A 144,179-nucleotide genomic window follows, 5' to 3' on the forward strand; every position below is an offset into this window, starting at 1 on the left:
TTGAGGCGAATAGTATAGATCCATTTAAGGGGAAACTAGATACCTGCACGAGGGAGAAAGGAATAGAAGGAAATGCTGACAGGGTTAGATGAAGTACATAGGAAGAGGCTCTTGTAGAAACATAGAAACATAGAAAATAGGTGCAGGAGTAGGCCATTCATCCCTTCTAGCCTGCACCGCCATTCAATGAGTTCATGGCTGAACATGCAACTTCAGTACCCCATTCCTGCTTTCTCGCCATACCCCTTGATCCCCTAGTAGTAAGGACTTCATCTAACTCCCTTGTGGATCGTAAACAGCGGCCTGGATCACTTGGGCCGAAGAGGCTGCTTCTTTGCTATGGATTCCAAGTAATTGTTGTAAAAATAGAAGCAGGATGTTGTCTGATGGGAGCCTCGGTAGTTGTGGACGAGAGCTCGGTGATAGCAGGACTGTTTTATGTTTCAGATGTCTCGGGTCTTATTCATGTTTCGGTGCCGTCTCTGACTGCGATCACAGAGATCTGACAGCGGGCACTGGGCTCTCCAGGGCGACTTCTTTCTGGAGCGAGTCTCCAGCTGCCTGCTTGTCCTGCGGCTCCTCATCATTTTCCTCTTCCTGCTCTTCATAGACACAGATACAGGGAAGTTCCAAGTAATCCCACAGCGCTGGTGGTGATGGAGAAAAAGGTCAAAAACAGAGACTCTTCACAAAGAATATTTCCCCAAGTACACAATATTAAAGTGGATCCAATAGGTATCCCTCCTGACACCGCAACAGAGCAACAATTAGCATCTCTTTGTTGGTTTGTGAGTCGGACTTCCGACAGCAGAGGGGTAATTCTAACAATATTTAATCCCACTTTCATCCAGAAGGCAGCGCATGTGCTGGAATTTTTTCATCTTCGCAAAATCAGTGCCAAGCTTTCACAGGACACGTTTTGCACTGCCACCTCATGTGTAAGTGAATGATGGTGGACAATTAAGCAACTAACGATAGGGGCGGTTCGATGAACATGGTCATCCTAAATGATGGCAGAGCCCAGCACGCGAGTGCAAAAGACAAGACCAAAGCATTTGCAACCATCTTCAGTCAGAAGTGCCGAGTGGGTGATCCATGTAGGCCGCCTCCTGAGGTCCCCACACTCTCAGATTCCAGTCCACAGCCAATTCGATTCACTCCACATGATATTAGAAACGGCTGAGCGAATTGGATACAGCAAAGGCTACGGGCCCCGAAAACATCCGAGCTGTCGTGCTCAGGACTTGTGCTCCAAAACAAACTGCACCTGTAGCCAAGCTGTTCTAGTAATAAAACTGGCATCTACCCGACAACGTGGAAAACTGCCCGGGGCATATCCTGTCCATAAAGAGCAGGATAAATCTATCAGCCAATTACCATCCATTCAATCTACTCTAAGTAATCAGAAAAGTGATGAAAGTTGCTTTTGACAGTATTATCAAGCGACATTTACTCGCCCATGACCTGCTCACTGATGCTCAGTTTGGGTTCTGCCTTGTTAACCACAACCTTGCTCCAAACATAGACAAAAGAACTGCATTCCAGCGGTGAGGTGAGAGTGCCTTCCCATGAAATCAAGGCAACATTCGATCGGGAGTGGCATCAAGGAGCCCTAGTAAAATGGGGATCCGATGTAAACCTCTCCACTGGCTGGACTCGTACCTAGCACAAAGGAAGATGTTTGGGTTGTTCGAGACCAATCATCACTGCCCCAGGACATCGCTATAGGAGTTCCTCAGGGCTGTGCATTCGGCAGAACCATCTTTCGCTGATGACTGCACAGTGTTCAATTCCATTCGCAACTCCTCAGATAATGAAGCAGACCATGCCTGCATGCAGCTTGACGATATCCAGGCTTGGGCTGAAAAGTGGCAAGCAACCTTTGTGCCACACAAATGCCAAGCAATGTTTATCTCCAACGAGAGAGTCTAACCTCCACCCCTTGATATTCAACGACATTAGCATCACCAAATCCCCACGAACAAAAACCTTGGGTTACCATTGACCAACAACCACATAAATGCTGTGGCAGCAATTGCATGTCAGAGGCTAGCTATTCTTCCACGAATGTCTCACATCTTGACTTCACAGATCCTTTCTACTATCTACCAGACACAAGTCAGGGGTATGATGGAATACTCTCCACTTGTCTGGGTGAGTGCAGCTCCAACAACACTCAAGAAGCTCGACGCCATTCAGAAAAATGCACTGTCTGATTAATCCAATTCACCACCTTAAACATTCACTACCTCCGTGGCTGCAGTGTGTACCAACTACAAGCTATACTGCAGCAACTTGTCAAGACCTTTTCAAAGGCACCTCCCAAACTCACGAACTCTACCACCTAGAAGGACAAGGGAAACAGGCGCATGGGAAAACCATAACTTGCACGTTCCCTTCAAGTCATACAGCATCCTGATTAGGAAATATAGGTCCATTCCTTCAGTGTCGCTGTGTCAAAATCCTGGAATTCCCTCTCTAACTGCAATTTTGGAGTACTTTCACCATACGGACTCCAGCGCTCAAAAAGGCGGCTTACCACCACCTTCACAAGGGCAATTAGGGATGGACAATAAATGCTGGCCTTACCAGTGATGCCCACATCCCATAATGAAATAAAGTGTAATTTACCAGTACTAGAGGAGCGAGGTCATATCTAGCGTGCTGTTAGTGATACCATTCTTACTGGAGTAGCACGGTCAACTGTAGTATAATTGTAGGGCTCCCACTAGTGCTGATGTATCACGGTCACCTCTAGTGTAGGCATAGAGATCCCACTAGAACCGGAGGAGCGGGGTCACCTGTAGTTTAATTGTAGAGTACCAAAGGTACTGAAAGAATATGGTCACCTCTAGTGTAAGTGTAGGCGTAGCACTTGGACAGGAGGAACCCATGCAGTTTCACTGGAGGGATAACAATAGCACTGTTAGTACAAGGTTTAGTGTAGTCCCATCACTCTTTCAATGGACCACATTCAAGTATAGGCATGCTTCTATTAACTAGTACTTTAGTGTCAGTGTAGGGATGTCACTAGCCCCGAACCAGCACAGTCACCTCAAGTATAAGTGTAGGGTATCTTTAACACTGGAAGAGCAGGGTCACGTCTAATGTAAGTGCAGAGCATCAGTATACCAGATGAGTACCTCTAATGCTGCCAGACTGAACTCATCAGCAATTTTGCAGAATTTGTTTCACTGCCTGTTCTGGAGGAGTTGGAGCACTAGGAGTGAATCAAGGGCAGGGTCAGGACAATTAGTGCCTGGGAAGCTGCCTTCACCAGGCCTGAAAGAATAGGGTCAGCACTAGTACTGGGAGAATACCCTTTCCACGTGAACAATGCTTTAATTGTGTATTTGTTAAACTGTCCAATAACAAATTCACACATTTATCATGATCTTACCCATAAGACATGAAAAACAACTTAATTGCGCCTATTTGTTCAATGACTTTAACTAATGTTAATTATAATTTAACCTGATTGACTCCCTCGAGGATTGATGTGTGGATAAATATAGGTTCCCTAACATTTTCTCAGCCGTGCGCCAGGCAAAATCTTTCAGCTCCAACATAATTCATCCATTCCCACAGAAAATGGGGCAACCAGCTATTCTACTGATGAAAGAGATCTACTACCCAATTCTCACATCAATCGGTATTCCCGGTGAGTCATTGTAACCTATATGTTGTTAATCGGAGTTAACTGTCATGAAGTTCATGAAGCCTGTCTGATAATGTAATATTTCCCTGATGTCAGCGCAGTCGGTAGTTACTGGAACCAATTTGTGAACCATGTGCCTACCCTTCCCCTGTTACATAAATCTGATAACCTTATTAATGTTACAATATTTTAGCAGATTTTGAGGCCATCTTGTCACTAGTGGAAATTGATGGGATTGAAGGCCAATAAATCCCCAGGGCCTGATAGCCTGCATCCCAGTGTACTTAAAGAAGTGGCCCTAGAAATAGTGGATGCATTGGCGGTCATTTTCCAACATTCTATCGACTCTGGATCCGTTCCTATGGTTTGGAGCGTAACAAATGTAACCCCACTTTTTAAAAAAGGAGGGAGGGAGAGAGAAAACAGGGAATTATAGACTGGTTAGCCTGACATCGGTAGTGGTGAAAATGTTGGAATCAATTATTAAAGACGTAACAGCAGCACATTTGGAAAGCAGTGACAGGATTGGCCCAAAAATGCATGGATTTATGAAAGGGAAATCATGCTTGACAAAACTTCCAGATTTTTTTGAGGATGTAACTAGTGGAGTGGACAAGGGAGAACCAGTGGATGTGGTGCATTTGGACTTTCACGAGGTCCCACACAAGAGATTAGTGTACAAAATTAAAGCACATGGTATTGGGGGTAATGTATTGACGTGGATAGAGAACTGGTTGGCAGACAGGAAGCAAATAGTAGGAATAAACAGGTCCTTTTCAGACTGGCATTCAGTGACTAGTGGGTTACCGCAAGGTGCAGTGCTGGGACCCCAGCTATTTACAATATACATTAATGATTTAGACGAAGAAATTGAATGTAATATCTCCAAGTTTGCAGATGACACTAAGCTGGGTGGCAGTGTGAGCTGTGAGGAGGATGTTAATAGGCTTCAGGGTGACTTGGCCTGGTTAGGTGAGTGGGCAAATGCATGGCAGATGCAGTATAATGTAGATAAATGTTAGATTATCCAATTTGGTGGCAAAAACAGGAAGGCAGAATATTATTTGAATGGTGACAGATTAGGAAAAGGAGAGGTGCAACGAGACCTGGGTGTCATGGTTCATTTGTCATTGAACGTTGGCATGCAGGTACAGCAGGCGGTGAAGAAGGCAAATGGCATGTTGGCCTTCATAGCGAGAGGATTTGAGTACAGGAGCAGGGATGTCTTACTGAAGTTGTACAGGGCCTTGGTGAGGCCACACCTTGAATATTGTGTACAGTTTTGGCCTCCTAATCTGAGGAAGGACATTCTTGCTATTGAGAGAGTGCAGCGAAGGTTCACCAGACTGATTCCGGAGATGGCAGGGCTGATAGATATAAGCCTGGATCGACTAGGCTTATTTTCACTGGAATTTAGATGAATGAGAGGAGATCTTATAGAAACATACAAAATTGTGTCGGGATTGGACAGGTTAGATCCATGAAGAATGTTCCCGATGTTGGGAAGTCCAGAACCAGGGGTCACAGTATAAGGATAAGGGGCAAGCCATTTAGGACGAAGATGAGGAGAAACATCTTCACTCAGAGAATTATGAACCCGTGGAATTCTCTACCACAGAAAGTTGTTGAAGCCAGTTCGTTAGATATATTCAAAAGGGAGTTAGATGTGGCCCTTACGGGTAACGGGATCAAGGGGTATGGAGAGAAAGCAGGATTGCGGTACTGAAGTTGCATGATCAGCCATGATCATATTGAATGGCGGTGCAGGCTCGAAGGGCCGAATGGCATACTCCTCACCTATTTTCTATGTTTCTATGTTTCTAATGCAGAATGAACGCTGTAGCAGCTCATTAAAATGTGTGGGTCGCTTTACTAGGTAATGGTCCCATTACTAATCCTGTTCTCCCGATCCTCCATGTTGATAATCTCACTAAATGGAGTAAAATGCTATCAACAGGTATCTCCACCTATATTTGAGTCAGACACTGGAACATTATTTCTCTCCTCCCTCTTTCTTACAGCGAACTTGCTGACAATTCTGATTCTTTCCCGAGGAACCTGCGGTCTTTCCAAGTGTATCTCTGTCTATATGGTGGCCATGGCAACAGCAGATCTACTAGTCATGATCGTCAATGCAACGGTATATTATATTTTCTGTTATCACTTTCCACTTTCGTTCCTGTCGCACACTCCCGTGTGTAAGTTCATTCTATACATGACTGCTGTCACTCTCGATTTGTCTGTTTGGTTCACCGTCTCCTTCACATTTGACCGATTTGTAGTTATCTGTTGCCAGATGTTTAAAACAAAGTATTGCACCGAGAGAACTGCGATTGTGGTTCTAACAGCTTTCACAGTCCTGATCGTTTTTAAGGACATTCCCGTTTTGTTTGCATTTGAAACTCAGCAAATAATTAACAAGATGCAGTGGGGCTGCCGCTCAAGTGTGGCTTTTTTTTCCTCAGCCCCAGGTGTAGCTTACCTCTGGTTTCACAGTGCCTGGGTTGTTTGGTTTCCTTTTACATTAATTATCTTGTTTAATTATTTGACAGTCAGACGTATTTTAGTGGCCAGTAGATCCCGCAGGGGACTCCGGGGTCACAGGAGTGAGACTCAATGTGATCCAGAATTGGAGAACCGAAGGAAATCCATCATTTTACTCTTCACTATTTCGGGCACATTTATATTTTTGTGGCTGATATATGCCGTAAGTTTGGTAACTACCAGACTCACAAACACCATTTATTATGGAGGAGACCTCACAGACCCTGGATATATCGCCACTGAAACCGGAGCAATGCTGAAGTATTTGAGTTCCTGTCCAAACACGTGTATTTATGCAGCGACCCAGAGCAAATTCAGAGAAAAGCTGAAGATTGTGGTGAAATCTCCCTGGACACTGATCATGAGATTAGTCAGAAAATTAGAATAAAAATACTTAAGTGAAACCAAAGCTTTTTCATAATGAACGCTCAATTTGAACTCATTTTCCACCGTCGACCGTCGTTATTTCTGCGAATGTTAAAAATTGAAGAGCTCTTGTATGAGCATTTCTTCCATTTTGTAGCATGCATTTATTGTTTGCTTTATGTTCGTGTTTCCTGCTTCTGTCGCTCAATAAACATGACCTATTCCTGCAACGTTAGCATATTTCAATTTCAGGGATCAAAGATAACGACGATGAGGTTCAACAGTGAGATCGGACATGTGGGCAACAGAGGAATCCACATTGCACTGCAGATATTGGGATTGGGAGCTCCAATTAAAAATCGTAAATAAAGTTTTATTCGGTGCCAAAAATTCAAATGTCTTGCCGTCGCCGATATTTGTAAATTTCCTGGAAGTTTGGTGTGACTATTGCAGGCGGGTGCTATCGGACACCATTCCTCATTGACAAACAGAGCAGTGTCTTGTCCCGTGATCAGTGTTCGAATGTAGGAAACAATCGGAACTCGGCTCACCTCATTTGTCCCAGATACTGACTGAAAATCTCGATAGTGCACTGACTGGTGTCTCTCACTCAGCACAAAGGTGGAGTCTGCTCTTGTTTTGTGCTGCCGATAAAAGTATCATGGGTAATATTATCACTATTCTTTCTCAATCAGCCTCCCAAACAAAATACTAAAGAAAGATGAAAATAAATACTTATTCGTAAATTCTTAACCATTACAATTGTTGCAATTTAGCTGTAAAATGCTGCCAGAAATTCAGATAAAATCAAACTGATATTTTATTTTTCTCTTGTTTGGCTGAATCTACAGATGGTCGGAAACAACCTTTGGTAATTATTGTGTTATTATGCAGTTGTACATTGATCCAAATAATAATAGAAAAACACCAGCAACTTTGAATGAGCTTCAAATTGTCCATCGCTGATCTCGCCTGATTGTATGAGAAACGCCGAGAATGGGAGCGGACTCTCAATGGGAAGGGGCTGAAGGGTGTGGATGGAGAGCAAGCGATAGGGATAAACATACGTAATTCATAGAAAGTATGTTTGCAGGTGGATAAGTCCATTATAAAACCAACAATAAATTGTGTTTTATAGATATGGGCACAGATCATAAGTATAAACAAGTGGTGATAAACCTTTGCAAAATTCTAGTGAGGCCACCTTTGGAACACCAGGTCACCAGGTACAACTTCGGTCCCTCATATTGGAAAAGCCCTTAAATCCACCGAGAGCGGGCAGTGTAGATACACCAGGATGTTGCCATTAATCAGAACTATACTGGCGATGAGGGGCAGGATATTGGGATTATTTGCAGTGGATAAGCGTTTTAATTTTAATACAGGTTTTACATTTTTGAACAGTTTTGGCAGAGGGAGAGATTATTTCATCTAGTCGGTGAGTCAGCAATAAACGGTGATCGACTTAAATGGTCACAAAAGGAATGAACAGAGAGGTTAGCGGAAACCTCTTTATGCAAAAGGGTTGCTGGAGCATGGAATGTTTTGTGTCAGAGAATAGTTGAAGAAATATTAGATAAGTATTTGAAACAGATGAGTTTAAATGTCTGTGGCGAGAGAAGAGGATAGATTTTGATTGCTATATCAAAGAGCCCAGTACAGATAGAATGGGTCAAATGATCTCCTCCTGCCCAGAACATTTATATGGTTTTATAGTGTTACCTATGTTGGTATCATTTCCATTGCTTTTTGTTTCTAAGATATCCTCATCCGGGTTAAAATTCTATTGAGGAAAACATTAAAAGTGAACTGGTACCAAGGAAGATCCAATGTGTTTAATCGTCACCCGTCCCTTTCAGGTTCCCATTTTCGGTAACCTACTTTAATTCTGTAATTAGCTGTCTGTGCAGTGCCAGATCTCCCACCCCATCCCATAGTTCCTCACTGTTTGTAGATGTGGAACCTTATCCGCTGCATCCTTACAATCCGACAGGGTCATTCCAATTGCATTTCCCCCAGCCGACAGGCCAGTGATGTGTTTCAGAATCTCCAGCAAATTAGTTAATGATGGCACATCGTCCCTCAACTCATTTTACATTGCTCCTCTCCCAGGTGCTCACCCACTAGATCTCCCCTGGCCTTAATTTAAACTCTGGGATTGCTTCAGCCACTGTAGGACACTCAGGAATCTTCTTCAATTGAGAAAACTAGCAACAGTGATAACAAACCCTCACTCCTGTCAGTCCCCTTTCCAGGACAGTGCGGATAGTTGTTGATTGCTGTATCAGAAAACCCAATACAGATTGAATGGGTCAAATGATCTACTCCCACCCTGTAAATTTCGATGGTTTTATAGTGTTAGCTATGTGGGTATCATTTCCATTGTTCTTATCTCGTGGTGTCTGTGTTCCTGGATTCTAGATCCCCATGTTATGTGGTTGAACATTGTAACTACATTTAAAACCCCACTTGATCACTGCCGCTCAAACAAGCACCCTTTCAATCATTCATTTGTGCTCTACTCCTTATATTTACCAAACAATCTTTGCCAGGCTTTAATATCTACCTGATAGATTTCTTGGATAATTTAAATACGTCTTCTTAATCCTGAATATTGCTTCCTACATAATGACTTGGAGCTACGATGCCCCAATATTTTTCAAATGGATAAATACATTTTAATTCCACACTCACTAACATTTTCTTAACTCCTTTCCACGTCTGTACTTCAGCGCTGTGATCTGCCTGTCCTGCACCACGGCCGGAGTCTCACACGCACAGCGGGAAGATTATCAGAAAATTATGGAAGCGCTCCCTCAGATTTCTTTCTGTTGACAGTAATGGGCGGGCAACACCAGCAGCATAGAATCAGAAAGCACGTAAGGAGGCTATACCGCCTATCGTGCCTCTCTTGAATATTTTCACTAGGTATCCAATTAGTCGCTATCCCCTGCACTCTCCCCTCAGACTAGTAAACCTTGCCTTTTGAATTATAGATCCAATTCCTTGTCGATCATTACTATGTGTATAAAAGTGTCAGCAGTGTCTCTGTGGTAAAACTCTCTCCTCTGAATCAGATAGTAGTGGGTTAACATCCCGCTCCAGAGACTTAAACATTAAATCTGTGCTGTCACATCAATGCAGTACTGAGGGAGTGCTGCACTGTCGCAAGTTAAGTCTTTGGGATGGGACATTAAAACAAGGCCCCATCGACCCTTTCAGGGGGATAAAAAAGACCCCATAGCATTATTTCAAAGAAGACCAGGGGGGTTCTCCACAGAGTCCTGGTCAATAGTCATCTCTCAACCAACATCACTAAAACAGATTATCTGGTCATTATCTCATTGCTATGTGTGAGACCTTGCTGTGTACAGATCGAGTTCCTGCTGCCTACATCAGAACAGCGCCTATACTTCAAAGTACTTCATTCTAAAGTACTTTGTGACATCGCGAGGTCGGGAAAGGAGCTGCATACATGCAAGTATATATTTTTTTATTAATGTATCTGCTTCCATAGAAACATAGAAACATAGAAAATAGGTGCAGGAGTAGGCCATTTGGCCCTTCGAGCCTGCACCGCCATTCAGCAAGATCATGTCTGATCACCCACCCCAGCACGTCCCCCCCACGCCCCCTCCACACCCCCCCGACGCCCCCCCCCCCCCCCCCCAGCCGCAAGGACCACATCCAACTCCCTCCCGAACACATCCAATGAACTGGCATCAACAACTCTCCGCGGCAGCAAACCCCACAGGCCAACAACTTCCCGAGTGATGTAGTCTCTCTCAATCTCAGCCCCAAACAGCCCACCTCCCAATCCCAAGAGCGTGCCGCCCCCCCCCCCCCCCGCTCCGGACCCACCCAACACCGGGAACACTCCCCCCGCACCCAACCCGCCCCATCCCGTCACAATCCTTCCCAAATGCCGAACACCCCCGGATGTCGAGCCCCCAGCCCCGGCCACCCCGGAGCCACGCCCCCGCGACGCCAACCACACCACATCCACCAACCGCCATCTGCGCAGTCAACCCATCCACCCCACTCTGAACACTCCCCGCACCGAGGCAGAGAGCCACCAGGCCCGCCCCTCTAACAAACTTCAACCCCCCAAGACCTCCGCTGCAATGTAGCCCCTCCTGTCCCCCGCCCTGGGTTTCTCCACCCTCCACCTCCACCACTCTCCCCTCCATCCTCCACTCCATGTTCCTTGCAGGCAAAGCATTCCAGATCGTAACAATTCGCTATTTAATGAAAAAATATATATCATCAGCTCCTTTCTGGTTTATTTGTCAGTACTGACTATTGATTTTCAATACACCACAAATCGTATTTTCATAACAATTGGTGGGGAAATCATGGGCAATAATAGTTAAAGCTCTGTCTACACTGTCCCAACAAACACTCACAGCTCAGCTATGGTATGAGATACATGCAGAATAAAACTAGCTTTATGCCGTCCCATCCAGCACTCCCAAATCAGGTAGAGCATGGGTTACATACAGTGTAAAGTATATTTAAACTGGTCATCAAACATTCCCACGTCAGGTCCAGCACAGGCTAGATACAGAGAAACACTTCCTCAAAATAGTCCCCTAAAACACTCCCGATCAAGAACAGCAAAGGTCAGATCCAGAATTAAGCTCCCTTGACACTGTTCCATCAAACACTGACAGAGCAGGTGTAGCTCTGGTTAGAAACAGAATAAAGCTCCTGGGGACTGGGAGAAATTTATAACTCAGCAGAGGAGGACAAAGGGTTTGATTAGGGCAGGGAAAATGGAGTACAAGAAGAAGCTTGCAGGGAACATTAAGGCGGATTGCAAAAGTTTCTATAGGTATGTAAAGAGAAAAAGGTTAGTAAAGACAAACGTAGGTCCCCTGCAGTCAGAATCAGGGGAAGTCATAACGGTGAACAAAGAAATGGCAGACCAATTGAACAAGTACTTTGGTTCAGTATTCACTAAGGAGGACACAAACAACCTTCCGGATATAAAAGGGGTCAGAGGGTCCAGTAGGGAGGAGGAACTGAGGGAAATCTTTATTAGTCGGGAAATTGTTTTGGGGAAATTGATGGGATTGAAGGCCGATAAATCCCCAGGGCCTGATGGACTGCATCCCAGAGTACTTAAGGAGGTGGCCTTGGAAATAGCGGATGCATTGACAGTCATTTTCCAACATTCCATTGACTCTGGATCAGTTCCTATCGAGTGGAGGGTAGCCAATGTAACCCCACTTTTTAAAAAAGGAAGGAGAGAGAAAACAGGGAATTATAGACCGGTCAGCCTGACCTCAGTAGTGGGTAAAATGATGGAATCAATTATTAAGGATGTCATAGCAGCGCATTTGGAAAATGGTGGCATGATAGGTCCAAGTCAGCATGGATTTGTGAAGGGGAAATCATGTTTGACAAATCTTCTGGAATTTTTTGAGGATGTTTCCAGTAAAGTGGACAAAGGAGAACCAGTTGATGTGGTATATTTGGACTTTCAGAAGGCTTTCGACAAGATCCCACACAAGAGATTAATGTGCAAAGTTAAAGCACATGGGATTGGGGGTAGTGTGCTGACGTGGATTGAGAACTGGTTGTCAGACAGGAAGCAAAGAGTAGGAATAAATGGGTACTTTTCAGAATGGCAGGCAGTGACTAGTGGGGTACCGCAAGGTTCTGTGCTGGGGCCCCAGCAGTTTACATTGTACATTAATGATTTAGACGAGGGGATTAAATGTAGTATCTCCAATTTTGCGGATGACACTAAGTTGGGTGGCAGTGTGAGCTGCGAGGAGGATGCTATGAGGTTGCAGAGTGACTTGGATAGGTTAGGTGAGTGGGCAAATGCATGGCAGATGAAGTATAATGTGGATAAATGTGATGTTATCCACTTTGGTGGTAAAAACAGAGAGACAGACTATTATCTGAATGGTGACAGATTCGGAAAATGGAAGGTGCAACGAGACCTGGGTGTCATGGTACATCAGTCATTGAAGGTTGGCATGCAGGTACAGCAGGTGGTTAAGAAAGCAAATGGTATGTTGGTCTTCATAGCGAGGGGATTTGAGTACGGAGGCAGGGAGGTGTTGCTACAGTTGTACAGGGCCTTGGTGAGGCCACACCTGGAGTATTGTGCACAATTTTGTTCTCCTAACCTGAGGAAGGACATTCTTGCTATTGAGGGAGTGCAGCGAAGATTCACCAGACTGATTCCCGGGATGGTGGGACTGACCTATCAAGAAAGACTGGATCAACTGGGCTTGTATTCACTGGAGTTCAGAAGAATGAGAGGGAACCTCATAGAAACGTTTAAAATCCTGACGGGTTTAGACATGTCAGATGCAGGAAGAATGTTCCCAATGTTGGGGAAGTCCAGAACCAGTGGTCACAGTCTAAGGATAAGGGGTAAGCCATTTAGGACCGAGATGAGGAGAGACTTCTTCACCCAGAGAGTGGTGAACCTGTGGAATTCTCTGCCACAGAAAGTGGTTGGGGCCAATTCACTAAATATATTCAAAAGGGAGTTAGATGAAGTCCTTACTACTCGAGGGATCAAGGGGTATGGCGAGAAAGCAGGAAGGGAGTACTGAAGATTCATGTTCAGCCATGAACTCATTGAATGGCGGTGCAGGCTAGAAGGGCTGAATGGCCTGCTCCTGCACCTATTTTCTATGTTTTCTATGTTTCTATGTAACACTGTCCCAGCAAAAGCTCCCAGGACAGGTAGACAGGGGTTAGATACAGTGTAAATCTCATTCTATTGTCGTTCATCATGCACAATGAACTCAGAGACAGCATGTGGGCATGACAGCGTACAGACCTCTGACACTATCCAATGAAGTGTTCCATCTCACATACAGCATGTTATGAATACAGAACAGAAATCCCTGTACATGTAAGCATCACGCTCTCCCAGGTGAGGTGTGGACTAGTTTTACATATCTATGTATCTCCAGTCAAATTACCGCATCAAATGCCGAGTCTTTCGGCATTAATTCAACATCCACCCATATCTTGATAACCTTCCACCGTGAAAAAATCCTGAACTGATTTGATTCTGAGTGGAACTCCTCACCTTTCCAATCATTGATGTAGCTCACCATTTTATCCTGTCTTCTTCAATGGAGTCATGGTCCAACCAGATTAGTTCAGTGAAACCAGAGACCTTTATCTCGTCCCAGTTAATGTGGTGCTTATTTGATTTTGCTCTCGCCACCTGCCTGAGTTCATGCTCCGTCCAAGAATATGTTAATATAAAAAATGACTCATGTTAATTTTCGAAAACAAGGTGCCTAATTTTACAACTTTGCATAAATTAATTTGAATATATTTACAATTAATGAAATTTCTTTGAATTGTTTACTTTAATATTAAATTGTTCTTGTCTTTCCTTGTCCCTATTTCTCGGAGCTATACTCACTCACACTATCTCTTGCCAACTTATTGTATGTTTTAACTAATTACTGATCGAGTTTGAGTTCTAAGTATATGAAATTAAATATTTACGTGTAACACAATAACTCCATGAAACACAAAAACATAGCTTGCAGGTATAGCAATTAGTCAGGACGGCAAATAGAATGTTGGCCTTTATTACAAGAGAGATAGAGTATAAAAGCAGAGAAGTCCTGCTACAACTGTAAAGGGTATTGGTAACATCACACCTGGAGTACTGTGTACAGTTTTGGTCTCCTTATTTAAGGAAAGATAGACTTGCATTGGAGGGAGTTCAGAGAAGGTTTACAAGCTTGATTCCTGAGATGAAGGGGTTGTCTTATGACGAAAGGTTGAGCAGGTTAGGCCTCTACTCATTGGTGTTTAGAAGAATGAGCGATGATCTTATTGAAACATAAGATTCTGAGGGTGCTTAACTGGGTAGCTGCAGAGTGCAGGAAATCTAGAACTAGTTTCAGAATAAGGGATCGTTCATTTAAAACATAAATGAGCTGGAATTTCTTGTCTCAGAGGGTCGTGAATCTGTAGAATTTTCGACTCGAGAGAGCTGGGCAGACTGGGTGTTTGAATATTTTTAAGGTGGAGATAGACAGATTTTTGAATGCTAAGGGAGTCAAGGGTTGTGAGGAGCGGCCGGGGAAGCGGAGGTGAGGCTTCGATCAGATCAGTCATGATCTTATTGAATGGTGGAGCAGGCTCAAGGGGGTGTACGGCCTATCCTGCTCCTATTTCTTATCTTCTTGTGTTTTGTTCCACGTATTGGAGGGAGAAAGCAGCACCTCCTTCTCCCTCTGCTCCAAAATCCCACACTCTCCAAATTCCCATGGTTCATACTCTGATTAGAAGCACTGCGTATAATACCACTGTGCAGAACACTCTCAAGGCTCACTTGAAACATCTTTTAACATAAAAATGATTCATGTTAATTATAGAACCTGTTAATTTTGCGACTATCAATAGATTATAATTTGAATATATTTACAATTAATACCATTTAGTTGAATTACCTACTTTCATATTAAATTGTTCCATTCTTTCCTTGCCCAATTTATAGGGACTACACTCACTCACAATATCTACCAAAGCAACTATTTGTGCTGCACTTTTCTTTGACAGACAGCCGTCCATCAAACCCCGCACCCCACTCTCTGACAGGTGATAAACCCCGTCCCCTATGAAGCTCCGCCTCCTCTCTCCCGGCCGAATCATTCCATGCACGTTGTGCTGAGAAGCAGGATGTGAGGCTCCGATTCTCTGCCCCCCGGCCGGTGTTGGGAGGCCGAGTGCAGCCTGCGGGGAGCCGACAGCGAGAGAGAGGCTGGGGGGGGGGGGGGTAGAGAGAGAGGCTAGGTTGCAGAGAAATAGAAATAAAGGCTAGGGGTAGAAAGAGAGACTGGGGAGAGAGAGAGGCTGGGGGGAGAGAAGTTGAGGCTGGGGGGGACGCGAGAAAGAGGCTGGTGTGGAGAGAGAGAGAGAGGCTGGGGGTGGGGGGAGGAGAGAGTGGCTGAAGTGGGGGGCGGGGGAGAGAGTTGGGGGGATAAGAGAGAGACTGCGGGGAAGAGAGAGGCTGGGGAGAGAGAGTGTGGTATGGATGGTGGGGGGGGAGTGAATGGGAGGGGAGAGGGGGAACTCAGGGAAGACGATCACATTCTTCCAACCTCCTACAAGGGACATCATTGGAGTGGATGATATCCAGAAATCGCGACACTGTCAGTATTCACTTCATACCCAATAAACCTATTAGCAATCCATACACAATTCCTGCCCCATCAATGGTGTGTGTATGGAGGGGGGTGCACTTGCGCTGGGGTAAGGCACTTTAACTGGGGGAGGCATCCACTTGGACTGGAGTAAGGCACTTCAGCTGGGGGAGCCATACACATGGACTTGGGTAAGGCACGACGGATGGGGGAGGGATGTACTTGGACTGGTCTAATGCATTTTGGCTGTGGAAGGCAGAAAAGTGGACTGGGATAAGGCATTTTGGTTGAGGGAGGCATGCACTTGGACTGGGGTGCGGGATTTTGCCTGTGGGTGGCATATATTTGCACTGGGGTAAGCCACTTTTGCTGGGGGGGCATATACTTGGACTGGGGTAAGGCACTTCGGCTGTTGGAAGGAAGCACTTGGACTGGGGTAAGGCATTTCGGCTGGGGGAGGGAAGTACTTGGATTGGGGTAAGGCACTTTTGCTGGGGGGGCATATACTTGGACTGCGGTAAGACACTTTGGCTGGGGGAGGGATGTACTTGGATTGGGGTAAGGCATTTTGGCTGGGGGAGGGATGTACTTGGATTGGGGTAAGGTACTTTGTCTGGGGGAGAGATGTACTTGGATTAGGGTAAGGCACTTTGGCTGTCCCTTGCTGTCTTCTGGGGAGCTCTGTACTCTGTCGCTTCAGGATGTCAAAGTTGATCGAATTACAACTTGCAAAGTCAGTGAGACCTTGGGGTTGGCGGTTCCAATGACACATTCCTGTGAAACTTCAGGGTTTGACTTGTCCTCCAATGGGACCAATCAGAAACAAAGGGTGGAGCATGTTTGCCATTTTGGCAGTTCAAATAAACTCGTGCAATATCTGCTGCAAACTCCAACTCAGCCCAAAGTGACTACCAATGATGGTGCGTAACCAGGGGTGGAAAACTGTCTCCAGGTGACATCAGAAATGAGACAGAAGCCAATCATACAGCAGCCAGTAACAATGTCATAAAGCAGCCAGAGCTCCGCCCCGCCGAGGTGTCACAGCGTCACATGACCAGCCTCTGCTCCTGGTGTGCAGTCTCACTGGAATGAAGATATGTTGGACATTCAGTCCTGTCTGCGACCCAGTTCCCATCTACTGAGACTCCTGGCTGGAAGCACAAACACGCAAAATTGCCTCTTACGAATTCTTCGTCCAAATCTCCAAATATAAGGTCTCGCTACTCAATGGCCCAAATGTCCAACGTTTGATTTATACATCCCAACAATTCCCTCACATAATATCAAGCAGTGCGTCTCCCTCCTGCATTGGCAGGAAACGCAGTTTGAGGTAATGATGCTTGGAGGAAGATATAACAAAAGGAAGGGGCGTCAAATGCACATTGCAGGATTCATCACGTGAGGAACCATATGAGCGATAATTAGAGTGGAAATCTTGGTCAATAATAGTTGGATCTCCGTCGGCACTATCCCATTAAACACCCGCAGGTCAGGTACAGCATGGGTTATATACAATATAAAACATATATAAACTGTCCGTCAAACATTAGCACGTCAGCTTCAGCACGGGGCAGATACTGAGTAAAGCTCCATCTACACTGTCCCATAAAACATGCCCAGCACGGGTCAGATACAGAGTAAAGCTCCCTCTACACTGTCCCATTAAACACTCACAGGGCAGGTACAGCACGATTTAATAAAAGGGAAAGCTTCCAGGGCGGTAGACACGTTCGATATAGTGTAAATCTCACTGTATAGTCGGTAATCAAGAACAATTAACTCAGATACAGCATGTGGCCAATGCAACGTGCAGCTCTACTGACACGAACCAATGAAGCACAATCTCTCACGTACAGCATGGTATGAATACAGGACATGTAAGCATCACACAAACCCAGGGAGGTACGGGCAAGCCATGTTTACCAGTCAAATGGCAAGCATTTTGCGAGAAATTAAAGGACATCCAATAGTTTAGTATATGCTCAACCAAAACATCTTCTGTTGATGGAATTCTTAGTGGAGCTCCCAGTCTTTCCAATCATTGATGAAGTTTCCTGTTTTATCCAGTCTTGTTGAATGTGAGTGTCCCATCACCACTTTTGCTAATATAACGCCACGTTTTAAATAAGGAGGGAGAGAGAAAACGGGTAATTATAGACCGGTTAGTCTGGCATAAGTAGTGGGGAAAATGTTGGAATCAATCATTAAGGATGAAATAGCAGTGCATTTGGAAAGCAGTGACAGGATCGGTCCAAGTCAGCATGGATTTATGAAAGGGAAATCATGCTTGACGAATCTTCTGGAATTTTTTGAGGATGTATCTAGCAGAGTGGACAAGGGAGAACCAGTGGATGTGGTGTATTTGGACTTTCAAAAGTCGTTTGACATGGTCTCGCACAAGAGATTGGTGTGCAAAATCAAAGCGCATGGTATTGGGGGTAATGTACTGACGTGGATAGAGACTGTTTGGCAGACAGGAAGCAGAGAGTCGGGATAAACGGGTCCTTTTCAGAATGGCAGGCAGTGACTAGTGGAGCGCCGCAGGGCTCAATGCTGGGACCCCGGCTATTTCCAATATACATTAATGATTTAGATGAAGGAATTGAGTGTAATATCTCCAAGTTTGCGGATGAAACTAAACTGAGTGGCGGTGTGTGCTGTGAGGAGGACGCTAAGAGGTTGCCGAATTACTTGGATAGGTTAGGTGAATGGGCAAATGCATGGCAGATGCAGTATAATGTGGATAAATGTGAGGTTATCCATTTTGGGGGCAAAAACACGAAGGCAGAATATTATCTGAATGGCGGCAGATTAGGAAAAGGGGAGGTGAAACGAGACCTGGGTGTCATGGTTCATCAGTCACTGAAAGTGAGCATGCAGGTACAGCAGGCAGTAAAGAAGGCAAATGGCACGTTGGCCTTCATAGGTAGGGATTTGAGTATAGGAGTAGGGAGGTCTTACTGCAGTTGTACAGGGCCTTAGTGAGGCCTCACCTGGAATATTGTGTTCAGTTTTGGTCTTCTAATCTGAGGAAGGACGTTCTTGCTATTGAGGGAGTGCAGCGAAGGTTCACCAGACTGATTCCAGGGATGGCTGGACTGTCATATGAGGAGAGACTGGATCAACTGGGCCTTTATTCACTGCAGTTTAGAAGGATGAGAGTGGATCTCATAGAAACGTATAAGATTCTGATGGTAATGGACAAATGATATGCAGGAAGAATGTTCCCAATGTTGGGGATGTCCAGAACCAGGGGGCATAGCCTTAGGATAAGGGTTAGGCCATTTAGGACTGAGATGAGGAGAAACTTCTTCACTCATAGAGTTGTTAACCTGTGGAATTCCCTGCCGCAGAGAGTTGTTGATGCCAGTTCATTGAATATATTTAAGAGGGAGTTAGATATGGCCCTTACGGCGAAGGGGATCAAGGGGTATGGAGAAAAAGCAGGAAAGGGGTACTGAAGGAATGATCAGCCATGATCTTATCGAATGGCGGTACAGGCTCGAAGGGCCGAATGGCCTACTCCTGCAAATATTTTCTTTGTTTCTATGTTTCTATCAAGTCTGCTCTGTGAAAGCAGCGAGTTTTCTCTATTCCAAGTTAGTTCACTAAATCAACTCCTCACCCCGCAAACGGAAATCCCCCAATAATACAATGGGTCTGGTGTGGGCAATGTAACCATGTTGTACTGGGAGGCTCTCTGAGTCTGTGACTGAGGCCCAGGTGCTGCCTTTGGTCGATAATACAATGGGTCTGGTGTGGGGATTGGACCAATGTTGTACTGTGAGGATCTCTGAGTCTGTGTCTGAGGCCCATGTGCTGCCTTTTGCCAATAATACAATGGGTCTGGTGCGGGCAATGTAACCATGTTGTACTGTGAGGATCTCTGAGTCTGTGTCTGAGGCCCATTGTGCTGCCTTTGGCCGATATTTGCAACGCGCCTCAGAGTTTGAACATTATATCCGGGAGATACTTGGTCGATTCAGATTATTGCAGAATGACTTGAACCAAGTAAACTCAGAATATCGCCCAGCGTGTGACAGCCCTTTGCTCCAGGCTGTAAAATTGAACATTCCCCTGCCGGAATCATTGGCCAGGGAGGGGAATGGCTCGGCTTTGCTCACAGTGGACAGAGATCATTGATCTCGCCGAAGTGGGTCGGTGACCAATCGATCCTGCAGTTTAATTTCCACCAATCGACACTGGAGCTCAAGGTCTCATTCAGCTGCGGACACAAATCTGGGACTATCACTTTGTATGTAATAGGCTGAGGTCCTCTGAGATAGGGGGATATTTGTTCTCTTTACAGAGCTGTGAACAAATCCTTCAATGCCTAGATGGTCTGTGGGGATCTACAGCCGGATCCTCTGCTGGGATCCAGGTCATATGGGAGCAGTTACAACCACAAAGGCCACACTCACAGGTCACTCCTGTGCCCATCGCCCCAAAGGTTAACTGTGAACAGTAAGTTCTGGAATGTAATCCTTTTTAATCAGTGCTATTTTTCTATTTGGAGTTCCAGCTCCTACTCACTCCCCAATTTAACAGGAGTTCACGGATCAGGTATCCCTTCATTTCTTTGCGATGGTTGATAGTTCCCCATCCTGTGATCCTGGGTCTGTAGCAGAGGTCGCGGCCCGTGGTTAAAATGGAATGGACACCAGATTGGAAAGTCTGTCATTCTATATCCGCTCTTCTCTCTGTTTACTCTGCCCCGCACAGCTGTAAGAGCGGGGCGTATTTGCGCTTCCAGGAGCACCGCCATTCGTCGCTCATAACCTCCTGCCCATAACACTATTATTCTCAGACCTTTCATCACGTTCCCTCCAAACTCTCCGGGACCCTGGCATTATAATGTGCTACATTACACACAACAATACCTTGTTATTATCTCATTTGTGTCCTTAATGTGGACCACTACAACTCAGTATAGACGGCAGTTACACCTGCTCTGGGCGGCTGGGATTGCTGTTGGGTGCTGTTAATATGTTTTATCAGATCTTTTTTTGTCTATTTGGTAAAATTCCACCGGCATACCGTGGCTGCAGTGCGTACCCATCTACAGGATGCAGTAACTCGCCAAGGCTTCCAGCACCTAGAATGACAAGGGCAGCAGGCACATGGGAACAATATCATCTCCAAATTCCCCTCCAAGTTTCACACCACCCTGACTTGGAAATATACTGCCGTTCCTTCAGGGTCACTGGTTCAAAATCCTATCTCTCCCTATCTAACAGCACTGTGTGAAATATTCACTGAATGGACTGCAGCGGTTCAAGTTGGCGGCTCACCACCATCTTCTCACGAGCATTTAGGGATGGCCAATAAATGCTGGCCTTCCTAGCGATGTTCTTATTCCATTAACGAGTAAGAAGATCCCTCAACTGCCTGACATTGCCTTTTTAAGGGAGGGGGCCTGATATGGCTGCGTTAGAGAGGGAGGGGCCACACGCCAGGGAGAGACTATAGAGAGAAAGGAGGAAAGGTAGAGAGGGACAGAAGGATAGAAAGTGCCTGCCACAGAGAGAGCTGGCTGATCAGAACAAAGAACAAAAAAACCCAAAGAAACAAACAGATAGAGAGAGAGAAGGGGCAGAGGGGATGAGGAGGGAGGTGACAGGAGAGATGGAAGACAGACAGAGAAATAGAAATAGCCAGATTTTGCTCCTTCTACATTTCGGCTCTCTATAAATTACAGACCGTTTCTATCGTGGCATCAAAGAGACTCAAAGTACTTGGTTAGATCACGCCGAGCTCTCTTCGTGTAATTGGGCTGGGGAACTGCACCTCAGCACAGAACCAGTCACGGACTATTTCATAACCAGCTATAGCTTTTGTTTTCCATTTTTGGCAGATAACCAATGAGAAACCATTTTTAGCATTTGATCTAACATGATGCTGATGTCAATGGCTGAATGGATAATTCGCGATCTCCAGCAGTGTCCTCTGGTCACTGGGTGGTCCGACACCTGGATTGTACCTGTACATCTGCCGTTTGGCTTTACTTATCCTGTTACTTACCATCACCATAAGAAAATAGAAATAGGAACAGGAGTAGGCCATTTGGCCCCTCGAGCCTTCAATGAAATTATGGCTGACCTTCTGCCTCAACTCCACTTTCCTACACTATCCCCATATCCCTTGATTCCCTTAATATCCAAAAATATATCGAGGTCTGTCTTGAATATACTCAATGAATGAACTTCCGCAGCCCTCTGGGTTAGAGAATTCCAAAGATTCACCACCTTCTGAGCGAAGATATTTCTCCTCATCACAGTCCTAAATTGCCGAACCCTTATTCTGAGACTATGTTCTTGACTCCCAAGCCTGGGGAAACACCCTCCCTGCATTTATCCGAACAAACCCTGTAGGAATTTTGCTGATGTCAATGAGATCACCTCTCATTCCTCTAAATTGTAGAGAATGTAGGCCTAGTCTACTAAATATCTCCTCATAGGACAATCACGCCCATCTCAGGAAACAGTCTGGTGAACCTTCGTTGCACTCCCTCTATGGCAAGTATATACGTCATTAGATAAGGAGATCAAAACTGTACACTGTACCCCATGTGCGGTGTAACCAAGGCCCTGTATAATTGCAGTATGAAGCCTTTCCTCTTGTACTTAACTCACCTTGTAGAAAGACCAACATGCAATTTGCTCTCTTAATTTCTTGCTTGTTAATTGATAACTTTCTGTGATTTTTGTACCCAGGTCCCTCTGAACACCAACTTCTCTCTATTTAAAAATGCTCTGCTTTTTTATTTTTCCTACCAAACTGAATATCTCACATTTCTCCACAATATTCCATTTGTCATGTTCTTGTCCACTAACTTAGCCTGTCGATATCCCTTGAAGCCTCTCTGTACGCTCGTCACAAATTGCTTTTCCACCTAGCTTTAATCATTAGCAAATGTGGATATACAGGTTGTACATAGAAACATAGAAAACAGGTGCAGGAGTAGGTCATTCGGTCCTTGGAGCCTGCAACACCATTCAATAAGATCATGGCTTATCATTCACCTCAGTACCCCTTACATGATTTCTCTCCATACCCTTTGATCCCTTTAGCCATAAGGGCCATATCTAATTCCCTCTTGATTATATCCAATGAACTGGCATCAACAACTCTCTGCGGTAGGGAATTCCACAGATTAACAATTCTCTGAGTGAAGCAGTTTCTCCTCATCTTAGTTCTAAATGTCCTACGCCTTATCCTAAGACTGTGTCCCCTGGTTCTGGACTTTCCCAACGTCGGGAACATTCTTTCCGCATCTAACCTTTCCAGTCCCGTCGGAATCTTATATGTTTCTACGCGATTCTCTCTCATCCTTCTAAACTCCAGTGTATAAAGGCCCAATTGATACAGTCTCTCCTCATATGTCAGTCCCGCCATCCCGTGAATCAGTCTGGTGAACCTTCGCTGCACTCCCTCAATAGCAAGAATGTCCTTTCTCAGATTAGGAGATCAAAACTGAACACAATATTCCAGGTGAGGCCTCGCCAAGGCCATGTACAACTGCAATAAGACCTCCCTAGTTCTATACTCAAATCCTCTCGCTATGAAGGCCAACATACCATTTGCCTTCTTCACCATCTCTGTACCTGCATGTCAACTTTCAATGACTGATGAATCATGACACCCAGGTCTAATTGCACCTCTCTCATTTACTAATCTGCCGCCATTCAGATAATATTCTGCCTTCGTGTTTTTGCCATGGAAGTGGATAACCTCACATTTATTCACAATATACTGCATCTGCCATGCATTTGCCCACTCACCTAACCTGTCCAAGTCACCCTGCAGCCTTTTAGCGTCCTCCTGACAGCTGACACCGCCACCCAGTTTAGAGTCATCTGCAACCTTGGAGACATTACACTCAATTCCCTCATCTAAATCATTAATGTATATTGTAAACAGCTGGGGTCCCAGCACTGAGCCTGCGTCCCTCCACTAGTCACTGCCTGCCATTCTGAAAAGGACCCGTTTATCCCGACTCTCTGCTTCCTGTCTGCCAACCAGTTCTCTATCACGTCAGTACATTACCCCAATATCATGTGCTTTGATGTTGCACACCAATTTCTTGTGTGGGAACTTGTCAAAAGCCTTTTTAAAGTCCAAATGCACCACATCCACTGGTTCTCCCTAGTCAACTCTACAAGTTACATCCTGAAAAAATTCTAGAAGATTTGTCAAGCATGATTTCCCTTTCATAAATCCATGCTGACTTGGACCGATCCTGTCACTGCTTTCCAAATGCGCTACTATTTCATTTTTAATAATTGATTCCAACATTTTCCCCACAACTGATGTCAGGCGAACCGGTCAATAATTAGCCGTTTTTTCTCTCCCTGCTTTTTTAAACAGTGGTGTTACACTACCTACCATCCAGTCCATAGGAACTGATACAGAGTCGATTGACTGTTGGAAAATGATCACCAATGCATCCACTATTTCTATGGCCACTTCCTTAAATTCTCTGGGATGCAGATGATCAGGCCCTGGGGATTTATCGGCATTCAATCCCATCAATTTCCCTAAAACAATTTCCCGCTTTATAAGGATATCCTTCAGTTCCTCCTTCTCACTGGACTCTCGGTCCCCTAGTATTTCTGGAAGGTTATTGTGTCTTCCTTAATGAAAACAGAACCAAAGTATTTGTTTAACTGGTCTGCCATTTCGTTGTTCCTCATTATAAATTCACCTGCATCTGACTGCAAGAGACCTACGTTTGTTTTCACCAAACTTTTTCTCTTCCCATAGCTGTAGAAGCTTTTGCAGTCAGTTTTTATTGTCCCAACACTATTTTCCCCCTCCTAAGTAAACCCTTTGTCCTGCTCTGCTATATTACAAAATTCTCCCAGTCCTCAGGTTTGCTGCTTTTTCTGGCCAATTTATATGCCTCTTTCTTGGATTTAATACTATCCTTAATTACCCTTGTTAGCCACGGTCTCCATCTGGAAAAGTCCTTGAACCACTATCAGGCCCGGTGTGGGAGACGTCCCGCACTGTTCATTGATGTAAGTGGGCTAGGCAAGGAAAGGGAAGGGCAGGCGGCTGACTGCGGCACCAAAGCTGGGCCTGGCCCCAGGTTCTCTCTCTCTCCCCACCTGCCGTCCACTGCCACCTGACCTCCCCTCTGCTGCCACCGCTCATCTGCCACCACTGCTCTCACCCTGCCGCGAGGCTCGGGGCTCGGTCGGAGAATCGGGGTTCGGTGGTTTAGTTCTCTCTCTTCCTGCCCAGCCGCTTCTCTCCCAACCACTTCTCTTCCCGCCCAGCCCCTTCTCTCCCTGCCCCACCTCTCTTCTCTCCTCATGCATGCACAAAACATGTTCAGGTCGCTGTCAGCAGCTGACCTCCCGAGGTTCTGAAAATTATCTGGTCCGGTACTGGTCAGGCCCCAAGGATGCCAGACCAGAGACGTCCAACTGCATAATATTTGGGCCTCTCATCAAAATCATTGATACAGGTTGTGAATAGCTGAGACCTTCTAGAAAACTTCTAGAATTTTTTGAGGATGAAACTAGTAGAGTGGACAAGGGAGAACCAGTGGATGTGGTGTATTTGGACTTTCAAAAGGCTTTTGACAAGGTCCCACACGAGAAATTGGTGTGCAAAATTAAAGCACATGGTATTTGGTGCAATTTACTGACGTGGATAGAGAACTGGTTGGCATACAGGAAGCAGAGATTCGGAATAAATGGGTCCTTTTCAAAATGGAAGGCATTGACTAGTAGGGTACCACAGAGATCAGTACTAGTACCCCAGCTATTTACAATATACGTTCATGAATTAGATGAATGAATTAAGTGTAATATCTCCATGTTTGCAGTTGACACTAAACTAGGTGGCTTTGAAGAGGATATTAAGAGGCTGCAGGGTGACTTGGACAGATTAGGTGAGTGGGCAAATACATGGCAGATGCAGAATAATGTGGATAAATGTAAGGTTATCCACTTTGGGGGCAAAAACACGAAGGCAGAATATTATCTGAATGGCAGATTAGGAAAAGGGGCGGTGCAACGAGACCTGGGTGTCATCGTACATTAGTCATTGAAAGTTGGCATGCAGGTACAGCAGGCGGTGAAGAAGGCAAATGATTGAGAAACATAGAAACATAGAAAATAGGTGCAGGAGTAGGCCAGTCGGTCCTTTGAGCCTGCACCGCCATTCAATAAGATCATGGCCCATCATTCCTTCAGTACCCCTTTCCTGCTTTCTCTCTATACCCCTTGATCCCCTTAACCGTAAGGGTCATATCTAACTCCCTCCTGAATATATCCAATGAACTGGCATCAACAACTCTCTGCGGCAGGGAATTCCATAGGTCAATAAATCTGAGTGAAGAAGTTTCTCCTCATCTCAGTCCTAAATGGCCAACCCCTTATCCTAAGACAATGTCCCCTGGTTCTGGACTTCCCCAATATCGAGAACATTCTTCCCGCATCTAACCTGTCCAGTCCCGTCAGGATCTTGTATGTTTCTAGGAGATCCCCTCTCATCCTTCTAAACGCCAGTGAATAAAGGTCCAGTTGATCCAGTCTCTCCTCATATGACAGCCAAGCCATTCCTGGAATCAGTCTGGTGAACCTTCTCTGCACTCCCTCAATAGCAAGAACGTCCTTCCTCAGACTAGGAAACCAAAACTAACACAATATTCCAGGTGAGGACTCACTAAGACCCTGTACAACTGCAGTAAGACCTCCCTGCTCCTATATTCAAATCCCCCAGCTATGAAGGCCAACATACCATTTGCCTACTTTACCGCCTGCTGTACCTGCGTGCCCACTTTGTGACTGATGAACCACGACACCCAGGTCTCGTTGTACCTCCGCTTTTTCTAGTCTGCCTCCATTCAGATAATTTTCTGCCTTCGTGTTTTTGCCCCCAGAATGGATAAGCTCACATTTATCCACATTATACTGCATCTGACATGTATTTGCCCACGCATCTAATCTGTCCAAGTCACCCTGCAGCCTCTTAGCATCCTCCTCACAGCTCACACCGCCATCCAGTTTAGAGTCATACACAAACTTGGAGATATTACACTCTATTCCTTCATCCAAATCGTTAATGTATATTGTAAAGAGCTGGGGTCCCAGCACTGGGCCCTGCGGCACCCCACTAGTAACTGCCTGCCATTCTGAAAAGGACCCGTTTATCCCGACTCTCTGCTTCCTGTCTGCCAACCAGTTCTTTATCCATGTCAGTACATTACCCCCAATACCATGCACTTTGATTTTGTACACCAACCTCTTTTGCGGAACCTTGTCAAAAGCCTTTTGAAAGTCCAAATACACCACATCCACTGCTTCACCCTTGTCCACTCTACTAGTTACATCCTCAAAAAATTCCAGAAGATTCGTCAAGCATGATTTCCCTTTCATAAATCCATGCTGACTCGGTCCAATCCTGTCACTGCTTTCCAAATGGGTTGCTGTTTCATTCTTAATAATTGATTCCAACATTTTCCCCACTACCGATGTCAGGCTAACCGGTCTATAGTTACCCGCTTTCTCTCTCCCTCCTTTTTTAAAAAAGTGGTATTACATTAGCTGCCCTCCAGTCGATAGGAACTGATCCAGAGTCGATAGATTGTGGGAACATGATCACCAATGCATCCACTATTTCTATGGCCACTTCCTTAGGTACTCTAGAATGCAGACAATCAGGACCCGGGGGTTTATCGGCCTTTAATCCCATCAATTTCCCGAACACAATTTCCCACCTAATAAGGATATCTTTCAGTTCGTCATTCTCACTGGACCCACTGTCCCCTAGTACATTCGGAAGGTTATTTGTATCTTCCTTTGTGAAGACAGAACCGAAGTATTGGTTCAATTGCTCTGCCATTTCTTTGTTCCCCATTATAAATTCACCTGAATCCGACTGCAAGGGACCTACGTTTGTCTTCACTAATCTTTTTCTCTTCACATATTTATAGAAGCTTTTGCAGTCAGTTTTTATGTTCCCTGCAAGCTTCCTCTCGTACTCTATTTTCCCCTTCTTAAGTAAACCCCTAGTCCTCCTCTGTTGAATTCTAAATTTCTCCCAGTCCTCAGGTTTGTTGCTTTTTCTAGCCAATTTATATGCCTCTTCCTTGGTTTTAACACCATCTTAATTTCCCTTGTTAGCCATGGTTGAACCACCTTCCCAGTTTTCTTTTTACTCCAGACAGGGATGTACAATTGCTGAAGTTCATCCATGTGATCTTTAAATGTTTGCCATTGCTTATCCACCGTCAACCCTTTCAGTATCCTCTGCCCATCTATTTTAGCCAATTCACACCTCACACCATCGAAGTTACCTTTCCTTAAGTTCAGGACCCTAGTTTCCGAATTAACTTTGTCACTCTCCATCTTAATAAGGAATTCTACCATATTATGGTCACTTTTCCCCAAAGGGCCTCGCACAACAAGATTGCTAATTAGTCCCTTCTCATTACACATCACCCAGTCTAGGATGGCCAGCTCCCTGGTTTGTTCCCTGACATATTGGTCTAGAAAACCAACCCTAATACACTCCAGGAAATCCTCCTCCACCGCATTGCTACCAGTTAGGTTCGCCCAATCTATATGTCGATTAAAGTCGCCCATGATTACTGCTGTACCTTTATTGCATACACCCCTTATTACTTGTTTGATGCTGTCCCCAATCTCACTACTACTATTTGGTGGTCTATACACAACTCCCACTGGCGTTTTCTGCCCTTTGGAATTCCGCAGCTCCACCCATACCGATTCCACGTCATCCAGGTTAATGTCCTTCCTTACAATTGCATTGATTTCCTCTTTAACCAGCAACGCCAGCCGGCCTCCTTTTCCTTTCTGTCTATCCTTCCTAAATGCTGAATACCCTTGGATGTTGAGTTCCCAGCCTTGGTCGCCCTGGAGCCATGTCTCCGTGATGCCAATCACATCGTATCTGTTAACTGCTATCTGCACAGTTAATGCATCCACCTTATTCCGAATACTCCTCACATTGAGGCACAAAGCCTTCAGGCTTGTCTTTTTAACACACTTTCCCCTTCTTAGCTAGAGGATTTGAGTACAGGAGCAGGGAGCGTTTACTGCAGATGTACAGGAGCTTGGTGAGGCCTCAACAAGGGAATATTGTGATCAGTCTTGGTCTCCTAATCTGAGGAAGCACGTTCTTGCTATTGAGGGAGTGCAGAGAAGGTTCACCAGATTGATTCCCGGGATGGCAGGACTGACATATAAGGAGAGACTGGATCGACTGGGCTTGTATTCACTGGAGTTTAGAAGGATGAGAGGGGATCTCATAGAAACATATAAAATTCTGACGGGACTGGACAGGTTGGATGCAGGAAGAATGTTCCCGATGTTGGGGATGCCCAGAACCAGGGAACACAGTCTACGGATAAGGGGTAAGCCATTTAGGACTGAGATGAGGAGAAACATCTTCACTCAGAGTTGTTAACCTGTAGAATTCTCTACCGCAGAGAGTTGTTGATGCCAGTTCATTAGATATATTCAAGAGGGTGTTATATATGGCCCTTACGGCTAAAGGGATCAAGGGGTATGGAGAGAAAGCAGGAAAGGGGTACCGAGGTGAAGGATCAGCCATGATCTTATTGAATAATGGTGCAGGCTCGAAGAGCTGAATGGCCGACTCCCGCACCTATTTTCTATGTTTCAATGTTTTTATGACCCAAGCACCAATCCTTGTGCTACCCCACCAGTTACAGCCTGTCAACCTGAAAATGAACGCTTTATTCCTACTCTGTTTTCTGTCCCTTAGCTAATTCTCAATCTATAGAAACATAGAACGTGTTTCCTCAGATTAGGAGACCAAGACTGATCACAATATTCCAGGTAAGGCCTCACTAAGGTCCTGTACAACTGCAGTAAGTCCTCCCTGCTCCTATACTCAAATCCTCTAGCTATGAAGGCCAACATACCATTTGCCTTCTGCACCGCCTGCTGAACCTGCATGCCAAATTTCAATGACTGATATACCATGAAACCCAGGTCTCATTACACCTCCCCTTTTCCTAATCTGCCGCCATTCAGATAATATTCTGCCACCAAAGTGGATAACCTCACATTTATCCACATTATACCGCATCTGCCATGCGTTTGCGCACTCACCTAACCAGTCCAAGTCACCCTGCAGCCTCTTAGCGTCCCCCTCACAGCTCACACACCGCCCAGCTTGGTATCATCTGCAAATTTCGAGATATTACACTCAATTCCCTCATCCAAATCATTAATGTATATTGTAAATAGCTGGGGTCCCAGCACTGAGCCCTGCAGTACCACACACGTCACTGCCTGCCATTCTGAAAAGGACCCGTTCACCCCGGCTCTCTGCTTCCTGTCTGCCAACTAGTTCTCTATCCACGTCATTATATTACCCCCAATACCATGTGCTTTGATTTTGCACACCAATCTCTTGTGTGAATCCGTGTTTTAAAATATTATTTCTAACCCTCCCCCAACCCCCCAAATGTTAGAACACTCTGCAATACTGACTGGGAAGTTCCCAAGTTCGATCCTTGATCTGGGCTGTTAGTTGATCTCAGCCAAGGCAGCAGTTCAGGGGTTATAATTGTCCTCAGTACCACTGGGCTAAATATGAGTAAAAATTACTCAATGGCCCTGCTCTTGATACCGATCCAATGACATCAACTGGAAATGACCTCAACTGGGAAGTGTGTGGATGTTATTTGAGGGCAGGATTGGACTCGACTCTGATGCCTACCACAGTGGAAATTTATATCCTACACTTAAAGTAACAACTTTTGTAACCTGCATTTGCAGGGTATTAGAAGGGGAGGATCTACAGCTGCGAAACTCAAACCAAACATCACGTCAAGATTTGAGAGATTCACCGGACTCATCAAGATCACCTCATCATCAGCCTTTGGAAAAACACCAATCACAGCGGGGAGAAACAGGACACATGTTCTGTGTGTGGATGCACCTTCAACCAATCATCTAGCCTGTGAGACTCTTGTGCCCAGCTGACTCAACACTGTAAATGCGAGGACAGTGGGAATGGATGCAGATGCGCATCAGGTGAAAACACATCAGGGAGAGGCCGTTTACCAGCCGAGTGTGGAAAGAGATTCAGTCTCTCACCTCACCGACTGATATTCGAGGACTTAGGTAACAAATTTCCTCCTGTGAGTATAGAGCTGGGTTATTGAGCAGTGATGTTTTTACTTGTTCGTCTTGTTGACTGTAAACCTTTGCCAATTATTGGGTGTGATCAGTTTACTTGAACATTTTTTTTAATACATTTACTGAGAGGATTGACATTTAAATGGAAATCAGCTTTGCAAGCGTGATGCTCTATTCATACATCGAAGGTGACAGAGATGCAGTGGGCACACGCTAAGTCCTGTAGCTGAAAGGGATTAACAGACTGGGTTTTGTATTTAGTGATCCTGGGCGTGTTAGCTATCCCTACCCTGGACAACAAGGCAAAGAGAGGCAATCTGGATGGTATGGGGAACTTGGACTTGTCCCTGAGAGTAACCAGAGGTATGAGAACTGAAACATTCTTGAGTTAGAAAGGAGAAAAGGTCCAAGATGTAACAGGACATCAATTAGTCTCCTCTTATCATGGAGATATTAAATATCGACACATTGTATTATTTGAAATATCAAAATACTAAACTCCAGCCCAGTTTTCAGGGTTATTAACATCAGCAGAAATAAATCCCAACTGACAGAATGAACATGATTCAGTCAGGATGCGATTAACAGCAGTAATAACAGTAGAACCCAACCTCTGCAGTCACTTGTGAACTCGCAATTCAGATAACAGAGTGAATCCCTTCCCATACTTCCCAGTGTGAACTTCGTGGAGTTTCAGCAGATCGGATGACTGAGTGAAACCCTGCCCACACATGGAGCAGGTGAACGGCCTCTCTGTGGTGTGACTGCGATGATGATTTTCTAGATCAAACGGGGAACTGAATCCCTTCCCACAGTCCATCCATTCCCACAACTTCTCCATAGTGCGGGTCTCCTGGTGTCTCTCCAGGCTGGACGATCAGTTGAAGTTTCGTCCACACACAGAACACATGTAGTTTCTCCCTGCTGTGAATGGTGCAATGTTTATCAGGCTGTGTAACTGATTGAAGTTCTTTCCACAGGCGTGCACTGGAACACTCTCATTCGGATGTGTGTGTGCCTCGGTGCTTTGCCAGCCACACTGATGTTTGAACTATTTTCCCATAGACAGAATAGACAAACATTGCTCCTTCCACATTCAAAGGCCGATGATGTTCATCATTTCCAGTTTACATGGTTGGGTTCAGATCTGCATCCTCTGTGCGCAGAGTGAGGATAAAATCAATCGGCTGCTGATTTTCTCTGCTGGTCACTAGGCCTTTTATGCTGGCCCAACAGGGTGAGCCTGGGCTGGCCCAATTGGGTGAGCCTGTGCTGGCCCAATAGGGTGTGCATGTGCTAGCCAATAGGGTGGGCCCGGGCTTGCCCAATAGGGTGATCCCGGGCTGGCCCAATAGGGTGAGCCCGTGCTGGCCAAATAGGGTGAGCCCGTGTTGGCCCAATAAGGTGAGCCTGGGCTGGCCTAATAGGGTGAGCCCGGACTGGCCAAATAGGGTGAGCCTGGGAAGGTCAATAGGATGAGCCCGGGTGCAGTGCCACGAGACAACAATCAACGCAACAAGGTTCCCTTTCAGGGGCCACTGACCTGGCACAAACATGTGACCTATCAAACTGACAGACACACTGAAACCCCGCCCACCCTTTGTCCCTGCACAAAGTGCCACGCATGTGCTGTGAGATCCGCCCTGACCAAGATGGCAGCAGCTGAGCCCACTTCCCCCAGCAGGGTCACCGAAGCAGGGTCACCGAAGCATTACCGAGGGGTAGCAAGAAGCGCAGAAAGTCGAGGAAGGAGAGTTACTCCATCTACATCTAAAAAGTGATTAAGCAGGTTCACCCGAAAACAGCAACTCCTCCAAGGCTATGGGCATCATGAACTCGGCTGTGAACGATATTTTGGAGCGCATCGCGGGTGAGGCTTCCCGCCTGACCCATTACAACAAGTGCCGCACCATCAGCTCCCGGGAGATCCAGACCACCGTGCGCCTGCTGCTGCCCGGGGAGCTGCCCAAGCATGCCATGTTGGAAGAGACAAAGGCGGTGACCAATTACACCAGCTCCAAGTGAAACTGTACGCTGTCCTGAGAGATCAAACCCAAACACAACAGCTCTTTTAAGAACCACCCACAACCTCTCTGAAAGAGCTGCACAAACCTACCATCGTTTAAGAAATCGTTTAACTGTAATTATTTCCTTAAGAAGTGTGCGAGAATCTTTGCAGTTCCAGCTGTAGATTTAGTTTTGAATTCTCAGATAAGCATTTTTACTGTCCACTTCGACCTCAGCGTCACTGTTTAATTTCCCGCCCTAAACAGCAAACACAGTCCCTGGTCGCTCTTTCCCTATGCTCCCAGACCCGTTCATTTACAGCACTTTCCGATGAATTAGAAACCTTTTTAGGGGTGAGAATCAGACTTTAGCCACCTCGTTCTCTCTCGCGCACTTTTCAATTTAGAAGAAAATTCTACTTTGGGGTCAAAGTTTTATTAACCCTGGAGTCCGAGTGTAACAATCCAGAATGGAAGTTGTTCCAGAGACCAGAACGGGGACAGTTTGAACATTCTGTCCCTCTTCTCGTTTCACAGAAGGACTCCCAGTTCTGGGCTCACTCCCGCCTGTGCAGGGGATCGATCGATAATGTATGAATCCCCAGTTTTACAAAGATTGAGCTGGAATGTGTCCCATTACAGAATCAGTGGGGATTAATTCCTACCCATTGCAGACAGTTTAAAACTGAACCGGAATTTAATCCTGATTGTAACAGCCTGGAATTTGCAAGTGAAATATCGATTAAGATAAAAGAAAACAAAAAGTGTTTGGAAATATTTGGCGAATGTTGAAATTATTAACATAATCCGCAATTTTAACAATTAGTGGCGGGATTTTTTAATTTCTAAATCGTTAGAGGATTGACTATTCAGAACATTAATTTCTGCCTTGGTTTCATTGGTGGGGTAAACAGGCTGTAATTGGACATTGGAAAAGACCAATGAAATATACCAAAGGGCGACCAATCACAAGTTGGCTCCCTGCATTCCTCCAGAAGGTATAAGAAGGGCAGATGTGGGAGCAGTTTCTCATTCTTTCTCTGAATGTATGGATTGTGAAAATGTCTGGAAGAGGAAAGACGTAGATTGGTTGGTAGTGGGAAGGGCCCTACCCGTCAGATCCTTCATGCGCAGCCGGGGTTTCAGAGACACGGCACTCTGCCCCCGAGTTGGCTGTGGTGCGGACGAGACTGTCATCCATCCCCTTTGGGACTGCCCCTTTGCAAGATAGGTCTGGAAGGAGATGCAGTGGTTGCTGTCGAGGTTTATCACAAGCAGCGCAATAACACAAGACTCTGTGCTCTACGGACTGTTCCTAGGGACACACGCTGAGACAGACATCGTCTGCTGCTGGAGGGCCATCAACTCGGTGAAAGACGTACTTTGGTCTTGCCAAAACTTGCTGGTCTTCCAGAGCAAGGAGATGTCCATATCTGCATGTTGCAGACTGGCGCAATCCAAGATCCAGGAGTACATGCTGAGGGATGCACTAAAAATTGTTGCAGTCGCCACAACGGCACGGTGGGGAAGAGCCACAGTTTAAAGCCCTTCCGCCACGGTAAACCCAGGGGCTGGAATCAGTATAAAACTCCCCTCGGGCTGTACTTGTAAACTTTTGCATACAGAGAGCACCATGATCTGAAAATACCGATGCAGTGCCATGTATAATGCAAGTTCAGCAACTGTTTAGTAATGTATGTTGTAAAGAAATGCAACTGTACCCTCACCCGCTCCGTGTACTGTATAGTGCCACATGTAACGTAATTTGATGACTGTATTACAATGTATCCTGGATTGTACTGAATTGTACCCTGAAATGTAAAGCAAGCAAATATATTGAACGGAACTGCCGTCAGCATCCAAATGTATTGTATGGAATTGCTGACCGCAACCAAATGTACTGAACTGCCTTCCAATATATCGTGCAAATTTTTATATGAATAAAGTATATATTTTGAAATTTTAAAAAAAGGAAGAGGAAAAAGCGACGGTAAAGCTCGGGCCAAGGCGAAGTCTCGCTCCTCCCGGGCCGGACTGCAGTTCCCTGTGGGCATTGTTCACAGGCTCCTGCGGAAGGGGAACTACGCTGAGCGTGTGGGTGCCGGAGCTCCGGTCTACATGGCTGCTGTGCTCGAGTATCTAACTGCTGAAATCCTGGAGCTGGCCGGCAACGCGGCCCGCGACAATAAGAAGACCCACATCATCCCCAGACACCTGCAGCTGGCCATCCGCAATGACCAGGAGCTCAACAAGCTGCTGGGAAAGGTGACCATCGCTCAGGGCAGGGCGCTGCGTAATATCCAGGCTGTGCTACTGCCCAAGAAAACCACCAGTGCGTCCAACAGCAAGTAAAGCGGACAGGATTTAATCTAATGAGCCAAAAGCTCTTTTCAGAGCCACCCACAGTATCTGAAAGGGGTCCTTAATGTTCGATGGTTCTTATTTGTCCTTGGATCAATGGATCATAATTATCCCAGATCGAGTTTAACATATTGAATTTCGGCAATGAAGCTGGGCGTTTCCTGATCTCGGTTATAAACCGGTCACTCTCTGTCGAATATGTAGAAATCTAGATCACCAAACACTGCCACATGTTTGCTGTTAGCGGATATTCCCATCAATGGTTCAATATAGACAGAGACCTACTTCAGAGAAATACAAAACAGACGGAACCTGAACGTGAGACCGGCCTTCAGTGAACACGTTGTCTGAGCCGAATATAAACGGATGTTAAGAACCGAGTATAAAGGGAATGAGCGGTTGATGGGCCCAACGTTTCTGACTGAGAATTAATTTGTTGGTTCAAGTCCGTTTTAATTCCATGGGGGACTCACATGAATGATTTTCGTCAACATTCATTTCATTGTCAAAAAAAGTGCAGTACAAATAATTGTCAGACAGGAATCTGTGAAGCCCTGACCCCGCACTTTTTTGACATACATGCGACAAGCCCCGCCCCCTGCCGGAATCATTCCATGGACGTGGTGCCGAGAAGAAACACGTGAAGCTCCGACTGTCTCCTCCTGGTTCCGCTCGGTCCTTGTCCAATGCTGCTGTTGCTGCTGTTGCAAGCTCACAAAAGGCATTTCTGACCTGACAGGGATATTAAAATGACATCGGTTGCAATGTCCGGGAATCGAACCAGGGTCAATTGCTTGGAAGGCAGCTATGCTCACCACTATACCATCATCGCCTACACGACATATGCTGCATTTACGACTAACTAGGCCTTGTGGCTCTTAAGTGGGACAAATACTATGTTCAGCAATTAGAACCTGAGCACGATGCTGGGACACTTCCCCTCCAATTAAAAATTGTTACTGTGAAGAGTTAACTTGCTTGGGATGAGCCCATACCCCATTTATTATTTAAAGCCCTTTTAGCCTAAAAAATAATTATCAACAGATATGAGGAATATTTTTTATAAATTTTAAAAGTTGCACATCTTTTGACTAATTTGAGCGACATAATCCTGCTGGAAGGCACTGAGTTTGGTTCAAAATTACCATCGCGTGATCATTATATTAAAACCAGCCTGGTTGCAATGGCAGGTATCGAACCAGCGGCAGGTGTTTGTAAGATAGCTCTGTTCACCACCATACCACCATCGTGCTCTGTGTAAACTGCGAGCTTCTCTATGTGCAGAGCACTGGTCATGGGTCATTGGAGCATTACTGGATCTTTACTCCTGCTCCTATTTCTCATGTTCTTTTGTAAATGTGGATTTTAATTTGTACCTGTCATTTCTCTGTTGTGTGCATATCATTTTTCTAATATGTGAGTGTGGATGTAATCTCTATTTCAGCTTCTGATATGTGATTGTGGGTTTTACTCTTACCCTATCAGCCCCAGGTCGGTAAGTGTGGATTTTACTCAGTGCCTGTCAGTTTCTGGTATGTTAGTATGTGATTGATTCTGCACTTGTTGGCTTCCGTTGTGTGAGTTCAGGTTTTATTCTGCACATGTCAGTGTCGGATATGATGGTGTGGGTTTTATTCTGCAACTGTCAGTTTCTGGAATGTGAGATTGGGATTCCTGTCACTTTCTAAAATATGAAGATATGTGAGCGATGGTGTATAGTGAGTGGTGAGCTGCCTTCCAAGCAGTTAACCCGGCTTCGATTCCCCGCCATCGCAATCGAGCTAAGTTTACCACGCCTCGCGGGCCAGAAATGATTTATGGTACCTTGCAGCAGGATCTCATAACAGCAAACCTGTTGCACTGTCTGTCGACAGTGACCAGTTTAGAACCGAGAATGTCTGCGGGTCATTTCTGATCAGGAAACTAACAGCTTAATTGCAGAGATTCAATGTTAATTGTGATCCATAGAACAGTAACCAGCCCTTTCACAGAAACTGTGAGTGGCTCTGAAAAGTGCATTTGGGTCATTAGATTAAATCCTGTCCGCTTTACTTGCCCTTGGACGCACTGGTGGTTTTCTTGGGCAGCAGCACAGCCTGGATATTAGGCAGCACACCGCCCTGAGCGATGGCCACCTTTCCCAACAGCTTGTTGAGCTCCTTGTCGTTGCGGTTGCTAGCTGCAGGTGTCTGGGGATGATGCGGGTCTTCTTGTTGTCGTGGGACGCGTTGCCGGCCAGCTCCAGGATTTCAGCGGTCAGATACTCGAGCACAGCAGCCATGTGGACCGGGGCTCCGGCACCCACACGCTCAGCGTAGTTCCCCTTCCGCAGGAGCCTGTGAACACGGCCCACAGGGAAGTGCAGTCCGGCCAGAAGGAGGAGAATTGGTCTTGGCCCGAGCTTTACCGCCACTTTTTCCTCTTCTAGACATTTTCACAATCGACAGGTTCAGAGAAAGAATGAGAACGTCCTCCCACATCTGCCTTTGTGTGTGTGTGTCTGGAGAATGCAGGGAGCGAAGTTGTAATTGGTCGCTCTGTGGTGCATTTCATTGGTCTTTTCCGATAACCAATCACTGTCTGTTTAGCCCACCAATGAAAGTAAGGCCGAAATTACTGTCTCCAACAGTCAGAATAATGACTTTTTAATTCAAAACCCACGCCAATAATTTTAAAACTAGCGGATTATGTTAATAAATTCACCATTAGTCAAAGATTTGCCAACACGTTTTAATTTATTTTGTCTTATTCCACATATCCCTTGCAAGTTCTAGACTGTTACAGTCAAGATTAAATTCGGGTGCTATTTCAAACTGTCTGTCATGGGCGGGAATCAATCGCCACTGATTCTGTAATGGGATACATTCCAACTCAATCTTTGTAAAAGTTGGGTTTCATAGATTATCGATCGATCCCCCGCAAAGGCGGCAGTGAGACCAGAACTGGGAGTCCCTCTGTGAAAAGGGAAGAGGGACAGTGTTCAAACTGTCCCCTGTTCTGGTCTCTGTAAGAACTCCCATTCTGGGTTGTTACACTACGGGAAGTGTCGGGTTAATAAACGGACTGACCCGCAACAGGAATTGAAAAATAAACTTGAAAAGGGCTTGCGAGAGAGAATGTGTGATTGAAACCTGAGTCTCAGCCCCTAAACAAGCTCTTAATTCGGCAGGCGGTGTAAATGAACGGGTCTGAGAGCAAAGGGAAACAGCGAGCAGGGATCGTGTTTGTAATTTGTGGGCGGGAAATTCCAGCGACACTGAGGTCGAACCGGACAGTGAAGCTGCTTATCGGAGAATTCAAAACTAAATCTACAGCTGGAAATGCAAAGGTTCGCACACACTTGTTCAGGAAATAATTAGTGATTTCGGTCTAAAGGGTGATGGGTTTGTGCAGCTCTTTCAGAGAGGTTGTGGGTGGCTCTTAAAAGAGCCGTTATGTTTGGGTTTGATCTCTCAGGACAGCGTGCAGTTTCACTTGGAGCTGGCGAACTTGGTCACCGCCTTTCTCCCTTCCGACACGGCGTGCTTGGCCAGCTCCCCGGGCAGCAGCAGGTGCACTGCGGTCTGCATCTCCCGGGAGCTGATGGTGCGGCGCTTGTTGTAATGGTCCAGGCGGGAAGCCTCACCCGCGATGCGCTCGAAAATATCGTTCACAACCGAGTTCATGATGCCCACGGCCTTGGCGGAGATGCCGGTGTCGGGGTGAACCTGCTTCATCACTTTGTAGATGTAGATGGAGTAGCTCTCTTTCCTCGACTTTCTGCGCTTCTTGCCGCTCTTCAGTGGGGTTTCGTGATTACTTTCTTGGCGCTTTTCATGGCGGAAACTGTTTTGCGGGGCAGAGAGCTCACCGGCCGCCATCTTGGTGAAGGTGAGTCTTGCAGCGCATGCGCGGCCTTTTGGACAGAAACAAAAAATGGGCGGGACTTCAGAGTCTCTGTCAGCTTGATTGGACAGGTGTTTGTGCCCAACTCAGTGACCCCTGAAAGGGAGCCTTGTTGTGCTGCTTGTTGTCTGGTGACCCTGGGCAACACAGGCTCACCATATTGGGCCAGCCCGGGCCTCACCCTATTGGGCCAGCCCGGTTCTCACCCTATTGGGCCAGCCCAAGCTCACCTTATCGGGCCAGCATGGGCTCACCCTATTGGGCCATTCCATGCTCACCCTCTTTGGCCAGTTCCGGCTCACCCTATTGCGCCAGCCCGGGCTCACCCGATTGCACCAGCTCGGGCTCACCCTATTGGGCCGCACATAAGGCCCAGTGAGCAGCAGAGAAAATCAGCAGCTCATTGATTTTATTCTCACTTTGCCCACAGCGGGTGCAGAACTGAACCCAACCATGTTAGCTGGAAATGATGAACATCATCGGCCTTTGAATGTGGAAGGAGAAATGTTTGTTCTGTATGTGGGAAAGTATTTCGAACATCATTGTGACTGGAAAAATACCGAGACACACACACATCCGAGTGAGAGTAAACCAGAGCACTGACTGTGGAAAGAGCTTCAACCAGTTACACAGCCTGAAAAAACATTGCACCATTCACAGCGGGGAGAAACTACACGTGTTCTGTGTGTGGACGAAACTTCAATTGATCGTCCAACCTGGAAAGATACAAGGACACCTGCACCATGTAGAAACCGTAGGAAAATGGAGACTGTGGGAAGGTATTCAGTTCGCCATCTGATCGAGAAAATCATTGTTGCAGTAACACCAGAGAGGGGACATTCACCTGCTCCATGTGTGGGCATGGTTTCACTCAGTCATCCGATCTGCTGAAACTCCAGCAAGTTCACACTGGAGATCTGTGGGAAGGGGTTCACTCAGGAATTGTGAGTTCACAAGTGACCGCAGGGGTTGGGTTCAACTATTATTACTGCTGCTAATCGCATCCTGACTGAATCGTGTTCATACTGTCAGTTGGGATTTGTTTCTGCTGATGTTAATAACCCCGAAAATTGGGCTGGAGTTTAATATTTTGATATTTCAAATAACACTATGTTGATATTTGATGTCTCCATGATAAGAGGAGACAAATTGTTATCCTGTCACTGACTGCTCCATGTTGCGCGTTTCCTCCTTTCTAACTCTAGATTATTTTAGTTCTCATACTTTTGGTTACTCTCAGGGACAAGTCCCAGTTCTCCATACCTTCCAGAATGCCTCTCTTTGCCTTGGTGTCCAGGATAGCGATAGCTAACATGCCCAGGATCACTAAACACAAAACCCAGTCTGTTAATCACTTTCAGCAACAGGACTTAGCGTGTGCCCACAGCATCTCTCTCACCTTGTGAATAGAGTATCACGCCTCCAAAGCTGCTTTCAATTTAAATTTGAATCCACTCAGTAAATGTATTGTTTTAAGATATGTACAAGTAAACAGATCACACCAAACAATTGGCAAAGGTTTACAGTCAACAAGATGAACAAGTAATAAAGTCACAGCCCAATAACACAGTTCTATATTCACAGGAGAAAGTCTGTTATCTTTGTGCTCGAATGTCAGTCGGTGAGATGAGAGACTGAATCACTTTCCACACTCAGCTGATAAATGGTCTCTCCCTGATGTGTTTCCACCCGATGCGCATCTGCATCCATTCCCACTGTCCCCAGATTTAGTGTTGAATCAGCAGGGCACACGAGTCTCACAGTCTGAACGATTGGTTGAAGGTGCATCCACACACAGAACATGTGTCCTGTTTCTCCCCGCTGTGATTGGTGTTTTTCCAAAGGCTGATGATAAGGTGATCCTGATCAATCCGGGGAATCTCTCAAATCTTGACGTGATGTTTGGTTTGAGTTTCCCAGCTGCCGATCCTCCCCTTCTAAAACCCTGCAAATGGAGATTACAAAAGTTGTTACTTTAAGTATAAGATATCAATTTCCACTGTGGTAGGCATCAGAGCTGAGTCCAATCCTGCCCTCAACTAACATCCACACACTTCCCAGTTGATGTCATTGGATCGGTATCAAGAACAGGGGCACTGGCTAATTTTTACTCATATTTAGCCCAATGGTACTGAGGACAATTATAACCCTGAACTGTTGCCTTGGCTGAGATCAACTAACAGCCCAGATGAAGGACCGAACTTGGGACCTTCCCAGTCAGTATTGCAGAGTGTTCTAAAATTTGAGGGTTGGGGGAGGGTGAGAAAGAATATTTTGAAACAGATTTTACTCCACCTTTAAATAAAACCTTCGGCACACTGCACAATTCTGAAGTCTTTCCAAATTAGACAGGCAAGCAAGGATCATCAAAAATAGAGACACATTTTAGAAAGGCGCAAATCACTGAAATAGACAGCTTTACAATAATTGCACAGTACAGAAGGGTGCGACTGTTAATGGGAACTCGTTTTGTGAAGTCCTCCGACACTCCGAGATAAACTGGACTGTTCATTTAAGTATAAATAGGCAGAGAAAAGTTAGTCCCTGTCCCTTTAAATATCTGCCCCATTCCCCTATCAAGCACCGCCGGATAGGCTCCCGACGGGTCTGAAAGACCTAAGAATATATATTGCACCATGTAAAGCAGAACAAAATTCTAAAAGGACAAAGGGTGTTAAAAAAACAAGCCTGAAGGCTTTGTGTCTTCATGCAAGGAGTATCCGCAATAAGGTGGATTAATTAACTGTGCAAATAGATGTTAACAAATATGATGTGATTCGGATTACGAAGACGTGACTCCAGGATGATCAGGGCTGGGAACTCAACATCCAGGGGTATTCAACATTCAGGAAGGATAGAATAAAAGGAAAAGGAGGTGGGGTAGCATTGCTGGTTAAAGAGGAGATTAATGCAATAGTTAGGATGGACATTAGCTTGGATGATGTGGAATCTATATGGGTAGAGCTGCAGAACACCAAAGGGCAAAAAACGTTAGTGGGATTTGTGTACAGACCTCCAAACAGTAGTAGTGATGTTGGGGAGGGTATCAAACAGGAAATTAGGGGTGCATGCAATAAAGGTGCAGCAGTTATAATGGGTTGATTTTAATATGCACATAGATTGGGCGAGCCAAACTGGAAGCAATACGGTGGAGGAGGATTTCCTGGAGTGCATAAGGGATGGTTTTCTAGACCAATATGTCGAGGAACCAACTAGGGGGGAGGCCATCTTAGACTGGGTGTTGTGTAATGAGAGAGGATTAATTAGCAATCTCATTGTGCAAGGCCCCTTGGGGAAGAGTGACCATAATATGGTGGAATTCTGCATTAGGATGGAGAATGAAACAGTTAATTCAGAGACCATGGTCCAGAACTTAAAGAAGGGTAACTTTGAAGGTATGAGGCGTGAATTGTCTAGGATATATTTGCGAATGATACTTAAGGGGTTGACTGTGGATGGGCAAAGCCAGACATTTAGAGACCGCATGGATGAACTACAACAATTGTACATTCCTGTCTGGCGTAAAAATAAAAAAGGGAAGGTGGCTCAACCGTGGCTATCAAGGGAAATCAGGGATAGTATTAAAGCCAAGGAAGTGGCATACAAATTGGCCAGAAATAGCAGTGAACCCGGGGACTGGGAGAAATTTAGAACTCAGCAGAGGAGGACAAAGGGTTTGATTAGGGCAGGGAAAATGGAGTACGAGAAGAAGCTTGCAGGGAACATTAAGGCGGATTGCAAAAGTTTCTATAGGTATGTAAAGAGAAAAAGGTTAGTAAAGACAAACGTAGGTCCCCTGCAGTCAGAATCAGGGGAAGTCATAACTGGGAACAAAGAAATGGCAGACCAATTGAACAAGTACTTTGGTTCGGTATTCATTAAGGAGGACACCAACAACCTTCCGGATATAAAAGGGGTCAGAGGGTCTAGTAAGGAGGAGGAACTGAGGGAAATCCTTATTAGTCGGGAAATTGTGTTGGGGAAATTAATGGGATTGAAGGCCGATAAATCCCCAGGGCCTGATGGACTGCATCCCAGAGTATTTAAGGAGGTGGCCTTGGAAATAGTGGATGCATTGACAGTCATTTTCCAACATTCCATTGACCCTGGATCAGTTCCTATCGAGTGGCGGGTAGCCAATGTAACCCCACTTTTTAAAAAAGGAGGGAGAGAGAAAACAGGGAATTATAGACCGGTTAGCCTGACCTCAGTAGTGGGTAAAATGATGGAATCAATTATTAAGGATGTCATAGCAGTGCATTTGGAAAATGGTGACATGATAGGTCCAAGTCAGCATGGATTTGTGAAAGGGAAATCATGCTTGACAAACCTTCTGGAATTTTTTGAGGATGTTTCCAGTAAAGTGGACAAGGGAGAACCAGTTGATGTGGTATATTTGGACTTTCAGAAGGCTTTCATCAAGGTCCCACACAAGAGATTATTGTGTAAAGTTAAAGTACATGGGATTGGGGGTAGTGTGCTGACGTGGATTAAGAACTAGTTGTCAGACAGGAAGCAAAGAGTAGGAGTAAATGGGTACTTTTCAGAATGGCAGGCAGTGACTAGTGGGGTACCACAAGGTTCTGTACTGGGGCCCCAGCTGTTTACATTGTACATTAATGATTTAGACGAGGGGATTAAATGTAGTATCTCCAAACTTGCGGATGACACTAAGTTGGGTGGCAGTGTGAGCTGCGAGGAGGATGCTATGAGGCTGCAGAGTGACTTGGATAGGTTAGGTGAGTGGGCAAATGCATGGCAGATGAAGTATAATGTGGATAAATGTGAGGTTATCCACTTTGGTGGTAAAAACAGAGAGACAGACTATTATCTGAATGGTGACAGATTAGGAAAAGGGGAGGTGCAACGAGACCTGGGTGTCATGGTACATCAGTCATTGAAGGTTGGCATGCAGGTACAGCAGGCGGTTAAGAAAGCAAATGGCATGTTGGCCTTCATAGCGAGGGGATTTGAGTACAGGGGCAGGGCGGTGTTGCTACAGTTGTACAGGCCCTTGGTGAGGCCACACCAGGAGTATTGTGTACAGTTTTGGTCTCCTAACTTGAGGAAGGACATTCTTGCTATTGAGGGAGTGCAGCGAAGATTCACCAGACTGATTCCCGAGATGGTGGGACTGACCTATCAAGAAAGACTGGATCAACTGGGCTTGTATTCACTGGAGTTTAGAAGAATGAGAGTTGACCTCATGGAAACGTTTAAAATTCTGACGGGTTTAGACAGGTTAGATGCTGGAAGAATGTTCCCAATGTTGGGGAAGTCCAGAACCAGGGGTCACAGTCTAAGGATAAGGGGTAAGCCATTTAGGACCGAGATGAGGAGAAACTTCTTCACCCAGAGAGTGGTGAACCTGTGGAATTCTCTACCACAGAAAGTAGTTGAGGCCAATTCACTAAATATATTCAAAAGGGAGTTAGATGAAGTCCTTACTACTCGGGGGATTAAGGGGTATGGCGAGAAAGCAGGAAGGGGGTACTGAAGTTGCATGTTCAGCCATGAACTCATTGAATGGCGGTGCAGGCTTGAAGGGCTGAATGGCCTACTCCTGCACCTATTTTCTATGTTTCTATGTTAACTGAAAAGTGTGCACACAAAGTCTTTGCTATCTATCAATCTTTATATATATTCACGTGTGTGTAAACTAAACACATCATTCTTAAAGTTTGTTCGTCAATTCCACAGAGATAAGTTATTATTTTCGCCAGTTGTTTTCCAGCATTTTATTTCCTTTTATTTACAATGTAATTGCAGAGTGTTTAATCCCTTTACCATTTATTGATGACCCATTGTCTTGTGTGCTCTTGTTTAGAAAGTGATGTCACACTGACCATTCCGTTACCAAGGTGACCATGTCTGTCTGCAGTATTCAGTGGGAAAAGGGATTAAATCTCACCGAGGATAATGAGCAGCCACCCACCAGTCTCTGCACTTTATTGTCCAGTGATCACCTCATCGTCACACAGAAGCTCCCGATATTTACCTCCAGTGTGGATAACTTGTAAAAGTGATATTACAAATAAAATTGTAGGGCTGAAAGAGGAGTTGGGTGAGGGGGTTTGGAGAGAAGGGTGAAAGAGGAGTTAGGGTGATGAGTTGGAGATTTGGGGTGAAGAAAGTGTTGGGGCGAGGGGTTTTGGTGAGTAGGGGTGAAGGAGATGTTGGAGTGAGGGCGTGAGAAGAATGGAGTGATAGGGGAGTTGGTGTCACGGGTTAGAGAATAGGGATGAAAGATTAATAGGGGAGGGGGTGTTGGAGAGCAGGGGTGAAGGAGGTGTATGAGTGAGGGTAATTTACTGCCCATTAATCGCCTCTGTTGAACTATGATGGGATTTATTTTTCCTTTAAAATGTTTTGTATCATGTGTTTCACTGAAGTTAGAAGTGAGGCTGCAGTTCCTTCCAGGCACTGACTGTTTGTGGTGAATTAATGTGGGTAGTGTTAATTGGGAATAGATTTGTGCGGGATCATTCTGTGCTGAATGCGTTGCTGGGCTGTGGGTTTTCCCTCAGTCCCAGGTATGAGGTACTGTTGACATCAAATCCAGGATCCACTTACATTGTGACATCAAATCCAGGGACTCCTTACACTGAGGCATCAAATCCAGGGACATATACTGTAACAGCAAAACCAGGGACCGCTTACACTGAGGCAACAAATCCAGGGACACATACTGTAACACCAAATCCAGGGACCAGTTACAATGAGACATCAAATCCAGGATTAATTACATCCTGACACCAATTGAGGGATTACTAATACCGTGACAACAAATCCAGGGACCAGTAACACCGAGGCATCAAATCTAGGGACCACTTACACTGAGATTACAAAATGACATAGGATATAAGGCACAGAAATGGACCATTCAGATGAACCAGTCCATGCTGGTGTTTATGCTCTGCTCGGGAATTAGAGAGCCTCAGTATGGGGAATGGTCATGCTGGTGAAAGCAGCTCGAGTTAGGGGGAAAGGTGGGTAATGAATGAAGATATGATGGTGGAATCAGATGGTGATTGGTGGGGCATGGTGACAGATTTTTGTCAGAAGCTCTTTTCAGGCAGGCTGATTAGTTGTAATCATTGCAACAATTGTATTCATCTGTGCTTGTCCCAAAATTGCCAAATCTAATATCACTAATGTATTTTGCGCAGTAAAGAAGATTCCTTGAATGAACTTGGTGAGTGGGCAAATGCATGGCAGGTGAAGTATAATGTGCATAAATGTGAGGTTATCCACTTTGGTGGTAAAAACAGAGAGACAGACTATTATCTGAATGGTGACAGATTAGGAAAAGGGGAGGTGCAACGAGACCTGGGTGTCATGGTACATCAGTCATTGAAGGTTGGCATGCAGGTACAGCAGGCGGTTAAGAAAGCACATGGCATGTTGGCCTTCATAGCGAGGGGATTTGAGTACAGGGGCAGGGAGGTGTTACTACAGTTGTACAGGGCATTGGTGAGGCCACACCTGGAGTATTGTGTACAGTTTTGGTCTCCTAACTTGAGGAAGGACATTCTTGCTATTGAGGGAGTGCAGCGAAGGTTCACCAGACTGATTCCCGGGATGGCGGGACTGACATATCAAGAAAGACTGGATCAACTGGGCTTGTATTCACTGGAGTTCAGAAGAATGAGAGGGGATCTCATAGAAACGTTTAAAATTCTGATGGGTTTAGACAGGTTAGATGCAGGAAGAATGTTCCCAATGTTGGGGAAGTCCAGGGGTCACAGTCTAAGGATAAGGGGTAAGCCATTTAGGACCGAGATGAGGAGAAACTTCTTCACCCAGAGAGTGGTGAACCTGTGAAATTCTCTACCACAGGAAGTTATTGAGGCCAATTCACTAAATATATTCAAAATGAGTTAGGCGTAGTCCTTACTACCAAGAGGATCAAGGGGTATGGCGAGAAAGCAGGAATGAGGTACTAAATTTGCATGTTCAGCCATGAGCTCATTGAATGGCGGTGCAGGCTCGAAGGGCCGAATGGCCGATTCCTGCACCTATTTTCTATGTTTCTTTCAAATTTTGGTTAAAAGGTACGTCAAATGAGTGCAAAGTGAGAGACTCCGGTTCAGTCTATGACACCCACAAGCCGTATACTGAAATGAAAAAAGCTTTGGATTTGATGAGGGAAAAGATGAACTGCGTGAGAAGTGAAATAATCTAGACTAAAAAAAGGCCCAAAATGGAAGGGGGTGGAACATTAATTAGTCTCCTTTTATTATGGACTAATCAAATATTCGGCACAGGGTGCATGAAACAAGCTGATTTATTCAATATTTATCGAGAACATTAATCTCCGCGTGGCGTAATGGATAAGTCGTCTGACTTCGATTGTAACTGTGATGTTATTAGAAGATTGCAGGTTCGAGTCCGGACGCGGTCAGCTAACTCGCCGCGTGAAATTTTAGCATCCCAGAGTACTTAAGGAGGTGGCCTTGGAAATAGTGGATGCGTTGACAGTCATTTTCCAACATTCCATTGACTCTGGATCAGTTCCTATGGAGTGGAGGGTAGCCAATGTAACCCCACTTTTTAAAAAAGGAGGGAGAGAGAAAACAGGGAATTATAGACCAGTCAACCTGACATCGGTAGTGGGTAAAATGATGGAATCAATTATTAAGGATGTCATAGCAGTGCATTTGGAAAGAGGTGACATGATAGGTCCAAGTCAGCATGAATTTGTGAAAGGGAAATCATGCTTGACAAATCTTCTGGAATTTTTTGAGGATGTTTCCAGTAGAGTGGACAATGGAGAACCAGTTGATGTGGTATATTTGGACTTTCAGAAGGCGTTCGACAAGGTCCCACACAAGAGATTGATGTGCAAAGTTAGAGCACATGGGATTGGGGGTCGTGCACTGACATGGATTGAGAACTGTTTGTCAGACAGGAGGCAGAGTAGGAGTAAATGGGTACTTTTCAGAATGGCAGGGAGTGACTAGTGGGGTACCGCAAGGTTCTGTGCTGGGGCCCCAGCTGTTTACACTGTACATTAATGATTTAGATGAGGGGATTAAATGTAGTATCTCCAAATTTGCGGATGACACTAAGTTGGGCGGCAGTGTGAGCTGCGAGGAGGATGCTGTGAGGCTGCAGAGCGACTTGGATAGGTTAGGTGAGTGGGCAAATGCATGGTAGATGAAGTATAATGTGGATAAATGTGAGGTTATCCACTTTGGTGGTAAAAACAGAGAGACAGACTATTATCTGAATGGTGACAGATTAGGAAAAGGGGAGGTGCAAAGAGACCTGGGTGTCATGGTACATCAGTCATTGAAGGTTGGCATGCAGGTACAGCAGGCGGTTAAGAAAGCAAATGGCATGTTGGCCTTCATAGCGAGGGGATTTGAGTACAGGGGCAGGGAGGTGTTGCTACAGTTGTACAGGGCCTTGGTGAGGCCACACCTGGAGTATTGTGTACAGTTTTGGTCTCCTAACTTGAGGAAGGACATTCTTGCTATTGAGGGAGTGCAGCGAAGATTCACCAGACTGATTCCCGGGATGGCGGGACTGACCTATCAAGAAAGACTGGATCAACTGGGCTTGTATGCACTGGAGTTCAGAAGAATGAGAGGGGACCTCATAGAAACATTTAAAATTCTGACGGGGTTAGACAGGTTAGATGCAGGAAGAATGTTCCCAATGTTGGGGAAGTCCAGAACCAGAGGTCACAGTCTAAGGATAAGGGGTAAGCCATTTTGGACCGAGATGCGGAGGAACTTCTTCACCCAGAGAGTGGTGAACCTGTGGAATTCTCTACCACAGAAAGTAGTTGAGGCCAATTCACTAAGTATATTCAAAAGGGAGTTAGATGAAGTCCTTACTACTCGGGGGATCAAGGGGTATGGCGAGAAAGCAGGAAGGGGGTACTAAAGTTGCATGTTCAGCTGTGGATATCTGAACGGAATATATGGAATTAAGGACAGTAAAGTAAACGGGATATATGAAAATGTATAAGCCATGGAAGAATAGCTGGGAGAATGTCAGATTGCAAATAGTGCAACATCAGCATAAGCTAACAGTCTGTCTCAAGGTTTCAAGTCACTAATTCTGCCAATATATTATTGTAACATGAAATACATCTGCAGAATTGCAAGGTCTCAGTTAATAGTCACACCATTAGATTGAAACATTTAGAGGCAATACTTGAGCTTTCAAGAAGAACATCTCATATAGATTGACTAATGAGTGGCTGAGTTAGACTGTCAATCCATTTGTATTTTGTTGTCTGATTTCAAAACTGTATAACTGTTTACGCTTTACGATGTAACTTCACCGATCCGTAGGGAGTGTGTACGCTCTATCCAGAGAGTATATCTTCTGTCTGATAGTTCTTACTGGCCGGTAATAAAGACTGCTTTGTTCAAAGCACAAGAGGTATTCGACTCAGTAATTTTACTGAACCAGATTGAGGTAAAAGAATCCAGGAATTTACACAGCCATGAACTCATTGAATGACGGTGCAGGCTAGAAGAGCTGAATGGCCTACTCCTGCACCTATTTTCTAAGTTTCTATGTTTCTAAGCTTACGGGTTACGTCCCAGATAATTGTAACAGGGAAGCCCCACAGCTGTTCACTCCCTGGGTTAGAAACCCTGTGAACAGTCCCAGCGTTATTATCTCATAACAACATAAGACATTGGAGCAGGAGTCGGACATTTGGCCCCTGGAGCCCGCTCCGCCATTCAATGAGATCATGGCTGATCTGACCATGGACTCAGCTCCACTTCCCTGCACACTCCTCTGTTCCCTTATCGCTCAAAACTCTGTCTACTTCTGCCTTAAATATATTCAATGACCCAGCCTCCACAACTCTCTGGGGCAGAGAATTCCACAGATTCAAAACCCTCTGAGTGAAGAAATTTCTCTTCATCTCAGTTTTAAATGGGTTGCCCCTTATTAGGGTAAACTAAAACTAGGGGGTACAGTCTATGAGTGGAAATATCCTCCCTGCATCCACCTTGTCGATTCCTCTCGTTATTTTATGTGTTTCGATAAGATCACCTCTCATTCTTCTGAACTCCAATGTGTATAGGCCCAACCTACTCAACCTATCCTCATTAGACAACCCCCTCATCTCTGGAATCAACCTCTGAACAGACCCAATGCAATTATATCCTTCCTTAAATACGGAGACCAAAACTGCACGCAATACTCCAGGTGTGGCCTTACCAATACCCTGTACAGTTGTAGCAGCACTTCTTTGCTTTTATACTCTATTCCCCCCCCCCCCGCCCCTTGCAATAAAGGCCCAACCTATTCAACCTTTCGTCATGTCAACTCCCTCATCCCCGGAATTAACCTAGTGAACCTTCTCTGAACTGCCTCCAAAGCATGTATATCTTTTCGTAAATATGCAAACCAAAACTGCACGCAGTATTCCAGGTGTGGCCTCACCAATACCTTGTATAGCTGTAGCAAAACTTATCTGCTTTTTCCACCTTGCAATAAATGCCAACATTCCATTTGCCTTCCTGATTCCTTGCTGTACCTGCATACTAACTCTTTGTGTTTTATGCACAAAGATCCCCAGGTGTCTCTGTACTGCGGCACTTTGCAATTTATATTATAATTTGCTTTTCTATTATTTCTGCTAAAGTGGATAACCTCACATTTTCCCACATTATACTCCATCTGCCAAATTTTTGCCCACTCACTGAACCTGTCTATATCCGTTTGCAGATTTTTTGTGTCCTCACAATTTGCTTTCCTATCCATCTTTGTATCATCAGCAAACTTGGCTACATTAAACTCGGTCCTTTCATTCAAGTCATTAATAATAGATTGTAAATAGTTGAGGACCCAGCACCGATTCCTGTGGCACCAATCGGAAAGTGACACATTTATCCTGACTCTCTAACTAACAGAAAACAACCAATCCTCTATCCATGCTAATATATTACCCCCAACGTCGTGAAATTTTATCTTGTGCAGTAACCTCTTATGTGGCACCTTATCGAATGCCTTCTGGAAATCCAAATACACTACATCCACTGGTTCCCCCTTATCCACCCTGCTCGTTACATCCTCAAAGAACTCCAGCAAATTTGTCAAACATGATTTCCCTTTCATAAAACCATGCTGACTCTGCTTGATTGAATCATGCTTTTCCAAATGTTGCGCTACTGCTTCCTTAACAATGGACTCCAGCATTTTCCCAACGACAGATGTTAGGCTAACTGGTCTATAGTTTCCTGCTTTTTGTCTGCCTCCTTTTTTAAATAGAGGTTTTACATTTGCGGTTTTCCAATCTGCTAGGACCACCTCAGAAGCCAGGGAATTTTGTTAGATTACAACCAATGCTTCCACTATCTCTGCAGTCACTTCTCTTAAGAATCTAGGATATAAGCGATCAGGTCCAGGTGACTTGTCCCATTATTTTATCGAGTACTGCTTCATTAGTGATAGTGAATGCATCACGTTCCTCTCTCCCTATAGCCCCTTGATTATCCACTTCGTAATTAGTCTCAGTGACCGAGTGTTTTACTCTAATTAAACTGATCTCGGACTGTTTCTGTCAGATATTAACTCTTGCACGGTCCCAGCAAACACTCCCACTCCCTCGTCCCTCCGATGTTTCTGCAGGATTGCTTTGTGAAGACGGGCTGATGGAGAGAAACACCCTGCACAGAATGATCCCAAATTGAGCATCTCCAAGGGACAGGATTCCCAGCTTTAATCATTCTCTGTCCTTTCCGCCCAGGCACAGTTCCTTTGCTCAGATTCTGATAAAAGGAAATTGGGAAAAGTGCACTTTGATTTTTACAGGCTGTATTAGTGCAGAGAGCTGTGCATGCGCGGTTCAGCCCCGTTCCCTGTGTCGATTTGCAGTGAGCAGAAGAGCACATGTGCCATCCCCTCCCCCAGCCCTGCCTGTGATCGCCATTCACTCAGTAAGTGGAAGAATATGGTTTTAAACAGCCGGAAACGGATACCCCTCGGCCCCGGGGTAAGGCAGCGAGCAGCAGCCTCCTTACAGCAGCACAGCGCTTTGGGAGCATGTCTACAGATGGGCTCAGAGATCGGCATGGTGTCCAAGGGGGAGATCAGGGTGAGTCGGGGCAGTGTGTAAGAGACAGAGTGGAGCAAGAACCAGTCTCAGTGAGTGGGGGAAGGGAGAGGCCATTCTCAGGCTGTGTTTCGACAGTGTAAGGTAACAGAAAGTAAATCACCTCGCTCTTTCAAATCATTGCTGCTTTCTTTCCCCAAATCAGCAGTGAATGTTTCTGATTCAGTTCCAATCTCACCGTGTCTGTTGTTCTTGGACAGTGAGCAGTGGAAACACAGCCTGACAGTGAGGATGTGGGGAGTTTCACAAAGTGCATCTATTGCAGACATCAGGAGAGGAGTGTGGGAGAAGATATTTTAAAGTCGGGTTATATTGTTTCGGTGTGTTGAGTTCTCCAGAACAATGTTGCTAGTGATCGAGAGATATATTGTCGCTCCCTCAGATACATCATATTCTCCCCCGCATCCATATCTTAGAACTAATAATGTTCTCGTATTATTGTTCTCAGAGCAAAATTCTTCAACCAGCCAGAACAAATGTGAGCTTTCCTCCTCCACCCGGAACATAAGGAACAGTGCAGACAGCTCCTTCTCACACACAGTAAGTACATTATCACTCTCAGAGCAGAGAGACACAGAACTGGCCTCAATCCTATTGTCACAGGCAGCAGAAGCTGTCAGTCCCACGGTGATCCGAAGTGGCAGAGTTACATTGTGAATCTTACAGCCACATGGAGCAGTAGAATCAGATGCTCTTAAACCATTGAAACAGATCACACTGATACGTACATTAAACACCCACACTCATTTGCCAGACACTGCCAGGTACAGATTATAACCCACACTCACTTGCCAGAAACTGACAGGTACAGATTAGACCGCACACTCACATACCAGAAACTGACAGGTACAGTGTAAAACATAAAACCACGTAGGCAAATAGATACAAATTAAAGACAGACTAACATACCAGAAACCTAGACACACAGATTAAACCCCCCCACACACACCAAAACCTGTCTGGTACAGAATAATACGCACACTCGCATATCAGAGACTGAGAGATACAGTATAAAACCCACACTCACACATCAGAGGCTGACATATTACAATCCATATTGCCATAACATAAATTGACATACAGTGAAGTGCCAATACTTACTTACCAGTTATTGACAGGTACAGGGTAAAGACCTCTCTTCCATACCAGAAACTGACAGATATAGAGTAAGGCCCACAATCACATATCAGAACTTGACAGGTACAGAATAAACCCCAGGCTCCCATAACAGAAATGGAGAGACAGAGAAAGGCCCACACTCACATACCAGAGACAGATAGATACAGAGTGAAACTCAGACTCATTTACCAGAGACCGACAGATACAGGGTAAACACTCACCTCCATAACAAAAATTGACAGTTAGAAAGGAAAACGAATACTCTATCAGGAATTGGTGGTACACAGTAAAACAATACTAACATACTGGAGAATGACAGGTATGGAGTAGAGCTCACATTCACATAACAGAGATGGACAGATACAGCACAAAACACACACTCACACACCAGGAATGGAAAGATACAGAATGAAACCCACAGGCAATTACCAGAAAGTGACAGGTACAGGATAAAACCCACACTCTCCTTACCAGAAACTGACATACAGAGTAAAACCCTCATTCATATCCCAGAGATGGACAGATACAGAGTCAAAACCACACTCCCACACCCACAATATTCATTCTATATTTACCCGTCAATGGTTCAGAGAGTGAAAGTGTCAGTATCTATCCTATAATCACCGGTCAGTCCCACACTGACACTGCACCGGAGATTGAAAGTGGCAGTGTACATCCTATACTCACCTGTCAATCAGAATCTGTCACATCGTGTCAGAGAATGACAGAGGCAGTATCTATCCAACACTCACCTGTCACATAGTATCAGAGAATGAGAGAGGCAGTATCTATCCAACACTCACCTGGCAATCCAACTCTGCCTCACTGTATCAGAGATTGAGAGATGCAATATCTATCCGATGTTAACAAATATATCCCATACTGATAGCAATATTAGAGAATGAAAGGTACAGTGTCTGTCCTATACACACCTGTCAATCACACACTGACACACAGTATAGAAAGTGACAGATAAAGTGTATAGTCTATCCTAATCAAGCAATTTAAAACTGTCCCATTGTATCAATGAGTGACAGAAACAATATCTGTCCCTTTTCACCGGACTAGTGAGTGTGGAACTGAAACCAGCCAGAGTCAGCACCTTCAGGGGAGGGAGAGGGAGGGGCACCAGTGAGTGTAGAACTGAACCCAGCCAGACTCAGCACCTTCAGGGGAGGGGAACCAGTGAGTGTTGAACTGAACCTAGCCAGAGTTGGTGATGATAATTAGGAGCGGAGGACAATCTGCCTTCAGACGTGCGATGTGTTTGAATTTCAGGGCAGGGACGGGGAAGAGTGTATGGGGCGGGAATTTACTGTTTTGGAGGAACAAGAGAGGAAAGAATGTTCCATACAATCTAGAATTGTCTGTTCTGAATTTCTGTCCTGTATTTGCAGTAATGATTTTGTAAACTCCTTTTCCAGGGTATCAGGAGGGGAGGATTTGCAGACGGGAAACTCAAACCAAACATCACATCAAGATCTGATGGAATCACTCTATTCCTCAGGACCTGAATATCATCGGCCTTTGAACGTGGAAGGAGAAATGTTTGTTTGTTCTGTCTGTGGGAACAGATTTCAAACATCAGTGTGACTGGAAAAGCACTGAGACACACACACCCGAGTGAGAGTGTTCCAGTGCACTGACTGTGGAAAGAGCTTTAACCAGTTACACAGCCTGAAAGAATATCGCACGATTGACAGCGGGGAGAAACAGTACACGTGTTCTGTGTGTGGACCAGGCTTCAACTGATCGCCCAACCTGGAGAGAAACAAGGACACCCACACCATGGAGAAACCGTGGGAATGTGGGGACTGTGGGAGGGGATTCAATTACCCGTCTGAGCTGGAAGTTCATTGACACAGTCATATTGGGGAGAGACCGTTCACCTGCTCCGAGTGTGGGAAGGGATTCACTGTGTCATCCCAGCTGCTGACACACCAGCGAGTTCACACTCGGAAGAGACTGTTCACCTGCCCTGAGTATGGGAAGGGATTCACTATATCATCCCACCTGCTGACACACCAGCGAGTTCACACTGGGGAGAGGCCGTTCACCTGCTCCGAGTGTGGGAAGGGATTCACCAAGTTATCCAATCTGCTGAGACACCAACGAGTTCACAAGTGACTGCGGGGTTTGGATTCTGCTGTTGTCCCAGACTAAATCATGTCCATTCTGACAGTTGGGCTTTCTTTCTGTTGATATTGACTTCCTCTATAACTAGGCTGAAGTTTTATATTTGGGATATTTCATCAATTAATCAACGAGAAGAGTGTCAGATGAAATAAATAATGCTGATTGTATTTGTATCCATACTTCACCCTTTAAAAAACATAAGAAATAGGAGCAGGAGTAGGCCATTGGCCACTGGAGACTGCTCTGCCATTTAATATGATCACAGCTGATCTGATCTTGGGCACAGCTCCACTTCCCTGCCCGCTCCCCATGAACCTTCACTTCATTATCGCTCAAAAATCTGGATATCTGGGGTCGAGAATTCCAAAAATTTATGACCCTCTGAGAAAAGAAATTTCGCCTCATCTCTGTTCTAAATCGGAGACCCCTTATTCTTAAACTATGCCCCTAATTCTAGATTTTCCCATGAGAAGAAACATCCTCTCTGCATCTACCTTGTTGAACCCCCTCAGTATCTTATATGTTTCGATACGATCACCTCTGATTCTTCTAAACTCCAATAAGTATAGAAACATAGAATCATAGAAATTAGGTGCAAGTGTAGGCCATTCGGCCCTTCGAGCCTGCACCGCCATTCAATAAGATCATGGCTGATCATTCCTTCAGTACCCCTTTCCTGCTTTCTCTCGATACCCCTTGATCCCGAAACCGTAAGGGCCATATCTAACTCCCTCTTGAATATCTCCAATGAACTGGCATCAACAACTCTCTGCGGCAGGGAATTCCACAGGTCAACAACTCTCTGAGTGAAGAAGTTTCTCCTCAACTCAGTCCTAAATGGCCTATCCCTTATCCTAAGACTATGTTCCCTGGTTCTGGACTTCCCCAACATCGAGAACATTCTTCCTGCATCTAACCTGTCCAGTCCTGTCAGGATCTTATACATTTCTATGAAATCCCCTCTCATCCTTTTAAATGGCAGTGAATAAAGGCCCAGTTGATCCAGTCTCTCCTCATATGACAACCAGTCATCCCTGGAATCAGTCTGGTGAACCTTTGCTACACTCCCTCAATAGCAAGAACGTCCTTCCTCAGACTAGGAGACCAAAACTGAACACAATATTCCAGGTGAGACCTCACCAAGGCCCTGTACAACTGCAGTAAGACCTCCGTGCTCCTAGATTCAAATCCCCTAGCTATGAAGGCCAACATACCACTTGCCTTCTTTACCGCCTGCTGTACCTGCGTGCCCACTTTCAGTGACTGATGAACCATGACACCCAGGTCTCGTTGCACCTCCCCTTTTTCTAGTCTGCCGCCATTCAGATAATATTCTGCCTTCGTGTTTTTGCCCCCAAAATGGATAACTTCACATTTATCCACATTATACTGCATCTGCCATGTATTTGCCCACTCACCTAATCTGTCCAAGTCACCCTGCAGCCTCTTTGCGTTCTCCTCACAGCTCACACCGCCACCCAGTTGAGTGTCAACTGCAAACTTGGAGATACTACTCTATTCCTTCATCCAAATCGCAAATGTGTATTGTAAAGAGCTGGGGTCCCAGCACTGAGCCCTGCGGCACCCCACTAGTAACTGCCTGCCATTCTGAAAAGGGCCTGTTTATCCCGACCCTCTGCTTCCTGTCTGCCAACCAGTTCTCTATCCATGTCAGTACATTACCCCCAATACCATGCGCTTTGATTTTGTACGCCAATTTCTTGTGAAGCCTTTTGAAAGTCCAAATACACCACATCCACTGGTTCTCCCTTGTCCACTCTACTAGTTACATCCTCAAAAAATTCCAGAAGATTCGTCAAGCATGATTTCCCTTTCATAAATCCATGCTGATTCGGTCCGATCCTGTCACTGCTTTCCAAATGGGCTGCTCTTTCATCCTTAATGATTGATTCCAACATTTTCCCCACTACTGATGTCAGGCTAACCGGTCTATAATTACCCGCTTTCTCTCTCCCTCCTTTTTTAAAAAGTGGCGTTACATTAGCTACCTTCCAGTCCATAGGAACTGATCCAGAGTCGATAGATAGTTGGAAAATGATCACCAATGCATCCACTATTTCTAGGGCCACTTCCTTTAGTACTCTGGGATGCAGACTATCAGGACTCGGGGATTTATCGGCCTTTAATCCCATCAATTTCCCGAACACAATTTCCCACCAAATAAGGATATCTTTCAGTTCCTCATTCTCACTAGACCCACTATCCCAGAGTACATTCAGAAGGTTATTTGTATCTTCCTTTGTATTGGTTCAATTGGTCTGCCATTTCTTTGTTCCCCTTGATAAATTCACCTGAATCCAACTGCAAGGGACCTACGTTTGTCTTTACTGATCTTTTTCTCTTCACATATTTATAGAAGCTTTTGCAGTCAGTTTTTATGTTCCCTACCAACTTCCTCTCGTACTCTATTTTCCCCTTCTTAATTAAACCCTTAGTCCTCCCCTGTTGAATTCTAAATTTCTCCCAGTCCTCAGGTTTGTTGCTTTTTCTAGCCAATTTATATGCCTCTTCCTTGGTTTGAAGTTGCATGTTCAGCCATGAACTCATTGAATGGCGGTGCAGGCTAGAAGGGCCGAATGGCCTACTCCTGCACCTATTTTCTATGTTTCTATGTTTAACACCAACCTTAATTTCCCTTGTTAGCCATGGTTGAGCCACCTTCCCAGTTTTCTTTTTATTCCAGACAGGGATGTACAATTGCTGAAGTTCATCCATGTGATCTTTAAATGTTTGCCATTGCTTATCCACCGTAAACCCTTTAAGTATCATTTGCCAGTCCATTCTAGCCAATTCACACCTCATACCGTCGAAGCTACCCCTCCTTATGTTCAGGACTCTAGTTTCCGAATTAACTTTGTCAGTCTCCATCTTAATAAGGAATTCCACCACATTAGGGTCACTCTTCCCCAAAAGGCCTCGCACAACAAGATTGCTAATTAGTCACTTATCATTACATATCACCCAGTCTCGGATGGCCAGCTCCCTGGTTGGTTCCTCGACATATTGGTCCAGAAAACCATCCCTAATACACTCCAGGAAATCCTCCTCCACCGCAGTGCTACCAGTTAGATTAGCCCAATCTATATGTAGATTAAAGTCGCCCATGATTACTGCTGTACCTTTACTGCACACATCCCTTATTTATTGTTTGATGCTGTCCCCAACCTCACTACTACTATTTGGTGGTCTATGCACAACTCCCACTAGCGTTTTCTGCCCTTTGGAATTCCGCAGCTTCACCCATACCGATTCCACATCATCCAGGCTAATGTGCTTCCTTACAATTGTATTGATTTCCTCTTTAACCAGCAACGCCACCCCGCCTCCTTTTCCTTTCTGTCTATCCTTCCAAAATGCTGAATACCCTTGGATGTTGAGTTCCCAGCCTTGGTCACGTCCTCTACAGTCTTTACGGTAGAGGACACTAACAATATCCCAACAGTGAATAGTCAAGGGGCTATACGGCGGGAAGGAACTTAACACAATCACGTCGTATCCGTTAACTGCTATCTGCACAGTCAATTAATCCACCTTATTCCGAATCCTCCTCGCATTGAGGCACAGAGCCTTCAGGCTTGTCTTTTTAAATACACTTTGCCCCTTTTGAATTTTGCTGTAATGTGGCCCTTTTTGCTTTTTGCCTTGGGTTTTTCTGCCCTCCACTTTTACTATTCTCCTTTCTATCTTTTGCTTCTGCCCCCGTTCTATTTCCCTCTATCTCCCTACATAGTTCCCATCCCCCTGCCATATTAGTTTAACTCCTCCCCAACAGCACTAGCAAACACTCTCCCTCGGACATTGGTTCCGATCCTGCCCAGGTGCAGACCGTCCAGTTTGTACTGGTCCCACCTCCCCCAGAACCAGTTCCAATGTCCCAGGAATTTGAATCCCTCCCTTCTGCACCAAAGGCCCAAGCTGTTCAACCTTTTTTCATGAGTCAATCTCTTCACCTCAGGAATCAAACCAGTAAAGCTTCTCTGAACTGTCTCCAATGCAAGTATATCCCTCCTTAAATAAGGAAATCAAATTGTAGCAGTATGCCAGGTGTGGTCTCACCAATACACTGTACAGTTGTAGCAGGATTTCTCTAATTTTATACTCCATCCCCCTTGCAATAAAAGCCATCATTCCATTTGCCTTCCTGATTACTTGCTGTACCTGCATACTAACTTTTTGTGTTTTACGTCCTCTACAGTCTTTACGGTAGAGGACACTAACAATATCCCAACAGTGAATAGTCAAGGGGCTATACGGCGGGAAGGAACTTAACACAATCACAATCAGTAAGGAGGTGGTACTCAGTGAGATACTGGGACTAAAGGCAGATAAATCCCCTGGACCTGATGGCACCCTAGGGTCTTAAGAGAAGTAGCGGCAGGGATCGTGGATGCATTGGTTGTAATTTACCAAAATTCCTTGGATTCTGGGAAGGTCCCAGCAGATTGGAAAACCAAAAATGCAACACCCCTATTTAAAAAAGGAGGGAGACAGAAAATAGACTAGTTAGCCCAACTTCTGTCATTGGGAAAAAAGCTGGAGTCCATTATTAAAGAAGTAGTAGCAGGATATTTGGAAAAGCAGAATTCGGTCAGGCAGAGTCAGCATGGATTTATGAAGGGGAAGTCATGTTTGACAAATTTGCTGGAATTCTTTGAGGATGTAATAAACAGGGTGGATAAAGGGGAACTAGTGGATGTGATGTATTTGGACTTCCAGAAGGCATTTGTCAAGGTGCCACATAAAAGGTTACTGCACAAGATAAAAGTTCACGGGGTTTGGGGGTAATATATTAGCATAGACAATTGGCTAACCAACAGAAAACAGAGAGTCGGGATAAATGGTTCATTGTCTGGTGCAGCAGGGATCAGTGCTGGAACCCCAACTATTTACAATCTATATTAATGACTTGATGGAAGGGACCGAGTGTAACATAGCCAAGTTTGCTGATGATACAAAGATGCGAGGAAAAGCAATGTGTGAGGAGGACACACAAAACTTGCAAAATGACATACACAGGCTAAGTGAGTGGGCAAAAATTTGGCAGATGGAGTATAATGTTGGAAAGTGTGAGGTCATGCACTTTGGCAGAAAAAAACTCAAAGAGCAAGTTATTTAAATGGAGAAAGATTGCAAAGTGCTGCAATACAGTGGGACCTGGGGGTACTTGTGCATGAAACACAAAAGGTTAGTATGCAGGTACAGCAAATGATCAGGAAGGCCAATGGAATCTTGGCCTTTATTGCAAAGGGGATGGAGTATAAAAGCAGGGAAGTCTTGCTACAGTTCTGCAGGGTATTGATGAGGCCACACCTGGAATACTGCGTGCAGTTTTGGTTTCCATATTTACAAAAGGATATACTTGCTTTGGAGGCAGCTCAGAGAAGGTGCACTCGGTTGATTCCAGAGATGAGGGGGTTAACTTATGAGGAAAGGTTGATGAGGTTGTGCCTATACACATTGGAATTCAGAAGAAAGAGAGGTGATCTTCTTGAAACGTATAAGATTATGAGGGGGCTTGACAAGGTGGATGCAGAGAGGATGTTTCCACTGATAGGGGAGACTAGAAATAGGGGGCATAAACTTAGAATAAGGGGTCGCCCATTTAAAACTGAGAAGAAAAGAAATTTCTTCTCTTTGAGGGTTGTAAATCTGTGGAATTCGCTGCCTCAGAGAGCTGTGGCTCATTGAATAAATTTAAAACAGAGATAGACAGCTTCTTAAACGATAAGGGTTATGGGGAGCGGGCAAGAAAGTGGACCGGAGTCCATGATCGGATCAACCATGATCATATAAAATGTCGGAGAAGGCTCGAGGGGCCGTATGGCCTACTCCTGTTCCTATTTCTTCTGTTCTTATGACAGAGACCCACCCTGGTCCCTCTGTACTGCAGCATTTTGCAATATCTCTCCATTTAAATAATAATTTGTGTTTTTCTTTTTCTTGCAAAAGTGGATAACCTCACACTTTCCCACATTATACACCATCTACAAAATTTTTTCCCACTCTCTTAGCCTGTCACTATCCCCCTGCAGATTCATTGTGTCCTCCTCACAACTTGCTTTCCCACCCATCTTTGTATCATCAGGAAACTGAGCTACATTACACTTGGTCCCAATAGTTGAGGTTCCTAGCACCGATCCCTGCGGCATCGCACCAGTTACTGTTTGACAACCGGAGAATGAACCATTTATCCTGATTCTCTGTCTTCTGTTAGTTAGCCCTCCCTCTATCCATAAGAACATCAGAAAAAGGAGCAGGATTGGGCCATTTGGTCCATCGAGCCTGCTCCTCTATTTAATACAATCATGGCAGATCTGATCATGGTCTCAGTTCCACTTCCCTGTCCGCTCCCCATAACCCTTTATTCCCTTATCACTCAAAAATCTCTCTATCTCCACCTTAAATATATTCAATGACCCAGCCTCCACAGCTCTCCGAAGCATAAAATTCCACAGATTTACAACCCTCTCAGAGAAGAAATTCCTACTCATCTCTGTTTTAAATGAGCGGCCCCTTATTCTAAGATCATCCCTCTAGTTCTTGTCTCCCCCATCAGTGGAAATATCCTCTCTGCATCCACCTTGTCAAGCCCCCTCGTAATCTTGTACGTTTCAATAAGATCACCTCTCATTCTTCTGAACTCCAATGAATAGAGGCCCAACCTATTCAACCTTTCGTCATGTCAACCCCCTCATCCCCGGAATTAACCTAGTGAACCTTCTCTGAACTGCCTCCAAAGCATGTATATCTTTTTGTAAATATGCAAACCAAAACTGCACGCAGTATTCCAGGTGTGGCCTCACCAATACCTTGTATAGCTGTAGCAAAACTTCTCTGCTTTATCCACCTTGCAATAAATGCCAACATTCCATTTGCCTTCCTGATCACTTGCTGTACCTGCATACTAACTTTTTGTGTTTCATGCACCAAGACCCCCAGGTCCCTCTGTACTGTAGAACTTTGCAATTTTTCTCCATTTAATTTATAATTTGCTTTTCTATTTATTCTGTCAAAGTGGATAATCTCACCTTTTCCCACATTATACTCCATCTGCCAAATTTTTGCCCACTCACTTAGTCTATCTATATCGCTTTGTAGATTGTTTGTGTCCTCCTCACAATTTGCTTTCCCACCCATCTTTGTATCATCAAGAAACATGGCGACATTACACTTGATTCTCTCATCCAAGTCATTAATAGATTGTAAATAGTTGAGGCCCCAGCACCGAACCCTGCGGCACCCCACTAGTCACAGATTTTGGCAATCAGAAAATGTCCCATTTATCCTGACTCTCTGTTTTCTGTTAGTTAGCCAATCCTCTATCCATGCTAATATATTACCCCCAACCCCGTGAACTTTTATCTTGTGCAGTAACCTGTTATGTGGCACCTTGTCAAATGCCTTCTAGAAATCCAAATACACCATATCCACTGGATCCCCCTTATTCATCCCGCTCATTACATCCTCAAAGAACTCCAGCAAATTTGTGAAGTGAGAGTTCCCTTTCATAAAACCATGCTGACTCTGCTTGATTGTATTATGCTTTTCCAAATGTCCTGCTGCTGCTTCCTTAATAACGGACTCCAGCATTTTCCTAATGACAGATGTTAGGCTAATTGGTCTATAGTTTCTTGCTTTTTGTCTACCTCCTTTTTTAAGAACAAAGCAGCCCACTTGATTGGCTCTGCATCCACCACCTTCAACATTCACTCCCTCCACCACCGGTGCACCGTGGCTGCAGTGTGTACCATCTGCAAGATGCACTGCAGCAACTCACCAAGGCTTCTTTGGCAGCACATCCCAGACCCGCGACCTCTACCTTCGAGAAGGACAAGGGCAGCAAGTGCATGGAAACACCATCACCTGCAAGTTCCGCTCCAAGTTACTCACCATCCTGACTTGGAAATACATCCTTCATAGTCGCTGGGTCAAAATCTTGGAATTCCCTCCCTATCAGCACTGTGGGAGCACCTTCACCACACGGACTGCAGCGGTTCAAGAAGGCGGCTCACTCTCACCTTCTCGGGGGCATTTAGGGATGGGCAATAAATGCTGGCCTCGAGAGCGTCGCCCACATCTGAAGAACAAATGAAGAAAGGAATCAAATTAATCAGAATGCACCAGATTAAAGTGACAATTCAGCACTTTATGGGGAGGTGATCGGCCCAGACACATTGGGACTGAATAGTATTTAGAAAGATCCAGATAAAGGGGCAGGGGTAACACAGATGCAACAGACACAAATATAGCCACACGCGTACACACAGACACACATATAAGCACAGACATATAATCACACACACACACAGGTACAGACATCTCCCAAACACACACACAGCCCGTACACAGACATATATCACACACACACACAGCCTGTACACAGACATATATCACACACACAGCCCGTACACAGACATATCACACACACAGCCCATACACAGACATATATCACACACACACACAGTCCATACACAGACATTTTCCAACATTCCATTGACTCTGGATCAGTTCCTATGGAGTGGAGGGTAGCCAATGTAACCCCACTTTTTAAAAAAGGAGGGAGAGAGAAAACAGGGAATTATAGACCGGTCAGCCTGACCTCAGTAGTGGGTAAAGTGATGGAATCAATTATTAAGGATGTCATAGCAGTGCATCTGGAAAATGGTGACATGATAGGTCCAAGTCAGCATGGATTTGTGAAAGGGAAATCATGCTTGACAAATCTTCTGGAATTTTTTGAGGATGTTTCCAGTAAAGTGGACAAGGGAGAACCAGTTGATGTGGTATATTTGGACTTTCAGAAGGCTTTCGACAAGGTCCCACACAAGAGATTAATGTGCAAAGTTAAAGCACATGGGATTGGGGGTAGTGTGCTGACGTGGATTGAGAACTGGTTGTCAGACAGGAAGCAAAGAGTAGGAGTAAACGGGTACTTTTCAGAATGGCAGGCAGTGACTAGTGGAGTGCCGCAAGGTTCTGTGCTGGGGCCCCAGCTGTTTACATTGTACATTAATGATTTAGACGAGGGGATTAAATGCAGTATCTCCAAATTTGCGGATGATACTAAGTTGGGTGGCAGTGTGAGCTGCGAGGAGGATGCTATTAGGCTGCAGAGTGACTTGGATAGGTTAGGTGAGTGGGCAAATGCATGGCAGATGAAGTATAATGTGGATAAATGTGAGGTTATCCACTTTGGTGGTAAAAACAGAGAGACAGACTATTATCTGAATGGTGACAGATTAGGAAAAGGGAAGGTGCAACGAGACCTGGGTGTCATGGTACATCAGTCATTGAAGGTTGGCATGCAGGTACAGCAGGTGGTTAAGAAAGCAAATGGCATGTTGGCCTTCATAGCGAGGGGATTTGAATACAGGGGCAGGGAGGTGTTGCTACAGTTGTACAGGGCCTTGGTGAGGCCACACCTGGAGTATTGTGTACAGTTTTGGTCTCCTAACTTGAGGAAGGACATTCTTGCTATTGAGGGAGTGCAGCGAAGGTTCACCAGACTGATTCCCGGGATGGCGGGACTGACCTATCAAGAAAGATTGGATCAATTGGGATTGTATTCACTGGAGTTCAGAAGAATGAGAGGGGACCTCATAGAAACGTTTAAAATTCTGACGGGTTTAGACAGGTTAGATGCAGAAAGAATGTTCCCAATGTTGGGGAAGTCCAGAACCAGGGGTCACAGTCTGAGGATAAGGGGTAAGCCATTTAGGACCGAGATGAGGAGAAACTTCTTCACCCAGAGAGTGGTGAACCTGTGGAATTCTCTACCACAGAAAGTAGTTGAGGCCAATTCACTAAATATATTCAAAAGGGAGTTAGATGAAGTCCTTACTACTCGGGGGATCAAGGGTTATGGCGAGAAAGCAGGAAGGGGGTACTGAAGTTTCATGTTCAGCCATGAACTCATTGAATGGCGGTGCAGGCTAGAAGGGCTGAATGGTCTGCTCCTGCACCTATTTTCTATGTTTCTATGTTTCTACACAGACAGCCTGTACACAGACATATATCACACACACAGTCCATACACAGACATATATCACACACACACACACACAGTCCATACACAGACATATATCACACACACACACAGCCCGTACACAGACATGTATCTCACACACAGCCCGTACACAGACATATATCACACACACAGCCCGCTCCTGATGCCAGCTTACTTGACGTCACACAGACCGCGTTGCCAAGTTACCGACGTCACAAAGCTCGCATTGCTGGGTTACGGACCCGACACGCGCTGGGGCGGTTGAAAGGTGCGCCAGGATTCAAATCAGGAGCCATGTGACTGGGAACGGCGCGCCTCCAGCTGTGGAAGAGGGCGGGGCGATTCGGCAGCTGTGCCGGGCGTGGATTGGTGGGGCCAGCTGTCAATCAGTTGCTTTCACCCAATAGCAGCGACGGAACACGTCAACTCGCTGAGCGCGCTCTGCGCATGTCTCGGATCCCCGGATGTTGACGGTTGGTGAAGGAACTGCAAAATGGCGGTAAGTGATCGACGGTGGGGGGAGAGTGTCGCGGGGGGGTAGATTATATGTCCACCCTCTCCACACCCTCTTCCCCTCCCTCTCAGACAGTGTGTAACCCGGGGGTGGGCCCAGTGAGATCAGACAGTGTGTAACCAGGGGGTGGGTCCAGTGAGATCAGACAGTGTGTAACCCGGGGGTGGGTCCAGTGAGATCAGACAGTGTGTAACCCGGGGGCCCAGTGAGATCAGACAGTGTGTAACCAGGGGGTGGGTCCAGTGAGATCAGACAGTGTGTAACCCGGGGGTGGGCCCAGTGAGATCAGACAGTGTGTAACCCGGGGGCCCAGTGAGATCAGACAGTGTGTAACCCGGGGGCCCAGTGAGATCAGACAGTGTGCAACCCGGGGGCCCAGTGAGATCAGGCAGTGTGCAACCCGGGGGCCCAGTGAGATCAGACAGTGTGTAACCCGGGGGTGGGCCCAGTGAGATCAGACAGTGTGTAACCCGGGGCCCCAGTGAGATCAGACAGTGTGTAACCCGGGGGCCCAGTGAGATTAGACAGTGTGTAACCCGGGGGCCCCAGTGAGATCAGACAGTGTGTAACCCGGGGGTGGGTCCAGTGAGATCAGACAGTGTGTAACCCGGGGGTGGACCCAGTGAGATCAGACAGTGTGTAACCCGGGGGTGGGTCCAGTGAGATCAGACAGTGTGTAACCCGGGGGTGGGTCCAGTGAGATCAGACAGTGTGTAACCCGGGGGTGGGCCCAGTGAGATCAGACAGTGTGTAACCCGGGGGTGGGTCCAGTGAGATCAGACAGTGTGTAACCCGGGGGTGGGCCCAGTGAGATCAGACAGTGTGTAACCCGGGGGTGGGTCCAGTGAGATCAGACAGTGTGTAACCCGGGGGTGGGTCCAGTGAGATCAGACAGTGTGTAACCCGGGGGTGGGCCCAGTGAGATCAGACAGTGTGTAACCCGGGGGTGGGTCCAGTGAGATCAGACAGTGTGTAACCCGGGGGTGGGCCCAGTGAGATCAGACAGTGTGTAACCCGGGGGTGGGTCCAGTGAGATCAGACAGTGTGTAACCCGGGGGTGGGTCCAGTGAGATCAGACAGTGTGTAACCCGGGGGTGGGCCCAGTGAGATCGGACAGTGTGTAACCCGGGGAGAATTCTGGTGATTTTCTGTAAGCCCAGAATGGCGGGACAGAGATCTGAGGAAAAGGATAAAATCAAACAGAAATACTGGATATGTACTTTGCTGAAATGTTGGGAAAGCACTTTACACTCCATTCCATTTCACAACATTAATATTTTTCTCATTTTCTGCCCTGTCATAATTAGCTCTCCCCCTGGTGAATGGCAGAGTGACTGAGAGAGTTCCACAGCTGGAAGGAAACAGGGATTGTGGACTGAGGAACAACAGCACGTGAACCAGCGCAGGATTGTGAGAGCACCAACCAGTGAGCCCCTTCCGATTGAAAGTGCTTCAATAGATCGACTGGGGAGGAAGGTAAGAGAAAGTGCCATTTACTCAGATACACACCGGTCCTGTAGACAGTACACACAGGTTACACAGTCAGACAGGAAATGAGACTGGGAGAGTCTGACCACCGAGCACAATTATCCAGCATGAGGCCGTGTAATGGGATGTGAAGTGAGATCAGTTTCTGTCTCTAAACACAGTCACAGTGAATCTTGTGTGTGTTTTAGAGTAAAGGGCTTTGATCTAAGAGGTGACTCCAGTTTGAGGCAGAGCCCAGCAGATGGACCGGTCTCTGTACATTAGCTGCGGCTGCACTCACACCGACACCATCAGAACTCAATGTTCAAATATTTCCCATCTGGTGAGAAAGCCAATGGAAAGATTGAAGTGGAAGCACAGAGACAATTCACTGATCACGATGCACAGACCCATCTGAAAGACCAGCACGGCCTATCACCCATAGAATCAATTATTCATTCATCAACATTTAGAATTATAAGAAAATATATTGATAACTACTAATATTGAAGCATTGATCACTTGAGATATGTAGTATTCTAATATACTGAAACACAGATATGGAGAGTTGCAATTTATTGATTGGCGTCGTACTTGACTCAGAGATGAACTTCCGAGCCTATATTCCCACAATCACCGAGTACACTTAATTCCCCCTCCATAATATCGCCGGTCTCTACCGTTTCCTCAGCTCATCTGCTCAAACCCTCATCCACGCCTCTGATCGGCCTCACACCTCATACTCTCCATAAACTTAAGCTTAAACTTAGGGGGCATAGTTTTAAGGTGGTTGGTTGAAGGATTTGAGGGGGGGCTTTTTTACGCAGAGGGTTGTGGGGATCCGGGACTCACTGCCTGGAAAAGTGATGGATACAGAAACCCTCACCACTTTTAAGAGATGGTTGGATAGGCACTTAAAGTGCCGTAACCTGCAGGGTTACGGACCTAGAGCTGCTAATTGGGATGAGAGGAGATCACCTCTTGTTGCCCGGCACAGGTATAATGGTAAGTGCTGCAGGGAATCGAATACAACCAGGGTGATCTGGACCAATTTCGATCGCCTGGATGAGTAGGAGAGAAATTTTCCCAGTTTTTTTTCCCTAAATTGGCCTGGGTTTTTACCTGGTTTCTGCCTCTCCCAGGATATCACATGGCTCTGGCTGGGGTGAAGTGTAGAATGTTTTGGTACAAGGGGTGTCGCAGTTGTGTGAGGCGGACTGGTCGGGCTGGGTGCTATTTACCTTTCCGCCATTGTTTATTGTTCATAGGTTTATATGTAACCTTCAGGGCTGCTGACCGAGGGCCGTGCGGCTCTTTGTCGGCTGACTTGTACACGATGGTCCGAAATGTCCTCCTTCTGTGCTGTAATAACATAGAAAATAGGTGCAGGAGTCGGCCATTCAGCCCTTTGAGCCTGCACCACCATTCAATGAGTTCATGGCTGAACACTCTTGCCCGTATTCTTACTCAAGAACACAAGTAGCAGCAGCAGGAGTAGGCCATACGGCCCCCCCCATCTGCTCCGCCATTCAGTAAGATCTCTATTCGATAGAGAATTTCAAAGATTCACAACTCTGAATGATGAAATAGCTCCTTCTCATAGTCTTAAATGACCGATCTGTTATCCTAATACTAGGACCCCTAACTCGAGCCGATCCAGCCCTTGTCAATTGCTCTAAGAATTTAATATGTTTCAATGATATCAACTTCCGTTCTTCTAAACTCCAGAGAATATAGGCCTATTCTACTCAATCTGCCCTCAGCCCTCTCATCCCAACTTGTACCAATCTCCGTTCACCCATCACCCCTGAGCTTGCTGAACTACATTGGCTCCTGCTCCATCAATGCTTCGCTTTCAAAATTCTCATCCTTGTTTTGAAATCTGTTCAGGATCTTGCCCCTCCCTATTGCTGTAATCTCCTCCAGCCCTACAACCCTCAGAGATCTTTGCATTACTTCAATTCTGGCCTCTTGAGCAGCCCCAATTTTCATCCCTCCAATATTGGTGGCCGTACCTTCAGCTGCTGATGCTATAAACTCTGGAATTCCCTCCCTAAACCTCTCCACCTTTAAAATGCTCCTTAATACCTACTCTTTTGAACAAGCTTTTCGTCACCTGTGCTAATATTTCCTTATGTGACTGGGTGTCAAATTTTGTTTGATAACGGTCCTGTGAAGTGCCTTGGGACATTTTACTATGTTTAGAGTGCAATATAAATGCAACTTGTTGCTGATAACTGAAGATATTTCAAATTGTAATATAACAAAACTACAGGCATGGGGAATTGCACTAGATTAATAACTGCAGAGGAAGAAGATTGTTATGTATTGCTAATAGCGTGAATTCTTTTAACTTGAGGTGCCCCTTGCACATTAGCTACCACACAGGCTTAAAAAAAATAAGAACATAAGAATTAGGAACAGGAGTAAGCCATCTAGCCCCTCGAGCCTGCTCTGCCATTCAATAAGATCATGGCTGATCTGGCTGTGGACTCAGCTCCACTTACCCGCCCGCTCCCCGTAACCCTTAATTCCCTTATTGGTTAAAAATCTATCTATCTGTGACTTGAATACATTCAATGAGCTAGCCTCAACTGCTTCCTTGGGCAGAGAATTCCACAGATTCACAACCCTCTGGGAGAAGAAATTCCTTCTCAACTTGGTTTTAAATTTGCTCCCCTGTATTTTGAGGCTGTGCCCCCTGGTTCTAGTCTCCCCGACCAGTGGAAACAACCTCTCTGCCTCTATCTTGTCAATCCCCTTCATTATTTTAAATGTTTCTACAAGATCACCCCTAATCCTTCTGAACTCCAACGAGTAAAGACCCAGTCTGCTCAATCTATCATCATAAGGTAACCCTCTCATCTCCGGAATCAGCCTAGTGAATCGTTTCTGTACCCTCTCCAAAGCCAGTATATCCTTCCTTAAGTAAGGTGACCAAAACTGCACGCAGTACTCCAGGTGCGGCCTTACCAATACCCTATACAGTTGCAGCAGGACCTCCCTGCTTTTGTACTCCATCTCTCACGCAATGAAGGCCAACATTCCATTCGCCTTCCTGATTACTTTTTGGGATTCATTCACAAGGACCCCCAGGTCCCTCTGCACCTCAGCATGTTGTAATTTCTCCCCATTCAAATAATATTCCCTTTTACTGTTTTTTTTCCCAAGGTGGATAACCTCACACTTTCCGACATTGCATTCCATCTGCCAAACCTTAGCCCAATCTCTTTGCAGCCTCTCTGTGTCCTGTACACTACCCGCTTTCCCACTAATCTTTGTGTCATCTGCAAATTTTGTTACACTATACTCTGACCCCTCTTCCAGGTCATCTATATATATTGTAAACAGTTGTGGTCCCAGCACCGATCCCTGTGACACACCACTAACCACCGATTTCCAACCCGAAAAGGACCCATTTATCCCGACTCTCTGCTTTCTGTTTGCCAGCCAATTCTCTATCCATGCTAATACATTTCCTCTGACTCCGTGTACCTCTATCTTCTGCAGTAACCTTTTGTGTGGCACCTTATCGAATGCCTTTTGGAAATCTAAATACACCACATCCATCGGTACACCTCTATCCACCATGCTTGTTATATCCTCAAAGAATTCCAGTAAATTAGTTAAACATGATTTCCCCTTCATGAATCCATGCTGCGTCTGCTTGATTGCACTATTCCTATCTAGATGTCCTGCTATTTCTTCCTTAATGATAGTTTCAAGCATTTTCCCCACTACAGATGTTAAACTAACCGGCCTCTCGTTATCTGCCTTTTGTCTGCCCCCTTTTTTAAACAGAGGCATTACATTAGCTGCTTTCCAATCCGCTGGTACCTCCCCAGAGTCCAGAGAATTTTGGTAGATTATAACGAATGCATCTGCTATAACTTCTGCCATCTCTTTTAATACCCTGGGATGCATTTCATCAGGACCAGGGGACTTGTCTACCTTGAGTCCCATTAGCCTGTCCAGCACTACCCCCCTAGTGATAGTGATTGTCTCAAAGTCCTCCCTTCCCACATTCCTGTGACCAGCAAATTTTGGCATGGTTTTTATGTCTTCCACCTTGAAGACCGAAGCAAAATAATTGGGCTTGGCAGAGCAAGATCTTGCTCCAATGGCAAGGGGAACCCAAGATGACTGGATACCAGGCTGTGCTGCATGTTTCCTCTGGCACTGATTCTCACTGGAATAGGTTCAGGAGGATGGGAACCTATGCAGGGAGACAGAGGGAACAAAATTGAGACAGAAGCAAAAGATAGAAAGGAGAAAAATAAAAGTGGAGGAAAGAGAAACCCAAGGCAAGAAAACAAAAAGGGCCACTTTACAGCAAAATTCTAAAGGGGCAAAGTGTGTTAAAAAGACAAGCCTGAAGGCTCTGTGCCTCAATGCAAGGAGTATTCGGAATAAGGTGGACGAATTAACTGTGCAGATAGCAGTTAACGGATACGACATGATTGGCATTACGAAGACATGGCTCCAGGGTGATCAAGACTGGGAACGCAACATCCAGGGGTATTCAACATTTAGGAAGGATAGACAGAAAGGAAAAGGAGGTGGGGTGGCATTGCTGGTTAAAGAGGAAATTAATGCAATTGTAAGGAAGGACATTAGCTTGGATGATGTGGAATCGGTATGGGTGGAGCTACGGAATACCAAAGAGCAGAAAATGCTAGTGGGAGTTGTGTACAGGCCAACAAATAGTAGTAGTAAGGTTGGGGACAGCGTCAAATAAGAAATAAGGGATGTGTGCCCTAAAGGTACAGCAATTATCATGGGCGACTTTAATTAACATATAGATTGGGCTAACCAAACTGGTAGCAATGTAGTGGAGGAGGATTTCCTGGAGTATATTAGGGATGGTTTTCTTGACCAATATGTCGAGGAACCAACTAGGGAGCTGGCCATCCTAGACTGGGTGATGTGTAATGAGAAGGGTCTAATTAGCAATCTTGTTGTGCGAGGCCCCTTGGGAAAGTGTGACCATAATATGGTAGAATTCTTTATTAAGATGGAGAGTGACACAGTTAATTCAGAAACTACGGTCCTGAACTTAAGGGAAGGTAACTTTGCCGGTATGAGGTGCAAATTGGCTAGATTAGATTGCAAATGATACTTAAAGGGTTGACGGTGGATAGGCAATGGCAAACCTTCAAAGATCATATGGACGAACTTCAGCAATTGTACATCCCTGTCTGGAGTAAAAATAAAACGGGGAAGGTGGCTCAACCGTGGCAAACAAGGGAAATTAAGGATAGTGTTAAATCCAAGGAAGAGGCATACAAATTAGCCAGAAAAAGCAGCAAAGCAGAAGACTGGGAGAAATTTAGAATTCAGCAGAGGAGAACAAAGGATTTAATTAAGAAGGGGAAAATAGAGTACGAGAGGAAGCTTGCAGGAAACATAAAAACTGACTGAAAAAACTTATATAGATATGTGAACAGAAAAAGATTAGTGAAGACAAACTGAGGTCCCTTGCAGTCGAATTTGGGTGAACTTATAATGGGGAACAAAGAAATGGCAGACCAATTGAACAAGTACTTTGGTTCTGTCTTCACAAAAGAAGACACAAATAACCTTCCGGGGACCGAGGGTCGAGTGAGAAGGAGGAACTGAAGGATATCCTTATTAGGTGGGAAATTGTGTTAGTGAAATTGATGGGATTGAAGGCCGATAAATCCCCAGGGCCTGATAGTCTACATCCCAGAGTACTTAAGGAAGTGGCCCTAGAAATAGTGGATGTATTGGTGATAGTTTTCCAGCAGTCTATCGGCTCTGGATCAGTTCCTATGGACTGGAGGGTTGCTAATGTAACTCCACTTTTTAAAAAAAGAGGGAGGGAGAGAGAAAACGGGTAATTATAGACCGGTTAGCCTGACATCAGCAGTGGGGAAAATGTTGGAATCAATCATTAAGGATGAAATAGCAGCGCATTTGGAAAGCAGTGATAGGATTGGTCCAAGTCAGCATGGATTCATGAAAGGGAAATCATGCTTGACAAATCTGGATTTTTTGAGGATGTAACTAGTAGAGTGGACAAGGGAGAACCAGTGGATGTGGTGTATTTGGACTTTCAAAAGGCTTTTGACAAGGTCCCACACAAGAGATTGGTATGCAAAATCAAAGCACATGGTATTGGGGGTAATGTACTGACGTGGATAGAGAACTGGCTGGCAGACAGGAAGCAGAGAGTCGGGATAAACGGGTCCTTTTCAGAATGGCAGGCAGTGACTAGTGGAGTGCCGCAGGGCTCGGTGCTGGGACCCCAGCTGTTTACAATATATATTAATGATTTAGATGATGGAATTGAGTGTAATATCTCCAAGTTTGCAGATGACACTAAACTGGGTGGCAGTGTGAGCTGTGAGGAGGATACGAAGAGGCTGCAGAGTGACTTGGACAGATAGAGAGATTTTTAACCAATAAGGGAATTAAGGGTTATGGGGAGCGGGCGGGTAAGTGGAGTCCACGGCCAGATCAGCCATGATCTTTTTGAATGGCGGAGCAGGCTCGAGGGGCTAGATGGCCTACTCCTGTTCCTAATTCTTATGTTAGGTACTGCATTGGTTAGAGGCAGAGTTCATCTCCCTGTACGATGTCCCATCAAACATTGCAGAACAGGTACAGCACGGGGTTAGATACAGAGTAAAGCTCCCTCTACACTGTCTCATCAAATCTTATTGAATGGGGAGCGGGCTCGGGGGTCCGGGTGGCCCACTCCTGCTCCTATTTCTCATGGTCTTATGTACGCAGCATGCCCCGCGGAGAGAATGTGCCGCACCCAGACTACAGGAGCTCAATGCGCAGGCGCGGGCCCTGGCTGTGTTTGGAGCATGCGCGGTGCATGGAATGGCGGAGACGACATGTTTTGGGCAGGCTCCACAGAAGTGTCCTTTTCAGTGGGACCGAGCAGAGTAATAGACCAGCGGGGAGCCGGGGGGGCTTCATAAACAATTGGTGCCCGCCGCAAGCCTGGAATAATAACTGGAATATCGGCAGTTGCAGCTTCGGGGCTTTCTCCCGATCACAGGCCCAGCCGAACGGTGGCCATCTTGGTGCAGGAAGGCAGGTTCAGTGCTCCGCCATCTTGATTCAGTGAGTAGCACAGCGCATGCGCGTCCATCTTGGTACTGGAACTGTACCCGGCCAGAGTCAGTACCTTCAGGGGAGGGTAACCAGTGAGTGTCGAACTGAACCCAGCCAGAGTCAGTACCTTCAGGGGAGGGGAACCAGTGAGTGTAGAACTGAACCCAGCCAGAGTCAGCACCTTCAGGGGAGGGGAACCAGTGAGTGTAGAACTGAACTCAAAGAGAGTCAGCATCTTCAGCGGGGGAGAGGGAAACCAGTGAGTGGAACTGAATCCATCTAGAATCAGCACTTAAGGGAACGAGAGGGAGGGGAACATAAGAAATAGGAGCAGGAATAGGCCATACGGCCCCTCGAGCCTGCTCTGCCATTTAATACGATCATGGCTGATCCGATCATGGACTCAGGTCCACTTCCCTGCCCAATCCCCATTACCACTTAATCCCTTATCAGTTAAGAAACTGTCTAGCTCGGTATTAAATTTAATCAATGACCCAGCTTCCAAAGCTCTCTGAGGCAGCGAATTCCACAGATTTACAACCCTCTGAGAAGAGAAAGTCCTCCTCATCTCAGTTTTAATTGAGCGGCTCCTTATTCTAAGTTTATGCTCCCTAATTCTAGTCTCCCCTATCAGTGGAACATTCTTTCTGCAACGGCCTTCTCAAGCCCCCTCCTAATCTTATACGTTTCGATAAGATCACCGCTGATTCTTCTGCATTGCAATGAGTAGAGGCCCAACCTCCTCACCCTTTCCTCATAAGTCAACCCCTCATCTCCGCAATGTACCTAGTGAACCTTCTCTGAACTGCCTCCAAAGCAAGTATATCCTTTCATAAATATGGAAACCAAAATCTTTATGCAGTATTCCAGGAGTGGCCTCACTAATAGCCTGTATCACTGTAGCAAGACTCTGCATTTATACTCAATCCCCTTTGCAATAAAGGCTACGATTCTATTGGCATTCCTGATCAATTGCTGTACCTGCATGCTAACCTTTTGTGTTTCATGCATAAGTACCCCCAGCTCCCACTGTACTGCAGCACTTTGCAATTTTTGTCCATTCAAATAATAACTTGCTGTTTGATTTATTTCTGCCAAAGTGCATGACCTCACACGTTCCAATATTAGACTCCATCTGCCAAATGTGTGCTCACTCACTTAGCCTGTCTGTGACCTTTGCAGGTTTTTTGTGTTATCCTCACACATTGATTTTTCTCCCAGCTTTGCATCGTCGGCAAACTTGGCTACGTTACACTCAGTCCCTTCTTCCAAGTCGTTAATATAGATTGTAAATAGTTGGGTCCCAGCACTGATCCCTGCAGCACCCCACTAGGTACTGATTGCCAACCCGAGAATGAACCATTTATCCCGACTTTCTGTTTTCTGTTAGTTAGGCAATCCTCTATCCATGCTAATATATTCCCCCCCAAACCGGTGATATTTTATCTTGTGTGGTAACCTTTGATGTGGCACATTGTCAATGCCTTCTGGAAGTCCAAATACACCACATCCACTGGTTCCCTTTTATCCACCCTGTTCGTTACATCCTCAAAGAGTTCCAGCAAATTTGTCAAACATGACTTTCCCTTCATAAATCGATGGTGACCCTGTCTGACCAAATTATGCTTTTACAAATGTCCTGCTACTCCTTCCTTAATAATGGACTCAAACATCTTCCCAACCACAGATGTTAGGCTAACTGGTCTATAGTTTCCTGCTTTTTGTCTGCCTCCTTTTTAAATAGAGGCGTTGCATTGGCAGTTTTCCAGTCTGCTGGGACCTCCCCAGAATCCAGGGAATTTTAGTAAATTACAATGCTAATTCCCGGTCTCGTCCTCCTAGATTTCATAGAGTGCATAAGGGACGGGTTCCTTGAGCAGTATGTAACTGAACCAAATAGCGGGCAGGCTATTTTGGATCTGGTCTTGTGTAATGAGACAGGATGAATAAACATTCTTCCAGTAAAGGATCCCCTTGGAATAAAAGCCCATAGCATGGTTGAATTTCAAATTCAGATGGAGGGTGAGAAAGTTGGAATTCAACCAGTGTACTCAGCTTAAATAAAGGAGACTTCAAAGGAATGAGGCTGAGTTGGCTGAAGTGGACTGGGAAAATAGATTGAAGTGTAGGATGGTTGATGAACAGTGGTGAACATTTGAGGAGATATTTCACAACTCTCAAGAAAAATATATTCCAGTGAGGAGGAAAGGTCGTAAGAGAAAAGATAGCCCTCCGTGGCTAACAAAGAAATAAAGGACCGTATCTAATTAAAAACAAGGGCATACAATGTGGGCAAAACTAGTAGGAGGACAGAAGTTTGGGAAGCATTGAAAAGCTAACAAAAAATGAATCAAAAAATGATTAAGAAAGGGAAGATAGACTATGAAAGTAAACTGGCACAAAATATAAAAACAGATAGCAAGAGGTATATATAGGTATATAAAAAGGAAAAGATTGGCTAGAGTAAATGTTGGTCCCTCAGAGGACGAGACCGGGGAGTTAGTAATGGGGAACATGGAGATGACACAAAATATTTGTTCAGAATTTCTATCAGTCTTTACGGTAGAGGACGCTAATAATATTCCAACAGTGGATAGTCAAGGGGCTACAGGGGGGGAAGGAACTTATCACAATCACTAAGGAGGTGGTACTCAGTAAGATAATGGGACTAAAGGCGGTTAAATCCCCTGGAACTGATGGCTTGCATCCCAGGGTCTTAATAAAAGTAGCGGCAGGGATAGTGGATGCATTGGTTGTAATTCATCAAAATTCCCTGGATTCTGGAGAGGTTCCAGCAGATTGGAAAACTGTCAATGTAACACCCCTATTTAAAAAAAGGAGGCAGACAAAAAGTAGGAAACTATAGACCAGTTAGCCTAACATCTGTGGTTGGGAAAATGTTGGGGTCCATTATTAAAGAAGTAGTAGCAGGAAATTTGGAGGACAAAAATTCGGTCAGGCAGAGTCAGTATGGATATATGAAGGGGAAGTCATGTTTGACAAATTTGCTGGAATTCTTTTGAGGATGTAACGAACAGGATGGATCAAGAAGAACCAGTAAATGTGATGTATTTGGACTTCCAGAAGGCATTTGACAATGTACCACATAAAAGGTTACTGCACAAGATAAAAGTTCACGGTGTTGGGGGATTGCAAAGTGCTGCAGTACAGCGGGCCTGGGGGAACGTGTGCATGAAACACAAAAGGTTAGTATGCAGGTACAGCAAGTGATCAGGAAAGCCAATGGAATCTTGACCTTCATTGCAAAGGGGATGGAGTATAAAAGCAGGGAAGTCTTGCCACAGTTGTACAGGGTATTGGTGAGGCCACACCTGGAATACTGAGTGCAGTTTTGGTTTCGATATTTACGAAAGGATATACTTGCTTTGGAGGAAGTTCAGAGAAGGTTCACAAGGTTGATTCCAGAGATGAGAGGGTTGACTTATGAGGAAAGGCTGAGTAGGTTGGGCCTCTACTCATTGGAATTCAGAAGAATGAGAGGTGATCTTATCGAAAAGTATAAGATTATGAGGGGGCTTGACAAGGTGCATGCAGAGATGATGTTTCCACTGATCGGGAAGACTAGAACTAGGGGGCATAATATTAGAATAAGGGGTCACCCATTTAAAACTGAGATGAGGAGAAATTTTTTCTCTGAGGGTTGTTGATCTGTGGAATTCACTGCCTCGGAGAGCTGTGGAAGCTGAGACATTGAAAAAATTTAAGACAGAAATAGACAGTTTATTAAATGATAAGGGGTTATGGAGAGCGGGCAGGGAAGTGGACCTGAGTCCATGATCGAATCAGCCATGATTGTAATCAGTGGGGGAGCAGGCTCGAGGGGCCGTATGGCCTACTCCTGCTCCTATTTCTTATGTTCCTACGTACTAGCATACCCCCCGCCCCCTCCCCACGGCGAGGATATTGGTTCCGGCGGTGTTGAGGTGTAAGCCGTCTGGCCTGTAGAGGTCCCACCTCCCCCAGAAGTAGTCGCAATGCCTCAGGAAACTAAAGCCCTCCTGCATACACCATCTCTCCAGTTACGCATTTATCTGCTCTACCATCCTATTTCTGTACGCACTAGCTCGTGGCACCGGGAGTAATCCGGAGATTACTACCTTTGAGGTCCTGCTCCTAGCTCCCTAAACTCTGCCTGCAGGACCTATCCCTCTTTCTACCTATGTCATTGGTCCCGATATGGACCACGACCTCTGGCTGTTCACCCTTTTCCCCCCAGAATACCCTGCAGCCGCTCGGTGACATCCTGGACCTGGTACCTGGGAGGCAACATACCATCCTGGAGTCACGTCTGCGGCCGCAGAAACACCAGTCTGTTCCCCTGACTATTGTATCCCCTACCACTATAGATCTTCCATTCTTCTTCCTCCCCCCTGTGCAGCTGAGCCACCCGTGGTGCCGTGGATTTGGCTCTGGCTGCACTCCCCAGAGCCACCATCGCCCTCACCGGTACTCAGAACAGAGTACCGGTTGGAGAGCGAGATGGACTCGGGACTCCTGCACTACCTGCCTGGTCCTCCTCTTCTGTCCGGTGCTCACCCACTCCCTCTCTGCCTGCACACTCTAAAGCTGCGGGGTGACCACCTCTAGAAACGTGCTATCCACAAGTTCTCAGTCTCACGGACGCACCACAGTGATTCCAGACGCTGCTTAAGCTCCAAAACACACAGCTCGACTTGGTGCAGCTGGAGACACCTCCTGCACACGTGGTCGTCCCGACTGCACGAAGCATCCAGGATTTCCCACATGCCACAGGATGCGCAATCCACGGGACTGGGCTATCCTGCCATCCCTCGAGTTACACTCGGAACGATCAAGTAGAACCAAACTCTAAACCTTAGAAAAACACACCCAACAACTACTCAGCAATCAGTTGATTTAACTCACCTTTATTTAAAGACTAAGTACGAACTTAACAGAGAAAAAAAACCTTTAGGGGAGGAGAGGGAGGGGAACCAGTGAGTGTAGAACTGACCCCAGCCAGAGTCAGCACCTTCAGGGGAGGGGAACCAGTGAGTGTAGAACTGAACCCAGCCACAGTCAGCACCTTCAGGGGAGGGGAACCAGTGAGTGAAGAACTGACCCCAGCCAGAGTCAGCACCTTCAGGGGAGGGGAACCAGTGAGTGTAGAACTGAACCCAGCCGCAGTCAGCACCTTCAGGGGAGGGGAACCAGTGAGTGTAGAACTGACCCCAGCCAGAGTCAGCACCTTCAGGGGAGGGGAACCAGTGAGTGTAGAACTGAACCCAGCCAGAATTGCTGGTGAAAACTGGGAGTGTTGGAGAAACAGTCTTGAAATGTCTGTTGATTTGGATTTCATCACAGCAGGAGGGACTATGTGTGGGACAGTGATTTACAGCTTTGCAAGAACAAGAGAGGAAAGAATGTTCCATGGAAACTAGATGTGTCTATCCTGAATTTCTGTCTTGTACTGACAGTGATGAGTTTTGTTATCTCCTTTTACAGCGTATTAGAAGGGGAGATTTTCAGACAGGAAACACAAACCAAACAACACGTCAAGATCTGCCGGAGTCAATCGATTCATCAGGATGTGAATATCATCGGCCTTTGAAAGTGGAAGATGAAATGTTTGTCTGTTCTGCCTGTGGGAAAAGATTTCAAACATCAGTGTGACTGGAAAAGCACCAAGACACACACACACCCGAGTGAGAGTGTTCCAGTGCACTGACTGTGGAAAGAGCTTCAACCAGTTGCACAGCCTGAATAAACATCGCACCATTCACAGCGGGGAGAAACTAAATGTATTCTGTGTGTGGGCGAGGCTTCAACTGATTGTCCAACCATGGAGAGTCACAAGGATACCCGCACCACGGAGAAACCGTGGAAATGTGGTGACTGTGGGAAGGGATTCAGATCACCATCTCGGCTGGAAATTCATCGACGCAGTCACACTGGGGAGAGGCCATTCACCTGCTCTGAGTGTGGGAAGGGATTCACTACATCATCCACCCTGCTGATACACCAGCGAGTTCACACTGGGGAGAGACCATTCACCTGCTCTGAGTGTGGGAAGGGATTCACTCAGTCATCCAAACTGCTGAGACACCAGCGAGTTCACACTGGGGAGAGGCCATTCACATGCCCTGTGTGTGGGAAGGGATTCACTCATTCATCCGACCTGCTGATACACCAGCGAGTTCACACTGGGGAGAGACCGTTCACCTGCTCTGAGTGTGGGAAGGGATTCACTACATCATCCACCCTGCTGATACACCAGCGAGTTCACACTGGGGAGAGACCGTTCACCTGCTCTGAGTGTGGGAAGGGATTCACTCAGTCATCCAAACTGCTGAGACACCAGCGAGTTCACACTGGGGAGAGGCCATTCACATGCCCCGTGTGTGGGAAGGGATTCACTCAGTCATACAACCTTGTCGTTCACCAGCGAGTTCACACTGGGGAGAGGCCGTTCACCTGCTCTGTGTGTGGGAAAGGATTCACTCTGTCATCCAACCTGCTGATACACCAGCGAGTTCACACTGGGGAGAGGCCGTTCACCTGCTTTGAGTGTGGGAAGGGATTCACTCATTCATCCACCCTGCTGAGACACCAGCGAGTTCACACTGGGGAGAGGCCGTTCACCTGCCCCATGTGTGGGAAGGGATTCACTCGGTCATCCCACCTGCTGACACACCAGCGAGTTCACAAGTGACTGCAGGGGTTGGAATGTGCTGTTATTGCTGCTTTTAATCACATCCCGACTGAACCATGTTCATTCTGACAGTTGGGGTTTGTTTCTGCTGATGTTAATAACCCTATAACTGGGCTGAACTTTAACATTCTGGATATATTGCTGATTGTGTTCTCGGGGCTGTAGTGTCCATGTGTGTTATCTTTCCCCTTAATTCAGTGACTCACAACAGAAATTCAATTTGGAATAAAATTATAAACTTTTACTTTAATTCTAAATTGATCTTTGGTACAAAATCTACAATAGTGTGTGAAAGTTTCTACTGAATAAAATCTCCAATTAGAAAGAGCTTGCTGACAATTCTTACTGACTTGCACATTACACACAGTGGCCCCTCCATTATCCACCAGAAAGAAGGGGAATGGGAATTGGCGGGAAATCAGTGTCCCCAAATGTTGCCCCTCCTGTCTGGTGTAGCGATACCCTCGGCATGGGAATGGAGACAAGTCCAGACCAAAACTGTACGCAGTACTCCAGATGTGGTCTTACCAACGCCCTGTACAGTTGTAGCAGGACTTCCCTACTTTTATACTCCATCCCTCTTGCAATAAAGGCCAGCATTCCATTTACCTTCCTGGTTTCTTGCTGTAACGACATACTAACTTTTTGAGTTTCATCCCCAGATCTTTCTGTACTACAGCATTTTGTAATTGTCACATATAAATAATTTACTTTTTTATTTTTCCTACCAAAGGGAATAACCTGACATGTTACCACATTATAGTCCATCTGCCAGATTTTTGCCAGCTCATTGAGCCGATCTATATCCCTTTGTAGATTATTTGCGTCCTCCTTGCAACTTGCTTTCCCACCCATCTTTGTATCATCAGCAAATTTGGCCACATTACACTCGGTCCCTTCATCCAAGTCATTAATATAAATTGTAAATAGTTGAGGCCCCAGCACTGATCCCTGCGGCACCCCACCAGTTACTGATTGCCAACCAGAGAATGACCCATTTATCCTGACTCTGTTCTCTGTTTGTTAGCCAGTCCTCTATCCATGCTGATATATTACCTCCAACCCTGTGAACGTTTGTGGATAGCTGAACGGAATATATGGAATTAAGGACAGTAAAGTAAATGGGATATATGAAAATGTATAAGCCATGGAAGAATAGCTGGGAGAATGTCAGATTGCAAATAGTGCAACATCAGCATAGCTAACAGTCTGTCTCAAGGTTTCAAGTCACTAATCCTGCCAATAATATATAATTGTAACATGAAATACATCTGCAGAATTGCAAGGTCTCAGTAAATAGTCACACCATTAGATTGAAACATTTAGAGGCAATACTTGAGCTTTCAAGAAGAACATCTCATATAGATTGACTAATGAGTGGCTGAGTTAGACTGTCAATCCATTTGTATTTTGTTATCTGATTTCAAAACTGTATAACTGTTAACGCTTTACGATGTAACTTCACCTATCCGTAGGGAGTGTGTACGCTCTATCCAGAGAGTATATCTTCTGTCTGATAGGTCTTACTGGCCGGTAATAAAGACTGCTTTGTTCAAAGCACAAGAGGTATTCGACTCAGTAATTTTACTGAACCAGATTGAGGTAAAAGAATCCAGGAATTAACATTTGGTGTCAGAAGTGGGATCTCAACGGACGACTGCCGAAAACTTGCGAATTAAGAGCCAGACTAGCCTTGGACGAGACGAGGGGAAAATGGCCACTGGAGTGAGTATGATTTCAATACTGCTCCAGTTTCCCCCGGTTTCAAAAGTCTGAGGAAAGTTTAGCCACTCGCTGGTTCTCAGGTAGTGTCTGAACGAGATCCAGGACAATCTGGTGAATACCTTTCAAACTTAGAATAGGGATAGAGATAGGGAAATTGTGCGATGACGCAAACCAAGCGGCGACTTGGAAAGGGAAAGATAGTTAGAGCTAGATAGGGATAGATGATCAATCATGGATCCAAAAAAAATTAATAGGAAAGAAAAGAGACTCTTGTGAATGTCTGTTTAAATGAGAAATGCTTCTGTGACTTTTACTGTAAAAAAAAAAGCCGGGGAGTTGTGGTTTGTTTTATCTCAAACAGAATGAAAGTTTGTTTTAACCCTTCGTAGTGTTGTCCTGTATGTGGGAAGTTTAAGAGTGTGAACCTTATTGAATTACGTATATTCGGATGATAAGTTGCGGAGCCAGGAAATGCCCAAAGGATAGATTTGTTAAAAAAAGAAAAAATTACATGGTCCCGGTGGTTTAAAAAAAAAGAAAAACTTGTTGAAAGCAAGCATTCAGAGAAGGCACAGCAAAACAACTGAGATGGATTCAAAAGGATTTAAAAAAAAAAATTATATTAAATAACACGACCTTGAGGCTGGAACAATTGAGATAACGAAAAGCAGTCCACAGCCTACATGCCAGACTTCTCTCTAGTTATAAAAAAAAGTAACGTACTAAATAGGTGCTGAAAGAAAAAAATGTTCTGAGATTTTAAATTATGAAAAATATAAAATCACTCCTGTCCAATTGGCAGAAAAACTCCATTAAATTAGGGCTTTCATTGACTGATTGAATTTAAACTGCGCAGTAACGCGAAAGGATAGGGAAATTTGGAGACTGAAAGAAATTAATTGAGGCTCATAAGAAATCAAAATTAGAAAATTAGGCTCACAGGGAATAAAATGGGGATTTAAATAGAAGATAGGTGTTCAACTCAGGTACGACGTCGACCTTGTATATCACTTGGCCCGTCTAGGCTCTGATTGAATTTTAAAAAAAAAACCCGCAGCAACTCGGAAGGTAGGGCCGACGCGAACGCGCGGCCGAGAGAAGGGCCGAAGCGAACGCGCAGTGACGTAAACGCGCAGTGAAGCGAACGCGCAGTGACGTCAACGCGCAGTGACATAGACGCGCGGTGACGTAAACGCGCAGTGACGCCGACGCGTAGTGACGCAGAGGCGCAGCAACGCGAATCGCGAAAGTCAGTGCTAATGGCAGTAAGTCTGTAAGTCTTAAAGTGTTTAGAGTTTTAAGTAAAGTTTTAAGTATTGAAATCGCGCGGTGACGCGAACCGCGCGGCGACGCGGGTAAGTGTTAGAAGTCTTTGTCTATTTTGTAAATCGCGCGGCGACGCGAACCGCGCGGCGACGCGGGTACGTGTTAGAAGTCCTTGTTTACCTTTTAAAGTTAAAGTATCTTAACTCGCGCGGCGACGCGAGCCACGTGTCGACGCGGATCGCGCGGCGACGTGAACTGCGAGGCAACGCGGATTGCGCGGCGACGTGAACTGCGAGGCGACGTGGTAGTTTAGTATTGAGATCGTGCGGCGACGCGGACCGTGCGGCGATGCGGGTAAGTGTTAGCATTAGTAAAGTTTGGTTATTTGGAGTTAGTTAAAGTCCGTGTTAGTTCTGTAAAGTCTGTGTCTATTTTTAAGTTTGTTTAAATTGCATGATGACACGAACGCGTAGCGACACAGTAATACGAGGGGCAGTGTGAAAATGGGTAATCAGTTAGATAAAACCACGGATGCGGATAATCCGCTACAAAAGTTATGTGAGGAATTCCCTGAAAGAGCTGAAGACTTTAGAAAATTATCAGGAGCCCTGAACAAATTATTAGGGGATGACCAGTGGCCTCTAAGTGACACTAGAAGCGTAGAGGTAAAAAAAAAAGCACAGGGATTAATTTGGAGAAGGGGACGAGGAAAAGGGGATAAAAAAATTTAATTGCAACCTGGCGACATTATTGTCAGAAATTAAAAGATGCATCACTTCTATCGAGTTGGCAAACAAATGCTATTAAATTAGGACTTGCATTGACCGAGGGAACACATGTTAAAACTGTAGATGTCTTTAAAAAAAAAAGAATGAATGTGCGCACGAGAAACTTGCTAAGAGATCCTCTGGGACCTCTGAGAAAGGTATTGATCAACTACAAGTTAAAATGGCTGGCTTTGTGTTAACCGAGGCTGATGATGAAATTGATGAGTGGCCACTGACTCAGCGCCCAACGGCGCCTCCCGCACCCCCTGGCCTCTTGCTCCAGTCCTCTTCCCAACACCCTCCACCTAACACTCCGGTAAAAAGAGTTAGGAACAACCACATATCACCAAAGCAACAAACCCAAACTGACTCCTCATCCTCTGATAGCGATTCGGATCCCCAGTTTACAAGCAATATAGCCGAAAGGACCAGATCTCACACTCGAAAGGGCAGAACTATATCTCAACATCACAAACAGTCCCGTAAATCTTCTAGTCAACCTACCAGTCCAAGTTGTGAAAGACATAGCAAACACCCCCGCCGATCGAGACGCAGAACTGTCAAGCAGTCAGACAGCTCTGAAACATCCACCGGCCTAGAAATGATTTCCAAGATCCCAAAGTCCCGACACCAATTCCCTGTCAGACCAATGCCAAACCCTGATGCACAACAAGCTGAAGACCACCTCTCTATAGATGTCTGTGATCTTCAAACAACTATTTGATTGCTCACGCTATCCGGACAGATGGAAAGGGCAGTTAGATATTATTGGCAGAAAAAGAAAGGGGAGGGGGGAGGTGCGCCCCCAACCCGGGTCAAGACTGAATACGTGACTAGAAAGGAAGAGCCATCTCGGGAGGAAGGATCAATAGAACCGTAGTGTGGCATACAGGATTGGATGGATAAGCAAGGATACGGTTATACTAAACAACCAAACGGCCCGAGCCCTGCTAATAAACCTCCCTATTGTCCCCGGCATGGTATGGGAAGAGGCCGGGACTGGGTAAGAGGAATTGACTGTTTTAATTGTGGGCAGGAAGGACATTGGAATAAAAATTGCCCCTACCGTCAGCATGGAAAAGGAAGAGGAGGAAGAGGAAGGGGGCAAGGGGGGAGAGGAGGATCTTACATTAACTTCTCCCAGAACAACTCCTTTGGTCAATTGTCCCCCGATTGACTACGCAGCTTGATTGTGCAGGGATCCTCCCCGGACGACGAACCCATTCTGAATGAGTGGCAACCCTTTTTGATAGATACGGGAGCCTTCATGTCTTCTGTACAATCAAAGTTAAACTCCCTGCTTCTACTGAAACACAGGAACTTTCAGGATTCCTGGGACAAATCTCGACATTCCCAGTGTCAGAACCGGTTAAAATGGGTTACCAGGAAGAATCGGTGGAACATCGAGTTGTTATCACAACCAATCTGGACTGTAACTTGATGGCTAGAGACCTCCTTTGCAAATTCCAGTTGCATTTGGAGTGTGGAGATAATGGGATTATTGTAAAACAGGAAACCCTTAAGCGGCAGTATTGTACCACTAGAACCCCTCAGTGGTGGTCTCTGGACCTACCGCAGGCACCCTATCACGTGACCCTAGCATACGATCCCAGTGTAAAGAATCAGGACCTGCAGAACTTTTATCAGGATCACGAAGGGGAAGTGAAGGGAATTCTATTAAGGGCTAGAGTGACTGGACTAGAAAGAGAGGCAGATTTTGTGGAAGTGGATAAGAATCTGTAGAAACAGCCCCTAACAATGGCACCGCATATTGCTCGTGAAGTATTAGCCCCTCACCATGCTAAAGATTTGGGAGTTATGGTACACAAGGCCATAGATGAGGCTGACCCTACCAGCCGGGATGTGCAAATCGTAAAACATGGCCGAACAGTCCAATTTAATGGGGACCCCGAGAAAGTATTAACAACTCTACGGCATCATACTGGCTCGGACATACCTGATTATGTGGATCCTCATGTGTGGGCAGAGGACCCCTTCCAAGTGGGTTATACTCCCATTAATTGAGATCCCAGTGCAGGGCAATGTGGACTGGCCCTCTATCCGACAGAACCCACTGAAATCACAGGCAATCCTAAACTGACTTTTCGGCACTGTACTGCAATTAATCCGGCCTGTTTCTTACTGAGCCACCCCAAGATGAGGAAGAACCCAGTCATGATTGCTTATCTTTAATTTAAGAGGCCACATCAGTCAGGGAAGATTTAGTTGATGGAAGATCCAGACTGTATTCTTACTGAGCCACCCCAAGATGAGGAAGAACCCAGTCATGATTGTTTATGTATGTTAACGAAAGTACTTCTATTAATCCAGAAGATACACGAATCTCAGGATACGCCATAGTAAACCAGGAGAATCAGGTCTTGGAATTCTGCTCAACAATTCGCCCTCACCCAAGCCTGTATCTTGGCCAAAGATCTCAAAGTCAATATCTATACCGACTCTAGGTATGCCTTTGGGGTGGCGCATGATTTCGGACAATTATGGAAAAATAGGGAATTCCTAACCTCACAGGGGAATGAGATATCTCAAACAGCTAGTATCTGATTTGTTGCAAGCCCTCATGTTCCCCAAACGCATTGCCATTGTCAAATGTACCGCCCAACCTACCGGAAATTCTCTGGTTGATATAGGGAATCGTTGTCCTGACCAAGAGGCCAAACAGGCCTCTCGTGACCAACAGATGGTAGTGCCCAAAATTATGAGTCAGACTAAAAATCCTGCGAAGGATAAGTTAGCCTCGGAAAAACCAATGCCAACCATCCAAGATGTTATAAAAGCACAGGGGGACGCTCCTGAAAAAGATAAACTGTTGTGGAAATATTATGCATGTACTTATGACAATGTTTCTAAACTCTGGACCACTCCCGCGGAACAGACTTGCATGTCTGACGAGTTGGCCTCATGGGTTATAGAATGTCTGCATTTTGCTACTCATTGTGGAGCAAGGACCACGAGTGACACACTTTTGGCTACTTGGTGGCACCCTAAACTCCAGGCGCTCACCCAGAACATCAGTAGTCGTTGCCTGGTTGGCCAGCAACATAATCCAGGGAAGGGAGTCCCCTGTGATTGGGGTAAAACGCCCCTACCCGAAGGTCCCTTTGAGACATTTCAGTTGGACTACATTGAGTTGCAAAAAGTTCAGTGTTACAGATATGTGTTAGTAATAGTAGATGTGTTTAGCAGATGGATTGAAGCCTACCCTAACCTGGACAATAAGACTCAGACTGTTGTTAAGGTGTTAATGAGGGAAATTGTTCCTAGATATGAGATCTCAGCTAGACTGATGACCACCTATGTTCTTTCTCTGACTCAGGCTCTGCGACTAGTTCACAACCAGGTTCAAGATGCTCACCTCGACCTCCCAGTTTTACCCGAATTGTCCCTCGTGGCACCAGGGAAGTATGGATTCGGAAGGGATTAGAGCCACAATGGGAGGGGCCTTTTTAGGTGTCACTCACTACCCCCACTGCAGCCAAGGTTGAGGGGAAAAAGTGCCTGGGTTCACCTGCACCACTGCAAGCTCATCACCATTTAAACAAATTTTGCTGGTTAGTCTAATTCCTGTTTCTGTTCCAGATCTCCTCCTCCCTATAGCTGAACAAGGCAGTTGAAGGAGGATCAGTTTGAACTCTTACCTGTCAAACAGCCAAATGCACTGACGGAAACCTGAAGGGAAACGTGAAAACAGAACTCTTTTTATCAGCTAAATAATTGGACTATTTATAAGATGAGACTGTGTCTGTATGCTACTGTCTGCATAATAGTGTTGATATATGACAGTTTTGGTGCACGGGAAGGAAGACAAAGGCGAGAGCTCCACGTAAACACCTTTTTGTATATGTCTTACGTTTATGCGGAAAAAGGGCACTTCACTAAATGCTGGGTGTGTTCACATATCCCTATACATTCTAAAGGGGGAATTCCTTTGCGCACCGTTCCCCTGATCCTAACTGAGACTGTTAGATGGATTCAAAGAAACGATATTGGAACAGGTAGCTAACCGCACTGCTGAGGCTCTGGAGGGCATCACAGCTGAAATGGTAGCGATAAGGACCGTAGCATTACAAAATCGAATGGCCCTCGATTACCTGTTAGCTGAGAAAGGGGGAACGTGTGCCCTGATAGGATCTGAATGTTGCACTTACATTCCTGATAGTTCAGGAAACATAACCCACCTTGCCGATCACATAAGGAGGGAGGTGAAAAAGTTATCCACACCAGCAAAAGAACTTAGCAGGTTTGATTGGTTTCTGGGTGGATCTTGGAGATCCTATCTAATACATGGTGCAATTGTTCTCCTCATAATAATTACCTGCTGTTTGATTGTTGGTTGCCTTAACCTCTGCTGTAAAGCAATGACAAGGTTAGCAGACCCTCTTGTGGTCAAGGGTTCCCGGGTTATGATCCAACAAACTAGAGAACTACTCAACAATGCAATACTCATAGAATGATCCTAAATGTTATCATAGAATGATAAAAGGGGGGATGTGGATATCTGAACGGAATATATGGAATTAAGGACAGTAAAGTAAACGGGATATATGAAAATGCATAAGCCATGGAAGAATAGCTGGGAGAATGTCAGATTGCAAATAGTGCAACATCAGCATAGCTAACAGTCTGTCTCAAGGTTTCAAGTCACTAATCCTGCCAATAATATATAATTGTAACATTAAATACATCTGCAGAATTGCAAGGTCTCAGTAAATAGTCACACCATTAGATTGAAACATTTAGAGGCAATACTTGAGCTTTCAAGAAGAACATCTCATATAGATTGACTAATGAGTGGCTGAGTTAGACTGTCAATCCATTTGTATTTTGTTATCTGATTTCAAAACTGTATAACTGTTAACGCTTTACGATGTAACTTCACCTATCCGTAGGGAGTGTGTACGCTCTATCCAGAGAGTATATCTTCTGTCTGATAGGTCTTACTGGCCGGTAATAAAGACTGCTTTGTTCAAAGCACAAGAGGTATTCGACTCAGTAATTTTACTGAACCAAATTGAGGTAAAAGAATCCAGGAATTAACACGTTTACCTTATGCAGTAACCTTTAATGTGGCATCTTGTCAAATGCTTTCTGGAAGTCCAAATGCACCTGATCCACTGGTTCCCCTTTATCCACCCTGTTCGTTACATCCTCAAAGAATTCCAGCAAATTTGTCAAGCATGACTTCCCCTTCATAAATCTATGCTGACTCTGCTTGACCGAATTTTGCTTTACCAAATGCCCTGCTACTGCTTTAATAATGGACTCCAACATTTTACCAACTACAGATGTTAGGCTAACTAGTTTCCCTCTTTTTGTCTGCCAACTTTTTAAAATAGGCGTGTTACATTTGCAGTTTTCCAATCTGCTGGGACCTACCCAGAATCGTGGGAATTTTGGTAAATTTCAACCAGTGCATCCACTATCCCTGCTGCTTCTTCTCTTGCAGAAATTTGCAGATGACACAAAGATTAGTGGGAAAGCGGGTTGTGTAGAGGACACAGGCTGCAAAGAGATTTAGATAGGTTAAGCGAATGGGCTAAGGTTTGGCAGATGGAATACAATGTCGGAAAATATGAGGTCATCCACCTTGGGGGAAAAAAAACAGTAAAAGGAAATATTATTTGAATGGGGAGAAATTACAACATGCTGCGGTGCAGAGGGACCTGGGGGTCCTTGTGCATGAATCCCAAAAAGCTAGTTTGCAGGTGCAGCAGGTAATCAGGAAGGCGAATGGAATGTTGGCCTTCATTGCGTGAGGGATGGAGTACAAAAGCAGGGAGGTCCTGCTGCAACTGTATAGGGTATTGGTAAGGCCGCACCTGGAGTACTGCGTGCAGTTTTGGTCACCTTACTTAAGGAAGGATATACTAGCTTTGGAGTGGGTACAGAGACGATTCACTAGGCTGATTCCGGAGATGAGGGGGTTACCTTATGATGATAGATTGAGTAGACTGGGTCTTTACTCATTGGAGTTCAGAAGGATGAGGGGTGATCTGATAGAAACATTTAAAATAATGAAAGGGATAGACAAGATAGAGGCAGAGAGGTTGTTTCCACTGGTCGGGGAGACCAGAACTAGGAGGCAAAGCCTCAAAATCAGGGGGAGCCAATTTATAACCGAGTTGAGAAGGAATTTCTTCTCCCAGAGAATTGTGAATCTGTGAAGGGAAGCAGTTGAGGCTAGCTCATTTAACGTATTCAAATCACAGGTAGATAGATTTTTAACCAATAAAGGAATTAAAGGTTATGGGGAGCGGGCGGGTAAGTGGAGCTGAGTCCACGGCCAGATCAGCCATGATCTTGTTGAGTGACGGAGCAGGCTCGAGGGGCTAGATGGCCTACACCTGTTCCTAATTCTTATGTTCTTATGAGGCCTTAGGATGCAAGCCACTCCGCTGCTCTTGCCTCATAACCCTGCAAATCTTTCCAACTCAAATATTTATCTCTTTTGAAAATAACATGTGAATCTGCTTCCATGACATGAATAGCACGTTTAGTGAGTTGGTCTTACCGCAGGTAAAGGGTCCACAGCCAGATAGGGAATGGAAGACCAACAGGAAGAGCAGTGCAAGGAAGATTGTGCAGGGATCCCCTGCGGTCATCCCCCTGCAAAACAGATACGCCGCTTTGAGTACTGTTGAGGCGGATGACTCATCAGGGGGGAGCAGCAGCCAAGTTCATGGCACCATGGCTGGCTCTGCTGCACAGGAGGGCAGGAAAAAGAGTGGGAGAGCGATAGTGATAGAGGATTCAATTGTAAGGGGAATAGACAGGCGTTTCTGCGGCCGCAACCGAGACTCCAGGATGATATGTTGCCTCCCTGGTGCAAGGGTCAAGGATGTCTCGGAGCGGGTGCAGGACATTCTGAAAAGGGAGGGTGAACAGCCAGTTGTCGTGGTGCACATTGGTACCAACGAAATAGGTAAAAAAACGGGATGAGGTCCTACGAGACGAATTTAAGGAGCTAGGAGCTAAATTAAAAAGTATGACCTCAAAAGTAGTCATCTCGGGATTGCTACCAGTGCCACATGCTAGCCAGCGTAGGAATCGCAGGATAGCTCAGATGAATACGTGGCTTGAGCAGTGGTGCAGCAGGGAGGGATTGAAATTCCTGGGGCATTGGAACCAGTTCTGGGGGACATGGGACCAGTACAGACCGGATGGTCTGCACCTGGGCAGGACTGGAACCAATGTCCGAGGAGGAGTGTTTGCTCGTGCTGTTGGGGAGGAGTTAAACTAATATGGCAGGGGGATGGGAACCAATGCAGGGAGACCGAAACAAAATGGAGATAGAAGCAAAAGACAGAAAGGAAATGAGTAAAAGTGGAGGACAGAGAAACCCAAGGCAAAAAACAGAAACGGCCACTTTGCAGCAACATTCTAAAGGTTCTAAGTGTGTTAAAAAGGCAAGATTGAAGGCTCTGTGCCTCAATATGAGGAGTATTCGGAATAAGGTGGCCGAATTAACTGTGCAGATAGCAGTTAACAGATACGATGTGGTTGGCATCACGGAGACATGGCTCCAGGGTGACCAAGGCTGGGAACTCAACATCCAAGGGTATTTAACATTTAGGAAGGATAGACAGAAAGGAAAAGGAGGTGGGGTGGCGTTGCTGGTGAAAGAGGAAATTAATGCAATTGTAAGAAAAGACATTAGCTTGGATGATGTGTAATCGGTATGGGTGGAGCTACGGAATACCAAGGGGCAGAAAATGCTAATGGGAGTTGTGTACAGACTTCCAAACAGTAGTAGTGATGTTGGGGAGGGTATCAAACAGGAAATTAGGGGTGCATGCAATGAAGGTGCAGCAGTTATCATGGGTGACTTTAATATGCATATAGACTGGGCTAACCAAACTGGAAGCAATACGGTGGAGGAGGATTTCCTGGAGTGCATAAGGGATGGTTTTCTAGACCATTATGTCGAGGAACCAACTAGGGGGGGAGGCCATCTTAGATTGGGTGTTGTGCAATGAGAGAGGATTAATTAGCAATCTCGTTGTGCGAGGCCCCTTGGGGAAGAGTGACCATAATATGGTGGAATTCTACATTAGGAAGGAGAATGAAACGGTTTATTCAGAGCCCATGGTCCAGAACGTAAAGAAGGGTGACTTTGAAGGTATGAGGCGTGAAGTGGCTCGGATAGATTGGCGAATGATACTTAAAGGGTTGACAGTGGATGGACAATGGCAGACATTTAGAGACATCATGGATCAACAATTATACATCCCTGTCTGGCGTAAGAATAAAAAAGGGAAGGTGGCTCAACCGTGGCTATCAAGCGAAATCAGGGATAGTATTAAAGCCAAGGAAGTGGCATACAAATTGGCCAGAAATAGCAGCGAACCCGGAGACTAGGAGAAATTTAGAACTCAGCAAAGGAGGACAAAGGATTTGATTAGGGCAGGGAAAATAGAGTACGAGAGGAATCTTGCAGGGAACATTCTATAGATATGTAAAGAGGAAAAGGTTCGTAAAGACAAACGTAGGTCCCCTGCAGTCAGAATCAGGGGAAGTCATAACTGGGAACAAAGAAATGGCAGACCAATTGAACAAGTACTTTGGTTCGGTATTCACTAAGGAGGACACAAACAACCTTCCGGATATAAAAGGGGTCAGAGGATCTAGTAAGAAGAAGGAACTGATGGAAATCCTTATTCGTCGGGAAATTGTGTTGAGGAAATTGATGGGATTGAAGGCCTATAAATCCCCAGGGCCTGATGGTCTGCATCCCAGGTGGCCTTGGAAATAGCGGATGCATTGATAGTCATTTTCCAACATTCCATAGACTCTGGAACAGTTCCTATGGAGTGGAGGGTAGCCAATGTAACCCCACTTTTTAAAAAAGGAGGGAGAGAGAAAACAGGGAATTATAGACCGGGCAGCCTGACCTCAGTAGTGGGTAAAATGATGGAATCAATTATTAAGGATGTCATAGCAGCGCATTTGGAAAGAGGTGACATGATAGGTCCAAGTCAGCATGGATTTGTGAAAGGGAATTCATGCTTGACAAATCTTCTGGAATTTTGTGAGGTGTTTCCAGTAGAGTGAACAAGGGAGAACCAGTTGATGTGGTATATTTGGACTTTCAGAAGGCTTTCGACAAGGTCCCACACAAGAGATTAATGTGCAAAGTTAAAGCACATGGGATTGGGGGTAGTGTGCTGACGTGGATTGAGAACTGGTTGGCAGACAGGAAGCAAAGAGTAGGAGTAAATGGATACTTTTCAGAATGGCAGGCAGTGACTAGTGGGGTACCGCAAGGTTTTGTGCTGGGGTCCCAGCAGTTTACACTGTACATTAATGATTTAGACGAGGGGATTAAATGTAGTATCTCCAAATTTGCGGATGACACTAAGTTGGATGGCAGTGTGAGCTGCGAGGAGGATGCTGTGAGGCTGCAGAGTGACTTGGATAGGTTAGGTGAGTGGGCAAATGCATGGCAGATGAAGTATAATGTGGATAAATGTGAGGTTATCCACTTTGGTGGTAAAACTGAGAGACAGACTATTATCTGAATGGTGACAGATTAGGAAAAGGGGAGGTGCAACGAGACCTGGGTGTCATGGTACATCGGTTATTGAAGTTTGGCATGCAGGTACAGCAGGCGGTTAAGAAAGCAAATGGCATGTTGGCCTTCATAGCGAGGGGATGTGAGTCCAGGGCAGGGAGGTGTTGCTACAGTTGTACAGGGCCTTAGTGAGGCCACACCTGGAGTATTGTGTACAGTTTTGGTCTCCTAACTTGAGGAAGGACATTCTTGCTATTGTGGGAGTGCAGCGAAGGTTCACCAGACTGATTCCCAGGATGGCGGGACTGACCTATCAAGAAAGACTGGATCAACTGGGCTTGTATTCACTGGAGTTCAGAAGAATGAGAGGGGACCTCATAGAAACGTTTAAAATTCTGATGGATTCAGACTGGTTAGATGCAGGAAGAATGTTCGCAATGTTGGGGAAGTCCAGAACCAGGGGTCACAGTCTAAGGATAAGGGGTAAGCCATTAGGACCGAGATGAGGAGAAACTTCTTCACCCAGAGAGTGGTGAACCTGTGGAATTCTCTACCACAGAAAGTTGTTGAGGCCAATTCACTAAATATATTCAAAAATGAGTGAGATGTAGTCCTTACTACTAGGGGTATCAAGGGGTATGGCGAGAAAGCAGGAATGGGGTACTGAAGTTGCATGTTCAGCCATGAACTCATTGAATGGCCTACTCCTGCACCTATGTTCTATGTTTCTATGAAAGTGCAACCCCTGCAAACCACCACGTTGCAGAGCAGGATAGATCCACAGCGGATCAGGCTGAACTAGAGACTCGAACCGAGGAGGCAGAAGTGTACGGGGTACACACCTTCACCACGAAATGTCCACCGATCATGCTAAAATTCGAACTGGACAGAATTCCAGTATCCATGGAACTGGACACGGGTGTGAGTCAGTCTATCATTAGCAAAAACGCCTTCGACAGGCTGTGGTGCAACAAGGCACACAGGCCCAAGCATAGCCCCATTCATACCAAGCTAAGAACTTACACTAAAGAGCTGATTCCTGTAATTGGCAGTGCAGTATTAAAAGTTTCCTATGATGGAACAGTGCACGAACTCCCACTATGGATTGTACCAGGAGATATCCCCAAACTGTTCGGCAGAAGCTGGCTGGGAAAAATCCATTGGAACTGGGACGACATCCGAGGGCTCTCATCCATCGACAATGCCTCATGTGCCCAGGTTCTGAGCAAGTTCCTGTCGTTGTTTGAGCCAGGCAGCAGAATTTTCTCGGGGGCGAAGGTGCAGATCCACTTGGTTCCTGGTACATGACTCATCCATCACAAGGCACGGGCGGTGCCATATATGATGCGAGAGAAAGTGGAAATTGAGCTGGACAAGCTGCAACGAGAAGGCATCATCGCGCCGGTGGAGATCAACGAGTGGGCCAGTCCTATTGTTCCGGTTCTCAAAGGCGATGGCATGGTCAGAAATTGTGGGAATTATAAAGTAACGATTGACCATTTTTCGCTACAGGACCAGTACCCCCTACACAAGGCAGACGACCTATTTGTGGCCCTGGCTGGAGGCAAGACATTCACCAAGTTGGACCTGACTTCGGCCTACATGAAGCAGGAGCTGGCGGAATCTTCGAAAGGGCTCACCTGCATCAACACGCACAAAGGTCTGTTCATCTACAATAGATGCCCGTTTGGGATTCGATCAGCCGTGGCAATTTTTCAAAGGTACATGGAGAGTCTGCTAAAGTCAGTTCCGCGCACTGTGGTTTTCCAGGACGACATACTGGTCACTGGTCGGGACACCATCTAACACTTGAAGAACCTGGAAGTAGTTCTAAGTTGGCTAGATCGCATGGGACTCAGGTTGAAATGCTCAAAGTGTGTTTACCTGGCACCAGGGGTCGAGTTCATCGGGAGAAGAATCGCGGCAGATGGCATCAGACTCACTGACGTCAAGAACAAGGCCATCAAGAATGCGGCGAGACCCCAGAATGTGACGGAGCTGTGGCTGTTCCTGGGACTCCTCAACTATTTTGGTAATTTCCTACCTGGGTTAAACACCTTGCTAGAACGTGCTGCTATGCAAGGGAGATGACTGGGTATGGGGGAAATCACAGGGGGCTGCTTTTGAGAAAGCCAGAAATCTGTTCAGTTCCAACAAACTGCTTGTTCTGTATAACCCATGTAAACCCGGTGTGAGCTGTGAGGAGGACACAAAGAGGCTGCAGGGTGACTTGGGCAGGTCAGGCGAGTGGGCAAATGCATGCAGATGCAGTATAATGTGGATAAATGTGAGGTTATCCACTTTGGGGGCAAAAATACGAAGGCAGAATATTATCTGAATGGCGGCAGATTAGGAAAAGGGGAGGTGCAACGACACCTGGGTGTCATGGTTCATCAGTCATAGAAAGGTGGTATGCAGATACAGCAGGCGGTGAAGAAGGCAAATGGTATGTTGGCCTTCATAGCTAGGGGATTTGAGTATAGGAGCAGGGATGTCTTACTGCAGTTGTACAGTGCCTTGGTGAGACCTCACCTGGAATATTGTGTTCAGTTTTGGTCTCCTAACCTGAGGAAGGACATTCTTGCTATTGAGGGAGTGCAGCAAAGGTTCACCAGACTGATTCCAGGAATGGCTGGACTGACATATGAGGAGAGACTGGATCAACTGAGCCTTTATACACTGGAGTTTAGAAGGATGAGAGGGGATCTCATAGAAACATGTAAGATTCTGATGGGACTGGACAGGTTAGATGCGGGAAGAATGTTCCCGATGTTGGGGAAGTCCAGAACCAGGTGATACAATCTCAGGATAAGGGGTAGGCCATTTAGGACTGAGATGAGGAGAAACTTCTTCACTCAGAGAGTTGTTAACCTGTGGAATTCCCTGCGCAGAGAGTTGTTGATGCCAGTTCATTGGATATATTCAAGAGAGAGTTAGCTATGGCCCCGACGGCTAAGGGGATCAAGGGGTATGGAGAGAAAGCAGGAAAGGGGTACTGATCAACCATGATCTTATTGAATGGTGGTGCAGGCTCGAATGGCCGCATGGCCTACTCCTGCACCTATTTTCTATGTTTCTCACCCATGTAAACATTTAGTGCTACGTTGTGATGCGTCATCGTATAGGGTCGGGTGTATGCAAAAAGCAAATGAATCGGAAACATTGCAACCGGTCACCTATGCATCCAATAGTTTGTCCAAGGCCGAAAGGGCCTACAGCATGATTGAAAAAAAGCTCTGGCATTCGTTTATGGGGTGAAAAAAATGCACCGGTATCTGTTAGGTCTCAAGTTTAAGTTAGAAAACGATCATATCACTATTCTCAGAGAGCAAAGGGATTAATACCAATGCCTCTGCTCGCATCCAAAGATGGGCGCTTATGCTGTCTGCATATAATTATGTAATGCGCCACAGACCAGGCACAGAGAACTGCGCTGATGCTCTCAGTCGGCTACTATTGCCCACCACCGGGGCGGAAATGGCACAGCCTGCAGACTTGCTCTTGGTGATGGATGCATTTGAAAACGAAAAGTCACCCATTATGGCCCGCCAGATCAGGACCTGGACCAGCCAGAATCCTTTATTGTCCCGTGGAAAAAACTGTGTCCTCCATGGGAGCTGGTCCAGCGTCCCAGCGGAGAGATGCATGAAGAGATCAATCCGTTCCAGCGGCGCAAAGCTGAAATGTCCACACAGGCGGACTGTCCTTTGTGGGGAAATCGTGTGGTTTTGCCTAAGAAAGGCAGAGAAACGTTCATACGCGATCTACACAGTATCCATCCAGGCATAGTAATGATAAAAGCAATAGCCAGATCCCATGGTGTGGTGGCCTGGCATCGACTCAGATTTGGTGTCATGCATGCGCCAATGCAACACTTGCTCTCAACTGGGTAATGCACCCAGGGAGGCACCGCTAAGTTTGTGATCATGGCCCTCCAAACCATGCTCGAGGATCCACATTGACTTTGTGGGCCCATTTCTAGGCAAAATGTTTTTGGTGGTTGTGGATGCTTATTCTAAATGGATTGAGTGTGTAATAATGTCTGTAAGCACGTCCACTGCCACCATCGAAAGCCTACAGGCCATGTTCGCCATGCATTGTCCTTGCCAGTGACAATGGGCCATGCTTCACCAGTGCTGAATTCAAGGAATTCATGACCCACAATGGGATCAAGCATGTCACATCTGCGCCGTTCAAGCCCGCATCCAATGGCCAGGCAAAATCGTCCAAATCGTCAAGCAAAGTTTGAAACGTATGTCGGAAGGCTCCCTGCAGATTGCCTGTCCCGAGTCCTGCTCAGCTACCTCACCAGACCCCAGTCACTCACTGGGGTTCCCCCAGCCGAACTGTTCATGAAAAGGGCACTCAAAACAAGGCTCTCTCTTGTTCACCCTGATCTCCATGATCATGTCGAGGGCAGGCAGTATCAACAAACATGTAGCATGATCGCGCAAACTTTTCACGCGATATTGAAGTCAATGTCCCTGTATTTGTACTCAACTATGGACATGGTCCCAAATGGCTCGCTGGCATGGCCATAGCCAAAGAGGGGAATAGGGTGTTTCAGGTCAAAGTTGCTAATGGACCAACTTGCACAAAGCATTTGGACCAAACCAAACTGCGATTCACAAACAGCCACGAGCAACCCGAAGAGGACACCACCAACTTTGACCCGCCAACACACACACAAGTAGTAACCGACATCACGGTCGACCACGAAGCTGAATTCACCATTACCAGCAGCCCGGCAAGACCAGCTGCCTAACATCCCAGTGAAGAACCAACAAACTCACCCACGCCTGCATTTGTACCGAGACGATTGACAAGGGAGTGAAATGCCCCAGATCATCCCACCCTGTAAATAAGTGTACTATTGACATTGGGAGGGAGTGATGTTATGTATGCAACCCTAGATAACCTGTATCATACACTGCCACCAGAGGGTATACCTGTTAGAGTCCCAAGGGATCCCAGCATCCCTTGGGAGCACTGTATATAAGCAGGCCTCCCATGCTGTACCGGCACTCTGGAGTTTGAATAAAGGAGCTAAGGTCACACTTAATCATGTCTACAGTACTCAGTTACATTACTTTATTATGAGCATAAGAGTAGGGGCTGGAGGAGGTTACATAGATAGGGAGGGATGTAGGGCTTGAGGAGGTTACTGAGATACGGAGGGGTGTAGGAGCTGGAGGCGGTTACTGAGATAGGGAGGGGTGTAGGGGTTGGAGGAGGTTACAGAGATAGGTAGTGGTGCAGGGCTGGAGGGGGTTACAGAGATAGGGAGTGGTGTAGGGGCTGGAGGGGTTACAGAGATAGGAAGGGGTGTAGGGGCTGGAGTAGTTTACAGTGATAGGGAGGGATGTAGGGGCTGGAGGACATTACAGAGATAGGGAGGGGTGTAGGGGCTGGAGGAGGTTACAGAGATAGGGAGGGGTGTAGGAGCTGGGGGAGGTTACAGAGCTACGCAGGGGTGTAGGGGCTGGAGGAGGTTACAGAGATAGGGAGGGGCGAGGGTCATGCAGGGATTTATCGGCGCAGCAGAGCAGGTCCCCAATGGTCCTGGTTAACCCTTGCCACTGGACCAAGACCTCGCTCTGTCAAGCCCATGTGGTGACTGGTGTACAATCTACACACAGGCATCTTCCACCCTTCAGGATGTAATTCGGGATCCGGAATATTAGGTCCTTCATTGAAACACCTGTCATCCTCGATACGAAGGTCTGCCTAAGATCATTCTGTGATACAAAGACATTCTGTAACTTATTTCTCCTTTTCCTCCCTTTCTCCGTTTCCCACAATACAACAGTGACTACCCTCCAAAAGTATTTCATTGGCTGTGAAGCGCTTTGTGATGTCCGGTGGTAGTGATAGGCGCTATATAAATGCAAGTGTTTCTTTCTTCCTTCCTAACTTCATCCTTTCCTATTTTCTATCGTCCTGCCCCTGCATTTCTATCCCCCCTTTCCCCTCCTCTCCCACCCCCTGACTTTCCACAATCCAGTTCCCGCTTTAATGGGGTCAGGACTGAATTATAATTTGCACAACCATAATTTGCGCGGATGGGCGGCTCCGCTTTAAGGGCGATTCCAGGGAGCGGCCGTGCGGTCAGAAGCGCGATGACGCAATGGCGCTGAGGCGGCGACGGAAGGGAAGCTGGAGCGGCACTGTGATTGGTTGGTGACAGCTGTCCATCATCCAGCCGAGTAGGCAGATTCCCTCACAGCCGGGCGGCTCGGCCATTAGCTGAAGCGCCCCCTGCAGGGCCAGGAAAGGTACTACTGGGTCCCATCAAACACAACAACAACTTATATTTATATCGTACCTCGACCGTACACTCCCAGGCCAGGTCCAGCACGGGTTAGATACAAGAAGAAAGAAAGACGTGCATTTATATAGCATCTTTCACGGCCACCGGACGTCTCAATCACTTTACGGCCAATGACCTACTTTTGGGGTGAGCTCACTGTTGTATTGTGGGAAACGCGGCAGCCAATTTGTGCACAGCAAGATCCCACACACAGCCATGTGATAATGACCAGATCATCTGTTTTTGTTATGTTGATCGAGGGATAAATATTGGCCCCAGAACACCGGCGAGAACTCCCCTGCTCTTCTTCCAAACAGTGCCCTGGGATCTTTTACATCCACCTGAGGGGCCTCGGTTTAACGTCTGATCTGAAAGACGGCATCTCCGACAGTGCAGTGCTCCCTCAGTATTGCCTCTCCGACAGTGCGGCGCTGCCTCAGTACTGCCCCTCTGATAGTGCGGCGCTCCCTCAGTACTGCCCCTCCAACAGGGCAGCACTCCCTCAGTACTTCTCCTCCGACAATGCGGCACTCCCTCAGTACTTCCCCTCTGACAGTGCGGCACTCCCTCAGTACTGACCCTCCAACAGTGTGGCACTCCCTCAGTACTGACGCTCTGACAGTGCGGCGCTCCTTCAGCGCTGCCCCTCCGACAGTGCAGCGCTCCCTCAGGAATTAACACGTTTACCTTATGCAGTAACCTTTAATGTGGCATCTTGTCAAATGCTTTCTGGAAGTCCAAATGCACCTGATCCACTGGTTCCCCTTTATCCACCCTGTTCGTTACATCCTCAAAGAATTCCAGCAAATTTGTCAAGCATGACTTCCCCTTCATAAATCTATGCTGACTCTGCTTGACCGAATTTTGCTTTACCAAATGCCCTGCTACTGCTTTAATAATGGACTCCAACATTTTACCAACTACAGATGTTAGGCTAACTAGTTTCCCTCTTTTTGTCTGCCAACTTTTTAAAATAGGCGTGTTACATTTGCAGTTTTCCAATCTGCTGGGACCTACCCAGAATCGTGGGAATTTTGGTAAATTTCAACCAGTGCATCCACTATCCCTGCTGCTTCTTCTCTTGCAGAAATTTGCAGATGACACAAAGATTAGTGGGAAAGCGGGTTGTGTAGAGGACACAGGCTGCAAAGAGATTTAGATAGGTTAAGCGAATGGGCTAAGGTTTGGCAGATGGAATACAATGTCGGAAAATATGAGGTCATCCACCTTGGGGGAAAAAAAACAGTAAAAGGAAATATTATTTGAATGGGGAGAAATTACAACATGCTGCGGTGCAGAGGGACCTGGGGGTCCTTGTGCATGAATCCCAAAAAGCTAGTTTGCAGGTGCAGCAGGTAATCAGGAAGGCGAATGGAATGTTGGCCTTCATTGCGTGAGGGATGGAGTACAAAAGCAGGGAGGTCCTGCTGCAACTGTATAGGGTATTGGTAAGGCCGCACCTGGAGTACTGCGTGCAGTTTTGGTCACCTTACTTAAGGAAGGATATACTAGCTTTGGAGTGGGTACAGAGACGATTCACTAGGCTGATTCCGGAGATGAGGGGGTTACCTTATGATGATAGATTGAGTAGACTGGGTCTTTACTCATTGGAGTTCAGAAGGATGAGGGGTGATCTGATAGAAACATTTAAAATAATGAAAGGGATAGACAAGATAGAGGCAGAGAGGTTGTTTCCACTGGTCGGGGAGACCAGAACTAGGAGGCAAAGCCTCAAAATCAGGGGGAGCCAATTTATAACCGAGTTGAGAAGGAATTTCTTCTCCCAGAGAATTGTGAATCTGTGAAGGGAAGCAGTTGAGGCTAGCTCATTTAACGTATTCAAATCACAGGTAGATAGATTTTTAACCAATAAAGGAATTAAAGGTTATGGGGAGCGGGCGGGTAAGTGGAGCTGAGTCCACGGCCAGATCAGCCATGATCTTGTTGAGTGACGGAGCAGGCTCGAGGGGCTAGATGGCCTACACCTGTTCCTAATTCTTATGTTCTTATGAGGCCTTAGGATGCAAGCCACTCCGCTGCTCTTGCCTCATAACCCTGCAAATCTTTCCAACTCAAATATTTATCTCTTTTGAAAATAACATGTGAATCTGCTTCCATGACATGAATAGCACGTTTAGTGAGTTGGTCTTACCGCAGGTAAAGGGTCCACAGCCAGATAGGGAATGGAAGACCAACAGGAAGAGCAGTGCAAGGAAGATTGTGCAGGGATCCCCTGCGGTCATCCCCCTGCAAAACAGATACGCCGCTTTGAGTACTGTTGAGGCGGATGACTCATCAGGGGGGAGCAGCAGCCAAGTTCATGGCACCATGGCTGGCTCTGCTGCACAGGAGGGCAGGAAAAAGAGTGGGAGAGCGATAGTGATAGAGGATTCAATTGTAAGGGGAATAGACAGGCGTTTCTGCGGCCGCAACCGAGACTCCAGGATGATATGTTGCCTCCCTGGTGCAAGGGTCAAGGATGTCTCGGAGCGGGTGCAGGACATTCTGAAAAGGGAGGGTGAACAGCCAGTTGTCGTGGTGCACATTGGTACCAACGAAATAGGTAAAAAAACGGGATGAGGTCCTACGAGACGAATTTAAGGAGCTAGGAGCTAAATTAAAAAGTATGACCTCAAAAGTAGTCATCTCGGGATTGCTACCAGTGCCACATGCTAGCCAGCGTAGGAATCGCAGGATAGCTCAGATGAATACGTGGCTTGAGCAGTGGTGCAGCAGGGAGGGATTGAAATTCCTGGGGCATTGGAACCAGTTCTGGGGGACATGGGACCAGTACAGACCGGATGGTCTGCACCTGGGCAGGACTGGAACCAATGTCCGAGGAGGAGTGTTTGCTCGTGCTGTTGGGGAGGAGTTAAACTAATATGGCAGGGGGATGGGAACCAATGCAGGGAGACCGAAACAAAATGGAGATAGAAGCAAAAGACAGAAAGGAAATGAGTAAAAGTGGAGGACAGAGAAACCCAAGGCAAAAAACAGAAACGGCCACTTTGCAGCAACATTCTAAAGGTTCTAAGTGTGTTAAAAAGGCAAGATTGAAGGCTCTGTGCCTCAATATGAGGAGTATTCGGAATAAGGTGGCCGAATTAACTGTGCAGATAGCAGTTAACAGATACGATGTGGTTGGCATCACGGAGACATGGCTCCAGGGTGACCAAGGCTGGGAACTCAACATCCAAGGGTATTTAACATTTAGGAAGGATAGACAGAAAGGAAAAGGAGGTGGGGTGGCGTTGCTGGTGAAAGAGGAAATTAATGCAATTGTAAGAAAAGACATTAGCTTGGATGATGTGTAATCGGTATGGGTGGAGCTACGGAATACCAAGGGGCAGAAAATGCTAATGGGAGTTGTGTACAGACTTCCAAACAGTAGTAGTGATGTTGGGGAGGGTATCAAACAGGAAATTAGGGGTGCATGCAATGAAGGTGCAGCAGTTATCATGGGTGACTTTAATATGCATATAGACTGGGCTAACCAAACTGGAAGCAATACGGTGGAGGAGGATTTCCTGGAGTGCATAAGGGATGGTTTTCTAGACCATTATGTCGAGGAACCAACTAGGGGGGGAGGCCATCTTAGATTGGGTGTTGTGCAATGAGAGAGGATTAATTAGCAATCTCGTTGTGCGAGGCCCCTTGGGGAAGAGTGACCATAATATGGTGGAATTCTACATTAGGAAGGAGAATGAAACGGTTTATTCAGAGCCCATGGTCCAGAACGTAAAGAAGGGTGACTTTGAAGGTATGAGGCGTGAAGTGGCTCGGATAGATTGGCGAATGATACTTAAAGGGTTGACAGTGGATGGACAATGGCAGACATTTAGAGACATCATGGATCAACAATTATACATCCCTGTCTGGCGTAAGAATAAAAAAGGGAAGGTGGCTCAACCGTGGCTATCAAGCGAAATCAGGGATAGTATTAAAGCCAAGGAAGTGGCATACAAATTGGCCAGAAATAGCAGCGAACCCGGAGACTAGGAGAAATTTAGAACTCAGCAAAGGAGGACAAAGGATTTGATTAGGGCAGGGAAAATAGAGTACGAGAGGAATCTTGCAGGGAACATTCTATAGATATGTAAAGAGGAAAAGGTTCGTAAAGACAAACGTAGGTCCCCTGCAGTCAGAATCAGGGGAAGTCATAACTGGGAACAAAGAAATGGCAGACCAATTGAACAAGTACTTTGGTTCGGTATTCACTAAGGAGGACACAAACAACCTTCCGGATATAAAAGGGGTCAGAGGATCTAGTAAGAAGAAGGAACTGATGGAAATCCTTATTCGTCGGGAAATTGTGTTGAGGAAATTGATGGGATTGAAGGCCTATAAATCCCCAGGGCCTGATGGTCTGCATCCCAGGTGGCCTTGGAAATAGCGGATGCATTGATAGTCATTTTCCAACATTCCATAGACTCTGGAACAGTTCCTATGGAGTGGAGGGTAGCCAATGTAACCCCACTTTTTAAAAAAGGAGGGAGAGAGAAAACAGGGAATTATAGACCGGGCAGCCTGACCTCAGTAGTGGGTAAAATGATGGAATCAATTATTAAGGATGTCATAGCAGCGCATTTGGAAAGAGGTGACATGATAGGTCCAAGTCAGCATGGATTTGTGAAAGGGAATTCATGCTTGACAAATCTTCTGGAATTTTGTGAGGTGTTTCCAGTAGAGTGAACAAGGGAGAACCAGTTGATGTGGTATATTTGGACTTTCAGAAGGCTTTCGACAAGGTCCCACACAAGAGATTAATGTGCAAAGTTAAAGCACATGGGATTGGGGGTAGTGTGCTGACGTGGATTGAGAACTGGTTGGCAGACAGGAAGCAAAGAGTAGGAGTAAATGGATACTTTTCAGAATGGCAGGCAGTGACTAGTGGGGTACCGCAAGGTTTTGTGCTGGGGTCCCAGCAGTTTACACTGTACATTAATGATTTAGACGAGGGGATTAAATGTAGTATCTCCAAATTTGCGGATGACACTAAGTTGGATGGCAGTGTGAGCTGCGAGGAGGATGCTGTGAGGCTGCAGAGTGACTTGGATAGGTTAGGTGAGTGGGCAAATGCATGGCAGATGAAGTATAATGTGGATAAATGTGAGGTTATCCACTTTGGTGGTAAAACTGAGAGACAGACTATTATCTGAATGGTGACAGATTAGGAAAAGGGGAGGTGCAACGAGACCTGGGTGTCATGGTACATCGGTTATTGAAGTTTGGCATGCAGGTACAGCAGGCGGTTAAGAAAGCAAATGGCATGTTGGCCTTCATAGCGAGGGGATGTGAGTCCAGGGCAGGGAGGTGTTGCTACAGTTGTACAGGGCCTTAGTGAGGCCACACCTGGAGTATTGTGTACAGTTTTGGTCTCCTAACTTGAGGAAGGACATTCTTGCTATTGTGGGAGTGCAGCGAAGGTTCACCAGACTGATTCCCAGGATGGCGGGACTGACCTATCAAGAAAGACTGGATCAACTGGGCTTGTATTCACTGGAGTTCAGAAGAATGAGAGGGGACCTCATAGAAACGTTTAAAATTCTGATGGATTCAGACTGGTTAGATGCAGGAAGAATGTTCGCAATGTTGGGGAAGTCCAGAACCAGGGGTCACAGTCTAAGGATAAGGGGTAAGCCATTATGACCGAGATGAGGAGAAACTTCTTCACCCAGAGAGTGGTGAACCTGTGGAATTCTCTACCACAGAAAGTTGTTGAGGCCAATTCACTAAATATATTCAAAAATGAGTGAGATGTAGTCCTTACTACTAGGGGTATCAAGGGGTATGGCGAGAAAGCAGGAATGGGGTACTGAAGTTGCATGTTCAGCCATGAACTCATTGAATGGCCTACTCCTGCACCTATGTTCTATGTTTCTATGAAAGTGCAACCCCTGCAAACCACCACGTTGCAGAGCAGGATAGATCCACAGCGGATCAGGCTGAACTAGAGACTCGAACCGAGGAGGCAGAAGTGTACGGGGTACACACCTTCACCACGAAATGTCCACCGATCATGCTAAAATTCGAACTGGACAGAATTCCAGTATCCATGGAACTGGACACGGGTGTGAGTCAGTCTATCATTAGCAAAAACGCCTTCGACAGGCTGTGGTGCAACAAGGCACACAGGCCCAAGCATAGCCCCATTCATACCAAGCTAAGAACTTACACTAAAGAGCTGATTCCTGTAATTGGCAGTGCAGTATTAAAAGTTTCCTATGATGGAACAGTGCACGAACTCCCACTATGGATTGTACCAGGAGATATCCCCAAACTGTTCGGCAGAAGCTGGCTGGGAAAAATCCATTGGAACTGGGACGACATCCGAGGGCTCTCATCCATCGACAATGCCTCATGTGCCCAGGTTCTGAGCAAGTTCCTGTCGTTGTTTGAGCCAGGCAGCAGAATTTTCTCGGGGGCGAAGGTGCAGATCCACTTGGTTCCTGGTACATGACTCATCCATCACAAGGCACGGGCGGTGCCATATATGATGCGAGAGAAAGTGGAAATTGAGCTGGACAAGCTGCAACGAGAAGGCATCATCGCGCCGGTGGAGATCAACGAGTGGGCCAGTCCTATTGTTCCGGTTCTCAAAGGCGATGGCATGGTCAGAAATTGTGGGAATTATAAAGTAACGATTGACCATTTTTCGCTACAGGACCAGTACCCCCTACACAAGGCAGACGACCTATTTGTGGCCCTGGCTGGAGGCAAGACATTCACCAAGTTGGACCTGACTTCGGCCTACATGAAGCAGGAGCTGGCGGAATCTTCGAAAGGGCTCACCTGCATCAACACGCACAAAGGTCTGTTCATCTACAATAGATGCCCGTTTGGGATTCGATCAGCCGTGGCAATTTTTCAAAGGTACATGGAGAGTCTGCTAAAGTCAGTTCCGCGCACTGTGGTTTTCCAGGACGACATACTGGTCACTGGTCGGGACACCATCTAACACTTGAAGAACCTGGAAGTAGTTCTAAGTTGGCTAGATCGCATGGGACTCAGGTTGAAATGCTCAAAGTGTGTTTACCTGGCACCAGGGGTCGAGTTCATCGGGAGAAGAATCGCGGCAGATGGCATCAGACTCACTGACGTCAAGAACAAGGCCATCAAGAATGCGGCGAGACCCCAGAATGTGACGGAGCTGTGGCTGTTCCTGGGACTCCTCAACTATTTTGGTAATTTCCTACCTGGGTTAAACACCTTGCTAGAACGTGCTGCTATGCAAGGGAGATGACTGGGTATGGGGGAAATCACAGGGGGCTGCTTTTGAGAAAGCCAGAAATCTGTTCAGTTCCAACAAACTGCTTGTTCTGTATAACCCATGTAAACCCGGTGTGAGCTGTGAGGAGGACACAAAGAGGCTGCAGGGTGACTTGGGCAGGTCAGGCGAGTGGGCAAATGCATGCAGATGCAGTATAATGTGGATAAATGTGAGGTTATCCACTTTGGGGGCAAAAATACGAAGGCAGAATATTATCTGAATGGCGGCAGATTAGGAAAAGGGGAGGTGCAACGACACCTGGGTGTCATGGTTCATCAGTCATAGAAAGGTGGTATGCAGATACAGCAGGCGGTGAAGAAGGCAAATGGTATGTTGGCCTTCATAGCTAGGGGATTTGAGTATAGGAGCAGGGATGTCTTACTGCAGTTGTACAGTGCCTTGGTGAGACCTCACCTGGAATATTGTGTTCAGTTTTGGTCTCCTAACCTGAGGAAGGACATTCTTGCTATTGAGGGAGTGCAGCAAAGGTTCACCAGACTGATTCCAGGAATGGCTGGACTGACATATGAGGAGAGACTGGATCAACTGAGCCTTTATACACTGGAGTTTAGAAGGATGAGAGGGGATCTCATAGAAACATGTAAGATTCTGATGGGACTGGACAGGTTAGATGCGGGAAGAATGTTCCCGATGTTGGGGAAGTCCAGAACCAGGTGATACAATCTCAGGATAAGGGGTAGGCCATTTAGGACTGAGATGAGGAGAAACTTCTTCACTCAGAGAGTTGTTAACCTGTGGAATTCCCTGCGCAGAGAGTTGTTGATGCCAGTTCATTGGATATATTCAAGAGAGAGTTAGCTATGGCCCCGACGGCTAAGGGGATCAAGGGGTATGGAGAGAAAGCAGGAAAGGGGTACTGATCAACCATGATCTTATTGAATGGTGGTGCAGGCTCGAATGGCCGCATGGCCTACTCCTGCACCTATTTTCTATGTTTCTCACCCATGTAAACATTTAGTGCTACGTTGTGATGCGTCATCGTATAGGGTCGGGTGTATGCAAAAAGCAAATGAATCAGAAACATTGCAACCGGTCACCTATGCATCCAATAGTTTGTCCAAGGCCGAAAGGGCCTACAGCATGATTGAAAAAAAGCTCTGGCATTCGTTTATGGGGTGAAAAAAATGCACCGGTATCTGTTAGGTCTCAAGTTTAAGTTAGAAAACGATCATATCACTATTCTCAGAGAGCAAAGGGATTAATACCAATGCCTCTGCTCGCATCCAAAGATGGGCGCTTATGCTGTCTGCATATAATTATGTAATGCGCCACAGACCAGGCACAGAGAACTGCGCTGATGCTCTCAGTCGGCTACTATTGCCCACCACCGGGGCGGAAATGGCACAGCCTGCAGACTTGCTCTTGGTGATGGATGCATTTGAAAACGAAAAGTCACCCATTATGGCCCGCCAGATCAGGACCTGGACCAGCCAGAATCCTTTATTGTCCCGTGGAAAAAACTGTGTCCTCCATGGGAGCTGGTCCAGCGTCCCAGCGGAGAGATGCATGAAGAGATCAATCCGTTCCAGCGGCGCAAAGCTGAAATGTCCACACAGGCGGACTGTCCTTTGTGGGGAAATCGTGTGGTTTTGCCTAAGAAAGGCAGAGAAACGTTCATACGCGATCTACACAGTATCCATCCAGGCATAGTAATGATAAAAGCAATAGCCAGATCCCATGGTGTGGTGGCCTGGCATCGACTCAGATTTGGTGTCATGCATGCGCCAATGCAACACTTGCTCTCAACTGGGTAATGCACCCAGGGAGGCACCGCTAAGTTTGTGATCATGGCCCTCCAAACCATGCTCGAGGATCCACATTGACTTTGTGGGCCCATTTCTAGGCAAAATGTTTTTGGTGGTTGTGGATGCTTATTCTAAATGGATTGAGTGTGTAATAATGTCTGTAAGCACGTCCACTGCCACCATCGAAAGCCTACAGGCCATGTTCGCCATGCATTGTCCTTGCCAGTGACAATGGGCCATGCTTCACCAGTGCTGAATTCAAGGAATTCATGACCCACAATGGGATCAAGCATGTCACATCTGCGCCGTTCAAGCCCGCATCCAATGGCCAGGCAAAATCGTCCAAATCGTCAAGCAAAGTTTGAAACGTATGTCGGAAGGCTCCCTGCAGATTGCCTGTCCCGAGTCCTGCTCAGCTACCTCACCAGACCCCAGTCACTCACTGGGGTTCCCCCAGCCGAACTGTTCATGAAAAGGGCACTCAAAACAAGGCTCTCTCTTGTTCACCCTGATCTCCATGATCATGTCGAGGGCAGGCAGTATCAACAAACATGTAGCATGATCGCGCAAACTTTTCACGCGATATTGAAGTCAATGTCCCTGTATTTGTACTCAACTATGGACATGGTCCCAAATGGCTCGCTGGCATGGCCATAGCCAAAGAGGGGAATAGGGTGTTTCAGGTCAAAGTTGCTAATGGACCAACTTGCACAAAGCATTTGGACCAAACCAAACTGCGATTCACAAACAGCCACGAGCAACCCGAAGAGGACACCACCAACTTTGACCCGCCAACACACACACAAGTAGTAACCGACATCACGGTCGACCACGAAGCTGAATTCACCATTACCAGCAGCCCGGCAAGACCAGCTGCCTAACATCCCAGTGAAGAACCAACAAACTCACCCACGCCTGCATTTGTACCGAGACGATTGACAAGGGAGTGAAATGCCCCAGATCATCCCACCCTGTAAATAAGTGTACTATTGACATTGGGAGGGAGTGATGTTATGTATGCAACCCTAGATAACCTGTATCATACACTGCCACCAGAGGGTATACCTGTTAGAGTCCCAAGGGATCCCAGCATCCCTTGGGAGCACTGTATATAAGCAGGCCTCCCATGCTGTACCGGCACTCTGGAGTTTGAATAAAGGAGCTAAGGTCACACTTAATCATGTCTACAGTACTCAGTTACATTACTTTATTATGAGCATAAGAGTAGGGGCTGGAGGAGGTTACATAGATAGGGAGGGATGTAGGGCTTGAGGAGGTTACTGAGATACGGAGGGGTGTAGGAGCTGGAGGCGGTTACTGAGATAGGGAGGGGTGTAGGGGTTGGAGGAGGTTACAGAGATAGGTAGTGGTGCAGGGCTGGAGGGGGTTACAGAGATAGGGAGTGGTGTAGGGGCTGGAGGGGTTACAGAGATAGGAAGGGGTGTAGGGGCTGGAGTAGTTTACAGTGATAGGGAGGGATGTAGGGGCTGGAGGACATTACAGAGATAGGGAGGGGTGTAGGGGCTGGAGGAGGTTACAGAGATAGGGAGGGGTGTAGGAGCTGGGGGAGGTTACAGAGCTACGCAGGGGTGTAGGGGCTGGAGGAGGTTACAGAGATAGGGAGGGGCGAGGGTCATGCAGGGATTTATCGGCGCAGCAGAGCAGGTCCCCAATGGTCCTGGTTAACCCTTGCCACTGGACCAAGACCTCGCTCTGTCAAGCCCATGTGGTGACTGGTGTACAATCTACACACAGGCATCTTCCACCCTTCAGGATGTAATTCGGGATCCGGAATATTAGGTCCTTCATTGAAACACCTGTCATCCTCGATACGAAGGTCTGCCTAAGATCATTCTGTGATACAAAGACATTCTGTAACTTATTTCTCCTTTTCCTCCCTTTCTCCGTTTCCCACAATACAACAGTGACTACCCTCCAAAAGTATTTCATTGGCTGTGAAGCGCTTTGTGATGTCCGGTGGTAGTGATAGGCGCTATATAAATGCAAGTGTTTCTTTCTTCCTTCCTAACTTCATCCTTTCCTATTTTCTATCGTCCTGCCCCTGCATTTCTATCCCCCCTTTCCCCTCCTCTCCCACCCCCTGACTTTCCACAATCCAGTTCCCGCTTTAATGGGGTCAGGACTGAATTATAATTTGCACAACCATAATTTGCGCGGATGGGCGGCTCCGCTTTAAGGGCGATTCCAGGGAGCGGCCGTGCGGTCAGAAGCGCGATGACGCAATGGCGCTGAGGCGGCGACGGAAGGGAAGCTGGAGCGGCACTGTGATTGGTTGGTGACAGCTGTCCATCATCCAGCCGAGTAGGCAGATTCCCTCACAGCCGGGCGGCTCGGCCATTAGCTGAAGCGCCCCCTGCAGGGCCAGGAAAGGTACTACTGGGTCCCATCAAACACAACAACAACTTATATTTATATCGTACCTCGACCGTACACTCCCAGGCCAGGTCCAGCACGGGTTAGATACAAGAAGAAAGAAAGACGTGCATTTATATAGCATCTTTCACGGCCACCGGACGTCTCAATCACTTTACGGCCAATGACCTACTTTTGGGGTGAGCTCACTGTTGTATTGTGGGAAACGCGGCAGCCAATTTGTGCACAGCAAGATCCCACACACAGCCATGTGATAATGACCAGATCATCTGTTTTTGTTATGTTGATCGAGGGATAAATATTGGCCCCAGAACACCGGCGAGAACTCCCCTGCTCTTCTTCCAAACAGTGCCCTGGGATCTTTTACATCCACCTGAGGGGCCTCGGTTTAACGTCTGATCTGAAAGACGGCATCTCCGACAGTGCAGTGCTCCCTCAGTATTGCCTCTCCGACAGTGCGGCGCTGCCTCAGTACTGCCCCTCTGATAGTGCGGCGCTCCCTCAGTACTGCCCCTCCAACAGGGCAGCACTCCCTCAGTACTTCTCCTCCGACAATGCGGCACTCCCTCAGTACTTCCCCTCTGACAGTGCGGCACTCCCTCAGTACTGACCCTCCAACAGTGTGGCACTCCCTCAGTACTGACGCTCTGACAGTGCGGCGCTCCTTCAGCGCTGCCCCTCCGACAGTGCAGCGCTCCCTCAGTACTGATCCTCCGACAATGCGGCACTCCTTCAGCACTGCCCCTCCAACAGTGCGGCGCTCTCTCAGCACTGTCCCTCCGACAGTGCGGTGCTCCCTCAGCACTGCAATGGTGTGTCAGCCTGGATTTACATGCTCAAGTCCCTGGAGTGGGACTGGAACACACAACCTTCTGACTCAGAAGCATAGGTGCTACCCACTGAGGCATGGCTGACAGAGCAGGTACAGCACGGGTTAGTTATTGTATTACACCCAGAACTTGGATTAATGCTGCCTCCTGGTGGTGAGTGACTGTATTACACCCAGAACTTGGATTAATGCTGCCGCCTGCTGGTGAGTTATTGTATCACACCCAGAACTTGGATTAATGCTGCCTCCTGGTGGTCAGTTACTCTATTAGACGCAGTACTTGGATTAATGCTGCCTCCTGATGGTGAGTTATTGTATTACATCCAGAACTTGGATTAATGCTGCCGCCTGCTGGTGAGTTATTGTATCACACCCAGAACTTGGATGAATGCTGCCTCCTGGTGGTGAGTTATTGTATTACACCGAGAACGTGGATGAATACTACCTCCTAGTGGTGAGCTATTGTATTACACCCAGAGCGTGGATAAATGCTGCCTCCTGGGGGTGAATTATTGTATTACACCCAGAACTTGGACGAATACTCCCTCCTGGTGGTGAATTATTGTATTACACTAGGCTCTTTGGTGGAGCTCTCCAATTAGCCCCACTATCCCCACCCCCTGCTCTTTCACCATTGCCCTGCAATTATTTCCTTTACAAGTATTTCCCAATTGTCTTTTGAAACATAGAAACATAGAAACATAGAAAATAGGTGCAGGAGCAGGCCATTCAGCCCTTCTAGCCTGCACCGCCATTCAATGAGTTAATGGCTGAACATGAAACTTCAGTACCCCCTTCCTGCTTTCTCGCCATAACCCTTGATCCCCCGAGTATTAAGGACTTCATCTAACTCCCTTTTGAATATATTTAGTGAATTGGCCTCAACTACTTTCTGTGGTAGAGAATTCCACAGGTTCATCACTCGCTGGGTGAAGAAGTTTCTCCTCATCTCGGGCCTAAATGGCTTACCCCTTATCCTCAGACTGTGACCCCTGGTTCTGGACTTCCCCAACATTGGGAACATTCTTCCTGCATCTAACCTGTCTAAACCCGTCAGAATTTTAAACATTTCTATGAGGTCCCCTCTCATTCTTCTGAACTCCAGTGAATACAAGCCCAGTTGATCCAGTCTTTCTTGATAGGTCAGTCCCGCCATCCCGGGAATCAGTCTGGTGAATCTTCGCTGCACTCCCTCAATAGCAAGCATGTCCTTCCTCAAGTTAGGAGACCAAAACTGTACACAATACTCCAGGTGTGGCCTCACCAAGGCCCTGTACAACTGTAGCAACACCTCCCTGCCCCTGTTTTCAAATCCCCTCACTATGAAGGCCAACATGCCATTTGCTTTCTTAACCGCCTGCTGTACCTGCATGCTAACCTTCAATGATTGATGTACCATGACACCCAGGTCTCGTTGCACCTTCCCTTTTCCGAATCTGTCACCATTCAAATAATAGTCTGTCTCTCTGTTTTACCACCAAAGTGGATAACCTCACATTTATCCACATGATACTTCATCTGCCATGTTTTTGCCCACTCACCTAACCTATCCAAGTTACTCTGCAGCCTAATAGCATCCTCCTCGCAGCTCACACTGCCACCCAACTTAGTGTCATCCGCAAATTTGGAGATACTGCATTTAATCCCCTCGTCTAAATCATTAATGTACAATGTAAACAGCTGGGGCCCCAGCACAGAACCTTGCGGCACCCCACTAGTCACTGCCTGCCATTCTGAAAAGTACCCGTTTACTCCTACTCTTTGCTTCCTGTCTGCCAACCAGTTCTCAATCCACGTCGGCACACTACCCCCAATCCCATGTGCTTTAACTTTGCACATTAATCTTTTTTGTGGGACCTTGTCGAAAGCCTTCTGAAAGTCCAAATATACCACATCAACAGGTTCTCCTTTGTCCACTTTACTGGAAACATCCTCAAAAAATTCCAGAAGATTTGTCAAGCATGATTTCCCTTTCACAAATCCATGCTGACTTGGACCTATCATGTCACCATTTTCCAGATGCACTGCTATGACATCCTTAATAATTGATTCCATCATTTTACCCACTACTGAGGTCAGGCTGACCAGTCTATAATTCCCTGTTTTCTCTCTCCCTCCTTTTTTAAAAAGTGGGGTTACACTGGCTACCCTCCACTCCATAGGAACTGATCCAGAGTCAATGGAATGTTGGAAAATGACTGTCAATGCATCCGCTATTTCCAAGGCCACCTCCTTAAGTACTCTGGGATGCAGTCCATCAGGCCCTGGGGATTTATCGGCCTTCAATCCCATCAATTTCCCCAACACAATTTCCCGACTAATAAAGATGTCCTTCAGTTCCCCCTCCTTACTAGACCCTCTGACCCCTTTTATATCCGGAAGGTTGTTTGTATCCTCCTTAGTGAATACCGTACCAAAGTACTTGTTCAATTGGTCTGCCATTTCTTTGTTCCCCATTATGACTTCCCCTGATTCTGACTGCAGGGGACCTACGTTTGTCTTTACTAACCTTTTTCTCTTTACATACCTATAGAAACTGTTGCAATCCACCTTAATGTTCCCTGCAAGCTTCTTCTCGTACTCCATTTTCCCTGCCCTAATCAAACTCTTTGTCCTCCTCTGCTGAGTTCTAAATTTCTCCCAGTCCCCAGGTTCGCTGCTATTTCTGGCCAATTTGTATGCCACTTCCTTGGCTTTAATACTATCCCTGATTTCCCTAGATAGCCACGGTTGAGCCACCTTCCCTTTTTTATTTTTACGCCAGGCAGGAAGGTACAATTGTTGTAATTCATCCATGCGGTCTCTAAATGTCTGCCATTGCCCATCCACAGTCAACCCCCTAAGTATCATTCGCCAATCTATCCTAGCCAATTCACGCCTCATACCTTCAAAGTTACCCTTCTTTAAGTTCTGGACCATGGTCTCTGAATTTACTGTTTCATTCTCCATCCTAATGCAGAATTCCACCATATTATGGTCACTCTTCCCCAAGGGGCCTCGCACAATGAGATTGCTAATTAATCGTCTCTCATTACACAACACCCAGTCTAAGATGGCCTCCCCCCCTAGTTGGTTCCTCAACATATTGGTCTAGAAAACCATCCCTTATGCACTCCAGGAAATCCTCCTCCACCGTATTGCTTCCAGTTTGGCTAGCCCAATCTGTGTGCATATTAAAGTCACCCATTATAACTTGCTGTTGAATCTGCTTCCACCATCTTTTCAGGAAGCCCATTCCCAATCTCAACAAATTGCTGTGTATTTTTCCCTCATCTCACCTCTGGCAACTTTGTCACCAGGAGGCAGCCTCGCTCCATGTCCTGGATGTAATTTAGTAACTCACCACCAGGAGGCAGCCTCGCTCCATGTCCTGGATGTAATTCAGTAACTCACCATCAGGAGGCAGCCTCGCTCCATGTTCTGGATGTAATTCAGTAACTCACCACCAGGAGGCAGCCTCGCTCCATGTTCTGGGTGTAATTCAGTCACTCACCACTAGGAGGCAGCCTCGCTCCATGTCCTGGGTGTAATTCAGTAACTCACCACCAGGGGGCAGCCTCGCTCCATGTCCTGGATGCAATTCAGTAACTCACCACCAGGAGGCAGCCTCGCTCCATGTCCTGGTTGCAATTCAGTAACTCACCACCAGGAGGCAGCCTCGCTCCATGTCCCGGGTGTAATTCAGTAACTCACCACTAGGTGGCAGCCTTGCACCATACCCTGGGTGTAATTCAGTAACTCACTACCAGGAGGCAGCCTCGCTCCATGTCCTGGATATAATTCAATAACTCACCACCAGGAGGCAGCCTCGCTCCAAGTCCTGGGTGTAATTCAATAATTCACCACCGGTAGACAGCCTCGCACCATGCCCTGGATGTAATTCAATTACTCACCACCAGGTGGCAGCCTCGCTCCTTGCCCTGGATGTAATTCAGTAACTCACCACCAGGAGGCAGCTTCGCTCCATGTCCTGGGTGTAATTCAATAACTCACCACCAGGATGCAACCGTGCTCCATGTTATGGGTGTAATTCAACAACTCACCACCAGGAGGCAACATCGCACCCTGTTATGGGTGGAATTCAATAACTCACCACCATGAGGCAGCCTCGCTCCCTGTTATGGGTGTAATTCAATAACTCACCACTATGAGGCAGCCTCGCTCCCTGTTATGGGTGTAATTCAATAACTCACCACCATGAGGCAGCCTCGCTCCATGTTATGGGTGTAATTCAACAACTCACCACCAGGAGGGAGCCTCGCTCCATGTCCTGGGTGTAATTAATCAACGCCTCAATTTCAAAATTCTCCTCTGTATTTAGAAATTCCTCCATGGCCCCCAGCCCTGCCCATCTATGTAACCTCCAGCCCCACAACCCCGCTGACAATTCTGGCTTCTTGAACATCCCTGATTATAATGTTGTTTGATAATCGTCCCGTGTGAAACTGCTTGGGACGTACTATTCGGCTAAAGGCGCTATATCAGTGCAAGTGGTTGCTGAGGTTGAATGGCCTGATTCTGTGCTCTATCATTCTCGGAGAAATTAGGGCAGGTGACCAAAAGCTTGGTCAAAGAGGTCCGTTTTAAGGAGCATCTTGAAGGAGGAGAGAGGTAGAGAGGCGGAGAGGTTGAGGGAGGGAGCTCCAGAGCTTGGGACCCAGGCAACAGAAGGCACAGCCACCAATGGTGGAGCGATTATAATCAGGGATGCTCAGGAGGGCAGAATTAGAGGAGCGCAGACATCTCGGGATGTTGTGAGACTGGAAAAGATTAGAGATAGGGAGGGGTGTAGGGGCTGGAGGCGGTTACAGAGATAGGGAGGGGTGTAGGGGCTGGAGGAGGTTACAGAGATAGGGAGGGGAGTGGGGGCTGGAGGAGATTACAGTGATAGGGAGGGGTATAGGAGCTGGAGGTTACACAGATAGGGAAGGGCGTAGGGGCTGGAGGGGGTTACAGAGATAGGGAGGGGCATGGGGGTTGGAGGAGGTTACAGAGATAGGGAGGGGTGTAGGGGCTGAAGGACGTTACAGAGATAGGGAGGGGTGTAGGGGCTGGAGGGAGTTACAGAGATAGGGAGGGGCATAGGAGCTGGAGGAGGTTAGAGAAATAGGGATGGGTGTAGGGGCTGGAGGAGGTTAGAGATAGGGAGGGGTGTAGGGGCTGGAGGAGATTATAGAGATAGGGAGGGGCGAAGCCATAGAGGAATTTGTAAACAAGAATGATAATATTGAAATCGAGGCTTCGCTTAACTGGGGAGCTAATTTAGGTCAGCGAGCACAGGGGTTGATGGTTGAGCGGGACTTGGTGCGAGTTAGGACACAGGGCAGCGACCACAGTGGGTGATGGGTGAGTGGGACTTGGTGCGAGTTAGGACATGTGGCAGCAAGCACAGGGGGTGATGGGTGAGCGGGACTTGGTGCGAGTTAGGACACAGGGCAGTGACCACAGTGGGTGATGGGTGAGTGGGGCTTGGTGTGAGTTAGGACATGGGGCAGTGAGCACAGGGGATGATGGGTGAGTGGGACTTGGTGCGAGTTAGGACACGGGGCAGTGACCACAGTGGGTGATGGGTGAGCGGGACTTGGTGCGAGTTAGGACACGGGGCAGTGACCACAGTGGGTGATGGGTGAGCGGGACTCAGTGCGATTTAGGACACGGGGCAGCTGAGTTTTGGATCACCTCTAGTTTACGCAAGGGTATAACTCCCTCCCTCACAGCACTGTTGGAGCATCTTCACCACACGGACTGCAGCGGTTCAAGATGGCAGCTCACCACCACCTTCTCAAGGAACGATTATGGATGGGCAATAAATGCCAGCCTCGCCAGCGACGCCCACATCCCAGGAACAAATGCAAAAGAGGAAATAGCAGAGGCCTTGACCATCATTTTCCAGTCCTCTTTGGATCTGGGCATGGTGCCGGAGGATTGGAGGATTGCTAATGTAGTACCCTTGTTTAAGAAGGGAGAAAGGGATAGGCTGAGCAATTACAGGTCTGTCAGCCTAACCTCAGTGGTGGGAAAATTATTGTAAAAAATCCTGAAAGACAGGATAAATCTGTATTTGGAAAGGCAAGGATTAATTAGGGACAGTCAGCAAGAATTTGTTAAGGGAAGGTCGTGTCTGACGAACCTGATTGAATTTTTTGAGGAGGTAACTGAGACGGTCGATGAGAGTAGTGCGTACGATGTAGTATATATGGACTTTAGCAAGGCTTTTGATAAGGTTCCACATGGTAGACTGGTCATGAAAGTTAAAGCCCATGGAATCGAGGGCAAAGTTGCAAGTTGGTTCCAAAATTGGCTTGGAGTAGGAAGCAAAGGGTAATGATTGATGGATGTTTTTGTGACTGGAAGGATGTTTCCAGTGTGGTTCCGCAGGGCTCAGTACTAGATCCTTTGCTTTTTGTGGTATATATCAACGATTTAGATTTGAATATAGGGAGTATGATTAAGAAGTTTGTAGATGACACTAAAATTGGCTGTGTGGTTGATAATGAAGAGAAAAGTAATGGGCTGCAGGTGGATATCAACCTACTGCAAAGGTGGGCAGAGCAGTGGCAAATGGAATTTAATTCAGAGCATGTGAAGTGATGCACTTTGGGAGGGCTAATAAGGATAGGGCATACACATTAAGCGAAAGGCCACTTAATAGTGTAGATGAACAAAGGGACCTTGGAGCACTTGTCCACAGAACTCTTTTTGGTTGGATAACGAAATAAACATTAAATCAAATGCCCCCCAATCTGGGGGACATGCCAAACATTTTTTAAACTGCCCTTTTTTGGTTTTTTTGTTTGTTTTTTGACTATTTTTTACTTAAAAAAAAAAAATTTGGGGGCCATAACATCGTAATTTCTACAGGTGCCCCCTATAAAAGGGGAGGGGGACACTTAAACCGGCAATTAAAACAAATCAAACTGTAAAATAAATAAAATCAAATTAAAATTTGGTTGCCGGGGGTGATGATGCACTCCAGTCCTTCCGGTGCCCACCTCTCGCGGAAGGCCGCGAGCATACCGGTGGACACCGCGTGCTCCATCTCCATGGACACCCTGGCATGGATGTACGCGCGGAAGAGAGGCAGGCAGTCAGGCTGAATGACCCCCTCGAACGCCCGCTGCCTGGACCAGCTGATGGCACCCTTGGCCGTGCCCAGGAGCAGTCCTACGAGGAGGCCCTTGGACCTACCCGCTCCCCTCCGCACAGGGTGCCCAAAGATCAGGAGTGTGGGACTGAAGTGCAGCCAGAGTTTCAGGAGCAGCCCCTTTAAATAATAAAACAGGGGCTGCAACCTCGTGCATTCGATAAAAACATGGAACACGGACTCTTCCAGACCGCAGAAATTGCAGGCGGCCTGGGAGCCCGTGAACCGGCTTAAAAATTTATTGCACGGCACTACTCCATGCACCACCCTCCAGGCCAAGTCCCCAATAAATAGTGGGAGGACTCCCGCGTAGAGTGCCCTCCATCGGGGACCCCCGCCTCCTCCGGACGGCAAGATGGTACGCCATGGCGTGTCCGGACGGCAGGCGACGATGGCAAAGTTGAGAGTGTGCAGGAGCAGCCCGTACAGGAAACCCCTCCACGCGGAACTGAAAGGCACGGAGGGGATTTCCCCGAGGCGGCTCAAGTTTTAAGGCGCCGGCTCCCGAGGGAGGTTCAGGGGTTTGGCGCCGATGAGGAATTGCGTCCGGACGAGGGTCAGTTCGGACGGGATCTCCCCATGTGCTTGAGCCTTCTCGATGCACCTAACGGAGTCAGGGCCCAGAGCTGTTTTTAGCGACTCGATGGCATCGGCCGCGCGGCGGACGTTGGCCGACTTTAGGCACCATGCCAGCGTGTCTGGCGCCATCCAGCCCACTCCTCCGCCATCGCGCAGGTCCCAGACCCTTGTCACCTCACCAGCCACAGCCCTCTCGTCCGACTGCCACCTAAAACCTCGGTCGTGGAGGTACGGATTCCCGAGCAGCGGCTCCTGCAGGACAGCGCCACTCCAGCTGGTGGAGAGCTGCGCTTGGTGAAGACTTTGTTCCAGACCCTGATGAGTTCCTTGTAAAAGACAGGCAGCTCCTGGAAGGCGGTCTTGACACCCCCCGAGCTCACAAATAGGAGCTGCGTGTCGTAGTTGAGGTCGTGCTGCTGGCGGAAGAAATACGTCGCCAGAGCACGCCACCTAGGAGGGGGCTCGACGTAAAGGTATCTCTGCAGGGTCTGAAGACGGAAAGTCGCCAGCTGGGTGCTGACGCACACCAACGACTAACCGCCCTCCTCAAGCGGGAGACTCAAGACCGCGGCAGAGACCCAGTGCTTCCTGTTGTTCCAGAAGAAGTCCACCAGCTTCTTCTGTATCTTGGTGACAAACGCAGGGGGAGTGGTCAAAGTGACCAGCCGGTACCACAACATGGCGGCCACCAGCTGGTTTATGACTAGCGCTCGACCCCTACAGGACAGCACTCGGAGCAGTCCTGTCCAGCACCCTAGGCGAGCGGCGAACTTGGCCTCCAGCTCTTGCCAGTTCGCCGGCCAGGCTTCCTCGTCGGGGCTAAGGTAGACTCCCAGATAGAGGAAATGGGTAGTGCTGCAGGCAAAAGGCCTGAGCTGCTCTGGCAGGGAGTCCACCCGCCACTGACCCACCTGGAGTCCGGAACATTTCTCCCAGTTGATCCTGGCGGAGAATGCGGCCGAGTAAATCTCCTGGCACTCACGCATCCTCCGCAGGTCAGCGGGATCCTCTACCGCGAGGAGCACGTCATCGGCGTAAGCCGAGAGGACGACCTCCACGCGTGGCCCATGCAGAGCCAGTCCCGTCAACCTCGTCCACAGGAGGTGCAGGAAAGGCTCCACGCAGATGGCATATAACTGGCCGGACATGGTGCATTCCTGGCGCACCCCTCTCCCAAAGCGAAGGGGCGCCGTCAAGGACCCATTAACCTTAATCAGACACTCCGCGGCGGCATACAAAAGTCGGATCCAGGCGAAGAAATGTGTCCCGAACCTGAAAGCACGCAGAGTCCCGAACAGATAGTCGTGATCCACCCTGTCGAATGCCTTCTCTTGGTCGAGAGATAGGAAGGCGACCGACAGACCAGCCTCCTGGGAATGATGGATGAGGTCCCGGTCCAGATGGATGTTATCGTGGAATGTCCGGCCTGGGACCGTGTAGGACTGGTCAGGGTGGATCATGTGGTCCAGCACAGCGCCAAGGCGAGCAGACATCGCCCTGGCGAAGATTTTGTAGCCCATGCTGAGGAGGGAGACCGGGCGCCAGTTCTTAAGGAGGCGGAGATCGCCCTTCTTAGGCAGCAGGACGATGACTTCCCTGCGCCAAGAGAGGGGCATCTCCCCGGTCGCCAGACTTTCACCCAGGACCCGCGCAAAGTTGCCCCCCAGGACGTCGCATAACACCCTGTGGAACTCCACGGTCAGCCCATCCAGCCCCGGGGATTTTCCCCTCGAGAGCTGTTCGAGGGCGCCGGTCAGCTCCGCCAGGCTTAGCGGAGCTTCCAGATTTTCGGCGCCTCCGGGCCGACCTTCGGCAGGTCCTCCCACAAAACTCTACGCGCTTCCTCACTGGACGGATCCGGAGAGAACAGAGCCCCGTAATATTCACGGGCCCTGTTGTTGACACCGTCCGGATCCGAGACGAGAGAGCCGTCGTCGGCCAGCAGCGTCAAGAGCTGCTAACGGACACTGTCTTTTTTCCAGCGAGTAGAAGAAGGGGGAGCCGCGGTCCAGATCCCACAGGAACCGGATCCACGACCTCACGAATGCGCCTCAGGACCCGACGAGCTGCAGGTCTTTCAGCGCAGCCTTCTTCACTTCGTACACCGTCTGCAGGGCTGGGTCCTCGACGACTTGACCGAGATGGGACTCCAGGTCGAGCACCTCTTTTTCTAGGCGCCCGACCCTGGCCGCCCGCCTCTTGGTCGACCCCCTCACGTACTCTTGACAGAAGACACGGATATGAGCTTTGCCCATGTCCCACCATAGCATCAAGGAGGGGAAGCCCCCCCTGCTTCCTTCTCCAGTCGGCCCAGAAACGACGGAACAAGTCCTGGAACCGCACGTCCTCCAGCAGCTGGTTGTTAAAATGCCAGTACGCGGACCCCGTCCTCGCGCGGAGCGAAGCGAGCTCCGCCCACACCAGGTGGTGGTCCGAAAACAGCACCGGCCGCATGGAGGCCGCCGGGACGCAGGAAACGTACGCCCGAGACACGTAAGTGCGGTCGATTCTGGACCATCCTACTCCAGGCCTCACCCAAGTAAAGGCGCTGGAGTCGGGATGGAGATTTCGCCAGACGTCCACCAACATGAGGGACCCGACCAGGTCCCTCAACTTCTCCATCGCCGTCATGCTCTGCGGGGTACCGGAGCAGTCCCTCGCCTCGAGGGTGCAGTTAAAATCCCCCCTGAGGACAATGCAGTCGCCGACGTCGACGGAGCCAAGAAGAGTGGACACTTCTTCGAAGAAGCACACTTGCTGCGGGCCAGGCTGAGGGGCGTACACGTTCACGAGATGGAGCGGCACGTCCCCCAGGCGAACTGTGACGTGCAGCAAGCGGCCTGGCACGGATTCCTCGACCCCCAAGATCTCCGGCTGAAAATGAGGGGCCAGCAAGATGGCCACCCCAAAAGAAGTGGCGGTGAGGTGGCTCATGCGGACCTCTCCTTGCCATTCCAGGAGCCACGTGGCTTCGTCTCCCGGAACGGTGTGGGTTTCTTGCAGGAAGCACACCACATATTTCCCCTCCCGCAGGAGCGAAAAATTTTTAAATCTACGGCGTGCCCCTCTGCCACCGTTGATGTTGAGGCTGGCTATGGTTATCTTCATGACAAAAGCATAGTTCAACCTCTACCTAACCTATTGTGGTGGGGGAGTGGAGTCGTTTGTTGACCTCCACTCCTTCAGTAGCCCAGCGAGGAACCCTTTGAGCCAACTTAGCTCAAGGTTTTGCGCCCTTGATAAGGGCCCACCCACGACCATGGTTTTAGTGGTGGCGCGGACGGACGCAATGAGCAGCCCCGGCTCGGACCATTTTTCCCAGGCCAGATGGGCTCGGTTGCGGCGACCCTGGCTCTGGGCCAAAAAGTCCCGAAGTTCCTTTACAGGAATGAGGGCGGACTCAGCGGCGGGCACGAGGACATCCACCGCCTCACTGGCGATGGACTCTAGATCTTCTCCCGAGTCCCCCACCGAGTCCCCGTCCCCCTCCGGGAGGTCGCCACCGGCAGCCGGCCCATCGACCACACGATGTACGGCAAACGGCCCGGCTGCTCCATCCGGCCCTGGCTCTGCCCCGATCCCACCCCCAGGATCATCGGCAGAGGAGTCCCCACTGGGCTCTTTTAAAAAAGGTGCTGGGTCAGGAAGCGACAGCGGAAGGGGTTCCTTCTCTGCCCCAGGAGCCAGGGAACATGGAGAGTCCTGGCCAAAGAAATTCTCCAGGTCCTCCAAGTACCCCAGCTCCAAAGTAGGGGGCGAGGGTTGTTGTTCTTCCCGCTCCCCCCGGCCCAGCGTGTACAGAATCATTAAAATTGTTAACATTTTGTGTTTCTTCCAGGTCGAGCGACTCCTGGGGGAAGTTGGTTAATAGCTGGGCGGGCTCAGGTTCGGCCTTTTCGGCCCCGCCCGCCTCAGTCCCAGGGACGCTCGACCCGTTGGCTATGCATTCCTTCGCTGGTCCCACGCCCCCCACGACAGACAGATCTTCCACGCCATCCCCGGGAGGCAGAGGCTGGGCAGCCTCGACTGTCTCACCCTCCCCGGGGACAGACTCCTCTCGCCTACGCTGCAGTTTGAGGGCGCTGGTGGGGGACGCGGGACACGTGGCGGGCACCGACTCCTTGGCAGAGGGATGTTGTTCCCCCTCCGCCTCATTGGAGCGTCGCCTCCTTTTGTTCCTGGGGTTGCGCGGAGGCAGGGAGACCTCCATGTCTGCCGAGGCCTCCCGCTCCACTCCCCCCCTTTTCCTTTACTTGCCCACGCCTGAGCGCCTCTGCGATATTGGTCAAGGGCTCGGGCATGGGCTCAGGGCACCCCGCGCTCGCCGGTGACAGGGTTGGGCTAAGCGCGGTGCTCAAACTGTCTGGCGCACTGAGGGGACCCGCCTTGAGATGTTTCGCCTTCCTCCACGCCTTCTTTCCGATCGGACGCTTTCCCTCCCCCCTGCCGGAGGCGGAGAAAACAAATGCCCCCGACGATGTCTGCGCACCCACAGCTCCCGGCACGCAGACGCTACTAGGGGGAGGGGTGGCGGCGCCAGACTTGTCCGCCCTCGGTGGTTTGGCGGCCTTGGAGGCGGGGCAGTTCTTATGAACATGCTCCACCTCCCTACATGCATGGCACCGCACGCCGTCTGACGTCGAGAAGATGCGGTACGCAGTCCCCTCGTGCACACATTAAAACTACCCTCTGTCGTCTCATCCGACGCCAGCCGGACAAAGAGCTGGCGGCGGAAGGAGAAGATGTGGTGCAGGCTGCTCTCCCTGAGGCCGAGCGGTATGGGCTTGATCCCTGACCTTACCTCCCCCAGTTGGTGTAGGTGAGGGAGGAGGAGCCCAGCTGGAACAAAGGGCGGGACGTTAGAAAGGCTGACACTCTGCGCGGTGGCCTCGAGAGGGTCCACCGGCAGGAACGTCCCGCCCACCGTGAGCCCCTTTTCAACGGCCAGGGACACCGCCCGCTCCGACCCCAGGAAGAATACAGCCTTCCCAGACATCTTGGAGGCTGCAACAATGGCCGAGGGGCCGACTACCCCAGCCATCGCCCGCACGCACTCCTCGATGCTCATTGTGGGGTGAGTGTAGCTCTTGACCCCGTGTTTTTTTGTTATAAGTCTGAATGGTGGCAAGGCAGCAGGTGGCGCAGGCGACATCGTGGATGTGGACGGCGGCTGCTCGTACATCTTAGCTGATCCTGCCACCGGCGTGGATGGGGTCACCATCACAGGGTCCCTTTAAGGGCTACACCCACCCCAAAGTCACAGGCCTTAATGTTCTTAAATTGGCCTCGTTTAAGTGTATGAGCAGTGGAGCTCACAATGAGGCACACCTATCCCCTAGTTGACAATTGGGGAGGGGCCTTGCTCACTCTGCTCAGTTGTCTTAATTGCTTTTTTCAATTAGGAGGAAAGGGGCTCTCAGAGAGAGAGGGGAGAGACAGAGAGAGTGATAGAGAGAGAGAGCAGGGGGTGGGAAAGAGCGAAGCTGTGAGGGCAGGTCTCCCCTCACAGTGATGGGTGGGTGTTTTTCTTGGGGTGCACTCCCCAGATGTTGGCAAAACAAACACAGTCTTATAGGATGGTCTTCGGGTGGGGGGAGAAGATATCTTCACCTGGGGCAGCTGGAGCCACCCAGGCACTCACTCCCAACGATGTTCAATAGGGTGATTAATAATTCTTCAGCCAGGTAGCTCCAGCTATCCCAGGCTAGGCAATGGGGGAGGGGTGCTTCAGTGTTGTGTGGGGCCTAGCTGTAAGCAAGACCCCCACACACACTTCCACACACACACCACACACCCCCCGCAATGTTCCGGGCCTCGAAGAAATCTTCTTTTCTCCCCCAACCAATAAAACAATGTCCTTAGGGGAATGCACCAAAAGACACCCACCTTTGGTTGATGAAGTTTCTCCCTCCTTTCACACTGGATAGTTGTTCTTCTTTTTTTCCCCTCTCTCCAACTGTCTGTAGAAGTAATGAAGATGTTGAATTTTCTGCTCTCCTCCTATCCCTCTGGATGAATTGGAATTGTAGTAAGCCCCTTCCTCCTCTTCCTGGGCTGTTTCACAGGTCTCACAAAGGCTTTCCAGGAAGGAGCAACAGCAGCAAGCTCCTTCTCTCACCACAGCACAGCTCCAAGTGAATAGGCCACGCCTCCAACTGCTCCACCATTGGTCCACAGAACTCTTTTTGGGAGGAAACTAAAACTTAAATCATTAAATCGTGTCCCCCCCCCCCCCCGATCTGGAGGACATACCAAACATTTTCAAGACTCTTTTTTTTGTTTCTTTGGGGGGGGGGTTTGTGTTTTTGTTTTTTTTAGGTTTTTTTTGGGCACTAAAATCATATTTTTTTTTCTCCAAGTGCCCCCTATAAAAGGGGAGGGGGACACTAAAAATACCGGCAATTAAAACAAATTAAACTTTAAAACATAAAATCAAATTAAAATTTGGTTGCCGGGCATGATGATGCACTCCAGTCCCTCTGGTGCCCACCTCTCGTGAGCGTTCCGGTGGACACCGCATGCTCCATCTCCAAGGACACACTGGCGTGGATGTACGCGCGGAAGAGAGGCAGGCAGTCAGGCTGAATGACCCCCTCGATCGCCCGCTGCCTGGACCGGCTGATGGCACCCTTGGCCATGCCCAATAGCAGTCCTACGAGGAGGCCCCCGGACCTACCCGCTCCCCTCCACACAGTGTGCCCAAAGATCAGGAGTGTGGGACTGAAGTGCAGCCAGAATTTCAGGAGCAGCCCCTTTAAATAACAAAACGGGGGCTGCAACCTCGTGCATTCGGTAAAAACATGGAACACCGACTCTTCCAGACCGCAGAAATTGCAGGCGGCCTGGGAGCCCATGAACCGGCTTAAAAATTTATTGCACGGCACTGCTCCGTGCACCACCCTCCAGGCCAAGTCCCCGATAAATAGTGGGAGGACTCCCGCATAGAGTGCCCTCCATCGGGGTCCCCCGCCTCCTCCGGATGGCAAGATGGTACGCCATGGCGTGTCCGGATGGCAGGCGAGGATGGCAAAGTTGAGAGTGTGCAGGAGCAGCCCATACAGGAAACCCCTCCGCACAGAACTGAAAGGGATGGAGGTGATTTCCTCGAGGTGGCTCAAGTTGTGAGGCGCCGGCTCCCGAGGGAGGGTTTGGCGCTGAGGAGGAATTCCGTCCGGACGGTAGTCAGTTCGGACGGGATTTCCCCACGTGCTTAAGCCTCCTCGACACACCTAACGGAGTCGGAGCCCAGAGCTGTTTTTAGCGACTCGATGGCATCGGCCGTGTGGCGGACGTTGGCAGAATTTAGGCACCGCGCCAACGTGTCTGGCGCCATCCAGCCCGCTCATCCGCCATCGAGCAGGTCCCTGACCCTGATCACCTCACCAGCCACAGCCCTCTCGTCCGACCGCCACCTAAAACCTCAGTCGTGGAGGTACGGATTCCCGAGCAGCGGCTCCTGCAGGACAGCTGCCACTCCAGCCGGTGGAGAGCTGCGCTTGGTGGAGACTTTGTTCCAGACCCTGATGAGTTCCTTGTAAAAGACAGGCAGCTCCTGGAAGACGGTCCTGACGCCCCCCAAGCTCACAAACAGGAGCTGCGTGTTGTAGTTGAGGCCGTGCTGCTGGCAGAAGAAATACATTGCCAAAGCACGCCACCTGGGAGTGGGCTCGACGTAAAGTTAATTCTGCAGGGTCTGAAGATGGAAAGTCGCGAGCTGGGCGCTGACGCACACCAACGTCCGACGGCCCTCCCCAAGCGGGAGACTCAAGACCACGGCAGAGACCCAGTGCTTCCTGTTGTTCCAGAAGAAGTCCACCAGCTTCTTCTGTATCTTGGTGACAAACGCAGGGGGAGGGGTCAAAGTGACCAGCCGGTACCACAACATGGCGGCCACCAGCTGGTTTATGACTAGCGCTCGACCCCTGTAGGACAGCACTCGGAGCAGTCCTGTCCAGCGCCCTAGGCAAGCGGCGACCTTGGCCTCCAGCTCTTGCCAGTTCGCCGGCCAGGCCTCCTCGTCGGGGCTAAGGTAGACTCCCAGATAGAGGAGATGGGTCGTGCTCCAGGCAAAAGGCCTGAGCTCCTCCGGCAGGGAGTCCACCCGCCACTGACCCACCAGGAGTCCGGAACATTTCTCCCAGTTGATCCTGGCAGAGGATGCGGCCGAGTAAATCTCCTGACACTCACGCATCCTCCGCAGGTCAGCGGGATCCTCTAACGCGAGGAGCACGTCATCGGCGTAATCCGAGAGGGCGACTTCCATGCCCGGCCCTTGCAGAGCCAGTCCCATCAACTTCGTCCGCAGGAGGCGCAGGAAATGCTCCACGCAGATGGCATATACCTGGCCGGACATGGGGCATTCCTGGTGCACCCCTCTCCCAAAGAGAAGGGGCGCCATCAAGGACCCGTTAACCTTTATCAGACACTGCGGCGGCGTACAAAAGTCGGATCCGGGCGACGAAATACGTCCCGAACCCGAAAGCGCGCAGAGTTCCGAACAGATAGTCGTCATCCACCCTGCCGAACGCCTTCTCTTGGTCGAGAGATAGGAAGGCGGCCGACAGACCAGCCTCCTGGGAATGATGGATGAGGTCCCGGACCAGATGGATGTTATCGTGGATTGTCCGGCCTGGGACCGTGTAGGACTGGTCGGGGTGGATCATGTGGTCCAGCATGGCACCAAGGCGAGCAGACATCGCCCTGGCGAAGATTTTGTAGTCCGTGCTGAGGATGGAGACCGGGCGCCAGTTCTTAAGGAGGCGGAGATGACCCTTCTTAGGTAGCAGGACGATGACTGCTCTGCGCCAAGAGATGGGCATCTCCCCGGTCGCCAGACTTTCCCCCAGGACCCGCGCGTAGTCGCCCCCCAGGACGTCTCTGAGTGCCCTGTGGAACTCCACGGTCAGCCCTTCCAGCCCCGGGGCTTTTCCCCTCGAGAGCCGGTCGAGGGCACCAGTCAGCTCCGCCAGGCTTAGCGGGGCTTCCAGATTTTCGGCGCCCTCCGGGCCGACCTTCGGCACGTCCTCCCAGAAAACTCTACGCGCTTCCTCGCTGGTCGGCTCCGGAGAGAACAGAGCCCCGTTATATTCACGGGCCCTGTTGTTGACGCTCTCCGGATCCGAGACGAGAGAGCCATCGTCGGCCAGCAGCGTCAAGAGCTGCTTACGGACACTCTGTCTTTTATCCAGCGAGTAGAAGAAGGGGGAGCCGCAGTCCAGATCCTGCAGGAACCGGATACGCGACCTCACGAATGCGCCTCAGGACTCGATGAGCTGCAGGTCCTTCAGCGCGGCCTTCTTCACTTCGTACACCGTCCACAGGGCCGGGTCCTCGACGACTTGACCGAGACGGGACTCCAGGTCGAGCACCTCTTTTTCTAGGCGCCCGACCCTGGCCGCCCGCCTCTTGGTCGATTCCCTCGCGTACTCTTGACAGAAGACGCGGACGTGAGCCTTGCCCACGTCCCATCATAGCCTCAAGGAGGAGAAGCCCCCCTGCTTCCTTCTCCAGTCGGCCCAGAAACGACGGAATGAGTCCTGGAACCGCACGTCCTCCAGCAGCTGGTTGTTAAAATGCCAGTACGCGGACCCCGTCTTCGCGCGGAGCGAAGCGAGTTCCGCCCACACCAGGTGGTGGTCCGAACATGGCACCGGCCGCATGGAGGCCGCCGGGATGCAGGAAACATACGCCCGAGACACGTAAAGGCGGTCGACTCTGGACTATCCTACTCCAGGCCTCACCCAAGTAAAGGCGCTGGAGTCGGGTTGGAGATTTCGCCAGACGTCCACCAAGTCGAAGGACCCAATCAGTCCCTCAACTTCTCCATCGCCGTCATGCTCTGTGGGGCACCAGAGTGGTCCCTTGCCTCGAGGGTGCAGTTAAAATCCCCCCCGAGGACAATGCAGTCGCCGACGTCGACGGAGCCAAGAAGAGCGGACACTTCTTCAAAGAAGTGTGCCTGCTGCGGGCCGGGCTGAGGGGCGTACACATTCACGAGATGGAGCGGCACGTCCCCCAGGTGAACCGTGACGTGCAGCAAGCGGCCTGGCACGGGCTCCTCGACCCCCAAGATCTCCGGCTGAAATTTCTGGGCCAGCAAGATGGCCAGCCCACAAGAAGTGGTAGTGAGATGGCTCATGCGGACCGCTCCTTGCCATTCTAGGAGCCACGTGGCTTCGTCTCCCGGAATGGTGTGGGTTTCTTGCAGGAAGCACACCGCATATTTCCCCTCCCGCAGGAGCGAAAAATTGTTAAATCTACAGCGTGCCTCTCTGCCGCCATTGATGTTGAGGCTGGCTATGGTTATCTTCATGACAAAAGCATAGTGCAACCTCTACCTAACCTATTGTGGTGGGGGAGTGGAGTCGTTTGTTGACCTCCACTCCTTCAGTAGCCCAGCGAGGAACCCTTTGAGCCGGCGTAGCTCAAGGTTTTGCGCCCTTGATAAGGGCCCACCCACGACCATGGTTTTAGTGGCGGCGCGGACGGACGCAATGAGCAGCCCCGGCTCGGACCATTTTTCCCAGGCCAGATGGGCTCGGTTGCGGCGACCCTGGCTCTGGGCCAAAAAGTCCCGAAGTTCCTTTACAGGAATGAGGGCGGACTCAGCGGCGGGCACGAGGACATCCACCGCCTCACTGGCGATGGACTCTAGATCTTCTCCCGAGTCCCCCACCGAGTCCCCGTCCCCCTCCGGGAGGTCACCACCGGTAGCCGGCCCATCGACCGCACGATGTATGGCAAACAGCCCGGCTGCTCCATCCGGCCCTGGTTCTGCCCCGATCCCACCCCCAGGATCGTCGGCAGAGGAGTCCCCACTGGGCTCTTTTAAAAGAGGTGCTGAGTCAGGAAGCGACAGCGGAAGGGGTTCCTCCTCTGCCCCAGGAGCCAGGGAACATGGAGAGACCTGGCCAAAGAAATTCTCCAGGTCCTCCAAGTACCCCAGCTCCAAAGTAGGGGGCGAGGGTTGTTGTTCTTCCCGCTCCCCCCGGCCCAGCGTGTACAGAATCATTAAAATTGTTAACATTTTGTGTTTCTTCCAGGTCGAGCGACTCCTGGGGGAAGTTGGTTAATAGCTGGGCGGGCTCAGGTTCGGCCTTTTCGGCCCCGCCCGCCTCAGTCCCAGGGACGCTCGACCCGTTGGCTATGCATTCCTTCGCTGGTCCCACGCCCCCCACGACAGACAGATCTTCCACGCCATCCCCGGGAGGCAGAGGCTGGGCAGCCTCGACTGTCTCACCCTCCCCGGGGACAGACTCCTCTCGCCTACGCTGCAGTTTGGGGGCGCTGGTGCGGGACGCAGGACATGCGCCGGGCACCGACTCCTTGGCGGAGGGATGTTGTTCCCCCTCCGCCTCATTGGAGCGTCGCCTCGTTTTGTTCCTGGGGGTGCGCGGAGGCAGGGAGACCTCCATGTCTGCCGAGGCCTCCCGCTCCACTCCCCCCCTTATTCTTTACTTGCCCACACCTGAGCCCCTCTGCGATATTGGTCAAGCGCTCGGGCATGGGCTCAGGGCACCCCGCGCTCGCCGGTGACAGGGTTGGGCTAAGCACAGTGCTCAAACTGTCTGGCGCACTGAGGGGACCCGCCTCGAGATGTTTCTCCTTCCTCCACGCCTTCTTTCCAATCGGATGCTTTACCTCCCCCCTGCCGGAGGCGGAGAAAACAAAGGCCCCCGACGATGTCAGCGCACCCACAGCTCCCGGCACGCAGACGCTACTAGGGGGAGGGGTGGCGGCGCCAGTCTTGTCCGCCCTCGGTGGTTTGGCGGCCTTGGAGGCGGGGCAGTTCTTATGAACATGCCCCACCTCCCTACATGCATGGCACCGCACGCCGTCCGACGTCCAGAAGATGCGGTAGGCAGTCCCCTCGTGCACACATTAAAACTACCCTCTGTCGTCTCATCCCACGCCAGCCGGACAAAGAGCTGGCGGCGGAAGGAGAAGATGTGGCGCAGGCTGCTCTCCCTGAGGCCGAGCGTTATGGGGTTGATCCCTGACCTTACCTCCCCCAGTTGGTGTAGGTGAGGGAGGAGGAGCCCAGCTGGAACAAAGGGCGGGACGTTAGAAAGGCTGACCCTCTGCGCGGTGGCCTCGAGAGGGTCCACCGGCAGGAACGTCCCGCCCACCGTGAGCCCCTTTTCAAGGGCCAGGGACACCGCCCGCTCCGACCCCAGGAAGAACACCACCTTCCCAGACATCTTGGAGGCTGCGACAATGGCCGTGGGGCCGACTACCCCAGCCATCGCCCGCACGCACTCCTCGATGCTCATTGTGGGGTGAGTGTAGCTCTTGACCCCGTGTTTTTTTGTTATAAGTCTGAACGTTGGCAGGGCAGCAGGAAGCGCAGGAAGCGCCATGGATGTGTCTTTGCTGGCCCTGCCACCGGCGTGGATGGCGTCGCCATCACGGGGTCCCTTTAAGGGCTACACCCACCCCAAAGTCATAGGCCTTAATGTTCTTACACCCACCCCGAAGTCATAGGCCTTAATGTTCTTAAATTGGCCTTGTTTAAGTGTATGAGCAGAGGAGCTCTCAATGAGGCACACCTCTCCCCTAGATGACAATTGGGGAGGGGCCTTGCTCCCTCTGCTCAGTTGTCTTAATTGTTTTTTCAATTAGGAGGAAGGACTCTCAGAGAGAGAGGGGAGAGACCGAGAGAGAGAGAAAGAGGGCGGGGGGTGGGAAAGAGGGAAGCTGCGAGGGCAGGTCTCCCCTCACAGCGATGGGTGGGTGTTTTACTTGGGATGCACTCCCCAGATGATGGAGAAACAAACACAGTGTTGTAGATGGTCTTCGGGTGGGGGGAGAAGATGTCTTCACCTGGGGTAGCTGGAGTCACCCAGGCACACACTCCCAACGATGTTAAATAGGGTAATTAATAGTTCTTCAGCCAGGTAGCTCCAGCTATCCCAGGCTAGGCGATGGGGGAGGGGTGCTTCAGTGGTGTGTGGGGCTTAGCTGTAAGCAAGACCCCCACACACACTTCCACACACACACACACCCCGCGATGTTCCGGCCCTCGAAATGGTCTTCTTTCCTCCCCCCACCGATACAACAAAGTCTTTCGGGGGCTGCACCAAAACACACCCACCTTTGGATGATGAAGTTTCTCCCTCCTTCCACACTGAATAGTTCTTGTTCTTTTTCCCCTCTCTCCAACTCTCTGCAGCAGTATTAAAGGTTGTTGAATTTTCTGCTCTCCTCCTCTCCCTCTGGATGGATTGTAATGAAGTAAGCCCCCTCCTCCTCTTCCTGGGCTGTTTCACAGATCTCACAAAGGCTTTCCAGGCAGGAGCAACAGCAGGTAGCTCCTTCTCTCACTGCTCCAGGCTCCAAGTGAATAGGCCACGCCTACAAAGCTCCACCATTGGTCCACAGAACTATTTTTGGGAGGAAACTAAAACATTAAATCGTGGCCCCCCGATCTGGGGGACGCACCAAACATTTACAAGGCCCCTTTTTTTTGTTTTTTTTTGTGTTTTTGTTTTATTTTTAAAAAATTTTTTGGGGCACTAAAATCATATTTTTTTCTCCAAGTGCCCCCTATAAAAGGGGAGGGAGACACTAAAAACACCAGCAATTAAAACAAATTAAACTTTAAAACATAAAATCAAACTAAAATTTGGTTGCCGGGGGTGATGATGCACTCCAGTCCCTCCGGTGCCCACCTCTCGCGGAAATCCGCGAGCGTACCGGTGGACACCGCATGCTCCATCTCCAAGGACACCCTGGCGCGTATGTACGTGCGGAAGAGAAGCAGGCAGTCAGGCTGAATGACCCCCTCATCCGCCCGCTGCCTGGACTGGCTGATGGCACCCTTGGCAGTCCTTCGAGGAGGCCCTCGGACCTACCCACTCCCCTCCGCACAGGGTGCCCGAAGATCAGGAGTGTGGGACTGAAGTGCAGCCAGAATTTCAGGAGCAGCCCCTTTAAATAATAAAACAGGGGCTGCAACCTCGATCATTCAATAAAAACATGGAACACGGACTCTTCCAGACCGCAGAAATTGCAGGCGGCCTGGGAGCCCGTGAACCGGCTTAAAAATTTAATGCATGGCACTGCTCCGTCCACCTCCCTCCAGGCCAAGTCCCCGATAAATAGTGGGAGGACTCCCGCGTAGATTGCCCCCCATCGGGGACCCCCGCCTCCTCCGGACAGCAAGATGGTACGACATGGCGTGTCCGGACGGCAGGCGACGATGGCAAAGTTGAGAGTGTGCAGGAGCAGCCCGTAGAGGAAACCCCTCAGCGCGGAACTGAAAGGCACAGAGGGGATTTCCCCGAGGCGGCTCAAGTTGTGAGGCTCCGGCTCCAAAGGGAGGTTCCAGGGTTTGGCGCCGATGAGGAATTCCGTCCAGACGGGGTCAGTTCGGACAGGATCTCCCCTCGTGCTTGAGCCTCCTCGATGCACCTAACAGAGTCAGGGCCCAGAGCTGTTTTTAGCGACTCGATGGCATCGGCCGCGCGGCGGACATTGGTCGAATTTAGGCGCTGCGCCAGCGTGTCTGGCGCCATCCAGCCCGCTCCTCCGCCATCGAGCAGGTCCCTGACCCTGGTCACCTCACCAGCCACAGCCCTCTCATCCGACCGCCACCTAAAACCTCGGTCGTGGAGGTACAGATTCCCGAGCAGCGGCTCCTGCAGGACAGCCGCCACTCCAGCCGGTGGAGAGCTGCACTTGGTGGAGACTTTGTTCCAGACCCTGGTGAGTTCCTTGTAAAAGACAGGCAGCTCCTGGAAGGCGGTCCTGACGCCCCCCGAGCTCACAAACAGGAGCTGCGTGTCGTAGTTGAGGCCGTGCTGCTGGCGGAAGAAATACGTCGCCAGAGCACACCACCTAGGAGGGGCTCGACATAAAGGTATATCTGCAGCGTCGGAAGACGGAAAGTCGTGAGTTGGGTGCTGACGCACACCAACGAGTGACCGTCCTCCCCAACCTGTGACAGGGTTGGGCTGAGCGCGGTGATCAGACTATCTGGCGCACTGAGGGGACCCGCCTCGAGATGTTTCACCTTCCTCCGCGCCTTCTTTCTGGTCAGAAGATCTCCCTCACCCCCGCCGGAGGCCGTGAATACAAAGGCCTCCGACGATGCCCGCGCACCTACGGCTCCCGCTACGCGGACGCAACTAGGGGAGGGGTGGCGGCGGCGCCAGCCTTGGCCGCCTTCAGTGATTTGGCGGCCTTGGAGGCGGGGCAGTTCTTGCGAACGTGCCCCACCTCCCTACAGGCATGGCACCGCACGCCATCCGACGTCCAGAAGACGCAGTAGGCAGTCCCCTCATGCACCACATTAAATGATCCCTCCGTCGTCTCCTCCCGCACCCGCCGGACAAAGAGCTGGCGGCAGAAGGAGAACACGTGACGCAGGCTATTCTCCCTGAGGCCGCGCGGTATGGGGTTAATCCCTGACCTTACCTCCCCCAGTTGGTGTAGGTGAGGGAGGAGGAGCTCAGTGGGAACAAAGGGTGGGACGTTTGAAAGGATGACCCTCTGCGCGGTGGCCTCGTGGGTCCACCGGCAGGAACGTCCCACCCACCGTGAGCCCCTTTTCAAGGGCCAGGGACTCCACCCGCTCCGACCCCAGGAAGAATACCGCCTTCCCAGACATTTTGGAGGCTGCGACGATGGTCGAGGGGCCGACTACCCCAGCCATCGCCCGCACGCACTCCTCAATGCTCATTGTGGGGTGAGTGTAGCTCTTGACCCTGTGTTTCTTTGTTATTAGTCTGAAAGGTGGCAGGGCAGCAGGAGGCGCAGGCGGCACCGTGGATGTGGACTCCGCCTGCGCATATGTCTTTGCTGGCCCCGCCACCAGCGTGTATGGGGTCGCCATCACGGGGTCCCTTTAAGGGCTACACCCACCCCAAAGTCACAGGCCTTAATGGTCTTAAATGGCCTCGTTGGTGTTTGAACAGAGGGAGCTCTGAAAGAGGCACACCTCTCCCCTAGTTGATGATTGGGGAGGGGCCTTGCTCCCTCTGCTCAGTTGTCTTCATTGTTTTTTTTTTCCAATTAGGAGAAAGGGGCTCTCAGAGAGAGAGGGGAGAGACAGAGAGAGTGACAGAGAGAGAGAAAGAGTGAGGGAGTGGGAAAGAGGGAAGCTGCGAGGGCAGGTTTCCCCTCACAGCAATGGGTGGGTGTTTCTTGGGGTGCACCCCCCAGATGGCAAAAAACACAGTCTTTGTAGATGGTCGTCGGGTGAGGGGAGAAGATGTCTTCACCTGGGGTAGCTGGAGCCACCCAGGCACACACTCCCAACGATGTTAAATAGGGTAATTAATCAGTCTTCAGCCAGGTAGCTCCAGCTCTTCCAGGCTAGGCAATGGGGGAGGGGTGCTTCAGTGGTGTGTGGGGCCTAGTTATTTAGCAAGACCCCCACACACACTTCCACACACACACACCCCCCGCGATGTTCCGGCCCTCGAAATTATCTTCTTTTCTCCCCCCACCGATACAACAAAGTCTTTAGGGGAATGCACCAAAACACACCCACATTTGGATGATGAAGTTTCTCCCTCCTTCCACACTGGATAGTTGTTGTTCTTTTCCCCCACTCTCCAACTCTCTTTAGATGTAATAAAGTTGTTGAATTGTCTGCTCTCCTCCTCTCCCTCTGGATGAATTAGAATTGAAGTAAGCCCCTTCCTCCTCTTCCTGGGCCGTTTCACAGGGCTCACAACAGGCTTTCCAGGCAGGAGCAACAGCAGCAAGCTCCTTCTCTCACCACAGCAAAGCTCCAACTGATTAGGCCACGCCTCCAAAGCTCCACCATTGGTCCACAGATCCCCTGAAAGTAGCAGGCCAGGTGGATAAGTTGGTTAAGAAGGGATATGGAATGCTTGCCTTTATTGGTCGAGGCATAAAATATAAGAGCAGGGAGGTTATGCCTAAATTGTATAATTCTTTGGTAAGGCCACAGCTGGATTACTGCGTGCAGTTCTGGTCGCCGTATTATCGAAGGATATCACCCTACCCACACTGCTGGTAGTGATCCAACTGTAACAATATTGGTATTGACAATTATCTAAAAATTTGAGTGATGACCCTACTCTAACATTACTGGTGGTGACCCTACTCTAGCATTACTGGTGGTGACCCTACTCTAACATTACTGGTGGTGACCCTACTCTAACATTACTGGTGCTGACCCTACTCTAACATTACTGGTAGTGGCCCTACTCTAACCATCCTAGTGGTGACCTTGGTATGGGCGGATCCAGTGAACCATTTCTGTGAAACTTCAGGCTGTGGCTTATCCTCCATTGGGACTGTTCGCGCGAATGTTTTCTGGAAGAATCACTCGTCACTCAGGTCGGTTCCAAACGTCAAAACGAGTTATTTGCGCCGGCGAGAAAGCTCTTGGTTACTCCAGGCACTACTCTCCGCCGAACAGAGAAATCCATCGATTTGTTTATGTTTTACAACAGTTCATTACAATTACTCAGCTCATGTTGGCTGGACACAATCCAATCATAATGATTATAGATTACAAATCGGTTTCTTTGGGCCAATGGAATTGGCCCCCAGGCACCAGGCGACTGCGTGATCATCTTATGTTTAGTTAGGGGCTTATTCATGGCCTCGTGATGTTTTCCAGACTCCCTTATTTCTATTGTCCTTGGGTTCTGCTTGCGCCTAACTTCCTTATCCTTACGCAGTCACAGGAATTTCTTTGTTCAGTATTCTACTAGGACATCTTGCCTGGGGTTGCTGATTAGAGGCATTCTGCTGAACGTGCCCTTTTCAGTGTTCCTGTGTAAGGAACTGTATTATCATCAGCTACCTCAAAATGTAGTCAAGCTGGTTAGCTGAATTCCCCATATGCTTTGCGGAATCTTTGGCAGCCAATTTACATACATACACATATTTTGCAGGTGCCTTTGCTTTTGGAAGCGCCCTACAACAATCCCCCCTTTCGGTAAGGGACTAATCCTAGTCCCCTTTAACCGACAACATTTGTTATAATTTGTTACCCCATTTATGTCTTTATGCACCGCCCGGTACTCTCTGTCTCAACGTGCTGGCCAGTCACGTGGTTTCAGGAGTTTCGGTTGCTTAGATCAAATTGATATCGTTCAAGTCCCCCTGTCTCTCTGCTAGGCTGATCTCCTTATTTTCCTGAGCTCTGGTTCTGATTCTCCTTCGTTATGCATAATTCCTGCAGGATCGACAGGCCATAATACCCCATGTTAGTGCTAAGACCAGCTGTACCCCGACCAGTTTGTGTGATAATATTCGAATCCAGGGATGGATGTTTACATTCATCCCGTCCCAGACCTTCCTCCACCAACTCTAATTTTGTAACTCGATATCAGTATCCTTTCCAGTATTTCATTCTTTGTCTGTAATTGGTGGTAAAGCTTTATGGACTGGCCCACTCTGAGTCTTAGTTCCCTTAGTACCTCAGCTAAATGTGGAATAGGGGTCGGTTCTGGATCCTCATAATCCTGTAGTTGGTCGTGGTGCTGATCGGTGGCGTTAATGATTTCGGTACTTTGGCGTCTAACCTGGATAATGCGGGCTTGTTCTATAGAAATGGGCCACAGAGGTGTAAAGCAAACGTTTGGCTGTGGGATCTGGCATTGTAGGCCTTTGTACTCGTAAGAGCGTTCCCTGGTAGAGACACAGTTCTTCCCTTGCCTCCGTAGCCTGCTCTGGCGAAATGTGTGTGGGCAGGTACTATTTCTAATATGCATCCATTCGTTCGATTAAACCCACACTCGTCTAGTTCTCCTTGTCCCACCGAGTGAGAGCACACCGTGATGTCACCCCTTTGCTTGCATCTCGTTAAGGAGATCCCATAGAGTGTGTTGTTTCTGCAGACAGCAGAAGTTGTGGTCAGATAGTACTGGAGGGAGGTATTTTCCCGTATGATCCCGATATTTTGCAGCTAATAAAGGGGAAACCGCCCCGAATCTTGTGTGACTATGGAGATCATCAGGACCAGTCTCACTCCGGCGGCTTTGCCCATTTGGCAGTCTCGGATCGCTGGGTATACTCTGGTTAGTCGCTTCAGAGTACAGTTATCCAGTGTCCCCTTTTGATTGGCCAATTGAGCCAGATGTGGGCTGTCTAGCCAGTCTCACACGTCCCGCCTTTGGATCTGATCAAGGTTGTGTCGTCGCTGTGTACGGGCTACGGTAGCATAGTGGTTACATCACTGGGCCAATAACCCAGAAGCCTGGACTAACGATCCGGAGACATGAGTTCCAATCCCACTACTGATGCAACTGTGGCCTATTAAGGGCTGCCTGACACGGACACTGATAATGCTGTCTAAGAAGTAGGCAAATAATTGTTATCCCTCTTTCAGTTCAGTGATTGGGAAACACCGACAGCGGTAAAATAGAGTGGGGGACCAAAGGGTTGCTCACCATGTTTTACGCTGATGACCGCCAGGGACTTATAGACAAAATGAGAAAGGACGGACAGGGTCCGTCTCAGGAGCCACCAATTCAGAAAGAATGGTGGCAGAAAAAAAACGGAAAAGGGCAACAAAAGCTGGTATAATTATAGCACTGCAGGTATTAAAAAACAAAGAACTTACTAAACTAAGAATAGAAGAACTTAAGAAATTCAGAGAGGAAATTAATAAATTAAAGGAAATGTTAGGGGAACGTAGAAATGGAAGATTTGGAGGGGGCTACATGGAAGAAAACAAGGATGTGTCCCGCCATATAGAGAAGTCGGGGCGACAGCGCTAGAATGCTCATCAAGTGATGAGGAGGAACAGGCACCTCTGGCGCCTATCAGGACCTCGCTAAATCACCAGGGCAATGTAAAGACAACATATACAGCCTTCACCCCATTAGAGAAACAAGGAATTATCAAGGACTTAACTCCTTTAAAGGCTCGTCACAGAAATATAGATTTCTGGGGCCAGTTAAAGGAGATCTCAGAAATACATAACATGCATGAGCAAGATGTACAACAAATCGTACACGAAATAGGTGGAATACCTTGACAGATGCTCAAAAGAATAGAGGATGGATTCCCGCATATAACGCTCTGCCTGACATAAGACAGCCGGTGTTAGAAGGTTTTATCCTGGCTGTTCAGACACCTTAGGGAAAGCCTGTGCCAAATTGGGGACCCATAATGTTAGTTAAACAAAAGAAAAATGAGAACAGTAATGAATATGGAGAAGACTGTGAATGGCGTATCAGGAATACTCAGGACAGCCAGCGCCAAACGACAGCACGGCATTTAGGTAAGTGTTTAAACGCGGGTGGTCCACAGAGCACCAGCAAATCCTAATAATGGGGGTGATAGCCATCGACACATAAGACTGCTTGATCACCTGGTAATGTCAAGTGGACAGTGATTGTAATGCAAAACAGATAAAAATGGAATTGTCCACAGCTACAACCCCTGGGGGCCAGATTAAACGAGAGCCTCCAGTCAGTTATGGTTGCGGGTAAGTGGAACACATAAAAAAGGAATGTAGACAGCAACAACCCACCCGGCTGCCAGTTCAATGTACTAATAGCCAACGGATTTTGGTCCATACGCCAGGCAAAAGAACACCAGGATAAATTTGCCTTTCTGGACACGGGTCCCACAAGGGTTCCACAATAGCCCGGCGATATTTCACCAGAATATGAGTCGAATCATAGAGAAGTTGGTCTGACACTGTAGAGAAGCACAATACTGCAGTATGTAGACGACCTGCTGACTGCCTCAGAGGAAGATGGGGGGCACACAGGATCCTGGAAGTCTTACAAGAAGCAGGGTTTAAGGTGCAGCCCAAGAAGGCACAGATTAGATAAACCACAATGCAGTACCTGGGACACGAGATGTTCCAAGGAACTCAGACAATGTCGAATGACAAGAAAGAAGCCGTTAGAATTATGCCTGACCAAAGAGAGCCCAGGGAGTACGCAACATACTCGGCCTCTCTAATTACTGCAGGAACATTATACCTAACTTTGCGGCAATCGCAGAAGCCATGCAGAGACTGGTAAAAGGGGGGAAACCGTCTCTAGAGACCATAGAATGGGGTCCCGAGCAGGAGGTGGCACATGGACATCTGAAGGAAGGCTTAATGTCCGCCCCAGGATTGGGACTCCCGAATATGGACCTCCCTTTCGACATATACTGTGAGAACCAAGAAGGCTTTTATGGAGCCGTGGTGACACAAATGCATGGGGACAGAATGAGATGCGTAGCTTTCTATTCAACCCAACAATCAGCAGTAGCCGCGGGTCTATCGAGATTGTACCACATGGGCAGTCTAGGTCAGTGAACCTGTCGTCATGACAGGTGAGATTGTCCTACACACAATACACACTCTGGTGGAAATGTTGAATACTGGAAAGCTCTGGGCCATCTCCATCATCCGCCGAGCAAAGTGGGGAAAAAGCCTTTTTACCACATGATGAATCAGTAAAGATAGTCAGAGACACCGAGGAGAACTCGGCGGAAGGAATCATGTCCAGGAGAGAACCCCACGAGTGCAGTGCACCAGAATGGGAGGATTGCTTAGGAAACTTGAGCGAGGTAGCCCTCGAGAATCCGGACGTCACGTTATATGTGGACGGAGTCTCGACGGTACGTAGATGGCCACCCCTGTACGGGATGGGCAGTAGTAGACCAACATCTACAGGTAGTGATGCAAGGAGCATTGGACGGAAACCTCTCAGCTCAGGTGGCCGAATTGACCACGCTGACCGAGGCACTGTTGTTATTAGAAGGGAAAACGGTAAACATATATACAGATAGTAGATATGCCTTTGGGGTGATACATGACTATATGGCCGCCTGGGGGAGACGAGGATTCATCACCTCAAGCGGGGAGGCTAGCAAACATGATGACCAAATAAAATGTCAGTTGGATACTGCAAGTAAACACACCAAAACGACGGTGATTAAGGTGAAAGCCCAGGAAGAATTGATAGACGAGATTCAGCGAGGAAATGAATCCACAGATAACGTCGACCGCGAGGTGGTCACATCTGCAGAAGCAGAAATAGAATCAGTCTGCAGTATTACCACAGAGGAAGACATAAATATAGTAACATTTCACACAGACATGAGTAATGGGGAAAAGGCAGAATGGAAAAGGAAGGGAGAAATGCTAGGCCCGGACTCCGTATGAAGAAAGGATGGAAAGGTATTAGCCCCTCCTGCATAAAGAAGATGCTCAAGGAACTACACCATGGCATTAATCACGCCTGGCTTCACGCTATGATAAGAAATACCTCCCGAGATTAGTGGTGGCCAGGAATGGAGCACGACATTGCTAAGTATTGTCAGCAATGCATTACATGCGCCCACCATAACCCAGAAAGGACATAAAAATAAACATGGCCCATCAGTCACGCCCACGAGGATCACGGAAGAATATATAAATTGATTTTACAGCGCCACTGCCAAACTCTCGAGGAAGAAAATACTGTCCATTGATAATAGATTTGTTCACACGCTGGGTGGAAGTATTTGCTACCCGAAACTCTACAGCGACAACTGTAGCAAGAATAATCGCAGAAGAGGTAATTCCCCGCTAGGGAACACCCACTCAAATCGACTCTGATCAAGGAACCCATTTCACGGGCCAAGTAGTAAAGTTATTGTGCACCACATTAGGCATCAAACATGAATTACACATCATTCACCATCCCCAGAGTTCTGGGGTGGTGGAACGGAAGAACCACACTATAAAGACAGACCTGGCCAAGGGCATCCAGGAGATTAGACAGGCCTGGCCTGAACTGTTACCTGCCATATTAATGAGGCTGAGAGCAACTCAGAACCGCACAATGGGTTTAACCCCATTCGAACTCATGCCAGGTAGGGCCATGAGGCTAACCGAGGGAGTAATTACAGAGGGAGTGGACCTGGGTCTATTAAGGGACCGCAGTCTAAGATATGTACTGGAACTGAGTAAACAGTTAAAAGACATGAGACATAAAATCAGGTAATTGCAGGTTGATAGGGACCAGGATGGGGATTTAGAATTACGGCAGACGTGCCATAGATAAGAGAAAAGATAATGGTAAAAGGGTTACCAGGCCGAACAGGATTTGTCGCGCGGTGCTCCAACCAATATGAGGTACTCATAATTGGCGACACGTGTGCATGTGTAGATATTAAGGGCGTCAGGCGATGGAAACATTGGTCCCAGTTGAAAAGATACACTGACATGTAATGGAGAGCCCAAGGACTTCCACACCTTTTCCTATTGACAGGTTGACCTGCAGGATCGTGGTTCTGATAATACTTTGGACCCACAGATCAGAACACCTTCTGAGAAATCGGCATCCAGAGGATCAGGGAGACTCGAATTACCAACAGGTCCTCATGGGAGACGGAATTAATCTGACTGGCATATTCCGGCGAGAGGGCGCAGAG

General features: G+C 47.7%; 4 protein-coding genes, 1 long non-coding RNA gene and 2 pseudogenes across 5 annotated transcripts; 4 read left to right on the top strand and 3 right to left on the bottom strand.

The window, feature by feature from the left end:
* Positions 1-3,591: 3,591 nt before the first annotated feature.
* Positions 3,592-6,590, top strand: LOC139273996 (probable G-protein coupled receptor 139). Its single transcript, XM_070891060.1, has 2 exons — positions 3,592-3,661; positions 5,680-6,590. Exons 1-2 carry the CDS (start codon positions 3,592-3,594, stop codon positions 6,588-6,590), a joined length of 981 nt encoding a protein of 326 aa, XP_070747161.1.
* Positions 6,591-6,838: 248 nt separating this feature from the next.
* Positions 6,839-32,885, top strand: LOC139273997 (histone H2B 5-like; annotated as a pseudogene).
* A 1,418-nt stretch (positions 32,886-34,303) lies between these two features.
* LOC139273998 (histone H2A type 2-C-like) lies at positions 34,304-35,218 on the top strand. The gene is made up of 2 exons (XM_070891061.1): positions 34,304-34,424; positions 34,839-35,218. The coding sequence occupies exons 1-2, from the start codon at positions 34,304-34,306 to the stop codon at positions 35,216-35,218; spliced, it is 501 nt and encodes a 166-aa protein (XP_070747162.1).
* A 2,057-nt stretch (positions 35,219-37,275) lies between these two features.
* Positions 37,276-37,659, bottom strand: LOC139273999 (histone H2A type 2-A-like; annotated as a pseudogene).
* Positions 37,660-38,697: 1,038 nt separating this feature from the next.
* Positions 38,698-39,087, bottom strand: LOC139274000 (histone H2B 1.2-like). The gene has a single exon (XM_070891062.1). It carries the CDS (start codon positions 39,085-39,087, stop codon positions 38,698-38,700), a length of 390 nt encoding a protein of 129 aa, XP_070747163.1.
* Positions 39,088-40,575: 1,488 nt separating this feature from the next.
* Positions 40,576-65,758, bottom strand: LOC139273374 (uncharacterized). Its single transcript, XR_011595090.1, has 3 exons — positions 65,660-65,758; positions 63,369-63,555; positions 40,576-41,057 (listed from the first exon to the last, which is right to left on the bottom strand). It is a non-coding gene; the product is annotated as an uncharacterized lncRNA (long non-coding RNA).
* Positions 65,759-65,932: 174 nt separating this feature from the next.
* LOC139272785 (zinc finger protein 432-like) lies at positions 65,933-82,808 on the top strand. The gene is made up of 3 exons (XM_070888897.1): positions 65,933-65,983; positions 67,306-67,474; positions 80,039-82,808. Exon 3 carries the CDS (start codon positions 80,376-80,378, stop codon positions 81,243-81,245), a length of 870 nt encoding a protein of 289 aa, XP_070744998.1. The 5' UTR covers positions 65,933-65,983; positions 67,306-67,474; positions 80,039-80,375; the 3' UTR covers positions 81,246-82,808.
* The last annotated feature ends 61,371 nt before the right edge of the window (positions 82,809-144,179 follow it).

This window comes from Pristiophorus japonicus, chromosome 9 (genome assembly GCF_044704955.1).
Source record: "Pristiophorus japonicus isolate sPriJap1 chromosome 9, sPriJap1.hap1, whole genome shotgun sequence".
In the NCBI taxonomy this organism is placed as follows: Eukaryota; Metazoa; Chordata; class Chondrichthyes; family Pristiophoridae; genus Pristiophorus; species Pristiophorus japonicus.

What these genes read in the sequence shown, in the direction of transcription:
- LOC139273996 (XM_070891060.1), top strand. Translation starts at nt 3,592, where the DNA reads ATGGGGCAACCAGCTATTCTACTGATGAAAGAGATCTACTACCCAATT. An exon ending in CACATCAATCGGTATTCCCG is followed by an intron (nt 3,662 to 5,679) that starts GTGAGTCATTGT and finishes TCTTTCTTACAG; the next exon opens with CGAACTTGCTGACAATTCTG.
- LOC139273998 (XM_070891061.1), top strand. Translation starts at nt 34,304, where the DNA reads ATGTTGCAGACTGGCGCAATCCAAGATCCAGGAGTACATGCTGAGGGA. An exon ending in TTTAAAGCCCTTCCGCCACG is followed by an intron (nt 34,425 to 34,838) that starts GTAAACCCAGGG and finishes TTTTAAAAAAAG; the next exon opens with GAAGAGGAAAAAGCGACGGT.
- LOC139274000 (XM_070891062.1), bottom strand. Translation starts at nt 39,087, where the DNA reads ATGGCGGCCGGTGAGCTCTCTGCCCCGCAAAACAGTTTCCGCCATGAA.
- LOC139272785 (XM_070888897.1), top strand. Translation starts at nt 80,376, where the DNA reads ATGGAGAGTCACAAGGATACCCGCACCACGGAGAAACCGTGGAAATGT.